The 144,179-nt window shown below is 40.7% G+C and overlaps 4 protein-coding genes across 5 annotated transcripts; 2 read left to right on the top strand and 2 right to left on the bottom strand.

The window, feature by feature from the left end:
* Nucleotides 1-31,149: 31,149 nt before the first annotated feature.
* LOC134577723 (cell division control protein 42 homolog) lies at nucleotides 31,150-75,464 on the bottom strand. Of its 2 annotated transcripts, none has more exons than XM_063436592.1 (6): nucleotides 75,369-75,464; nucleotides 46,299-46,451; nucleotides 44,107-44,179; nucleotides 41,620-41,729; nucleotides 40,251-40,448; nucleotides 31,150-31,961 (listed from the first exon to the last, which is right to left on the bottom strand). In XM_063436592.1, exons 2-6 carry the CDS (start codon nucleotides 46,401-46,403, stop codon nucleotides 31,872-31,874), a joined length of 576 nt encoding a protein of 191 aa, XP_063292662.1. In that variant the 5' UTR covers nucleotides 46,404-46,451; nucleotides 75,369-75,464; the 3' UTR covers nucleotides 31,150-31,871. The 2 variants fall into 2 exon arrangements, with proteins under 2 accessions (XP_063292662.1, XP_063292661.1); XM_063436591.1 differs by lacking the exon at nucleotides 31,150-31,961 and adding an exon at nucleotides 33,016-33,679.
* Nucleotides 75,465-75,741: 277 nt separating this feature from the next.
* Nucleotides 75,742-92,509, top strand: AP5B1 (adaptor related protein complex 5 subunit beta 1). The gene is made up of 3 exons (XM_063436922.1): nucleotides 75,742-75,893; nucleotides 86,366-86,519; nucleotides 89,774-92,509. Exons 2-3 carry the CDS (start codon nucleotides 86,370-86,372, stop codon nucleotides 92,426-92,428), a joined length of 2,805 nt encoding a protein of 934 aa, XP_063292992.1. The 5' UTR covers nucleotides 75,742-75,893; nucleotides 86,366-86,369; the 3' UTR covers nucleotides 92,429-92,509.
* Nucleotides 92,510-94,857: 2,348 nt separating this feature from the next.
* C11H1orf50 (chromosome 11 C1orf50 homolog) lies at nucleotides 94,858-107,169 on the bottom strand. Its single transcript, XM_063437123.1, has 5 exons — nucleotides 107,008-107,169; nucleotides 105,927-106,042; nucleotides 102,481-102,567; nucleotides 97,852-97,983; nucleotides 94,858-95,295 (listed from the first exon to the last, which is right to left on the bottom strand). Exons 1-5 carry the CDS (start codon nucleotides 107,039-107,041, stop codon nucleotides 95,110-95,112), a joined length of 555 nt encoding a protein of 184 aa, XP_063293193.1. The 5' UTR covers nucleotides 107,042-107,169; the 3' UTR covers nucleotides 94,858-95,109.
* Nucleotides 107,170-116,184: 9,015 nt separating this feature from the next.
* On the top strand, nucleotides 116,185-143,532 carry P3H1 (prolyl 3-hydroxylase 1). Its single transcript, XM_063436709.1, has 15 exons — nucleotides 116,185-116,657; nucleotides 120,450-120,602; nucleotides 122,896-123,085; nucleotides 123,396-123,527; nucleotides 125,180-125,319; nucleotides 127,291-127,380; nucleotides 132,017-132,069; nucleotides 132,190-132,314; nucleotides 133,382-133,509; nucleotides 134,428-134,523; nucleotides 136,232-136,382; nucleotides 137,826-137,943; nucleotides 138,851-138,926; nucleotides 142,097-142,237; nucleotides 142,740-143,532. Exons 1-15 carry the CDS (start codon nucleotides 116,226-116,228, stop codon nucleotides 142,980-142,982), a joined length of 2,268 nt encoding a protein of 755 aa, XP_063292779.1. The 5' UTR covers nucleotides 116,185-116,225; the 3' UTR covers nucleotides 142,983-143,532.
* Nucleotides 143,533-144,179: the final 647 nt, after the last annotated feature.

The following is a 144,179-nucleotide window of genomic DNA, read 5'->3' as shown; positions in this document are numbered from 1 at the left end:
TTAATCTCCTTTAATTACTAATACTAAGTAATCTTTACTTAGTATTAGTAAATTTGGCTGAAAGACCAATTTAGGTCTTTCAGCAGATAGCTCCCTAATACTGTGTGAATTAGGGGGCTATCTACTCACGGCACGAATAGGATTGGAGTTTCATTCATTCAAATGAAATTCCGATTCGAAGAAAAAACTCCCAAATTGCATCCTAACACGACTGGACAAACTGTTCTCATTCTGTTAGGACGAAATTCGGTTGCTTTGCCAGCGTTCGAACGGCGAATGAAGCACCAGGAGGAAGGTGAGTATTGTGGGAAATTTGCTTTGATTACAGTAAACGGAGCGAACTTTGCTCCTCTCCTGGGTCAAAGCTGGTCAAGCGTAGGAAAAGTACATAAGACAAAATAGTCCCTCCTTTGACTTATGTTTTAAAGAAAACTACAACAGGAAGAAAAGAAGAACAGATCCCGAGAGAGGGAGAGAAGAGGAAGCGATTGGGGAAAGGTAAGTTCGGCACGACAGTGCCAATTTAATATTTATTACAAGGAGAGAGCTGGTAGCGCTGCTGACTCCCTCCTTGCTTTTTGTTTTGTGCATGCGCAGTGTTATTTTTGGCCTAATGGACAAAAACAAATAATTTTTTTACAGAATATCGGAATGGACGAATGAAATTTTTATTTAGTATGTATTCATTCGTACTAAACGAAAATTTCACTGGTGCACATGTCTAGTTACAACTAAATTATCTGATGGTGGTCCATCTCCCCATCAGCGGGTTCTTACAGCTATGGTTTGGGGTCTATTTTAAGCTGGGCATGGGCCCAGAATGCCAGCAACATGAATATGTATGATGGGTTTCATTCTGCTGTACATAGTAATGTTTCTGTATTTAGTGCAGTAGAAAAGCATTTCTTTTGAATAATGAAAAATCTCATATGTATGTTTAAATGACACGGTTTATTAGTGACCTTTCTCAGAATTTATAACTTGCATAGATAGTCCTTAGACTCATTACTGTGAACTTCCTCCTCATTTAAGAATTCCAAAATGATAGATTTTATCTAGAAAATATTTAGACATATATAAAAAAAAAAAACGCTCAGTCGGAAGGAAGGATAGAGGTTTGTAAACAGAATTCCAATACTGCCACCCAGTGGAAAAGAAATGCAATTATTATGCAATTGTATAGTTTTGGATTCATTGCAGCGTGCATACTGTATGTATGTTGTAGAGGAGAATGGTGTGTGTGTGTGTTTATGGGTATAGTACATTAGTGTGTTACACATCACAAAAGGCAGTTCTGAGTGAGTGACTTATAATCAGAAAATCTAAAATGTACATGCTTTTTACTAGTATTGAATTATTGGTGTTATCTAGAAACTACCTGCAGAAGTTCAAATATTGTCATTAAAAACCACACACACCGTTAACAGAAACACACTACAAAACCACTGTGGCAAACCGTTACACTGCGTGTGTATTCACATCTCAGTAGAACTTGTATCAATCTTTTTTTTTCTCCATAACATGCGCTGTTTTATTTCTACATTTATATAAGAAATTTAGCAAATGACTACACACAAGAAACATTGTTTTAGCTTGCCTCCTTAGCCACACCTTCTCACTTCACAAATACTTATCAAATGTATGTACACAGCTCAGCCCCTAGTGAGTGGCTCCCAATTCACAACCTGGCTGCAGACAGTCAGAGAAACTGTAGATACTGATATCCTTACTATATGACTCCCTGGGTGTCCACCCTTCTAATGCCGGTTGCTTTGTTGGTCAGATCATTCCGAGCAGCATTCTCCAAAACATTTTTTTTTTTCTTGTGCAAGATTTGAGCATACAAAATAAATTAAAAAAGCATATTAATAAGGCCAAAATATATCATCCTTACATCAGCTCATATATGAGGGACACACACGGGTTTATTTACTAAACTAGCAATTTGTGGATTGAAGTCAGCATTTCAAGTTTCAGGTCAAAAGAACTGTGCTGGAAAAACACCTAACTAAGTATGATGATTTTCCTGTTCTGCTTTCTGTCTAAAATGAGCATTTCCTGGTCAGTTCTCCATAATTCACAAATACAAACTCTAGGATGTGCACAGTGCTATGCTACCAAACATTTCATAATGCCACAATGAGCTGCTATGCACTAAGGGGTTGAAAGATGATGAACAGCACAAAAAAATATGTCCCTGCTTAGAGGTGCAACTACCACCCCCACATGTGTCTCATCCCCATCCAGCGTTTCCATGTGTCTTAATTACCCCCCCATCGTCACTCCATGTGTCTCAATTACCCCCCCAGTCCCTTCCATGTGTCTCAATCCTCCCCTAGTCCCTTCCATGTGTCTCAATCCTCCCCTAGTCCCTTGCATGTGTCTCAATCCTCCCCTAGTCCCTTCCATGTGTCTCAATCCTCCCCTAGTCCCTTCCATGTGTCTCAATCCTCCCCTAGTCCCTTGCATGTGTCTCAATCCTCCCCTAGTCCCTTCCATGTGTCTCAATCCTCCCCTAGTCCCTTCCATGTGTCTCAATCCTCCCCTAGTCCCTTCCATGTGTCTCAATCCTCCCCTAGTCCCTTCCATGTGTCTCAATCCTCCCCTAGTCCCTTCCATGTGTCTCAATCCTCCCCTAGTCCCTTCCATGTGTCTCAATCCTCCCCTAGTCCCTTGCATGTGTCTCAATCCTCCCCTAGTCCCTTCCATGTGTCTCAATCCTCCCCTAGTCCCTTGCATGTGTCTCTCCCCTCTAACCCTCTGTACCTGCTTTCCATGTTGTGTGGCCAAACAGACCAGGTTACCCGATCTGTCAGGAAGTGCTCTCAGTGAACACTTCCTGTCAGACTGGGTAGAGGGATCAGAGGTTCCTTTTACCCACGGTCCACTCGGCCACACTCCTTGTTCTGACCGGGAGAAGGGGAGCATTGTGCTGTGCGCTCTCCTCCTGCAGATCAACTTCAACTGAGACCCCGGCTGATGTGGCCGTGCACTGGCCCTGAACTAATGGCAGCCCACGGTTGCAGTTGCAGCAGGGCCCCCCGGAGTGATGGGCCCGGCCGCAGATATGACATCTGCAACCGTGGTAGTTAAACCACTGTCCCTGTTGTATTCAGGAATCGGATTAATATGCTACTCGTTTACTCATTGATTAGATTTCTACATACTACACAATGGCATTTTTCAAGTGCTGCTCACCAATATGTATAAGTGACAGGGAAACATGTTGATTTTAGAAATTCTACATGGGGTGCTTGCCAATAGGTCTTAGCGTCATGCAGTGGCATCACTAGAGGGTGACACCACTTTTACATCATGTGCTTTTTACATCATGTCGTGCCCCCCCAAATGCATTCACTGTATCAACAGCAATGTGTTTGTTTTTTTTAATAATGCCTTGTGGAGAATAATGAATCCTCATCCCGGGATTATTAAAAAAAACAATCCCATTGTGGCGGGTGCAGGGCTTACCGTGCGGCGAGGAGTGGCCAGATGACTGCGGGGGCGGGACTAAAGGGTAACTGCTACACAGGAAGGGGAAAGCAGGAAGGAGTCCCTGCTTTCCCAACATCCAAACATCCAGGAGCTGCAACTGCCTTCACTCCATTATGGACAGAGGTAAGTGTGTGTGTGTGTGTGTGTGTGAGACTGTGTCTGCCTCTGTGTGTGACTGTCTGCCCCTGTGTGACTAACTGTGTGTGTTTGTTTGACTGTCTGCCTGTATGTGACTGTAACTGTGTGTGTGTGTGTGTGTGTGTGATTGTCTGCCTCTGTGTGCCTATGTGTGACTGTAAATGTGTGTGAGACTGTCTGCCTCTGTGTGACTGTAAATGTGTGTGAGACTGTCTGCCTCTGTGTGTGCGTGTGGCTGTGTGCCTATCTGTGACTGTAACTGTGTATGTGGCTGTGTATGAATGTAACTATGTGTGCGTGGCTGTGTGCCTATGTGTGACTGTCTGCCGTTGTCTGTGTGGTTGTGTGCCTACTGTGACTGTGTGTGTGTGGCTGTGGGCCTATGTGTGACTGTAACTGTGTGTGACTGCCTGCCTATGTCTGTGTGGTTGTTAGTCACAGTGACTGTAACTGTATGTGTGTGTGTGTGTGTGTGTGGCTGTGTGCCTATGTGTGACTGTAACTGTGTGTGTGTGTGAGACTGTCTGCCTCTCTGTGACTGTAACTGTGTGTGTGTGACTGTATGCCTCTGTGTCACTATAACTGGGTGTGAATCACACTCTACCTGTGTTTGTGATTTTTCGCACAGGGCGCCCAAAAGGCCATGGCCGGCCCTGCCTCTATCTATCCCAAAGTGCCTGCATGGACGTCCCTAGTGCTTTCTCCTGTTTTGGAGAAAGCAATTTATGGACCCCCAAGGCGGGCGGCTGAGAGTACATCAGAAGCAGCTCCTGCTCTGCTCCCTCGCGAGCTATCGACTGATGCCAGAAACCAGAATAAGGCGTCATATTCTGACTCCCTACATCGGTAGACATCTCGCGAGGGAGCAGAGCAGGAGGATTACAGCTCCCTCGCTGCCTCTGATGTGCTCACAGACGCCCGCCTCATAGCAGCCCCAAACATCCACTCCAGCTCTCCCAAAGGTAGGGAGGCTGGGTGGCCAAATTAAAATAATAATATTAGCAATTTGTGAGTGTGTGTGAGAGAATGTGTGTGTCTGCCAATGAATGTGTGAGTGGGTGTATGTCTGTCAGTGAATATGTGTGTGTGTGTGTGTGTGTCTGTCAGTGAATTTGTATGTGTCTGTCACATCAGTGAGAGTCTGTGTTTGTCATTGGGTGTTTGTGTGCCTGTCAGTGAGTGTATCTGTGTCTGTTAATGAATGTGTCTGTCAAATTAGTGAGAGTCTGTGTCTGTCAGTGACGTCTGTGTGTTTGTCATTGAATGTGTGACTGTCACTGTGTATCTGCCAGTATGTGTGTGTCTGTCACTAAGTGTGTCAATGAATGTGTGTGTGTGTGTCTTTTAGTGAGTGCATGTACGTCATTGAGTGCATGTATCTCTGAGAGTGTGTTCATGTCAGTGTGTGTCTGTCAGTAAACGTGTGTTAAACAGTATGTGAGATAATGACTGTCAGTGAGTGTGTATCAGTGAGGGCATGTTGTCTGTTAGTCTGCCTATCCACACTGTCATCTTCCAACACACTGCCCCCCACACTGTCACCTTCCTACACACTGCACCCCATACTGTCACCTTCATACACACTGCCCTGCTGTAATGTCACCGTCCTACTAACTGCCCCCTATACTGTCACCTTCCTACGCATGGTCTCTCCCTTTCCAGCCCACAGGTAAGGCAGGGAGGGGGCGGGGGGGGGTTAAGCCCAATTTATTTAAACAGCTCACCCCCAGCACTTATCCAACACTACATGCACATCCACTACACAGACACTGCATCCACTAGACACACTGAATCCACCACACAAATACTAGTTACACTGCACAAACACAGACACTACATCTACTACACACACACAATGTATTCAATACACACACTGCATACAATACAAATGACATGGGAAAAGACATGAAAGGGAAGGGAACAGAGACAAGGATGGTGGGAGGGGGGGGCAAAAAAGACATGGATTTTTCAATCCATCGGGTAGATGCGAGCTGAAAGGTCAGTGCGGTGTGACACATTACGTACCTGGCGGAGACTGCAGTATGCACAGAGATTAAGGGAGTGTGTGTATATTCACACACACACACATACATAGATACATGTTTTAGAACTGCCCCCTAATCTTGTCCCTGGCCCACCATGTGCCCCACCCCCACCCTAAAAATGAATCCTAGAGACGCCACTGGCATCATGACTGACGTGCACCATGACTGCTGACCCGGACCAAAACTCCCACCACCCGTTGCCCAATAAATACACAACACCTTTTGTATGGGTAAGGGCAACGGCCACAGCTTTATTAACAAAATTCACATAAATCACCAGCGTCCACAACCTGTCAGCTGTTGGGGGATTACCAACAGACAGCTCTATCAAATGAATCCCACGAGTCCGATGCAGCCTGCCCCCGCCATCAGCTCTCAGCAGGCTGCGACTCCCCAAGCCGCTTGGGCACTTTCCTCCGAACCTCTTCGCTGGCCAGGACTACCGTGAGCTGTGACAAAACAAAGAAAACAACAGCACACAACCAAAACAACACCATCATAAACACTTTTTGGGTGGGCGGGCGGGAAGCTAGTAGCACTACACCTCTGCCCGGGGAACTGGTGAGTACCCTCCCATTTTTCCCCATTTTTATGCCCCCCATGTGCCACAATGTATCCCCTATAACCCAACCCCTTATCCCTGCCAGCAGTCATGTCCTCCCTTCCTTAAGATTTCCAGGGAGGTACTTGACTGCTGACCCGGACCAAAACTCCCACCACCCGTTGCCCAATAAATACACAACACCTTTTGTATGGGTAAGGGCAACGGCCACAGCTTTATTAACAAAATTCACATAAATCACCAGCGTCCACAACCTGTCAGCTGTTGGGGGATTACCAACAGACAGCTCTATCAAATGAATCCCACGAGTCCGATGCAGCCTGCCCCCGCCATCAGCTCTCAGCAGGCTGCGACTCCCCAAGCCGCTTGGGCACTTTCCTCCGAACCTCTTCGCTGGCCAGGACTACCGCCACCGCGGTTCCTCCCTACCTGCTCCCCTGGAAGGAACCGCGCCCCCCGCAGCCAGCGCCTCCTCAATACCCGCCTGCAGACCCGCATTCAGGATATCTAACCCTATGAGGGAGAGGTGAACCCCATCCTTTCGCATCAGGTTGGAATTGTCCCCTTCCAACTCCCTGTGCCTAATTACAAAACCGCCCAGCCGGCGGACAAACTTACCAATGGCCACGTTCAGCTTCCGCCTACTACGCTCAACACCCTTGGCATGAGGCAGCGAACGCCAACACGGCCTGGACACTATGTCCGACCAAATAAGGGTCAAATCGGGGAACAGAGCCATACACCTAGCCAGATCGTGTCTAATCGCATGCAGGAGGTCCACTGACCTACTGCGCCCTAGGTCATTTCCCCCTGCATGAAGCACCAGAGTCACTGGCCCGGACACGTACCTCCGAAGGGATACGCATTCAGCATACAGCTGCTGCCACAACATACCCCTAATACCCCTCCACCTTACCCTGGCCATCTCATAGGAAACCCCCAAATTTCTCCCGTAGGGCCGCTCCTCAGCTCGCCGCGCTGCCCAATATACGTAGGAATGTCCCAGAATCCAAATGCAGCGGGGCCGAGGACCTACGGAGAAAATGCATTATAGTAAATGAGGTCTGACATAGGACCTATAGCGCCGTGAACCCCATCTACCCAAGCGCTGAATCGCTGCGTCTGAGAAACCCCACAAACTAGCCTGGGTGGCCGCCCCTATACGGAAAGAGTGAGCAGAGTAATGACGAGGATCCACCCCGCATGCCACCAAGGCAGCACGGAACCTGGCTGAGAATTGATAACGAGTGAGGGGGGACCCATAATCTGCAAATAGGCTGAGCAAAGACGGACTGGACAGAACCTGCCGCCCGTAGCCCCGATCCGTACCCACGAACCCCTACCTACCTGGTCCGTCTTGGAACGACTTATGAAAACGTCTACGGAGTCCTCGGACCACCGGATATCCGACAACAGCAGAGGCCCAACCGACCTACGGTTGCGAGCAACCAACTCACCCACTCTAAGTGCTCCAAAAAAACAAAAAGAAAACGCAACCCGAAATAAAGCGGCTTCGTAATCTGAGAAACAAACGGCCTCCAGAGCCCCATGAATCCGTCCCAGCAAGTCAGCAGACACCGGGCGGCGGCGGTCTGGGACCCTCCGAAGTCTCCAACCCCGGATAACTCGCTGAATTCCGAACCACCGAGAAACATCTTGCCAACCCATAAACCTGCACAGAAAGGACAGGGCGGTTAATGCCTTCTCGGCCGCCGAGCAAGACTTACCCTGCGCCAACATAGACTCCAACATTATTAAAGTCGCCTCCAATCGCCCGGACTCCGACCCCAACACCAGGCTCTGCGAAAATGAGGAGAGCCATGTCCGCCAGACGGCTTGATATGCCTTCCAGGAAGAGTCAGCTAAGGAGTCCGACACCAAGCCTCTCAATCCTCCAAATCGATCTCCCATAAGGAAACCGGGCATCGGATCCCCACTGCCTCCGCGGCTGGAGCCGACTCCCGAAAACGGTCCCACTGAAACCGAGAAAGAGAGTCAGCTACCACGTTATGAACACCCGGAACATGACAAGCTTTTATCCAAACATTAAACTTTAATGAAAGAAGTACCAACCGTCGCAGGAGCGCAAGAACAGGAGGGGAACTGGCGGTTGAACGATTAATCACATGGACAACACTCATGTTGTCCGTGTGAAAAACCACTGTCCGGTTGCCTAGATCCTCCCCCCAGAGCTCCAAAGATACCACGATGGGAAACAGCTCCAAAAACGTCAGGTTGCGCATAACATCCAAGCCCAGCCAGTGCGCCGGCCATGCCTCTGCGCACCACTGACCCTGAAAGTATGCCCCAAACCCCACGGAACTGGACGCATCCGTGAAAAGGTTCAACTCTGCGTTAGACGCCGCCTCCAGCAACCAACAGGAGCGTCCATTGTATCGCTCCAAAAAGGAGCTCCACACCTGGAGGTCCGCGCGCAGTCGCCTCGTGACTCGGATAAAATGAAAAGGCTCCCGAACCCCTACCGTGGACAGAGAAAGGCGCCTGCAGAACGCACGTCCCATGGGAAGAACTCGGCACGCGAAAGCCAAGTGCCCCAGGAGCACCTGCATTTGGCGCAACTGAACCTTCCTCGCCCCACGAACCAGGTCAATCAGCCTCAAGAGGACCGACAACTTTTCATCTGGCAGCCGGAAAACCATACCGACAGAGTCGATCTCAATCCCCAAAAACGACAGGACCTGAACCGGACCCACCGTCTTAGCCTCTGCGACGGGGACCCCGAAGTATCCCATGACTGCCCTAAATGTGTTTAACAGCCGCTCACACTCACCCGAACCCGGAGGGCCAACGAAAAGAAAATCATCCAAGTAATGAGTAACCGATTCCAGACCCGCCTCCTGCCTCGTTACCCAATCCAGAAAACAGGAAAACATTTCAAAATAAAAACAAGAAATAGAACAACCCATGGGTAAACACATGTCGTAGTAAAAAACCCCTTGAAAAAAACATCCTAATAGGTGAAAACAGGAGGGATGAACCGGCAAAAGACGGAAAGCTGACGCTATGTCAGACTTCGCCAACAAAGCACCGGGACCGGCCCGGCGAACCAACTGCAAAGCCCTATCAAACGAGGCATATCGCACTCGACAAATGTCCTTGCCAATGGCATCATTTACCGATTGACCGGACGGATAGGACAGGTGTTGGATCAACCGAAAGGAACCTGGGTCCTTTTTGGGAACCAAGCCCAGAGGGGAAACACGTAAGTTAGGAAAGGGAGGCGCAAGAAATGGGCCAGCCATGCGACCCGCCTGCACCTCAACCTGCAATTTTTCCTGTAAAATATCTTCCTTGCCCTTAACCGAGCGGAGATTGTCCGCAAACAGAGGCGAGGAAGAGGGAACAAAAGGGATCCAGAAACCTACCTGAAACCCGTCAAACAATGTCTGCGCATCGCGACCCCTATGATACCGGGCGAGCCACGGGCGCATCCTTCGGGCGTCCACCGGCGTCCTCTCCCCTAGATATGTCGTCTCGAGATGGACCCTTTCCAGACCCTGGCTTCCCCTTCCTGAAGCAGCGCACAGCTGGGTGAGCTCCCCCGCAGTGTGCACATTCATGGCGGAACCTACAGGAGCTGAACCAGCGGCAGTGGCTCTCGTTAAAGAGCCAACATACGCCTTTTCTTTGCCCCGCAGAGGAGCCGGAGGTCCCTCCGGCAGGCCCGGGAAAGGGGGATGGTCTACTGGGAGTCATAATTAACAGCCAGAGACTGCCATCCTGAACGCCGAAATCCATCCCCGGGCACACCGCCAATTTTTGTCGGAATTGCTGGTCATACCGATACCAGCATTGACCGCCATAGATTTTATACGCTCCCCAAATTAGGTCCAAATACCCAAACAGGGCAGGAGCCTTATCTGGGAAACGGCGCACCAGGATACTGGCAAATATGTTAAACCCTTGCAACCAATTGCCAAAGGTTCTGGGTATCTGCTTACCTTTTTCCGCCTCTGGAACCTCTCCACGGCGCGGTCTATCCACGGAATCCTTGTCAGGAGAGACCAAGGACAGCAGATCCACATACTCACCTCTACATATTTTGTCTTGCGTGTCCATAGGGACATGCAAACCTAACGGTGCAAGATCACACCACCGAACCCGCACGAAAAGCCCCAGAAGGCTGACCCCTAGGGGTTTGTGAACCTCCCTGCACCTGAACCTCAGCCTGCCCTGGGAATCCCTGTACCCCAGTAAGGTGTGAAGGAAAACTGGCCACTAGGGTCCTAAGCAGGCGCAAACACTCACTAGACTGATCTTGGGCCCCAGTCCCTGGCACGCTAGCGCAATGCAACCACTCACCGGACCGCTGGGGAACTGCTGGCACCGAAACCTCCTCTGCTTCCGAATCAGAATCAGACCAAGACCTCCTGGGGACATCTGCAGCAGGACCTGAGCTGTGCTCCAGGTGAAATTCGCCGAAACCGGCTGCCTCAGGGTGATGGGGGTTGCTTCCGGCTGTCTGTGCGGTCCTGATGTCTCCTCTCCTCCCTGCCGACCGTCCTCTGCGTCCGGCGCCCTGTGAACTCCGTGTTCCGGACAGGGCGCCGACGTTACGTGTAATTTCCGGGTCCCGTGCGCCGCCGGGGCGCGTCACTTCCGGTTGCGCCTGGTGATGACGTCCGGCGCCTTGACGCACGCCGACGCGTGCACTCACTTCCGGTGACCTCTCTCTTCCCGCCGTTGGGACCGGAAGAGACGGCGGGCTACGAGATCTTCCCGCCACGCCGCCATCTTGTCCACCAACGATGATGGCCTCCACCGATCTCCGACCAGCTCTCACCGGGGAAGACCTCGCGGTGCCGATCCGCTCACCCCGCTGACGACCTCTTCTTGTGGATACCGGACTGGGGGACAGGCGCGTAGGAGGCTTTGAACGCCTGGCTCTCCTACCGCCATCAGCCTGGAGCGAAGTCCCTGAAGCAGCAGCAGGAGCCGGGCGGTTATCCACCCCGGCTAACACCTCCTGCAACGCACCGGAGCCATGGGATTCAAGGTACGCCTGTAATAAGGCTACCACATCGTCCTTGGAAACAGCTGCAGCCATTCTCCCGATGCCAGATGAGGGAAAGATAAGTAAACAGAAGCAGAGGATAAGTATTCCAAACTCCTGTAAATTTTTTTTTTTTTTTTTTTGGTAAAATTCGTGTAATAATTTTTTTTTTTTTTTTTTGTAAACAGTTCCAGGGGAAGCTAGTAGCACTACACCTCTGCCCGGGGAACTGGTGAGTACCCTCCCATTTTTCCCCATTTTTATGCCCCCCATGTGCCACAATGTATCCCCTATAACCCAACCCCTTATCCCTGCCAGCAGTCATGTCCTCCCTTCCTTAAGATTTCCAGGGAGGTACTAGATACTGTAAGTGCTCTAGGGAATTTCTTTAACGAATGAATGTATAAATGAAAAATACGCATTTTGTAAATTGATACATTAAATGTGTGTCTGAAAAGTAATCTATACCCATTTTTTTGTTTTATTATAGGTTTATGTGCTAGCTATGCGTTCCATATTTCAATTAAATGTTACAATAATTTTCTCAAAAAAAGTGCTTAAAAGGAAAGATGTCAAAGGCATGATAAAATGATTCACCAGAGTGCTAGAGAAGTAATTAGCTTTAAAAAAAAAAAAAAAAAAAAAAAATGTGTTCCTAACCTAAACTACAGTAAAATCACTCCTATTGTGATGAGAACAAAAGGGGAAAATTCAATCCTGCCATGATTTTTCTTTCCTTTTGGGTTTTATTTCCTTATGCATGTTATCGTAATCATTATACTTCTTTCCATTATTTATATTTTCTTTCTTGTGTTGGATCCCAACATCAGGGGGCAGCCATTTTGTTCTAATCTGTCCATGATGTTTGCGGTTTGCCCATCTGTGGCATTTTACTGATGGATTGTGGGTAAATTTGATTGGCAATTGAAACAGAATACAAGCTCTGCCCATTGTCAAGTTATTTCAACTTGACTGCTATATATAAGGAAATGTAGTCTGTACTTGAAAACCAGAGTGACCAGAAAAAAAAAAATCAGAAACAGAAAACTATACAGAAACCATTTAAATAACGTGTGTTTTTGGTACGCACTGCTTACAGCTAGTTGTGTTGGTTGAGAAGAGTGCGACATGGGTAGTAAATATAAACAGCATGCCAGACGCCAATCTACAGCTAAAGAATAGGGGTAGGACTTGATTCCTGTGCCTTCAGTCAAAGACAGCATGCACTGGAAGGGAACTGACCAAAGAAATGTGTTTTTACTGGTTCAAACTCCCAGCTCCCATGTGAAAGTTGTCATGTGGGTACAAGCTCTACCTCCATTTCAAATTCCAGTAAATGTTTTCACCATGTTTATTTGCATAGTCTTGGGGTGTCTGAAGGCCTATACAATTAGTCTAGATTTTAATTTCAACATGGTGCGAATGAGGCAGAACTCATGAATAAGATCTACTGCTAAGTATGTGGCATGGCAGGGGTACATACATGTTTTTTGAGCCTACACCCTATGTATCTTCAATAATGACGTAACCATCTATTACTCATCACTGCATTCACTGACCTGGTTCCCAGACTAAATTAGAAAATTATTACATTTAAATAAAGGTGTCTGGGCACTCAAATAGCTGTTGGTGAGCAGTTTTTATTGATTAAAATTAACCTTCTCTCCCCTCAATGCACCTTTCAACCTATCCGCTCTGCCCCTGTCCTATCCTTTACTTCCTTTGAAGTTCAAACTGTCAGCATATTTAAGCCCACTCCTTTAAGAATTGCCATCATCTACAGCAATTCATTGAACACTTTTCTACGTAGCTACCCCACTTTCCCTTCTCTACCACTCCTTCCTTCACACTTGGGGACTTGAACATACCAGTTAACAACTTCAACTGCTGGATGTCGTCTGCTCTCTGTAACCTCGTCCTTCAGCCTCACACAGTGGTCTACTTCAGCAACTCATACAGCAGGAAACACTCTTGACCTCATCTTCACCAATCTCTGTAGCACCTCAAATTGTTCAATTTCCTTTATCTGACCATCATCTGCTGACCTTTGACATCGGCATACCCCGTACCCAAATTTCACTCCCATCAACACCCCAATCTCGCAGAAACCTCCATTGCCTTGATCTCAAGCATTTCTCCACCAAACTTCAAACTCTCCTTTTACCCATCTCAAATTTCACTTGCCTTAACTCTGCAACCTCACTCTATGACTCCACTCTCTCCTTTCAACTAGACATCATGGCACCTCCTACATTTAACCCCTTAAGGACCAAACTTCTGGAATAAAAGGGAATCATGACGTGTCAGACATGTCATGTGTCCTTAAGGGGTTAAAGCAGCAAGCGCTCTCAGTTACAACCTTGGCACACCAAGATGACCTGATACCTCCAAAAATTTTACAGAACTGCTGACCGCTTCTGGAGAAAGTCTCACTCTACTTCCTCCACTATAATTATATGCTGTGCTCCTACAGTCTGGCTCTTTCTTCTGCAAAAGTAAATTACTTCAACACACTCATAAGCACACTGTCCCGCCAAACCCAATGCCTATTTCACACTTTTAATGCTCTCCTTCACCCTGTTGCTTTTAATCCTCTCTTCCTGCCACTCTGTCTGCCTCAAACTTTGCAACTCACTTCACTGAGATTTCTACAATCATAGAAGAGATCTCTAATCTCTCTCACTTCCCTATTAATAAATCACCCAACTCCACTCCCACCGCTGTTCTATGCTCATTCGCACCTACAACAGAAGAGGTTTCTGCTTTGGCCCTCCCGCTCCACCACCTGTCAACGGCGTCACCATCACCTCTACCTCGCAAGCTTGCTGCATAGGTGTTCTGTTTGACTCCGACCGCTCCTTCACCCATTATGTCCTGTCGATCACCAAATCCTGCTGCTTCCATCTCAAAAACATAGCTTGCATCACCCCTATTTAACACTGGCCACGGCCAAGGTTCTGTTACATGCAGTTGTTCTCTCTCGCCTTGATTACTGCAATCCCCTTCTCAGTGGCCTTGCGTGTTCCCAGCTTGCACCACTGCAATCTATAATGAATGGGGTGGCGAGGCTCATTTTCCTGTCCGCCCACACCCAGGGGCGTATTAGCCGCGAGGCAAACAAGGCATTTGCCTTGGGCGGCATTTTCCAGGGGGCGGCAAAAAAAGCCGCCCCCAAATGCCCAAGGCAAATGTCTTGTTAGCCTTGCGGCTAACAGACATGCCGGCGGGCTGCTGGGCGATCGGGCGGCACTGCCGGGCAGGCGGGCAGGCGGGCGGGCGGCCGGCCGGCGAGGGAGCACTTCCCCTGAGCTGTCTGCTCAGCTCCCTCGCCAGCCGCAGAGTGAGGCTGGGAGGCGGAGCCGGAATATGACATCATATTCCGGCTCCCAGCCTCACTCTGAGGCGCGCGAGGGAGCTGAGCAGCCACTGGACCACCAGGGAGGAAGAGACACCCCCCCTCCCCAGCATTCCCAAAGGTAAGGAGGCTGGGGGGGAGGGGGGGGGGGGGGTTAAATAAAAAAAAAAAATGTGTTAAATATAAATATAAAAAAAAGTGTTAAAAATAAATTTAAAAAAAAATGTGTTAAAAATAAATTTAAAAAAATAAATTTAAAAAAAATGTGTTAATGTGAGTGGGTGAGTGTGTGTCTGTGTCTGTTAGTGTGTGTGTCTGTTAGTGTGTGTGTGTCTGTTAGTGTGTGTCTGTGTCAGTGTTTGTGTGTGTGTCTGTGTCTGTTAGTGTGTGTGTCTGTGTCTGTAAGTGTGTGTGTGTCTGTTAGTGTGTGTGTCTGTTAGTGTGTGTTTGCCTGTGAGTGTGTGTGTATGTTAGTTTGTGTCTGCTAGTGAGTGAGTGTGTTTGTCTGTTAGTGTGTGTGTGTTTCTGTTAGCGAGTGTGTGTGTGTGTGTGTATTTAGAATGCGGGGCGGGGGGAAAGGTTGGGTGGGGGTGGCGCGGGGGGAGGGAGGGCGCCTGAGTTTTGTCCTGCCTAGGGCAGCACAAAACCAGGATACACCACTGCCCACACCTCTTCCCTCTGTCAGTCCCTAGATTGGGTTCCAGTTAGATAAAGGGCTCAATTTAAGATTCTGGTGCTTGCTTGCAAGTGCCTATATAATGCTGCTCCAATCTACCTAGCCTCCCTAATATACAAGTATGTTCCGTCGAGGCCCCTGTGGCCTGCCGAAGACGTACGTCTATGCTCTGTCTGTACTCCCACATCTGATGCTCGCCTTCAAAACTTCTCCAGGGCAGCACCTTTTCTGTGGAACTCCCTTCCCTTCTCCGTTAGACTTTCACCTATTCTCCACTCCTTCAAAACATATTTGAAAACACTTCTTCAGGAAAGCATATCAATTAAAATGGTAGCAGGTTTTCATCCCCCTCCCGCCCCCTCTCCCGCAAGTTCACAGTGAATTATTTTCTAGCAACGGATTTCATTACCTCTACTTATACCCTTTGTGTCACTATACCCCACTCCATCTAGCACAAGCTCATTGAGCAGGGAACTCAACCCCTCTATTCCTGTGCGTCTACTTGTCTGGTTACAATTACGTGTCTGTTAGTCCACCCATTGTACAGCGCTATGGAATTTACTGGCACTATATAAATAATGAAATAACCTTTCGGCTGCTGGATACAGGCTCCCACGGACCGCGGAAATGTTGCTTTGAATCAATAAAACCTGCTCACGAATGAAAGGGTTAATGCTGTCTTGGACTCAATTCCCTCAATTCTGTATCTCTCGGTCACCACATCAATTGACGGGAGAAACTTGCTCAGCAAATAACAGACACACGAAAGGTGCATGACAAGTTCTCAATTTGTATTACTGTGAATCGGGCATTTATACAATTGTATTTACATGTGTCATGAGATATGCCATTCAGAATATAAGATTGACTACTTCCTTAAATATCACATGTTATTCTTGCAATAGATAGATAAGACCTTCTTTGAATATGTCTGGATCCTAGGCCAGACATCCTGAGTATTTAGCATTGTCTTACATCCTATAGAATTGTAAGTCTGTCACACTCAATCATATTAGATCATCCTATACAATTGTATACTAAGCATAGTATCACATTGTCAGACATCCTAAAAGGAAAAATGTCATTGTCCAAGTTTTGCCACAGTCAGCATATCTATGACGTACATCAAATTTAGCATACAAAGCAAAAAGTAGTTTAACAAGTCAGCAATAATGATAATACATCTTATAAAATGATATGAGAAATTAACTAATATTTCTTACATTTCCCCTCTTTGAGCAAAAATAAAATTTGCTCATGTTATTGATAAAAATCTTACCAGGACAGAGAAACCTCCACATGGTATTTTCAGGGGTGCTAGTCACTCCCTGCGGGACTTTAATTAATTTCTTCACCTCGATTCCCATGTGGTAATTCCTAAGGCCCAGTTTTAAAGATGGGTTGATACCCTCCAGTGGCAGAGAGGAGAATTTCCAATTGTTTCTGTTCTGAATTAATTTCTGTATTCTCTTCCTCAATGTACAAATAAGGTGGCAGTTATAAAAATTCATACACAATAAAATCAGAACTACAATAACAAGCGGATAGAAGAATGATTTCATTATCTGGGATCCAGTATGGGACCAACCAGTGAAAGCGTCATACCATTGATGGGCTAAATCATTCTGAATTTGTGAACTCACCTTAAGGAGTTCTCCTTTTAAGATATGTGTGGCTACCTGTGTATGTAGGTGCCCACCAGGTTAAATTTCTGGCAAAGAGATCATAAACTGGTACTGGTAATGTGTTAAATTGACAAGCTAATTTAACATCCTTTGATATATGACATAGTGTAAAATAGCATGAGCATGAAAAATATGAAACATTACCAGTTAACCATTCATTGCATTTAGTGGATTGGGTTTTTTAGAAGTAACCATTCATTATCTGTGTGGTTAAGCATTCTTCTAATCTTCTCTAATTTAAGAATCATTAGTGGGTTTTCTAATGCCAATCCTTGTTGTTGCATCCATAAATACCTGATGGCACAAATACTCCAATTACTTAGACCTGTTGTGAATTTCATAGTTGCAACAGTTAAGTTATCTAAATAATTATACATTGATTTATCTAAATCCAATCCTGTAACCTGTGATTTAACAACAGTTGGAGCCCAGTTTGCAGTAGCATGGAAACCAGTCCCTATATGCATACTGGCTGTGTTTAACTTATTCTTGAGGGTCTCCATATCTATAACTATTTAGTATACCCATAGTGGTTCCAGCACCTCCTGTGTGTCATACCATTCCGTTTTCTGCCTTTTGTTTGCTGTGTTACATAATGTTACAAAAGGGAGTAGTGATTTTTTAATGACACATGTACAGCTTGTAAGAAGGCAGTTGTATTAACACATGTGGATGGAATAGGTGTGTGTGTGTGTGTCATTCATAATGACTAACATTTGTCCCCTTCTCCAATTAATGGTATCAGTTATATAATCATTATTAAAAGTAATACGGCCTGTCTGTTTATATTGATATGCAACCTTATTAATTTTCTTATAATATATATATCCCAAATCTGTTTAAGTGGTCTTCTTACCATCAGAACTTCTATTAAATAATGTGACACAGATATTAGTGTAATTAGCAACCTTAACTGTGCACATTTCTGCGTTATAAGAGCTAACAATTTTCCGTGAACCTTTAAACAAACATAATGCATCGGTTTCATTAGCTATGGACACATTCCATATGGGTAACTGGTACTTATAAGGGTTACTATTTGTCCAATTCATCCAAATGCGTTCAGTGAACGAATGATTGCATATTACATGCTGATAGAAAGGTGGTGGAGAAAGGTTCTTGAGGGAGCGTGTGTGACGAAAGCTAGATGAGGGGCTAAGGCCTAATTGGGCTGGGGGTATTGAAGAATTGTTCATCATGTCAAAGTCCTTTTCTCCAGAAACAAACAGGTTTCAAACTTGCCATTGACTTGTACTCATAATGGTATTCAAGGAACAATATCAGAGGGAGTATAACAACTCCAAAAAGCATAGCGAAAAACATAATCTTGGTCTCAGGTACGTATGATCCTCTCAATCTACGATACGGTGTAAAAGCCATGATGCTTCGCTAAAGGGAACTTCTTCTGTTTCCGAGCGAGGAGTGGTGTTGTCTTCCTTGGTTCCCCTCTTTGGACACAGCTTCACTCGGGATGCGTGAATCCAGATGTCATCGGAATCTGTGAGGACAGCGGTTCTGGATACAGCAATCACAGTAGCAGGTGGTCCAAAAGGGTATCCTCCTTTGCTGGTTCTGTTCAGCTGACGGATATACACCTTGTCACCGGGCTGGTATGGATGAGTAGGTTCCTGTGAAGGTAAGGGAAAACTACGAAGACACTTTGTCATACATACCATTCAGTTTTATCAACAATTCCTGTACATATTCTTGTATTAGCTGTAAATCCCCAGACATTATAACAAGCGGTTCCCTGGCCCAGGGTGTGGGAAAAGGTCATCCCATCAAAAATCTCAAAGGGAGATAATTTAGTCACCTTGTGGGGATTCATTCTTATATCAGCTAAAATAGCTGGTAGATATCTAGTCCAATTTACCCATGTTCCTGGGTAAATTCTGGGCTTTTCCTTAATAGTCCTATTCATCCTTTCAACTACCCCTGTACTCTGTGGATGATAAGGTATATGAAACTTCCAGGTAACTTGCAAGAATTTAGCAAGTTCCTTGGTAACCTTACTGGCAAAAACCGAGCCATTATGAGAGCCAATACTGCAGAGAGCCGCCATACCTGGGAATAATTTCAGCAACAATAATCTTCACTACAGTCCTAGCATCTTCCCTAGATGTCACAAAGGCCATCATGCCATCTACTAAACTGATCAACTATGACCAGTAAGTATTCTTACCAATTTTGGATACATGAATAAAATCAATCTGTAAGTGTGTAAAAAGAGCAGCTGGAGGGGGCAAATGTCCGTGCTGTGATTTGTGTGGAATATTAGGATGTGTTCTCATACATGGTTCACACTATCTTACAAAAGACTGTTTGCTTCAATTATGCCTATTCTCCCCTCTTTAGAGAACAGATCATTCTGATCTTTCTCTAAACCTTGTTTAATCCAAACATTATGGCTGCAACTTCCTTTTGCCACTTTGTCAGCCAAGGCATTTCCTCTGGAAATGTCATCACTAATTATGAGGCTTAGATGGTATAGACAGAGTCAGAAGCAGAAATGAGAATAGCATGCAAAACAAACAAGACCAGAATTAACAAGACTATAGACAATAGACAGATTCTGGGTATTAAGAAAAAGAATCTCATAACCACTTAAGCGCTGGGCTGTCATGTGTTGTGTAGTGAGATTTGTTATCAGCTGAGTGACCTGGTGACTGGCATGAAGTTTTGTAGGATGCCCTAGTGTGATAGTAGTAGCAGTTTCAACAGCCATTGCACATGCTGTCAATGCTCTGAGACACGCCGGCATACCCTGTGCTCAAGCTACCTTGGAAAAGAATGCTATGGGACGCATACCGCCTCCTTGCTCTTATGCACAGACCGCGGCCATGGTTTTACAGTTTGTCCTGAGCATACAAATAAAATGATTTACAATAGACAGGTAGTCCTAAAGCCGGGGCTTGTACAATAGCAACCTTGAGGGCAATATATGCAGCTATCATGTCTGGTGACCAACAGACATTTTCAGGGCTGTCAGAACGTACAGCCTGCCTTAGGATTGAGTCATAATGGGAGCATTCAAGGATCCATTGGCAGCAGTAATTAATCATGCCGAGGAAGGTGAGCAACTCCTTCCGAGTAGTGGGTGTAGGAATCCTCTGAATGACCTCAATACGTTTTGGACTCAATTGTCTGGTGCCTGAAGCCAGAACAAAACCTAAGTATTCAACCTTTGATTTACACAATTGCATTTTGTGTTTAACAACCTTGTGACCCACAGTTGCTGACAGTATCCACAGTGCTTGCCTCATAGCTAGGGCTACATAATAACAAATCATCATTTTGCAAAAGGACGGAACCAAGACCGGAGTCCATGTTTTTTAGAGTATGTTGGAGTACCAACGAATAAACAGCTGGGGAATCCACATAGCCTTGGGTAAGCGTGTCCAGGTAAACTGACAGCCTTCAAAAATTTAAATTAAAACCATAAGTAGCTGTGTCTCTTGATCAATAGGTATAGAAAAAATGCATTACTTAAATCAATAACAGTGAAGCAAGTGGCATCATGTGAAATGGCTGTAATGAGGGATGTCACATCAGGGACAATGGGTGCAATGGGCACAATTATACTATTCAGGGCTCTAAAGTCCTGAACTAAGCGATATGCTGGCCAGTGGTGTTGGGAGTGGGTCTGGTGTTATTCTTATCTACCGGGCATATTTTGAGAATTGTGGGGTTGTTGGGGTATCTGGGGTTTCCTGGGGTGTGGACACTCATTCCTCCAGTGGCCATACTGGCCACAGTTAAAACAAGTGTTCCTTTCTATTCCTCCTTGGTTACCCCTGCCACTATAACCCTGATTTCCCTGTCTCCATCCCCTTGCCCCTCTTTGACCACCCCATCCACGGGCGTTATGTGCTCCATCCCATGTTCGCTCTCAGCCTGTGTAGGTGGACAGTGTTGCAATCCCTGAGCATAATAAGCAACCTTACTTCCTAAAAACCTTCTTAAGTCAAAACAACCTGCATTTTCCTTTTCTATAACCTTGGTAAGAAAATCTTAGCCACCCAAATTGGCCCAGTCTGAAATCAATTATTTCACAAGCAAAGAATACTGTGGCAACATATTACCAAGGCATGACTGCATTTTAAGGAGATCCATATCATCTCCAGACTTCAAACCTGCCTCATCCTTCCAACACAAATCATATTACCAATCTCTTCCTTCGCATCTTGCTTATATGCCAAAACAGTGAATATAGACTGCTTATTCTTCCATAATCTCAACATTTCAACTTCCACCTCATTCTACATTTTAGCACATCCTGCTGAAGTACTAAGCTCATAAACAACAATTAATTTAACAGTATCTTTGTAGAAACACATAATCGGTACCCAGCAGATATGCCAATACAGAAATCACATTTATGGGCACGCAACTACACACTCTGTCTCCCTCCTAGGAAACACGGATAGACACAATATAAAAGCAATCTTAAACTAACATCTCAAAATCTCCAATCCCATATAGCTATATCAGACCACAACTCCAACTATCCTCAGCCAAAACGCTAGTATTCAACAGCTAGTAAAACAGTTATTTGCTAGGTTATTTAGCTGGCATTCTTATCAGTATCACTAGACTGTAACAAACTGATTCACATATAATTTTAAAACAATACAGCAACATATAAATTAAACCACTTTCCAGTTAAACTTCACACTTCACACATTATCACAATCACCATTTACACAGAATAAACCGTTAACAGCTGTAATCACAACATATTTTTATATGGTATACCAATATTAGATTAGATTCATTTTAGGGATTCTTATGTATACATTTTCTTAATTAACTTCATTACTTTACTCTACTATAGTATTGTATATAAAGAAAGGATCCATTTATATAGCGCGCTCATAACTCAACTATTTGTATAAAACTTCCATTAACTAATCTGAGATGCTTCTGCATCAACTTAAATCTTATAGAAATTGAACAAACATCTGGATCAGATTACACAGACATGGTTTCACCCGAATCTTTCAGAACTCTCAGAGACTTAAAAAATTTATTCTATACCATGTTTAAAAGGCATGGCAAACCTTAGACCGGTCAGTCTCCAAGAGCCTTAGTACAACAGGTAGAAACCTTTGTCAATGATTTCTGATCCAGGCTATATACCACAATTTAAAATAACACATAATGTGAGACATAGAAGACACAAGCAGTAGTTATTGTACTGGATCATCTAAGGCATCTGTAGCAATAAAAAGGTTAGCTTACTGCACAAAATAAAGCATGTGTTGGACCGCTGAAAATTTAAAATGTTACTCTGTTATTTTCAAACAAAAATCATATTTAGTATGGATCCTTTGCAACAAACACACAGGGCAGGGAAGATGTGCTGATTGGTGTTCTATACAATTAATCCCATATGGGGAATTAACTTTCAAATACTAATGAAGTGTCTCTTTTTTTTTGTCTCGGTATAAAATATACTGAGCTCATTATTTAAACAATTTAACACATTTACACTTATCCCACTCTCATAGAAAGTGTAGTGGGCTTATGGTATTTTAAAGCAACAATCATACCAGGCACACAGATCCCATGTGAAATAACTTACAATAAAACTTATACTTCTATGCGACAGAAAGAATAAAGCAAAAAGATTTAAGTAGGTCTATCAAGTACAACCTGTGAGTCATTTCTTTTCTAATACACAGTACTGCTATCTTGCAAAAAGATAAGTCCTGCGCTCACTCCCATCACTACTGGGCAGCAGCAAGGACTACAACACACATCAGCCCCAATATATCATAAAAACCAAAGAAAAACAAGTTACCTGCGTTCTCTCCTTAATCCCTATGTATTTTAAAAACCTCCATTTGTTTAAAAGTACTGCTATCTTATATATACACATATATATATATACACACATCTATACATATATACACACATATATACATACATACATATATACATACACACACATATACATGTACACATATTGGTCACTCAGGACCTGAACTCACATTTCCCATACTCAGAGTGGGGACACTACTAACTTACCAAAGTGTGTCCCCAATATAGACAAACAATCACCCACAAAGAACACTTAAGACAAACAAAGGTGACCGGGAGAAAGAGAAGTTTGGGTTATACTTATAGATCTATAAACCGTGCTCCTCAGAACACCTATAGTCTTAATAAACCGGAGACCTCTTATGGTCTCAAAAACCTGTATCTACCTGAGATACCCTGTATCTATCTTAGATACTAACCTGGGTTACCAAAACCCTATATATTTAGACCAAATGTCTAATAAACCGGAGACCTCTTATAGTCTCAATATAAACTGGAGACCTCTCATGGTCTCAATATAACTAGAGTCCTTACACCTTTCCTACTGGATACAGTCTTACTAAACCAAAGGGAATCATAGACAATCAGTGTCAATTAAGACACAAAAAGGCTACTTACCCAATGGCTTTGCTGTTTGCTGATCCCACTTCTAGACACCAAGCTGAAAGGGTTAATGCTGTCTTGGACTCAATTCCCTCAATTCTGTATCTCTCGGTCACCACATCAATTGACGGGAGAAACTTGCTCAGCAAATAACAGACACACGAAAGGTGCATGACAAGTTCTCAATTTGTATTACTGTGAATCGGGCATTTATACAATTGTATTTACATGTGTCATGAGATATGCCATTCAGAATATAAGATTGACTACTTCCTTAAATATCACATGTTATTCTTGCAATAGATAGATAAGACCTTCTTTGAATATGTCTGGATCCTAGGCCAGACATCCTGAGTATTTAGCATTGTCTTACATCCTATAGAATTGTAAGTCTGTCACACTCAATCATATTAGATCATCCTATACAATTGTATACTAAGCATAGTATCACATTGTCAGACATCCTAAAAGGAAAAATGTCATTGTCCAAGTTTTGCCACAGTCAGCATATCTATGACGTACATCAAATTTAGCATACAAAGCAAAAAGTAGTTTAACAAGTCAGCAATAATGATAATACATCTTATAAAATGATATGAGAAATTAACTAATATTTCTTACAACGAATAGTATCCAGACACCTTTCTTTATTTAAATTGAAGCTTTGAGGATAGTCTGAGACAATTATTTGCAGCAATTAGATGTAGTAGAGGTATGAATGCCAGCCCATGGAAATTTTTCTTCTCTAAGACGTTACTTGATTAACATCAAAACAGACTTAACTAGGAGTTTCCACAGGCACACTAAGATTCTGAATGATAGTTGCACAAAAGTAGGTTTTGTGTTTTGTTTAAAGGGACACTATAGGCAACAACACAACTTTGGCTTAATGAAGCAGTTTTAGTGTATAGAACATGGCACTGCAGTAACATGGCTCAAGTCACTTTGTTTACCTCCCTGCATATGATTCACACAACCTTCGAAAAACGTTTCCTGTAAAGAGAGATCTTATGTTTAACCCCTTAAGGACTGAGCCAAATGTACACGCTGTGAACAAAACAAAACGTAAACAAAACCTGGCATTTGTGCTAGATGTCTGTCCAACCGTAATTCACCTCTTTCATATTAAATGCACCCACCCTTATTATGTATCATTTTATTCAGGGGAAACAGGACTTTCATTTAATATCAAATATTTAGCTATGAAACATAATTTAATATGAAAAAAATGGGAGAAAATAAGACTTTTTTAGTTCTACATGACATTTTAACTGTCAATGTCATAATACTGTTTGCTTTTACTGTAACAAAATACACATTTGTATTCAGCAAAGTCTCACGTGTAAAACAGTACCCCCTATGTACAGGTTTTATGGTGTTTTGGGAAGTTACAGGGTCAAATATAGCATGTTACATTTGAAATTGAAATTCATCAGATTGGTTATGTTGCCTTTGAGACTGTATGGTAGCCCAGGATTTAAATTTACACCCATAATGGCATACCATTTGCAATAGTAGACAACCCAAGGTATTGCAAATGGGGTATGTCCAGTCTTTTTTAGTAGCCATTTGGTCACAAACACTGGCCAAAGTTAGCGTTCGTATTTGTTTGTGAAAAATGCAAAAAACGCACATTTTGACCAGTGTTTGTGACTAAGTGGCTACTAAAAAAGACTGGACATACCCCATTTGCAATACCTTGGGTTGTCTACTATTGCAAATGGGATGCCATCATAGGGGTAATTTTCATTCTTGGGCTACCATAGGGTCACAAAGGCAACGTAACCAATCTGGCGAATTTTAATGTGAAAAAAATGAAACAAGCCTTATATTTAATGCTGTAACTTTTGAAAACACCATAAAACCTGTACATGAGGGGTACTGTTGTACTCAGGAGACTTCGCTGAACACAAATATTTGTGTTTCAAAACAGTAAAAAGTATTGCAGCAATAATATCGTCCGTGTAAGTGCTGTTTGTGCGTGAAAAATTCAAAAAAACTTCACTTTTACTGGCGATATCATCGTTGTAATACATTTTACTGTTTTGAAACCCTAATATTTGTGTTCAGCGAAGTCTCCCACGTAGAACAGTAACCCCCATGTACAGGTTTTATGGTGTCTTGGAAAGTTATAGGGTTAAATATAGTGCTAGCAAATTAAATTCCCTATACTTTCGGCATGGGTTGTCAGGCAGATCCCACAAATTGTAATGAATAAAAGGACCTAATTATGTAAAACTATTACATAAATATATATGTAGAATTAATATGTATATATTGGGTTAAAATTATGCCCTATTTTGTAAGACACAGAAATTATAAAAGTTCTAAGAGGTGTAGAATGGAAAGACACGTAATCACATCATAATAACAAGTGACGTGTCATCTCTCTACACATCAATTCGACACAATTTAGGATGTGATACAGTTAAAAAATGCTTAAAGGGATCAGAAAAATATACAACTGAGCAGATAGAATTTCTTATGGATTGTATCCACTGGATCTTAACTAATAATTATTTTGTTTTTTATTCCAAGTTTTATCTACAAGAGCAGGGTACGGTTATGGGGGCCAGGTTTGCCCCCAATTACGCAAACTTATTTATGTCAAGGTGGAAGGTGGTTTTTATATATGATAGCCCTGAATGGGTGACAAACCTGTTCACCTACTGTAGGTACATAGATGACATGATTTTTATTTGGGATGGGTCTGTGGAATTATTAGATTAAATGTCAACGACTGGGGCATTACCCTTATGAGTCAATATAGCAAGACTAATGCAATTTATTTAGACCTAGATATATACATTGAAAATAATAAAACATTATTATATACATTGAAAATAATAAAATTAAAACTAAAAAATGTTTCCAAAAAAAATAGATGCCAACAATTATTATTATTATTATTGCCATTTATATAGCGCCAACAGATTCCGTAGCGCTTACAGGAACAATAGGTTGAAGAGGACCCTGCTCAAAAGAGCTTACAGTCTATAGGAGGTGGGGTATTAGAAACATTAGGATAGGAAATATCAAGTAGGAGTGAAGCAGAGCTGGAGGAGAGAGCAAAGCACTATCCCATAGGAGAGAGCAAGAGACAGGTATGTAAGGGAGAGATTACTCTGGGAGGCCATACGCTTTCCTGAAGAGATGGGTTTTAAGTCTGATTGAAGACTAGGGGATAGTCTGATGGCAGTGGGCAAGTTATTCCAAAGGAGAGGAGCCGCCCGTGAGAGGTCCTGCAAGCGCGAGTTGGCCGTACGGGTGCGAGCAGCGGTCAGGAGGTGGTCGCGGGCAGAGCGGAGGGTACGAGGAGGGGCATACCTCTGGATCAGTGAAGAGATATAAGAGGGGCTGGAATCGTTCAGTGCTTTAAATGTATGGGTTAGCACTTTGAATTGACTCCTATAGGATACAGGGAGCCAATGTAAGGACTGACAGAGGGGCGAGGTGTGAGAGGACCGACTGGATAGGAAAATCAGTCTAGCTGCAGCATTCATTACAGACTGTAGCGGGGCAGTACGGCTTTTGGGGAGACCAATCAGGAGAGGGTTACAGTAATCCATGCGGGAAATTACTAGAGCATGGACAAGCTCCTTGGTAGCATCTTGCGTAAGAAAGGGGCGGATGCGGGCTATGTTTTTGAGTTGGAACCTACAGGACTTGGCAACAAACTGGATGTGAGACTCAAAGGTGAGACCAGAGTCAAGTATGACGCCAAGACAGCGCGCTTGTAGGGATGGACTTATGTGGATATCACTGACTTGAAGGGAGAGTGAGAGAGGAGGATCAGTATTAGGAGGAGGAAAGACAAGGAGTTCAGTTTTAGAGAGGTTAAGTTTGAGAAAGCGCGACGACACATATTATGTGTTAATAGTGGTCATTACACAACTTGGCTTACCAACATACCTAAGGGCCAATTCCAGAGGGTTAAAAGAAATTGTACTAGTACAGCAGTATATGAACAACAGTCAGAATCCTAGCAGGAAGATTTACACAAAAATTCTTATTTCTAAAGCTAGAGAAGAATGTAGAAATTTAAGCCAAGACAATTTAATAAGTAACACTAAAGTGACAAGAAATAATAACGAAAATACTCCCCATGTGTTCGATTTTTTTAATGATAGTTTTAAGGAAATGAGGTATATTATTAAACACTGGCACCTTTTAAAGAAATATAGGGAATTGCAGGCAGTTACCAGATAAACCTTTTACAACTTTCAGAGGGGCCCTACATTTTAAAAGTATTTTAACCCACATTCAACCTTTCGATAAGTCAATAAGAAGTAATAGTAAGAGCAATTTCTTAACTGATAGAAAAGGTTTTTCTTGCAATAAAAGTATAGGCTGCATATACAGCAAGAATAAGACTCGAAAAAGCATAAATAAATTTAAAACAAATCTAATAACAATGAATTTTATATAAACTATTTTATAACATGTTTTACCAGGAATGTAATTTATCTGTTAATATGCCCCTGCTGGCTACAATACATTGGACGAACTATACATCCATTACATAAAAGGATAGCTGAACACGTCAACAATATTAAGAAGGGCTATGAGCAACATTGTGTTTTGGCTCTCTTTAAAAAGTGCCATAATATGGATCCGAGTGGTATAATTTTTCTTGGCATACAAAATGTGAAAAAAGCATGGAGGGGTGGTAATTATATTCAAAATATAGAAAAAGAGGGTATTAAGTGGGTGTATGGATTAAATACATTGGCACCATATGGACTAAATATTCAGTTTGATAATTTTTATAGTGTTTTTATGCTTTTGTATTAATTATATTTTAGTGTTTTTTTTTGTTTTTTTTTTTAAAAGGATGTGCTTTTTCGCATTATCTATTGTTTACATATTGTCTCTTTAAACAAGTTCCTTTATATATGATAAGCTGGTTGGACTAAATATAAACCAGTTTGGAGGATATAGCTAATTCCCAGTATTATTTTTTTTATTTTATAATTTTAATTCCTCCTGTATTTAATGTGGACTGATTATACTTTTAAACGAGTTGGTTGCATATGCATAAATAGGTTGGTAAGATATAACCAGAGAGACTCAAAATACCAGACTTTTGGACTAAAACATGCCCATAGGGCGGCTTTAAATAATGATGGATGTAGACAGACGTGATCTGAGGAAGCCAGTATTGGCAAAACGAGTCATCACGTTTTGCGTATGTATGCAGATACACAATTACTCTACATTGAAAACGTCCAACTCCGCCCACAGATATGAACACAACAGCCCAGGAATCCAGGAGTGCAGGCTACTGGGGTTACGGAGGACTATCTAGAGTTCATTACGGGGGCTGGTAGGACAGTATCTTAAAACGTGTGTCTTAATTTTTAAAGAGAATAAAGTGTGTTTTTATATTGGATCTCGGCTGTCCATCGTTTTCCTACACATAAGGAAATAATTATATTGGAAGTGCATATAGCCTGAGCAGTCTTGTACCTGCTCCTCGTTTGTGAGTGTTCAACACGTCTGGTTCTACATATTTATTTTTGTTGTCCAAGCAATATTTATACTATGTTTTTTTTTTTTCCTTTCATGTTGAACACTGCATATTGTAAGTATAAGTATTTCCTTTTTGCAATTCACATTGTACCTGCAAGATAAGCCTTAAGTAATCTTTTTTGCACATGTATTGCACTTTCAACTGAAGCACTAATTGAAGTGTCATTTTGCACAATATTGAAAAGCACTTAATTTTGTTTGAACACTGTTTTATGGTAATGGTATGTACAATATTAATGTCACGTCTTTAAAAGGCACAGCGCACTATTTTTTTTGGTTTGAGATTTTCTATTAGTGTTGTATAGAGCTGAATACACTAAGATGCTGCTATTTTATTGAAAAAAGTAATAATTTTTCTATTTTAATGTAAGCAGCGGTTTGGTCATTACAAACCTTTCATGGCCACACTCTCCCTGTTTTCACGGCGAGGTAGATAGCCACCTTCTTGGGTCTTTAAATATTTTAAAGACTCGTGAAGGCAACATTGCCGGTTGGGGAGCAGTGGCCCTGGTCGCAGCCAAGGTAAGTTACACTTATCTGATGTCCCCCATATTTGATCTTCAGTGCCTGGCTCTATATCTCCCAGGAACTACGTCTATGCTTTATTCTAATGTACAACAATGACGTCTATGGAGGATTCAGCAAGACTGTAGGAGCCATCACAAATATTATCAATGCCTTGAGAATGACCATAGGACAAAGTAGTCCCTTATGATATATTTTGACTTATTACTAAAAACTTTCAACGGCATTCAACTGAACTTCAATAGGGCTCTGCACATATTTTTACTGGGTACAAAATGCAGTCTAAGACTTATTTACATTGTATTAATTGTAAAAAGTAGAGGTATATTCTTCACCTTTGTTATCCATCTCATTTATGTATTTTGTTAGAGAAAATAACTGGGGGCTATGTTTACTACTACATGAGACCATGCCCTGTATAAAATTACTTCCAGTTAAAAAGATCATGATGAACATCCACAAGCACCTTTCTATATAAAATGAATATGGCTTATACGCATGACAATCAAACCTACAGCTTGCTTTTCCATAAAGTTAATGGATGACTAGGGTCTGGGTGAAATCAATATGCTATTTTCTAGATGAAGAAGGAAAGTCATTTAATAATCATATTTGTTCCCCTGGTAAGCTGCTATTCTACTTTTAATTGTAGAGGAGTTATATATAAATGTTGACATGTGACTGCAATGGTTTACTTATGGTAAAGCACTGCAGAATAAGCTGGAGCTATAATAAATAATAAAATCATATCTCCCCTCCACCCCCCCTCATTTTGGGGATTTTTATACCAATATATATTCATGAAACTGCACACAACTAGTCCTTTTGTGGACTGTTTTAACCCTATAACAGTTTCTTACACTAAAACCAGGGCTTGACAAATTTGCTTGGAATATAGGAGCAAGCTAAAAAGGTTAGGAGCCATTTCTTTTTCTTAAAGTAACAACGCAATTTAAATGACAAAAAAATAAACATTTTAAAGGGACACTAGTAGCTACAGCTTAATATAGTGGTTCTGCCTACAGCCTGTTCCTGCATGCTTTTCAATCTAAAAACACTGCCTTTTTCATTTACGTGTATGCATTGTTGACCCACTGTTTACTACTGCAGAATATATTTTTAATGGAAGTTAAAAAATTAAATAAAAGAAAGAAAGAAAATGTGCAGATGAAAAAAAAAAAAAACATAGGCAGTTATGTGACAGTATTTTATGTTTAATACATCTGAAAAGTATGCATATACAAAGAACGGAGACATGAAACAAACCATCGGTTGAAAACACTAATGAGTCTACAAGTTATTAATTTGGGAAGGTGGAATATATTCCCTAAATATTAAAAATAGTTCTGGAAATAAACCATGTGGTTTTGGTAAAATCTGTATTAACACTGGTGTCTATATTTTCTTTACATTATCTCTGAAACTTGAATTCAATCCCAGGCTCCATGGGTTAGGTTTACATGCAAACTGTACATTAATAGGACAATGACTGGTCCCTCAAATATCAAACTAAACAAAATAAAAACCACTCCCTCCTTACAACATAAACAAAAAATGTAAATCAGGCACATCTATTTAACATGGATGTGAAACTATTTGTATTCATTAGTTAGACATATTGGTAAGAAAATCAATTATGTGATCAAGAAAAGACTAAACCTAAATTAGTCAATTGTCATTAGTCAATGAATTTGCCAAGATACTCCAGGGGATGAAATAATCCCTACTTTCTGCCAAAGAGGCACCCAACACATATCTACCCTCGAACTTAAAAAAAGGAGTTAGAAATGAAAGATGGAGAAATATTCTGGAGAGTCAGTGCTGAAATGGTTCGACTCTATATGTCAAGAGTCAGAAACCTGGACTTTAACAGTCGAGGAAGTAGATTACAAAGGACATTTTGATTTTGGAAACTAGAATCATGCTTGTCTAGTGTTAACTCATGTCCTAGATTGGCAGCAGGCTTATATTGGGGTCTTAGACTTTAGGTGAGCGTGGGAAAACAACGTGCCAACCTGCCCGATGTTTGTGCAATTATACAGTAAAAAACAGAAAAAAAAATTCCTGCCAACTTGGTACAAGAGTTGGGCTGATAAAACAGAGCTTTAAAATTAGTCTGTTACCTACAAAGCATGCCTTGCTCTTAATATAAGACGTTAGATACAGTAAATAATATAAAAAAAAAACCTAGTAACAATGTGTGTGTGTCTATGTGTGATCCTGAAGATACACAATTGTTCAACTATTTTTATGTTACATAAGTTGTTGGGTTTGATTTTTCGGACACCCCTTTGTTTAAGGGTGGTAAACGTTGGGCAGGGGGGGGAATTGTATTTCATCTTTAGTTTGATTTAAACATTGCTTTTAGTTTGACGTCGACACCAGCTTTGCAGAAGGAGGACCATGGATGGTGGGTGTTCATAGCAGCACGCACTTGCGTTTCTTCTTGGGCTCTGGGGGCTCCAGGGCGGCCAATATCGCCTCATCAAATACATTCTTTAGGCCTTTCTGAAAAGGGTCAAAGAGAGAGAATGGGCAATCTCTTTTTAAGACACATATTTAAGCAAAAAAAAACAAACATAAAAGTGATGCATAACCAAACAAAATAAAGTTGCCACTAAAAGAACCACATTTGGACTGAGTTTTGAAGATTGAAGTAATCTTTTATCTTGTGATTAATGAAAACAAAAACTTAAAGGTTTACCTTGAGCAGAGTCAGAGGCCACAAGAAGGATATTTAAACTTAAATATGTATTTTGGAATGATTAGGCAGTCAAAACAGTACAATTCATGTCACCAAAAAGAAAGAAAAAGGAATAGACACCAAGCAGAATTTGTAACCTGTTAAAATAAGGACTCCCGGAGACTAAGAGAACATTAAGAAGCATGAGAGCAAGCACTGGCACCAGCAGATCTTCTTTAGTTTTAGTAAAGTCCTCTTTGGTTGAAATCAGTTCATTTTTAGAGCTTCCTTTCGAGCAAGTCCTTAATATGGTTTCAGCAAAAAGCAAATAGGTATAGAAGCTGGAGGTAAACATACATGGTAAATTGCAAAAAAACAGGTAGCAAGCACACACACATTTAGCAGGCATTTTGTATAGATTCCTCAAACTGTTGAACAGAGTTTCCAAAAAGCAGCCATAAAAAAATAAAAAAAAATAAAACCCATGTCGGACATCATATTAAGTGCACCCGCTATAGGCTACCACCCACCCCATCCCCAAAATAACGAAATCTAGGTCTGGACCAAAACTACGTTGTAGGCATCAACCAGCAGGCCAAACTTAGCACATCTTACTGCATTCCAGAGAAAAGAAAAACAAAACAAAAAAATAACTGTACACAAAGCTTTATCAAAGTGACAATTTCAATTATACAAAATGGAAAAACATGGATTATGTTCAATTGTCCATCTTACCACAAAACTAAAACAAGAACACTACAATGTGCAAAGCAAAAAAGGCAAAGGGCAAATTTGAAAAAAAAAAAAAAATATATATATATATATATATATATATATATATATATTTTTTTTTTTTTTATAGAAAAGAAAAATGTGCGCTTCACCCTTCCAACTGGCAAGATAATTACAAATAAACACTCACATTATGAATAACTCACAAAGAAAAGTCTTTCCGTTCATTTTTTTTCTACCCCTCCTCTTTGTAAAACAAAAACATTAATTAAAGAGTTCAAACCCCTGTGCTGCAGAAGCACTTAAGACTTAAGGTTTATGTCTCCATCATTTAACACCTTTGCTGCACAAAAAGTCAGCAATGAATGGCAGCCAAAAGGGTTAATTGAGAAAAAAATAAAATAAAAAATAAACCCTCTAATTCAATAAGCATCTTCAATACAATATTCATCACTGACTTGGTCCGTTTAAGGCCATGAAATTATTATGGCAACCCCAAAAAACAGTTAAAAGTCCAATTTTTAAACTGCCTAACAATAAGGACTGAAGGAGATGAATGCAAGTCTCATTTTGGGATTTTTAAGGAAAGACGCACAGGTTTTGCCAACATATTTGTTTTATTAGATTATGAATGGTTACTCTTTTTTTTTTTTTTATTTTATTGTGTTGCTACAGTAGTGGGACAGAGGAAGCAGCATCAGGGGGAAGAGGAGAAAACAGTTTAGAATATACAGCACTTCCTTTTTGGCTGAGTTTCCGGAGGCTCGAGGGCAGCTAGGATAGCCTCGTCAAACACATTCTTCAGACCTCTCTACAAGACAGAGGGGAGGAAAGAAAAGAGCAGCCAGGTTAGAGTATTAGAGAGAAATTAACAGCAGATACAAAAAGAGTAAGCCGAACTGACAGAATACCTAATCACCAGAACACCCATGGCAGAAAGAGAAAGATTTCATGCTATGGTTAGTAGGATTAGCAAATACAAATAGAGCAATAGGTATGCATTCAGAGAGACCTCTTTTACTGCACATGTAGAAATTGACAGAACATTTGGTAGGACACTGCTCATTCACAGAACCTCTAGACTTAGATTGTCTAAAGATTCATCTCCTTGCCGTGTAAACTACAACTCCAGTGATGCTTTGCAAGTGTGTATGCTGGAAAAGCATTAAAAGGAGTTGTAGTCCTACACCAGGGATAGGCAACCTTTGGCACTCCATATGTTTTGGACTACACATCCCATAATGCTGGCAAAGCATCATGGGTGGTGTAGTACAAAACATATGGAGTGCCAATGGTTGCCTATGGCTGTCCTACACCATTTGGGGATCTCCCCAGCCAGCCATGTTTCATCTAGAACATTTCATGGTGAAACCTCACTATTTCAGAACTTTGCTAGGTTAAAAAGCAGACTCGTTAATCCTGATATAAACCATTTAATGTATTTCTTGAGGTCCCCCCTTATTGCACCTGTGGGCATTTTTTGGGGGGTCACAAAAAAAAATCAAAAAAAAAAAATCACCAGATTTTAAGAGAACGGTCACTTCCTATTTTGTTTCTGACTACTACATTTCATTCTGTGTGTAATAAACATGTTTTTGTAAAAAGTGAAATATAAATTAAAGGATAACTGCATAAATTTACTTCTATCCGGGAGCTGGATAGAATAATATTAGATAATATTTTGGTTTTCCTCCTTTGCAGTACATGTGCCTGGAACGAATTGGATTGTGAAATCTTAGCATCATATAGGAGGAGGAGGAGAAAAAAAAAAAAGAGAAAGCCAATTATAGGTAGCTTTATTCAAAGGTGTAATATTTTATTTTGTATATAGCGCCATCAGATTCCATAGCGCTGTACAATGGGAATATTCAGGGGAGTGACAGTTCCATTTTAAAAACCTATTTCCTGCACATTAGTAAGCTAGCAGCTGCTATTTCAATCATAAGAGTCTGACTGGCTCATGACATCAAAAAACGTTCTCCAAGTCATGTTTTGTTTATGAATCAGTAATTTAGTAATGGTGTTGCAAATTACAATATGTTAATCTCCACATTGATACATTTCCAATTGTTAGTTCTAGTTTTAACTTACTATAGCTTACTTAGTTTAAAACACTACTTACTTTGAACTGATTTATGAGAAGAAATTTTGAGGTCACAGTGCCACTATAAGAATAGTTAAATGCCCCCTCCCCATTGTATATTATACTCCACTGTAAATTTGCGTGTTAAATGTTGGCACTATACAAGTGTTATTGTTAATATGTTTACATGCTCAACACAAGTTTATCTGAAAAGAATACCCATTACTCACTACTTGTTCACTGTTTTGCCTGCAGTCTACAGTAATCATAGGAACATTAACTCACACTTGTTATGCCGAATGAGCAGGCCTGCCTCTAAACATTGCAGAGGTCTATCCAAGTGCAAAGTCAAACTCTGAATTTCCAATAACCCATAGTCTTGTACAGTAAAATGCTATATATTTGCTATGTTTGAATCTGCAGGATTTGATGAAAGCCAACAAAAATAAAGGCTGAGGCAGAGATCAAAGATAAAGTTTTAAACCATATTAAAAAGGTACCAAAATAATTTAAGAAAAACTCTTGACATAATGAATTATGATAAAATGAACTTAATAAGCTACACTGCCATAAAAAAAAAAATAAAAAAAAATAAAATTTTGCAATATTGAAGCACCATAAGACACTATCTTTGGAACAAGCCCAAGTAACAGACTAAGCTTTCTGCAAGTAACAATAATATCATTTATATAGACTGCTCATATCAGAATGACCGTAGATGAGCTGTAGTAAATTGACACTTGGATTTTGATTAACTATACAATTAATTTGCTTTGTTTCACTACTTTGAGGCCACATTTTTGTTATGAGAAAATAAAAATAAAGACTTTTCTCCGTTCCCAAATGGACCCCAACATTTTAGTCTAAACAGGAGGTGACATTTTTATTTTATTTCAGTAGACAAATAAGGTGTGCCTTGGCGCTTCTATGATCGCGCAACAATCTCCTGTGCCACTGATCACCCACTAGGGCACAATATGAAATGTGTACTATTTTTTTTTTAAAAAAACCTTAAAGTACATACATACTTCAGTTTATTAAAGAGTATGCTAAACTTAAAAAAATAAAATAAAAAGCATTTTCTTTTTATGCACAGACACTCAAAGGCAGGAAGGAAGAGGGGTGGACAAGCCAATTTCCCAACTGTCCATAATACACAGCCAACACTGTATTTCAAGAGCTTAAGAGGTGCGTGCTACCCAACCCACAGTTTAATGACAAGCAAAAAGCAAATTAAAATAAATGCCAAGGAAAAACAAAAAAATCTAATTCAAAATAAAAAAAAAATATACATGGCTGATATAGCTTTTTAATAAGGTATCAACTGGACTTTCCCAAAGCCATTTTGAAATGGTTGCCTTTCAGGAAACAAGGCAGTAGTGTGACTGGAAATGGGATCTTGAAATAATAATAAATAATTAAATTAAAAAAAGAAAAGCCAATAGACAAACAATGTTACACAACATTTAAACAAGGAAACAATTTGTAAATGCGTTAAAAAATAAAATAAATTATATATATATATATATATATATATATATATATATATATATATATATATATATACACACACACACACACATATATATGCATTCTGTAAACAACCTGCATTTAAAATATCTGAATGCACTTTAGCAAAGCAATTTAAAATATTAATGCAAACTACTGAAACCTAATTTAGGACTTCAGAAGAGGAAGCTGCATTTAACACAAACTGTTTGTTCTACCTTTAAATCTGTCTTATTTAATATATACATTTATAATGTTAATGCAATAAATTGTCCCTCTGAATACAGTGTACCTTTACCATTTGCATCATTAAACCTTCAGAGTTTTACAGAGAATTACAGTATTTCCTGTAAGAGGTAAAAAGTCTTCAAATCCATATATTACACAGTCTGTTCTAAACTTAGAACACACAAGACAGTAAAACCAAACACTACAGATAAAGGCAATGTTGGTTCATGCTAAACGATAATCATGCCGGAAAAGAGAGCGCTTTGCTTTACAAAGTGTGTCAATTTCATCACTTTGTCCAAAAATAAAAAGTGTGACCTTCCATAGATGAAAGTGTAAATTGCGCTGTAACAAATACTTCTTCCCCAACACAGGAACATACGTGGGATGTGATTTTTGTTAAAAATCTGACTCCGTGATCACAAGGACATAATAGTCGGAGAGTCGTGTTTTTTGAGTAATACCAATAGCCCCAATACTAATATTTTAAAAGAACTCTGTCAATCTCAAGATATATAAGCAACAGAATCAGCTTCAAGATACGATTACACAAAATCTTTAAAATGTGTTAGGGTAATGGCCATAAAGTTAAAGATATTTTAACCTACATGTAACAAAATAAAAGAAATACCTGCTTGCTGCCTAAAAATACTTTGCATTTAAAGCGGCACTGTCATGCCGAATCCCGTTTTTGTTTTAACCCCCCTCCCGCCTCCACTACATCCAATCGACCCCCTAGTCACCCCCAAATGCCCCTAAGTCCCCTCATTACCTATTTTTTATTCTTTATCTTCTGCCCTGATCTTTATTCAGGGCGCCGCCATCTTTGTGTGGGTAGGTGAAGTCCCTGTGGGACACGTCATCTACCCACACTACACAGACAGAGAGATTCCCGCACATGCCCAGTGAAACACCTGGACATGAGAACGGGAATTTCATCTATTCATTCATCAGACAGACGAATGAATGAATAGAAAAAAATCAGACGAACAAACTAACACTGAGTATCAGTGTTCGTTTGTTCGTTCAGTTTATTACAAGGAGGGAGCTACCGGCGTGCTCCCTCCTTGTAATATGTAACTATAGAAGCGGCAGGGAGCAGTGCTCCCCACCACTTCATAAGCCCCCCAGGCCCCCCCTTACTCTATGGGGGTCAATATGACCCCCATAATAGCACAAGGGAGATTAAAATCTCCCCAATGCCCCTACTCGCTATACTGCGAGTAGGGGCATGTCCACTAAACAGTGAGCAGCCTGTGGCTGCTCACTGTAAAAAAAAAAAAAAAAAAAAAAAAAAAAAAAAATGGTAATAAGCGGTGGGTGGGGTCCCTAAATAAAGATAGGGGGGGGACACTTGTCCTCCCCCCTGCGCGGTGGGTGGGGGCCCTAATAAAATAATAAGGGGGGGACCTACTGTCCTCCCTCCTGGCCCCCACCCCTGAGCGGTGGGTGGGGGGGGGGGACCTACTGTCCTCCCCCCCCCGTGGCTCTAAATAAAGATGGGGGGGGACCTACTGTCCTCCCCCCTGGCCCCCACCCCTGCGCGGTGGGTGGGGCCCCTAAATTAAGCCCTCCCCCCCCCCCCCACCCAAAACATTCTATCCCCTACCTACCCCCCTCACCCTAAAATTAGTGAGGGGGGAATAAAATAACTAACCTGTAAAAAAAAAAAAAAAAAACTTACCATTTGACGTCTTCTTTTTTCTAAATTCTTCTTTCTTCAGCCCTCAAAAAGGGCAAATAAAAATCCATCATACCCGTCGCACTTTAAAAAAAAAAAACAAAAAAAAAACACGAGCGCAAAAAAAAAATTAATCCATGTTCACCCATGGAGGGCACGTCGCGTACTGAGCTCCGCAGGGCGGGTCAAGGCTTATAAAGCCTTGCCCCGCCCTGCAATTAGGCTTAGAACACTCTTGGTTTAAGCCAATCAGAGTGCTCTGTGTCATTTTACACAGCGTGGGAAAGTTCTTTGGGGGGAGGTTATTAGGTTTTTTTTTACAGTGAGCAGCCACAGGCTACGATCAAAGTACCGAATTGCATCCTAACACCAATGGAGAAACTTTTCTCATTCTGTTAGGACGCAATTCGGCAGTTTTGCCGGCGTTCTGTCTAAGTGACAGGACGTTCGGCAATACTGACAGGAAGCATTGTGGGAACAGGGAGGAAAGCTAGGGATCATGGGAAAATTGCTCTGACCAGCGGAAATGAAGCACACTTTGCTCCTCCGCTGGTCAGAGCTGGTCAAGCGGAGGAATCCTCCATAAGGCAAAGAGTCCCTACTTTGTCTTACGATTTTAAAGAAAACTAAAGAAGACAGGAAGAAAAGAATAACAGATCCCGAGAGAGGGGGAGAAGAGGAAGAGATTGAGGAAAGGTAAGTTCGGCATGACAGTGCCGCTTTAATATTGGAGTGAGCCCCTATTACAGCTTTTACTATAAAAGAAATACCTACCTGGTCATGTATGTATTCTTAAAAATGGCCACCAGAAATGTATGCAAGTGCATATCTGCTCACCCATCTGTTCCTTAATGACGAAGGCACACATTTAATTTAGGGACAGCTGCTTGGATTTCAGAAGGCCATCTTATCAGTATTCCAGTGACGTGGAACTGGCAGATACATATACTTACAGGATAACTGTTACCAGAATATGGATTTTTACGATAAGAATCCTTGTAGCGTGTAATGAAAGGATGACTTTTTTTAAAATCAAGTATATGTGAAAACATATACACAGCTTATAACGACTGCCTGCTTGTTTGAGCTCCTGCTGTTAAATAGCTCTGATCATTTGTGATTGCCATTTTGGAAATTGCCTGTTCGGTCTTGCGTTTTCAGTTTTACTTGTTTCAATTCTGTGTAAGAGACAGCTTTCCGATTTACACATTTCCAGTAGTTTTAATGTGTTAAATCATGTAAGGATGACAGTAATGGAAATATGTCAATTACAGTAAACAGTCTCTTACACTATTGAACAAGTGAAACTGAAAGTGCCACACAGGACACGCACAACAGCTTTATGGCTGAGGGACACTATAGCGTTAAGAATACACTTTTGTTTTCCAATGCCAGTGTTCCTTTAACATAACCGAAAAAGAAGAATTCGTATAATAAAAATACATTTTCTGGTGACTGTTCTTTAACTATTTCACACCACATGTATGTACATATACACACACACAGCTGTTTGAAAGAGTAGCTCTATAAGGTAAGACTTGTGCTTGTCGTGTATGGCAGAGTCCTTTTAAAATATCTCATGACAAAAAAAAAATGTAATAAACAACTGTGCCATAAATTAAGAAGAGATAAGGAGTGCTCCCTTTCAAAGTATGTGAAAGGAAACAAAAACAGCTTTATAAGAAAAGGTGATGTCTACGGTGAAAAAAAATAAATGATGTTCTAGTTAGGAATTATCAGTAAGAAAATCTGAAAGGAATATAACATTACATCCCGACATTAGCCAATGAAGTAATCAGTGTCCAAGCAATCTGTAAATATCAATATATTCCCCTACAAAAGGTTTATTAAGCAGTGTGTAAGCAAAGATCATTTACTCACCTGTGTGAGGGCAGAACACTCCACATATTTTACTGCCTTCAAGTCTCTAGCAAGTTTCTCTGCTGTTTCTGGAGTGATTGGCTTCTGTTTGTTTTTTGCAAGTTTCTCGATTGTTGAAGGGTCATCTCTTAAGTCAATCTGGGTCCCAACAAGCAAGAAAGGAGTCTTGGGACAGTGGTGAGTAATTTCTGGTACCCACTGCAAGACACACATGCCAAAATGTTGTCACGAGCATTTAAAACGAATACCATTAAAATATTACCAACATGGGAAATTAGTTATTTCAGTTGACTACTGGATGCAAACATTCCAAGTTCACCTGACAAGCAAATGATCATATATATTTCAGCCCTCAGCTTTTTCCAAACATGCCTTGTCATAGCCATTCACGCAATAATCAGAATTGCTATTTTTATTTATTAAAACGCTAACAGGTAACAAGAAGAGTCTCTAAGACCAAAAAGTTTATTTAAAATATTGATCTAAAACATATCTGAAACCTAACAGACACATTACAACCAATAACTTTCTACCTGGTATACACAAATGCATTTATTTATACGGTGTTATTTTGCAATATAGCGCAGCAATTTAAGTCCTTGTCAATAAAAAGTTGTTCTGTATAATTAATGTCAATTTCTCGAGGGGCAGGCATTCTTAAAGGAATACTAACATTAGAAATGCAAACATGTATTCTTAATGTTAGAGTGTTTTATTATTTCGATAAGAGCATTAAAACTCTCCTATCACCCACCGTGCTGCTTTTACCATGGCCGCCACTCCACCCCTGGCTGAGATCCATCATAACATTAACTCAGTCAAACCAATGCCTCCCTATGCATTGGAGGCTAGAGTGCATGTTTACCAATCCCTGTGCTGGGCCAATCTGAATATCCTAATAGAGATGCACTGGCTCAATGCATTTTTGTTGGAGGCGTTTGTGTCTTCATGCAGAGCGTGAAGAAGCCGATCATCATTCTGCAAAGATCTCCATTAAAATCATGATCATTACACTCACCTTGTAATGCTTCTAAACACATAACGTAAATGCAAAACAAAGAACAATTGTTCTTCAATAGCCTTGCAAGGGTGTATAAAGTTTAGGGTGCAAGGACAGGAGGAGAGGAGGTAAAATGCAGAGATCGGAGATAATACGGGAAATGAGAATGTAAAGTGAAGTGAAATGGGTAAGAGTAAGGAGAAATGGAGTCAGAATTAATAAGGGTGGAGTGTAATAAGACTGGTGTGATGGGATAAAAATATTTTTCAGGTTTAGGCAACATTCAGCACTCACAGATGTTATATACTACATCCATAATGCTCTTACAAATCTAAACAGGCACTGGAAGTTCTTATCCAAAAATTATACCTTTTCTTTCACATTTTCAAATGAAGATGGAGAGACCACGGAGAAACAGACAAGAAACACATCTGTCTGTGGATAGCTAAGAGGTCGTAATCTATCATAATCTTCCTGCCCTGTGGACAAAAATATGAATAGAAATATATAGTTAAGTAGACATGCATATAAAATGGGGCAAATTGAGTTAGTACAAACAACTAAAAAGTGATCTGTACTCTGCAAATATGAAAGCATATCTGATGCAAATCCTGTGATATACCTTGCATGATCTCACACATCAAAAAAATAAGACACTCTTCCCCCCTCCCCCCTTCTTTCTTAAAGCGGCACGGTCACCGTCGATGAGACGTTGCTTGTAGTCCGGTTGCTGTGGGGGGCAGGTAAGGGTGAAATTACTTACTTGCACCTGTCCCTCGCAGGTACCAGCATCTTTATTGCACTGCTCCTCTTCAAGCGGCATTTAAAGGCATGAGTAGGAGGGGATAATTGTTTTAAGTTTAGTACAGGATTAATTGGCCAGCATAAGGAAGCACATCCCTATGGGTACTGTGCCATCATATGCCAAGAATAAATGTCTTTAAGGGACATGCATCCCTGAGACAACGGTAATGGCACAAGTGTGCAGAAACTTTCGAAAAATGTTGAGACCTTAAATTTATCAAAGAGCAAGCAACTGAGCTCCTCCAAGCTTTTGTCTGTTCTCAGAGTTCTCACATTCCCCATCTTTGTTGTAATGCATTAACTGTGCTCTCATCAAGTTCGAAAGGGTAATCCAGACGTGGACCCTGTGCCTAGAGGGGTTTTGACTACACCTTGCTGACTAAGCCCAAAAAAGGCCAAAATGATCGTCTGGGATTGCTGTAACTCTTGTGCAGAGAGCTTGCTGGCATTTCAGTTCTGGACTGCTCTTATGGGCGGATCAGTCTGATATGCCTTGGAACTGGTCCTTTCTGTAATGGCACAAGTGAGCAAAAACTATTTTGGGAACAGAGTGTTGATTTACCAAAGGACAACCTACAGAGTTCCTCTAAACTTTTGTCTGTTCTCACATTTCTGGTTTCGGTCTCATTCAATATCCTCACTCTTAAAAAAGGAGGTAAATATGATGTTTTGTTTCCATGTTTAACTGCTTCATCTTTCTTATGCTTTCCACACTCACTCCAGGGAGTACACTGATCTAACCAGTGTCCTACCCATAGGAATGCTGGGAAAGTGCATTAGCTTGCCTGACAAGTTTACACTTGTGCAGTTTGAAGATTTCTTCACCTTGTAACATCCTAACAGGGTGAGAAGAGAGGGTAGTTGTGACTTATCACCACCACTGGGAGCAGAAGGACACTTGACAAATGTTCCTAAATCCTAAGTCACCCTGTATTTATTATAGGTGCAGGGTGTTTACAATGTTTTTGTATATTGTTAATTGTTTTCTGTGGTCTCCTGTCCTGCTGATGCTTGTTACCAACTAGTGGATTTGGCTATGGAGCCTGTAAAGTGCCCTCTATTGGTAGCAACAGCAATATGCACTACCTGAATAGCAAGGTTGGTTAATTTGCAAATTCAAGTAGATTTTCATATTGCTAATTCTACGGGTAGGAGTGATATTTTGTGTTGGTTATTGACTTTCCCACCCCTTTGTAGATATGATATTGTGTTATTATAATCCCCTGTATGCTTTCTGATATGTTTTGACGATTAGTATTTTTATTGAATTGTCCCCATAAGTTTCATGTAATGAGCATTTGGGCCAGTCCTAAGGAAAAAAGTTTTGTATGTTAGTTCCATTTGGAACGGTGTCCTGTGTGAATTTTTAGGGACCCCAGCCACAGAGGAGTTGTACTGGTTAGCTGGCTGCATGTTCCCTTTAGCCCTGGGATAAAATCAAGATAGCTAGGTGTGAGAGGTGGATACCTACCTGGAAGAAAGACTGCGGCGGAATAGGCAGAGGGGATGATACCTGCCTGGAATAATGCTGCAGCGGAATAAGCAGAGGGGATGATACCTGCCTGGAAGGAGAGCTGTAGCCTTGTCAGGTGGAAAATCTACGGAAGGACCGCAGTCAAGCCACGGAGACTGGGACAAAAGAGCTGCAGTTTTCCCCCGGTTCCAGCTAGGAAGCGATCCTGGGCAAAAGTACCCAGACTGGGTACAGGGAGCTCCGCTAAAGGAGTAAGGCGCGAATAAACTTCCCTAGCTGAGAGGAGTTCCCAATAATGCAATGTGACAAAGTTTACGAACATTACATAGTTTTCAACATTAGTCTTGCTTTATTTCGATTTGTGTGTTTATTTAAAAAAGTGTTGGCTTGTGGTTTTAAAACCAATTGTCAAGTTATGCATGTCCCCTTAAACCCAACATTAAAATAAATAATTGTTGACGAAAATGTAAAATGAAAATCCAAAACTAGCATGATGTCAAAAGGGATTCAAGTGTTGTTGAGTTTTATTTATCATGAGCATCCAAATATCTGAAGTGAACTGGTTGATATACACATACCTGCAGTATCAAATAATCCTAAAGTATATGGTTCTCCACCGATCATAACTGTTACGGCATAGTTATCGAATACCTGTAAGAGAGATTACAGTTAAAAGCTTACAAATAATATAAATAAGACAGGAGAGAGTAGAGTGCTGCCCTTTAGGAGAAAGCAAGAGACAGGTATGTAAGGTAGAGGTTACTCTGGGAGGCCATAAGCTTTCTTAAAGAGATAGGTTTTAAGGCACTTCTCAAAACAATTGAAGACTAGGGGAGAATCGAATGGTGGTAGGCAGGCTATTTCACAGACAGGGAGTCGCCCGCGAGAAGTCCTGTAAGCGTGAGTTGGCTGTACAGGTGCGAGTTGTGGACAAGAGGTGGGCAGAGCGGAGAGACAGATAAAGGGCATAACTATGGATCTGTGAAGCGATATAAGAGGGGCACGAATTGTTCAGTGCTTTATAGGTATAGGGTTAGCACTTTGAATTGACTCCTATAGGAAACAGGAAGCCAATGTAAGGACTGACAGAGGGGTGAGGTGTGAGTGGACTGACTAGAGAGAAAAATAAGTCTGGCGGCAACATTTATTACAGACTAGTAGCGGGGCAATGAGGCTTTTGGAAAGACCAATTTAGGAGAGGGTTACAATAATCCATGCGGGAAATTACTAGAGCATGGACAAGCATTTTGCTTAAGAATTGGGCAGATGCGGGCTATGTTTTTAAGATGGAATCTATAGGATTTGGCAACATACTGGATGGGAGTCTCAAAGGTGAGGCCAGAATCAAGTATGACGCCAAGACAGCACGCTTGCAAAGATGGACTTATGTGGATACCAGTAATTTGAAGGGAGAGCGAAAGAGGAGGATCAGTATTAGGAGGAAGAAAGACAAGGAGCTCAGTTTTAGAGAGATTGAGTATCAGAAAGCGGGAGGACATCCAGTCAGAGATGGAAGATAGGCAAGCAGTGACAAGTTGCAGGACGGCAGGGGAGAAGTCCGGGGAGGAGAGATGTATCGGGGTGTCATCAGCGTGCATATTGTGAAGATATTGGACTACCCAACATCCTGAAAAATCCAACTTTAATATTTACTTTGAAGACTAGAAACTTACTGTCTCAGTAAAGAAGTGAGCTATCACAGATAAGCATTTAAATGCAGTTTTAGAAGGTGAGAGTTGGCAGACATACTGACAAGGACACTACTCTATTACAGCGGCCCTAATATTATGCATGGCTTACTCGCAATGGGCCTTTACTGCAACTTTAAGAGGGACATTCAACATGTTAACATTCAAGGTTCAGTTGGAGGTTGGCACTTTATGTTCACAGTTCACAATTTTCCTTGAGATGCTTATGAATGCAATGTCTTTCAATGAGCATGTAGCACACCAGCACAATAAGCATGCTAATTATTAAACACACATTTAAAGACGAACGGCCCCTTAAGAATCACACATAATACAATGCAAGATTTAATTAAGAGATACAGTGCCATGGGCAGGGTAATCCATGTGCAAATAAAAAGTTTGGAAGGGGAGGATTCAGAACCCCTATTAGAACTAGAGGGAAGAGGATGGTGTGGTGTGGTCACCCACTTCGTTCCACAACCATACTTTCAGGAGTAAGCATATTAAACAAACTGATGTATACAGAACCACTTAACAACTGGTTCTGTAGACAGTTTGTTTAATTTGCTTACTCCTGAAAGTATGGTTGTGGAACGAAGTGGGTGACCACACCACACCATCCTCTTCCCTCTAGTTCTAATAGGGGTTCTGAATCCTCCCCTTCCAAACTTTTTATTTGCGCATGGATTACCCTGCCCAAGGCAATGTATCTCTTAATTAAATCTTGCATTTGTACTATGTGTGATTCTTCTCTACATTTTGCCTCCCCACAGGCTTCTTGCTCAGAGCCCTTACTCTAAATTCTCCACCTTTAAAAAAACAGTAACAGTGATTGCAAAATCCTGTGTTTTCCCAAAATTACTGTAACAGCTTTGTTCAAGTGGACTATTAGTACTGCCTTCTTGAACCATTTGCGACTTTCTTATATCCTTAGTAAGTCGAGACAGCATACCCACTGAAATGAAACCGAGTGTCATTGTAATCCGTGAATTAACATGACTTGGACACTTGAAATTAGCTTTTGAAATGAACCCACAATTCTTTCTTGACATAGTAACCCACATGCAGACTTTGACACTTACCGTTGGTACGTATTCCGAAGGAAATTTATTTGTTGTGTAGGATATTAAGAGACACGTTTTACCAACAGCACCATCACCAACGACCACACACTTAATTGTCTGCATGGCTGCTATTTTTGTTGTTTATGTCAGCAACGCTTGTCTAATGCAGACCTGGACAAAAAAATAAAACAAAACTTTATTTAGAATTGTTATAATCAAATTACAGATTCACATGTATATTGGCTGGTTAAAGCGGTGGTAATGTCAGTTTAGATAGTCAAAGATTGTAAGGTCGTTTGAACAGGGCTTTCTTGAAACCTAAATAGCCATTTTCAATAACTGTAAATACTCTACAATGTAAAGTGACGCAATATAAATGTGAATCATAACAAATAAGTACCAAAACGTTCCAAGCAACACACAAAGAAACTGAAACAAAGAAACTGATGTATAATCTAGCAGGCTAGAAACGGACGTTCATAGCTTTGTTTTGTACTATTTTCTGGTTTTACATTAAATGTAAATTAATGGAGGAATTAAATGAAGAGGATTGAGAATTTAAAAAAAAAAAACAAAAAAAAACAAAAAAAAACAAAACAGCTCCTTATACTTCTGATGATAGGAAAATATGGCCCCTATAGCAATCAAGACATCTCACACCTTTCTTCTTGTATAATTATATCAAAAAATGTTTATTCAAAATTACAGCCAGTAAGCAGCACATACTTTTTTGAATAAGATTATTAAGATGTTATTGTGTTTTCAGTAAGTTGCCTTTCGGAACGTTCAGAGAAAAAAGCAATATCAAAGAAAAATGTGTGACATTCAAGGTGAACATTTTTGCTCCAATTAGTTTAGCATAATCTGACAACTGAAATATTTGGCCAAAGCAAACAGCAAAAAAAGCAGATAGGAGTAAAAGGCCACGCTAGAATGTTGGAGTTGAGCAGGTAAATTAAGATGTTTTATCCTTACAAATGTAGATTAATGTAAAAACCATAAAGATTTAATTTAATTCAAATCTGTAATTTAGAAAAAATAGTGAACACATACCTTTTTTGTTAAGCTTACCAAAAGTTGGAAACGTATTACCAAAGTATGTGTGCCTAAATCTATATTAGCTTAACTTTAGGCTTTCCTGGGAAATTATAGGCACGAAGGCCACTTCATCTCAATGAAGTGGTCTGGATCACATGTTCCTCTTGTTTTTAACTTTGGAACTGCAAACATTGCCATCCTACAGGAACGGAAATATTCATAGTGTAGCGTTTCAATACTTCTAGTCGCTATCATGCTGACAGCCACCAGAGGCTCTTCTGCATAAATAGCCAAGTAAAACCCTGCTATTTTAATCAGATGGTCTCCGAGACAATCTGACTGGTGCAGCGTGGCATTCTGCCGCACATACACACTAGCCTCTCAATGATTTCCAATTGGAAAGCATTGTATTTGCTGAGATCATGGATCGCTATGAGCACAGCCTGGAAAGCCTGGCAGTTGTACTCTGACTCAGGGAATAAAGGGGTGGTGCAGACTACACGCTCCTCCAATTGACCACATGGAACAATAGCCCCCCCTCCCAGCTACAAACTAAGTAGGAAGGGGTTGACAAAACAATGGAGATCCACACACACTGCAGATGCCCAGCATGCACCACATGCATACACTACAACCACTATACATAACCAGCGCGCGCACACACACACACACACACACACACCTCAACCACTACACACAGCCAACAAACACAAACTATGGGGATGGAAAAGTTATTCAGAAAATTCATTTTTGTTCTCAAATGAAATCCAAATAAAGGGGGAAAAAATATAGGTAAATTGGATATTGTTTCCGGATCTGCTTTATTTGGGGAGTGTGTGTATTGCCATGCCAAAGTCCATGGCATTAGGAAGGGGCCACAATCGGTTATGTTGTGTCAGGAGAAGTACATTTTTGTAACCGACGCGTAGATTGGGTTGCCGATTTATCCCTTTACTAGAGACAACTATATTAGCTGACTGCTGAATTTACATCAAATGTGAGAATTTTATGGAATGCTCATTGCATGGCAGTCCATTCAGCTCACCTCTCATTTGACAGTTGCTAGGCAGAACAGAAATACTATAACTATGTATATACACACGGCAACAGGACAGAAACAAAGCCTTGATGGGTTTTGCATTTGTTAGCATTTTACAGCACATAATGAACATAGCAACAAAGGAACACAAAGAAAAGCTACTCGAGTTGTCAGTGGTTTGCACCCAAGAATTATGTAAAGATAATGCCAACTTTGCAACAGCCATGGCTCCTAAAACAGACTACTACTGCTTGCACTCAAGATTTTAAGCTCATTTGAGCAGGGTCCTCAATCTACTGTTCCTGTAACATTTTGTAATGGTCTCATTTACTGTCAAATTTCCCCATGACTATATAAATGCCAATAATAATAAACAATTTAACCACTTATGGTGCACAAGACAGTCTATGCAGTCATGCAGTGCAGGGCTTTAATGACCAGTGATGGCATAGACCGTAATGCAGTAAAATACAAACAGTGGTTAAATCCTTGCCGATACCAAGGAACCCCAAGTATCCCTGGGGAAAGATTAGTGACCACAGAAAGACCTATGCTCTGTCTGCAGAGCTCAAAGTGAGCGCAGCAATCAGGAAATTAAATTGTGGCTTTAATCCCGTTGTTGTACCTGGTGCTCCCCTCTGTCAGCTGGATACATTTTTAGTGACCACAGACTGATAAGTAACCTGCATTCGGAAATTAGATTGATTGAGAGCTGCATGCAGCTCTTTCAATTGGAATTTAAATACCCATAGACAGCAATGCAATATGAGCAAGGTTAGATTCCTGCTCACTCCAGGAAGCCCAGGTATCAATAGATACTTGGGGCTCCACTGTCAGCTGGGGCTATTTTAGTGGCCGTAGACTTTTTGATGAGCTGCATGCAGTGCTGAAAGTCAGAACTGCATATAGCCCTTGAAATCCACAGAGAACACTGCAACTGAGCGATCAGGTTCATCCACACAGAGATTCCGTTACTGGATCTGGTGATTGAGAGACCCCTCAGAGCCCCAAGGCATTTTAATCAGTGCTGGGCTTTAAGGGGGCAACAACAATAAATCCACAGCTAGATTTTAATTAGCTATTGGGTATGCAGAAATTCTATTGCTCTATCACTTAAAAATAGCATCACCATTTATTTTCAAGTCATACTAGAACGAGTGTGTCAAAGTCATTTTCCCGAGCAAAGAACAATATCAATTTCTTCTACAAATAAAGCAATGGACTCTAGTGATTAAACATCACCTTCTCTCTCTGGTAAAAATAAACCACCTCAGTTACAGCTTTTAAGAATCGTACAGTTGAACTAGATGTATTTGATTAAGTAACAATTAAATTAGACGTCTGAATGCCAAGATGAAACAATTCCTTCTGGGGTTTTTTTTTTTATGATGCTCTATGAGCAATATTCTTGCACCTTTGGTGACTGGAACATGCCTTATAATAAAATAATCTGATTAAGACGGTCAAGAAAGAGATTGTTAAATCATAGCAAGTAATGTAAAATCGAGTGCAGTTCTTAATGCTATACATTTCCTCCAGAAGAAAGAAAAAAAGAAATAAGTACAGAAAAACCATGTGGTTATGATTACAGGGCCCAGAATAGCAAGATTTAACAAAAGTGCAAACGAAGGAAACTACTTAGGGTGTGTTTGGTTGTCTAAAGTGGGACTAGTCTCCGTTCCCGCCCCTAAGAAGAAACTGCTCCTCCAAGAAATATATATCCCTTTCATGTAGCTATTCAAGTTCTGTTACAAGTGTCCGAATTTAAAACAGACACAAGTTACACAATTACCACCATTTCAAGTTTTTTTTTTTTTTTTTTTTTTTTAACTAATCTAAGGGTAGAAAAAAAGCTAACTTCTTAATAGCTGTAACATAACTGTTCTGTTTGCCAAGTGTGGCGATCAAATAAAGTAAATCAATAGAGAATGCTGCACAGATTGCAGGAGAAACAGGAAATGAATAAAATCCCTCACACAGGGACTTTCACGCTTATTGCATATTTATCTCAGCAATAGACTTAACCCCTTAAGGACACATGACATGTGTGACATGTCATGATTCCCTTTTTTTCCCCAGAAGTTTGGTCCTTAAGGGGTTAAAGGGACCCTATTGTCACCAGAATAGTTACAGTTTATTGTATTTGTTCTGGTCAGTATAATCAGTCCCTTCAGTATTTTTAATGTAAACACTGTCTTTTCAGAGAAAATGCAGTGTTTACATTACAGCCTAGGGATACCTTCACTGGCCACTCCTCAGATGGCTACTAGAGGTACTTCCTGGGGCAGTGCTGCCGACGTTCAACGGCTGAACTTTCCCCATAGAAATACATTGATTCAATGCACCTCTATGAGGAGAAGCCGATTGTCACGGGGGTGGGACCAAAAAGCCCTAGCCAATATCAGCCAAACTAATGCTTTCCCTGTGAATGATGTCAGCCAAAGAGGTGGATTGGGTGGAGTCAGCACCTGCAGACCTGTGGAGAGTTGGAAATAAGACATGTTCTAACCTTGCCTAAGGGGGAATGGTGGTTGGGGAGGTGGAATGGTGGTTTTAATACTATAGGGTCAGAAGTATGTTTGTGTTCCTGACCCTATAGTGCTCCTTTAAGTCCTACTGACCACTAATTGATCTTTATCAATGATATCAACCATGTCAGCATGTTACAGGAGCAGTGAGAAGTACAGCGCACAGTCACTAAAGATTTTTAGTAGCGGTTATGGTGCAAGAAACCCATGTCCGGCTCATACCTGTTCTCTTAACATATTTTAAAATATTCAGCACTTTAAACTATCCCCTGACTTAGCTTCCTCTTTAAGTTATACTTATGAGACATCACTTACAGTGTATGTACAGGCTTGCCCTGCAAATGTTTTATAGGCGTTTCACATACAACCTTAACTTGTTTCACAAAGCAGCGATTACTAACTTTAGCACTGCATTGTTTGTGGACAAGTCAGTTTATCTCTGGCGAAGGGAATTATGGGTAAACTGAACTGAAGACAAGTATATGAGCAAAAAAAAATAAAATAAGCATTTTTACATTTAGGAACGATTAAATGTGACATCCACAGACTTCAATACGAAAAATACTAATTCAGCTCTGGTTACAAGTGCAGGGATTTAGTAAAATGAACAGCAGGGGACACTGAATACAATATGGACATTTGGTAGTTAATAATATTGGCATTTATAAATTTAGCATGCCACTGTATCATAATTAATTGGCACACTTACATAAATTATAATCATGCAGATTTCTTTCTAACAAACATCCTTAATTTGAATACTAATTAGATACTTAATGCTGCTTGGCAAATTAAAGCAGTTGGAGGTGGAATAGAGGCCTTGAAAAACAAGCAAATACAGAAGTATTAAAAAAAAAATCAGTATATGGACAAAAATATTTAGATAATACAGACAATAAAAAAAAAAAAAAAAAAAAGTGGCTAAAAGAAATTAAATGTTTGCAGCAGTGCATGTTTATATAGCATTAAAAACCCCGGAAGCAATCCTCCAGCCAGGTTTAGAACACCAGAGGTAGTAAGTCACATAATGCTCACATATCAAGCATTTAAGGGTAATATACATGCTGTGGAGATTAAAAGGAAAATAAATCAGTTTTCCCGATATTGGGTTTTGGAATATACTTAGTGGTTAGGGTATTTAACACTAGTACAAGCAATTTTATTTTACTCTTTGTATTTATTGATATTTTGTATTTTTGAAAGCAGGTATGATCAGTCTGCCATTATCAAGGAGGAGCAGTACTGGAACTTGCAGGCATTTCGCCTTAAATAAATCTCTTCCTGGGGGCCTGAAGATTCCAAATTACAACATGCTACAACAAGCTGTAGGCACCATTTGCTTAATTTTGAAAATGTGGCTTAACTTGGATGTTTCACTGCCTCTCAATTTGTTGTTTTCTACCCAATCTTAAAGGGTGCATTAGTGGTTGTGTTGTTAGAATCCCATGGCGTCATACCATGGTAAGGAGGCAAACCATTTTCAAATTAATTTGCTAAAGCTTTGGGGTCTTCTGTTTATATCAGAAGGACCACATGTGCCTGAGAGACCAAGATATAAAACCAGGTGGATAATTGAAAAAAATTATATAGTAAAATTACACATATATAAATATATACATATATAAACAATTCAGTGTCAGTGCCCAAGGATGGTTGCACTTTAAATATGAGGAAGGAATGGATGCTTTGGTTTTATCGCAACACAGAAATAATTAAAATAAATATGCAGTTTTGCTGTGGCTACCTGTGTACATTGTTTTGATTGTGTGACGTATACAATTAAAATGCAGGCATTTTCAGATACAAATGAGTAATATTTTATTTCTAGGTAACTTACGGAAAAAGTTAGAAAATGTAAATTAAACGGTTTCAAAAGAAACGTCACGTAACATACACTTTGGATAATTATTTGAAAAGATGAGTTCTTATTTCTCTACAATGGGGGAATGAAAATGAGAAGATTCATACATTTCCTGTGACCACTTCCTCTCATGATGACAGAACCACCACTTCCTGTGACTATGACAGCAACACTGTCATACTTCCGACTACATCTCTGAACACCCTAAATAATAGCTAAAAACAACTGCTTTGAAAAAAAAAAAAAAAAAAAATAATAGTACTAGACATTAGCAGACCATGTATTAAGATATTGGCACAGACAGAAATGCAATGATTCAAACACCAATGTACACAGGCTTAAAGAAAATTAAAAAAACACAGGGGAAAAAAAAAAAAGCACAAAGATTTACTATTTTCATGTATAAATTATTTACCGGTACAAAGGTGGTTTAATATTTTTAGGAGTCAGAACAAGTTGTCATAGAGCTACACAGTGCAGTGTAGTGTTTATAGTGCCATAAGTCCCCAGGCATTCCCATACTAAGGATCAGACCATTTGCAAACAGTTTGACACTAACCTCAGTAACCTGTAGTCAAGCCTCTTTTTCTGAGATCATAATGTGAAAATGCTTACTGCTAAATTACAGACACCAATTTCACTGTGCTTAGATAAAATTCATTGGTTAAGGGCAGGGGTCGGCAACCCGCGGCTCCGGAGCCGCATGTGGCTCTTTTGAACCTTTGCCGCGGCTCCGGGGCGGATACTAGGGAGGGGAGGAGGCGCATTGTGCGCCCTGACACTCCCCACTGTGGCGGGCGCTGTAGTTACGCACCGTCCTGACGTCTCCTTCCCGCCCGCTGTCAGATCGGAGGGCAGCGGCGCGCATGCAGGTCTACGACTGCGAGGAGGAAGATGACATCCGTCCAGACTCCCGTCAGCAGCAGCAGCAGCAGCAGCGTGCCAGGCACCAGTGTGAGGTAAGTGAAGTGATGCCTCGGGGGCGGGGCGGGGGGGGGGGGGGGGGGGGTGAGCCCGGCCCACACACTTACACAGACAGAACTTAAAGACATTTTTATCCAATTTAATGTGCCACTAGTGTACAATGTATTTTTTTTTTTTTTTTTAAAGTGTAATTTATATCATATAATAAAACATAAATCCCAAGTATTCCTATTTAGGAGGAGAAGTCCCTATTTCCCAAATTCCTTTGTCACTCATTTCTATCATCATTGCCCCTCTTTTCTAGGAGCTCCATTTTGTTGGTGAGTCTACAGCAGAGCTCCACCAAAATAATACTGACAGTAGTATGTCTTTAAACTACAATAAATGTGTCTGAGTCTACAGCACAGCTCCACCGCAATAATACTCCCAGTAATGTGTCAGAGTTTGTAACAGAGCTCCACAGTAATAATACTCCCAGTAATGTGTCTGAGTATATAACGGAGCTCCACCACAATAATACTCCCAGTAATGTGCCTGAGTTTATAACAGAGCTCCACCACAATAATACTCCCAGTAATGTGCCTGAGTTTATAACAGAGCTCCACAGTAATAATACTCCCAGTAATGTGTATAACGGAGCTCCACCGCAATAATACTCCCAGTAATGTGTCTGAGTGTATAACAGAGCTCCACAGCAATAATACTCCCAGTAATGTGTCTGAGTGTATAACAGAGCTCCACAGCAATAATACTCCCAGTAATGTGTCTAAGTGTGTAACAGAGCTCCACAGCAATAATACTCCCAGTAATGTGTCTGAGTGTATAACAGAGCTCCACAGCAATAATACTCCCAGTAATGTGTCTGAGTGTATAACGGAGCTCCACAGCAATAATACTCCCAGTAATGTGTCTTTAAACTACAATAAATGTGGTTAGAAATCGGTCTGTATAAATAAGATATATTGTTCTTCAAGTATTCCTTTGTCCATTTGAAATGTTAGGAGGCATGTTAATACTTGTTAATAGATACTACTTGAAATCTGCTGTAGTAAACTGTATGATCAGTCATAATAATGAAATTAAATGTGTTACGCATAACCAGCTTTTGTGGACAATTGTGACCATAATACATAAAGGGTAACTGAGCATAGCGCAGCCATAATCCTTAGTAGCTGGGTTACTAATACTTTGTTGTCATCTTTTTAAGCAATCAGAAGGAAAAAAAAGTGACAACAAAGTTCTTTTTATAATGACGAGGATGACATTGGGCCCTCATTATTAATTATTATTTATATCAGGCACTGATTATGATTTATAGTAGACTGGGGCCCTGATTAATTTTCTATGGCATTAAGGTAAGAAACAATATATGCAGTGTTATATTTGTTTTAAATGTCGCAATGGTTTTGCGGCTCCCAGTTTTTTTTTTTTCTTCGGAAACTGGTCCAAGTGGCTCTTTTTGTCTTAAAGGTTGCAGACCCCTGGTTAAGGGGGTCAGCAAAATAATCATGTCCAAGTAGGACAAAATTCAGAAGTCAATTGCAGAATGGGAGCTTTAAATACATAAATAGATACAATGCATTCAGAAAGTATTTTGAAATACTTTTTTTTTTAATGTAACAGCTGTATTTTTTTCTTTTAATTTCAATCCACACTTAATAATACCCCTTAATGACAAGGGGGAGAGGGGTGGGTTGTTGACAGCAATGCAAATCCATTAAACAGGAAAAAATGAAATCTCACTGACATAAGTATTCAGACCCTTAAACTCAGTACTTAGTTGAAGCACCTGTAGCAGCAATTACAGTCTCAAGTCTTTTTGGGTATAATGTGACAAGTTTGAACACCTGGATTTGTGCCGTTTCGCTCATTATTTCTCTTTCTTTCAAGTTCTCACGGGTTGGATAGGGACAGTTGGTGAATAGCAATTTTCAGATATCGATTGGGTTTAAGAGAGTGTTTGGCTGGGCTACTCAAGTACATTCACAGTCTTGTCCCTAAGACACTCTTGCATTGTCTTGGCAGTGTCCTTGTTGGCAAGTGAATTTTTATCTCAGTTTGAGTTCCTGAGCACTCAGGACCAAGTGTTTACTTAGAATATCTCTGTATTTTGCTGCACTCAGCTTTTCCTAAGGTCTGACCAGTCTCCCAGTCCCTGCCGTTGAAAAACACTGCAAAACAGGATGCTACCACCACCATGCGTCACTGCTAGAATGGTACTGTGCAGGTGATGAGCAGGTTCCACCAGACATGATGGTTTGAATTGATGTAAAACAGTTCATATTACTTTTCACCAGACCAGAGAATCTTGTATTTCAAGCCCTTTAGATGCTTTATTTTGCAAAATCCAAGTGGGTTTAAATGTGTCTTGCAGTGAGGAGAGACTCATCTGGCAAGCCTGCCATAAAGGCTAAGATCAGTGGAGTGTTACAATGACGGAAGACATTTGCGGAAGGACATCAATCTCATTAAATCTCTGGAGCTGACCAAGAGTGACTCCTGGTTTCTTGGTCATCTATCTTACCAATGCGCTTATTTCCAATTGCTCAATATGGCAGAGCAACCAGCTCTTGGAAGAGTTCTGGTTGTTCAAAAGAATTTGGTTGAATTGAAGGCACTATAGGTTCCGACAGTGTCCCCTCCTTTGCCCGCCCATTACCCACCCCCTCCCGTGGCGATGAAGGAGTTAAAACCCTTTCATTCACTTACCCGAATCCAGCGTTTGTCCCTCGTGCCGAGTCAGGCAGACGCCACTAGAGGTGGGTGGAGTTAACCCCGAGAGGAAATTATTGCAGTTTCTCAGAAACTGCATAATTACCACTGTAGGGTTAAGGGACATGGGATATTGCATCAGAACACTTTAATGAGCTGAAGTGGTCTGGGTGCCTGTAACGTCCTTTTAAATCAAAGAAATTTGGAAGTCTCATCCAGATTTCTGAGCTTTTCTGGCAGCGCCTTAGACCTCAGTTTAGTTATTGCTTTGATAACTAGAAAAGCTACAATTTCTGGGGAAATTGTGTGAAGTGTTCTTGCCTCCACCAGTAGTCTACAACTGGAGTGGGCGGAGTAACTTATTTATTTATATAGCACATTTAATTGCAACGTTGTTGCCCAAAGTGCTTCACAGTTACATTAAAACATACATTTATAAAACATTAGCAAGTATACAAAAGGCCCTGTTTATGACATAACTTGCTGCTCCAGCCTGGCACAGGTTAGAGTATTTTGGCAGTTGCCATCTTATTTTAAAAACTATAAATCCTACAGCAAAGAGCTTTATATTGTGAGAATCACAAGACCCAGACCTACATTTTGATGCATAGTATGTCAATTAAGGTACAGTCGCAGTTTAGAAATTGCCCTTCAAATTTGAGCTGGCTAGAGTGGAGTTTCAATGAATGGCGTTAGTTGCAAACAAATGGTCATATTGTGAAAACTATCAGGACTATGGCTTAGCCGTGGACATTTCTAGTGGCAGCAGGGATAGCTGAACGTTTTGATATAAGATTTGTCTAGGTGGGCTTGAAAATGAGGGAGTGGTGGCAGTTTAGAAATCATGTCCTGATTTTCCAGCTCCCACTCTAGTTTTTAACATTTTGCCATTCATTCCTATGGGACCAATTTCGCCACAAGAACGACGATATTCCGTGAACCATTCGGCGAAACGTTCCACAAAGTAATAGCACTCCAATCGGAAACAATCCGCACGTTTCGGTATATTACTGTCTATGTAGTGTAAAAACTGTGGGAGAAGTTAGGGTGGTAAATTTGGCTATAATAAGAATAATAATATATATGTGAGATAACCTTAAGTGGTCTTGCTATGCAAGAACACTTAACCCCTTAAGGACACATGACATGTGTGACATGTCATAATTCCCTTTTATTCCAGAAGTGTGGTCCTTAAGGGGTTAAGAATAATATATATGTAAGATAACATTAAGTGGTCTTGCTATGCAAGAACACTTAATTATTTACAGTAATGAGATCACAAATCTATAATCCAAATCATGTCAAGTCAAAATTTTCAACAGGTGTACTCCAACCAAAGTGTAGAAAGATCTTTTCAAGTATCATAGCAAAGGGACTCAATACTTGTATCAAATGGTATATTTAATTTTTTTTTGTCGTTTTTAAGAAATTTATAAAGTTGTAGTTCAGCAATATCTGGATGTCCAAAGTTTGGAAAACCCAGATTCTAAATTAACATGTCTTAGGTCACATTTATAACACTAGAAGAGCACAGTGCAATACTAGGTGCACCCGATAACTGCATGGCTTTATAATGGAATTAGCGAGCACAGTAGCATACATTTTAAAATGCTAATCATAGTGAATATATAGAGAGTGGTAAAAGACTGTACACAGCATATTTTTGTTAAAGGGTTACTCTGAGCACAATAATCACTTCAGCTTGCTAAATTGGTCAGGGTACATCGACCCACTTTGTGCATTGTTTCATCTCAAAACACTGCCCGTTCAGATAATTTACCTTTTTTTTTTTTTACTCCACTTGCCAATACTGTTTTATGGGCTGGCTTTGGCAACTTTATCCATTGCGTTGCCCGGTCTACATGCGCAAGCAAAACTGTAAAATGTGGCTCTGCTAAAAGCTTAACATAGGCTAGTTCACTAAACAGTGCACAAGTTTGTCAGTTTATAGATAACGACATTCCACTCTGATAAGGTCTTATCAGATCTGATAAGATCTTGTTGATTAATTCCCTGCATTGCAGGAGATAGTGAGGTAAGAGTATTTCCCCCATGCAAGAGGGGTCCAACTAGCTCGCAGTTTTGGTACATCCTGCCCCTGAAGTCTCACTGCTCAATTCTCTGCCATTATGGAATTAAACCACTAATTTCCATCTATGCAGCTCTAGCCAAACCTTCCATGACTGATATGGAAAACAAAAAAAAGGTTTCATTTTCAGTCAGATCTTACTTTAGAATGTTTTATATCCTGCTCTGTAAATTGGCCTTTAAACACACACAGGAGGCTCCTGCAGGTTATTATCCAACATGAGAAATTCTAAATTAAACAGACGAAACAGAAAAAAAAAAAAAAAGCTTAAAACATCACTCCCCTCTTTACAGAAAGTTTTTAGGAAAGCTGTGTGACTCGCATATAAGGAGGTGTGACAAAGCCTGTATTAAAAAAAAAAAGTAACATCTCCTAAATGGCACAATGATAGAAGTTGTTTTGGTGCCTAAAGTATATCCCTTTAACTGTATTGCATTTATAATGCATATAAAAATAAAAATGATTTTTATATTTTTTACCCCAAAAGTAAAAAGTGCCAATTTCGATTGAAAGCTGCACTTTTCTTATTTCACAAAAAGACCGACACTCAGCTGTCAGTCTATGGATGTGAAATAGACTGACTAAAGTGTTTTGAGTAGAAGACCAATGATTACCTTCTGACCCTTTTTATTATATGCATTCCCGTGTAAATAAAGACCCACTTATCCCACTCCTTTACTATAGCAATGGTTTTGACACTGCACAGAAATACATTTCTTTGCAAGGACTCAATGTTGTGCCTCCACAATGTTGCAGGAGGCAGTTAGTGGTGGCCCTTATTCCACAATTGACAGCAACTTTTGCAGGATATACTTCATGAACACATTCTAAACTATGAAGGGGGAGGTGGGGAACCCACTGAGCAAAACATCAGACGCCTATCTACTGTAAACAGATTATTTTAGTCTGATTCACAGATCTTGGGGCAACAATCAACACATGAAACCCATACACAGGACAGAAGAAGTGACAAAAAAGAAAAAAAAAGTTAAGAATTCAACTCTACTTCAGGATTTTAGAGTATTTTAGATTAGCTGTTTAGTGTTATAGATATACAGCCAGTCATATTTCTATCAGAGGAAAGGTGCATGTGAATAGTGAAAAATTTCAGAGGGACACCCTAAACCAGGCTTCCCCAAACTCCGGCCCTCCAGATGTTGCTGAACTACAACTCCCATGATTCTATGAATGGAATAGGCTGAGAATCATGGGAGATGTAGTTCAGCAACATCTGGGGGGCCGGAGTTTGGGGAAGCCTGCCCTAAACTCTGTAACTACTACAGTCCACTGCAGTGATTATGGTGCTAGGAGTCCCCTGGCATCATTTGACAGTGAACAGCAGATCCAGTCCAGAACAGTTTGACATTTACCCATCTATGTCAAGCGCCCACAGTTCTTCTATTCTGAGCTGGTGTGATAAAACAGAAGTTCACACTTCAGCAATAGCTTGCCAACTCTTACTAAATTGTGAATTTATTCAGCTTGGTAGAAGCTGCTATGTTAATAGGGATTTATGACCTTCTGCTTTACCATCCCAGCAGAGACCAGAAGCAGAGCTAGGGCTTAATAGAGACTGGCAAGTGTCAAACCTTTCATTATGGGAAGTGAATGAAAACATAGGCTCCTCCCCTATTTTAACATGGAGGTTCTGCATGTCAGCACATTGTCTTTTTCTAAGCTGCTATTCTTATTTGTTCCTTTGTTGCATTATCCCCTCAAATACAAATCAGGTTTCAATTACATGTGTCATCTGGTTAGTAAATGTTTTAGATGTAATAGGAGGATACTGCAATAATATTGCACATCCATAGACTGATAGTAAGTCTACAGAATATACCAAAGAGAGAGAGATACACACACATATTGGGGAGATTGCTCTATAGGTCGTGCTCTAGCTGCCGTATCAATTTCTTAAACTGCAGGCTCAATTCATTTTAGGCTCAGCATTTCATCTTCCTGTGGTTGATAAAAGGGGACCATTCCTTACATACGGTAATGTCATGACAACGGGACGTACTTGTAAATTGAAGAAACTGTCATAAAAGGTTTAATATATTAGTTGTAGAAAACATGCTCTATGGACATAACAGACAAAGTTAAAAACCATGCCATTTTCAACAGATGACAGCAAATTAATCGTCTACCTTACTGCATCAGAAAACAACATTATGCCTATGGATTGCAGCATTTGTCTGGTGTCTGCAATAAAAGAAGAACCAATAACTGCCACTGCATATATTTTTCATGCCCCCCACATAAAAAAATAGCAGCGCTAAAGGATACATCATTGTTCCTTCTGCCTTCATTATTAATCCTCCCAATATACAGCCGTTCGGTTCATCAGGGGTAAGGCAAGATCTCAATGTAATGTGAATCAAAAAGGATCAAAGATAAACATGAAGAGTGTTATGGCAAAAATAATTCATTTGATGCTGAGAAAACAACGATTCCTGAAGTCTCGAGAAGCCCAATATTGCATGTATTCAATACACTTTATCATACATCTATTAAAAGGACTCTCCAGGCAGAGCATTTTACTCACCTGGTTCCAGCGCTGGGAGCCTCGTGAAGCCGCGCCCCCTATTTCGTCAAAATAACGAAATAGGCGGACGCGAGCAGGTAGCAATCAGACGCTTCCATTTGGAAGCGTCATTGCTCCCTTGTGCGCATGCACGGCTTCACCGCACATACTTCATAGGGCGCATTCATGCCGCCCTCTGAAGTCCTGAGCGCACTACCGCGCATGCGCGCGGCCGCGAGCTGAGCTGACAGCTCAGGTCGCGGTCTTTGCCTGCCCCCTCTGCTGACAGGCTGGAGAGAGAAGGCGCACACACAGTGCCTTCTCTCTCCTGCACACATCAGACGTATCTTAATACATCTGACGTGTACAGGGCCTTTTTAGGGCCGTACAAGATAGGAAGTCCCTCTGGTGGCCGTCTGAGTGACGGCCCCTGGAGGTATTCCTATCAATCAATGTAAACACTGTATTTTCTCTGAAAATACAGTGTTTACATTAGATTGCCTGCAGGGAGCTATAGATCTCACCTGAACAAATACATTAAAGGGACACTATAGTCACCTGAACAACTACAGCTTAATGTATTTGTTCAGGTGAGATCTATAGCTCCCTGCAGCCTCTCATGTAAACACTGTATTTTCAGAGAAAATACAGTGTTTACATTGATTGATAGGAATACCTCCAGTGGCCGTCACTCAGACGGCCACTAGAGGCACTTCCTATCATGCAGGGCCCTAAAAAGGCCCTGTACACGTCAGACGTTTGAAAATACGTCTGACGTGTGCTGGAGAGAGTAGGAACTGTGTGCGCGCCTTCTCTCTCCAGCCTGTCAGTAGAGGAGGGGGGCGGGCAAAGACCGTGAGCTGAGCTGTCAGTCAGCTCAGCTCGCAGCCGCTCACACCGCGCGCATGCGCGGTAGTGCGCTGAGGACTTCAGAGGGCGGCATGAATGCCGCTCTCTGAAGTCTGTGCGCATGTGCGGCGAAGCCGCGCATGCGCACAAGGGAACAATGACGCTTCCAAATGCGTCTGATTGCTCCCTGCTCGCGCCCGCCTATTTCGGCATTTTGACGAAATAGGGGGCGCGGCTTCACAAGGCTCCCGGCGCTGGAACGAGGTGAGTAAACAGGGGCTCCCTGGAGAGTCCCTTTAAGCTGTAGTTGTTCAGGTGACAATAGTGTCCCTTTAAGTGAGGTCTCAGTAAGTGATTCATCATGCCTAGCCTTTTATTTACTAAATCATTACTACTGAAGTCCACATGTTACTTCATGCACATATAAAAGGGATACTATAGTCATCAAAACAACTTTAGCTTAATAAAGCAGTTTTAGGATATAGAACATGCCGCGCACTGCTGAATTCTTTGCCATTTAAGGGTTAAATCAATTTTGTTTCCATTTATACCACACTTCGTTTGGCTGAGACTGACACATGGGAAAAAAAACCCTTGTAAATGGAGATATATATGTATGTATTTCTCACACACACAAAGACACACACACACACACACACACACACACAAAGACAGGGCTCAACAAATCTGCCTGGGATTTGTAAGCCTGTACCCTCCGAGGTGGGCGGCCAACTAATAGCTCTGTAGGCAGGCAGCAAGGGACTGGTTATCTTCTTGCTCTGCTACTTCATGCGCCGTTTAGTGATTCCGGGCCCAGCCTCTCTATACCAGTGCAACGCTCAGTAGGGCTTTAGTTTGCTCAGGCCTAATTGAGGTTTTCCCTTTTATATTGCATGGTGTGCTTTTTGAAACCTTTTTATTTCTGGTTAGTTTGATGAAATACTATTCTGAAAAGCTGATTGCAGCACTTCCTCTATACTTCATTGTGCAACTTTGGAAGTGTATCATCAATTAGTCATCAAACATAGATCACGGCATTTTCTCCTTCAGGGAGCAGCAATGCAGTCATATGTCCTATATAGCAGTACCATTAACATAGAATTCAGCCAATAATTGCAATCAAGAACATGTTCACTTTCAAAGCAGCAATGTTTTAAAGGAGCTACAGTGAAAATAAATATACTTTCTTCACAATGTAACTGTTCATGCAGAAGGGGTGAGGATTAGTTACAAACAAGGGGCATTCAGGGGAATATTTTTATTTAACTGAAATGCATTCCATTAGGCTATACAAATAAATTGGTGGTAAATCCACCCTGGAAAGTCCCCTTAAAATAGTAGCTTGCACATTTATGCAAGAGCAAGGACATAAATCTACAAATATTGTAGCTGTGCATGCATTTTAACAATGTCATCTAAGCAAATGTGCAAAATAAGCCAGGTTAAGGATGTCAACATGCACAACATTTATTTCACACATCTGCTGGCATTTTTCCTAGCATAATGTATCATTGGATTTGTATAATTTATCCAAGACATCACCCACTTTAAAGGTAAATTGTCACTTTGTGGGTTTTTGGACAACTTGCAAGCTTACAAAAATAACTACCGGTATGGATTTCAATATTAAAAATAAATAAATAAATAAATAAAAAAAAAAAAGATATTTCAATCCAAAAGGATTTTTTTTTATTTTTATGTCACATGCTAGGCATGCGGCTGGAACATCAAGAGATTACATTTAAACACTGGGGAGGTGTGAGCACTCTTCACTGCAGTACACACATCAACACATACTATGGCAATTTTTGAACTTACAGTTCTTTAACCAACTAGGTCTATTGATGTTTTAACAAAAAAAAAAAATTTTCATACAATAATGCTTTCAACTCCAGCATTACAGGAAGATTCTACGTATGTCACATTTCTGGATATCCAGCCTTTTAGAGAGATTTATCTAGTTTATACAAAGAGCAAGGTATCAGTGAAGCGATTTAGGCAGTCTACTCGGTAAAGGTAGAGTTGGGCTGAGTTCATCCAAGAGAAGATACACCTAGATCGTCCAGTTTTATCCATAACTGCATTACAGAGTTTCCAGCACAGGTGCACTATGTCCAGAATAATAGAGGGAGCTATAGTGGCAGAAACACAGCTTTGTCTTTCTGGCACTCATAGTATTCCTTTAAAGGAATACTATTGCGTTTGAAATACAAAAGTGCATTTCTAAAGCTATAGTGACACTCAGCCATAAGGCTATTGTCCACCCCCACCTCCGGGCATGGAAAGGGTTTAAAAATTAAAATAAACAGCACCAACAACATTTAAACACATGCTTCTTTCCTCCTATAATGTCAGCAAAGTGGGGATGCAGCAAGTGCTGCGCATGCATTAGGCCTTTCCCATAAAGCATTGATTCAATACTTTCCTATGGTGATGGTGTGTTCGCTGGACGTCCTCATGCAAAGTGTGAGGACATCAACTCAATTCAATGAGATAAAGTCTGTGTAAATGCAGGAAATGCCACTAGAAGCAGTATTAACCCTGCAATATAAACATCTCAGTATAAAAAGGGACTGGGACACTGCACACAAACCACTTCAATGAGATGAAATGGTCTGATTGCCTATTATGTCCCTTTAAAATCAATAATGTGAATGTATGGCCTGTTATTCAAACACTGAATATTCAAAACTATTTTTAGTTTGCTGCAGTTATAACCCAATTATGAACGTGGGCGAGGAATACTCTCTGCACCATAAACTTTGCAATCAAGTAAAATTGTTAAAGAGACACTATATTTACCAGAACCATTACACCTTAATGTAGTGGTTTTGGGATATATAGCATGCCCCTGCAGGGTCAGTAGTGTAAAAACTGATTTTACAGAGAAACAGCAGTGTTTGCCACTGCTGTCTGGGTCCAAGAATAGAAAGACGCTTTAATAAGCCACTCTACGCACTATAACCCATTGTAGAGATTATAGGGCAAAAAGTCTGTGAAGCTTAAAAAATGGATTGACACAGCAACTACAGACTCTCTGCACCAGGACTATAATTAGCTGTAGTTATTAAGGAAGAGTGCCATTTTAAAATGGCACTATAGTGTTAGGAATATACCGTATATACTCGAGTATAAGCCGAGTTTTTCAGCACATTTTTTGTGCTGAAAAACCCCAACTCGGCTTATACTCGAGTCAATAGTCTGTATTATGGCAATTTGCATTGCCATAATACAGACTGGGGCTGTCAGAGAGTTTACTTACCTCTCCTGCAGCTCCTGTCAGCTCTCTCCTCCTCTGCGCCGTCCGTTCAGCACCTCGGTCAGCTCACAGTGTAAATCTCGCGAGAGCCGCGGCTCTCGCGAGACTTACACTGTGAGCTGGCAGAAGAGCTGACCGGACGGCGCAGAGGAGGAGAGAGCTGACAGGAGCTGCAGGAGAGGTAAGTAAACTCTCTGCAGCCCCCAAAGCCCCCCACTGAACTACCAATGCTGGACCACCAGGGAAGGAGAGCCCCTCTCCCTGCCATGTATCAAGCAGGGAGGGGGGACGAAAAAAATATAATAATAAAATTTTAAAAATAATAAAATAATGAAATTAAATAAAAAAATAAGAAGAAATAATAATAATAAAAAAAAATAACAATTAAATAATAATAAAATTGCCCACCCCCCACCAAGGCTCTGCATCACACACACACACACACACACTGCACTCATACACACACACACCGCACTCATACACACCGCACTCATACACACCGCACTCATACACACCGCACTCATACACACCGCACTCATACACACCGCACTCATACACACCGCACTCATACACACCGCACTCATACACACTGCACTCATACACACTGCACTCATACACACTGCACTCATACACACTGCACACTGCACTCATACACACTGCACACTGCACTCATACACACTGCACACTGCACTCATACACACTGCACACATACACACACTACTCATACACACACGCTGCATTCATTATACACACACTGTAAATAAATATTCAATTAATATATTTTTTTTAGGATCTAATTTTATTTAGAAATTTACCAGTAGCTGCTGCATTTCCCACCCTAGTCTTATACTCGAGTCAATAAGTTTTCCCAGTTTATTGGGGTAAAATTAGGGGCCTCGGCTTATATTCGGGTCGACTTATACTCGAGTATATACGGTAAATGTGTTTGTGAACTGCTAGATGTTTAGATTACTAATGTTTTACATTGCAGGGTTAAAACTAAAGGGAGACTGTACCCAGACCACTTCATTGAGATTAAAGGGACGCTGTAGTCACTGTAACCATTTCAGCTCATTGAATTGGTTTTAGTGCCTTGAGTACCCTGGAAATGCTTATGCATTCAGTATTAAACCGCATAAAAGCAGTTAAACACTTAATAAGTGTATCTGGCCACCCACAGTCCTTCCCCAAGCTGGAGGTGTGACTAAGGCAGAGATTGCACACTTCCTTGTAGTCATACCATCAGTTGGAGATCTGATAGGCTAGAAGCAGTCAGCTGACACTCTCAGCCAATCACAGCTGCTCAGACTAATACTTCCTCCCTAGCCAAAGCCGCAATGATCGAGTGGCCTGCTGGGGACTCGTTTAGCATTAATGCATTAAAAACGGTTTAATGCTGAATGAAATGACAGTACCAGGGGACTCCAGACAATGCCTACAGTATCCCGTTAAGTGGTCTGGTTCTTTTAGGGGTGTAGCCATCAACTGGGACAGGTAACAGTATATATATATATATATATATACACACACACACACACACACACACACACACACACACATATATACATATAAAAATAAAAATGTTTTATTATTTTATAATTATTTTTTAACTATGGTTCAACTAGTATTAACCACCCAATATCAGAATCTCTCATCAACTGAGATCACAATAAATTCAATGACAAATGCAGCTAGAGCTTCCATAATAAAAGCTGACATACGGAGCTTACCCCCTTCTAAAATTTACCAGTGTAGCCAAATGCCTGTAGAAATTGTGGATGAGCTTTGGAAGTAAGGCATCCTCTCTGTGAGATTCTTGTTCTAACTGCAATTAACATACTGAACTTTGTAGAGTGAACACAAAATTAACAAAGAGGCTTTAGGAGCCACAATCCATCATGAGATTTGTACAGCTACAATTATTGGAACTTTTCAAGAATTTCCCTTTAAACATCCACCAGAAACTAGACAAAGAGTCTAAAACAATGGCTGCTGAAAATGTCAAGGACAGGAAACTAGTCCCTGACACACTGTAGTTCAACTGAGTATTGTCAAGTGGAAATTCACAGCACATGATACTGAATGTTAACAGAGTCACTACAGTTTGAAAGCGATTAAGTCAAAGGGATATGGCAAACTGCTCTGAAAGCCAACAAACAAAACTTTTTTGATGAAATATTATACACGGTGGTGCTCAGAGAAACCAAACTTATATGTAGAAAAATAGTATGCATATGTGTAAATAAATATTAATAGAGGGAGACAACTTTCTGATGGATCTCTAAATTAGCACGCTTGGAGAAGGGAAAAAAAAAGGGGGGTGGAGGTATATGGTAACATTTAACTAACCGTGCCTATCAAAATTATTCAATCCATGTATTTCAAAACAAACCAACACCTACCCAGAGTTGCAAGTCTGTACCCATCTCTTAACTTGAAGCTATATCACATTCCAGAAATACATGTTATATGCAGTGGACAACGTACTTACATAGAAAAATATAAGATGGATGAATTCATCGCTTATAGATCAAAAACAATGAACATTAGTTTTACTTATACACTTTTTTTGTTTATCACTTTAAAACAGCATTGTCACATTCTGGGGTCTTTTCATATTTGGCAAAGACCCCGATGATGACGACTCTCCACATGCAAAGCAGTTGTCCGGGGTGCATAGTTTTACTTACCTGAAGCTGTCCATGATCATCCAGTGGATCCTCTTCAGTTCCTTTAGCTTAATCTGCCAGGAGCCCACAAGACTACAACACTGATATCTATGGAGACTCCATAGACAATTCCTTTTTTCCTCTCAGCTGTCACTAGTGACAGCTGGAGGAAATGGCAACATTTTAGTCAACTTTGTGTTCCTGGCACTATAGTTTCCCTTTAACGAGATATAGCCTCAAACTGCTGGAAGGACATTTAATAGCACAGGCTCCAGTGATTCAATAAAACTAAAGAGGAAGGAACACACAGTGTGCACCAATATTAATTGGTGTGGCATATGTAGACTTTTGCTTTATATTATGCTGATGCTTGCAAATCTTAACACGTAATATCCCTATTACTACTATTCTGCGGATATGGGATTTCTCAGTATTGCATGGGTTAAACAAAAAGAGTGGGACATTAGTAATTTAAAGCCTAATGAGAGTATCTGCCTATTTGTCACCAGCCCTCATCCAACATAAGCATCATGCAAGGATTAAAAGAACACTATAGTGCCAGGAATACAAACATGTAGCTGACCCTCCCCCCCATCTCAGTGAAAAGGTCTAGCTGCTGCATCTCTATGGGGAACGTTTATCATGGAGATGCTGAACACTGCCTAGTACTGGCTAAGAAGCACCTCTAGTGGCCATATGAGTTACTGCCATTTGAGGTGTTACTAAGCACCAATGTAAACCCTATTTTTTCCCTGAACAGGCAGTTTTTACATTGAAAAGCCTGCAAGGACAAGCTATATTATTATTATAGCCTTTTATATAGCGCCAACAAATTCTGCATAGACACCAGAACCACTACATTAAAGGACCACTATAGGCACCCAGACCACTTCAGCTCAATGAAGTGGTCTGGGTGCCAGGTCCCACTAGTGTTAACCCTGCAGCTGAAAACATAGTTTCAGAGACACTGCTATGTTTCACTGAGGGTTAATCCAGCCTTTAATGGCTGTCTCACTGACAGGCACTAGAGGCGCTTCTCACATTGAAAATCACAGTGAGAAGACGCTGGATGTCCATAGGAAAGCATTGAGAAATGCTTTCCTATGGGCGGTTTGATTGCGCGCGTGGCTCTTGCCGCGCATGCGGAACTGACGTCGGCAGAGAGAGGAGAGTTCCCCAGCGCCAGGCACTGGAGAAAGGTAAGTGACTGAAGGGGTTTTAACCCCTTCAGCCCAGCAGAAGTGGGACCCTGAGGGTGGGGGGGACCTAAAGATCCTATAGTGGTCCTTTAAACACTCCAGACCCCCTAAAGACGCTTTAGCTTGCTGAAAAACTTTATGTGTGAAAAGTGTGTCCATTTCTTTTTTTGATTTTTGAAAGATTTTAATAAACAATTTTAGAAATAATACTGGTTACATCCCCAGCTCTTCAAGCAGGCAACAGGTCCTGTCACTTCTTGGTTTGGTTAGCTTATTTGCACTGAACTCAAGAGGCAGCAATTTCCCACAGTACCTGTCTTGCAAAGACTTCTCATTGATCTGCATTGGGAAGTCTGTGATTGGACAATCACAGAAATTTTGGGCGGGGTTGGAAGGGGAGGGCTAGCAAATGCAGACGAGATCTGACGTTTTTGCACGCTGTTTTTAGATACAATTCCAATTTGCATAATTTAAGGCACACATTTTCATTTAGAGTATATCTACTAAACAGTGATTTTTTTAAAAAATATTTTGAATTTGGGTACCACAGTGTATAGGCACCCAGACCACTTCAGCTCAATGAAGTGGTCTGGGTGCCAGGTCCATCTAGGGTTAACCCTGCCTGCTGCAAACATAGCAGTTTCAGAGAAACTGCTATGTTTACATTAGGGTTAATCCAGCCTCTAGCGGCTGTCTTATTGACAGACGCTTCTCACTGTTAAAATCAGTGAGAAGACGCCAGCGTCCATTGGAAAGCATTGAGAAATGCTTTCCTATGGACTGACTGAATGCACGCGCGGCTCATGCCGTGCATGAGCATTCAGCGGATGACGTCGGAAGAGGGAGGAGAGTCCCCAGCGCTGGAGAAAGGTAAGTGTTTAACCCCTTCCTCCCGGCGAGAGTGGGACTCTGAGGGTGGGGGGTACCTAAAGATCCTATAGAGCCAGGAAAACTAGTTAGTTTTCCTGGCACTATAGTGGCCGTTTCTTTTAAGCTGTTGAGATTCTGGTTACTATAGTGTCAATTTAAATTGCTGGTAATAGACACCATCAGCTGAACATTTATAGGAGCGAGAAACTAAGTAGCTAGGAAGGGCAATACTCAAACTCCAAGATTTTTAGTACCTGTGCCATAAGTAAGGGTCTCTGCTCCAAGGATCCAGAAGTAATTCATAGAAATAAAGCTCCAGCACTCAGGTGCAATGTGTGTTTTATTAAGCCATCCCATATGACAAGCAACGTTCCGACATGGCTTGATAAACAGACACATTGTGTTAAAACATTGCCTGTTAGTTGGGATGGCTGAATAAAGCACACATTGCACATGAAATTACAGATTGCTGGAGCTTTCTTTCTTCTTATTTATAGGAGAAAGATCACAAATATGTACTTCTCTCCTACTCCTTAAACAGTTATGCCTTGTTTCCACTGAGTGGAACGGTTCGGGTCGGTATAGTTTGGAAGGGTCACCAGGGGCCATGCGGGGTTTAGACTAAATGCCTAGCGTGTCATAGTGTGTCAGTTGTCGTGAGCATTGACGAATTCCTGTCCGCCAATCAATGGATTGTATAGTGTGACGATAGTAGCTACGCCCCAACTGTACCGTACCATTTCCTATGGACCTTCATCTGAAGGGGGACCAGGAATGGAGTGGTTCGGTTCAGTTGTATGGGCCACTTTCAAAATCGAAACACTCAAAATAGCGTACCAAACCGAGCCGTTCCGCTCAGTGGAAACAAGGCATTAGATGCGCAGGAGCAATATTGAAAGTGATGTAAATAATGGTTTTTTCACTGTGATTAACCTTTAAATAGCATACTGTATTATTTATACCAGGGCTAAAAATTTCTACTTGCCACGAGCCATTGGAGAGTAGACCCCGACCTGCAGTGGCGAATAACTTTTAAGGAATGGCAGTAGTGCATAGGACTTTAGATATTAAGCCCCGATACTAAATTGTATTTATACAATGTGCTAGCTACATTCCATGCAAAAGTATAGCTGAGGTTGTTTACATTTTCTGACTTAGTCATTGCTGGTATTACCAGTAGACAGCGGTAAAGACTACAAACATTGAGGGCAGGGCAACTTTCTCTGCTCCTGCACTGCCCATTCCTCAACTTATTGCTGGAGGAGGTTTGCAGGGGAGGGGTGATGCCTGGCATATACTGTAGAGCTTAAAATTCTGATTCCTGTACATATACAAACCCACAAATATGTTTGGCACATATACCATACACACGCAAGCTCACTCTTTACTCATACATGGAAAATAGGATAGGTGGGTTACTGAAAATGTAACTGTTTTGAGGAAGCTGGCTGCATAGTGTTTATAGAAAGGAAAAAATGTTTAAAATGTGCAGCAAAAATCCTTGTATTGGAGAGAACTACAAACAGGCTACATGATTTACAGTTGGAGAGCTCTATTGTGAATGTGACATCCACGCCGAGGCATCAACAGTTGGATACTGTGCACACTTCTGATAGAATGACCAAAGTATTCACAGTCCAAAGCACATTTCACACCTACATAACTACCAGATTGTTATTATTTTCATCTTAATTTACTGAGATCCAGGAATGCAATTGGTTTTCTCTGTTTCAATAAATGATGAACCATGACTAAAGGGAAAACACAAAAGATTTAAAGGAGAATACTACAACTAGCTGTAATACTGCTTAAATGGAAGCTTTAAAACACATTAAGATGTAATGTTTAGTGTGATGGTCTGTTTACTTGGACAATGTAAAACATTGTCATTTCTGAGAAAAGGCAATGTTTACATTTAAGATCACAGCTCTAATGGCCATCTGAAAGCCACAATAGGCACTTCCTCTTTAAAAGGAATATGCCTACATTAAAAAATGATTTTTTTTTTAAGTCAATTTTAATCCAGCAGAGTCATAGAGAAGCACCGGGGACTACAAGATATGAGGGGCCATATGCCCAATTTACCAATAGAATGCAACTCTAAGAACACTTGTTCAAAGTGAGTGAGCAGGAAACTCTCCCAGAGGTCTTGAAGGTACCTACCTTGAATGTTTAACTAATGCCAATAATAAAAGTACAAATTACTCTTAAAATTGTTACGATTATAAAATAGAACAGCTTGAACTTTTTGTTAGTATCTGAAGCACTCCAGCAAGTTGAAATGCTTTAGGGAGCTGGAGAGTTCATTAAAGACCTTCACATTCTGCATCATCACACAGCATGATGGGGTAAAATACAACTCCACTCTTCTCAAAGAAGCACTGAATTAACAAGTCTGGTGACTGCCACACATGCACCCCATGACTTCACTGGCAAAGCAGCAGCTGCAGTGGATTACAGGCCATCATAAGGAGCTCAAAGTTATCAAAACTGTTCATTTAAAATGCCCTGGCACCTTCCATTTGTTTAACATCAAACTGTTTAGAAATGACTGTTTAGAAATGACAAAAAACTGGAGGACATTGGCTGAGAGTGCTGGGGCAGGCACGCTCAGCAAATCAATATTGTCAAGATTGGACAAAACTGGTACCAATAATGTGGAAGTTTTAAGCTCATACTGTCCATGTAGTTGAGATGGGTCTGGGCACAGAGAAAAACCATGTACCTAATCATTTTAATATTAAAACAGAGGATGGCACCAGGGCACTCCATGCACCATAGCAATATAATATTATGTTAAGTGTCTCCTTGATTTACACACATGTTCAATTATCTGTCATGTCTGCCAAAATACCCAAACTGGAGTTTCAACATATCAGTACACAGTTACTAAGACATTTGCTAATACATCTGTATTTAGCTAACGTTTTCTATAAAACCTGCACTGACAATAGAACCATCAAAATAAATAATATATATATATATATATATATATATATATATATATATATATATTTATTATCTAAAAACATTTAACAGTGTTCTCAGAAAAGTTTAAATCAAACCAATCTGGTCTCTGTAACATTAATGATTCATCACTTTTCTGCAAAACAGCCTACCAACTCACCCTTGGCATAAGCTCTACACCGCCCTTGCAATGAAAGTGTTAAAATAATGTACAAGATTCCAACATGACACTGGACAGTCAAAATATAAACAGGATTTTTAAAAAAACAAAACGTAATTATACACAGAAGTCAGTTTAAGAAAGCAAACACCAAACAAAAACAGATCTGTCATTGATACTGAAACAAACAAAAAACTATCTATTCACACACATACAGTTATATGTTTAACAAACTGTACTTCTTTTACTAAACTGGCCAATATTAATTGTTAGTGTGGCAGAATTCACATCAATAAATGGATAGGGGTTGACAGCTTCCTAAAGGACCCTGCCCCTCCTTACTCCCCTCCCCCAACAACCTCCTCCCTGCTGCATTTCCGCTCTGCTTCCCAACCCCCTACAAAACCTCAATCATTCGCTGTTTTATCAGTTTCACCCAAACAGCACAGATTCGGTTATTTATATATAATTGACTGAAAGTCAACATTATTAGCATTTACTATAATCCCTTAAAAAAACAACTTATCACCCGGTCAGCCATCCCAATTTTTCTTACTCTATATTTTTAACTGTGTATAATACGGGCTTGCAATATCATCCAGCAGGGCGGATATAAAGTGGGGTTTTATCTGCTAGACTGCAGCTCCAATGAAGCTCAGCTCTCCATAGGAATCTGATTTCAGCTCTGGTGTAATCATTCCAATGGGAGGAAGAGAGTGATGTCCACTAGCCTGGGCACTCCATTTGTTGTGGTTTACATTGATGTAAATGAGGGATTAGTTCATATATAATGGAGTGCCAAAGGTTGGCCACTAAGGGGATGTGCCATCTGGCACACAAGGGCTTAAAACTGGCCTGACACCACCACCCCCTGCCAGGATGTGGCCTATACACCCTCAATATGGTAGATACCCATCTACACCCATCACTGCCCTGGTACCTACTGCCCAGGGAGGGTGCAATGCTCACATCTTCATTAATAGACCTACCATAACATTAATACCACAAGCCCCTACATAAATACCTTTATTTATTAACACTGTCCTGACCTCAGAAAGCACCCCATGTCTCACCATTAACCCACACCTGCCCCCAGTAATTACCCCATGTCTCTCCATTAACCCCATCCTTCCCCTCAATACCCCTTTTCTCTCCATTAACCCCATCATTCCCCTCATTACCCCTTTTCTCTCCATTAACCCCCTCCTTCCCCTCATTACCCCTTTTCTCTCCATTAAGCCCCTCCTTCCCCTCATTACCCCATATCTCTCCATTAACCCCCTCCTTCCCCTCATTACCCAATGTCTCTCCATTAACCCCCTCAATAATTACCCCATGTCTCTCCATTAACCCCCTCCTTCCCCTCATTACCCCATGTCTCTCCATTAACCCCCTCAATAATTACCCCATGTCTCTCCATTAACCCCCTCAATAATTACCCCATGTCTCTCCATTAACCCCCTCAATAATTACCCCATGTCTCTCCATTAACCCCCTCAATAATTACCCCATGTCTCTCCATTAACCCCCTCAATAATTACCCCATGTCTCTCCATTAACCCCCTCCTGCTCTCAGTAATTACCCCCTGCCTCTCCATTAACCCACACCCGCCCCCAGTAATTACCCCATGTCTCTCCATTAACCCCCTCCTGCTCTCAGTAATAATTACCCCATGTCTCTCCATTAACCCCCTCCTGCTCTCAGTAATTACCCCATGTCTCTCCATTAACCCCTCCTGCTCTCAGTAATAATTACCCCATGTCTCTCCATTAACCCCCTCCTGCTCTCAGTAATTACCCCATGTCTCTCCATTAACCCCTCCTGCTCTCAGTAATAATTACCCCATGTCTCTCCATTAACCCCCTCCTGCTCTCAGTAATTACCCCATGTCTCTCCATTAACCCCTCCTGCTCTCAGTAATAATTACCCCATGTCTCTCCATTAACCCCCTCCTGCTCTCAGTAATAATTACCCCATGTCTCTCCATTAACCCCCTCCTGCTCTCAGTAATTACCCCATGTCTCTCCATTAACCCCTCCTGCTCTCAGTAATTACCCCATGTCTCTCCATTAACCCCTCCTGCTCTCAGTAATAATTACCCCATGTCTCTCCATTAACCCCCACCCTGCTCTCAGTAATTACCCCCCTACATACCAGGCCCTCCGGTCAGGGACAGATATATGTAATGACAGGAAGCCTCAGTCCCCCCCCCCGGCGCCTCTCTCTCTCTCTCTCTCTCTCTCTCTCTCTCTCACGGGGGGGGGGGGGGGGGGGGGGGGTTGGGGCCCCGGGCGGTGTCCAGGAATACACGGCTCTCGGGCACACTCCTCGTTCCCCGCTTCACACTCGCCCTCCGGCCGTGTATACCGATTAATCCCCGGTGTGGCGGAGCCGCCGCTTACCTCTCAGTCTTTCCCCCTTCTCTCCACCGGGCGTTGGCAGGTCTACACAGGGTTTCCTGGGCTGATGGGCAGGGGCAAACTCAACGTCATGACGTAACCGCGTCATGCAAAGCTATGAGAGAGGCGCGTCCAAGAGCTGGGCTGGGAAACTGCCCACACAGGCGGCCATTTTGGATGCGGGCACGAGATGTGAAAAAAAAACACGTTGAAAAAAAGCATTTATTTTCAGGAAAAAGTGCTTGCGAGCCTTCTAAAAGTATTTCACTTGTGCTTTGTTTTATTATTCAGTTATATCTTACTGTGTGCTAACAGAAAGGTGGAGGTGCCCTATTCAAATATGGCGACCCGGAAGCGTCACTTCCGGTCAGCCGGATCTTAGCTTCTGCTTTTTGAGATATTTTTGAATGCGATGGAAATAGAGACATTTTGGAGTTTTATTATTCATATATCCGGTTAAACACTGGAATTTCCAGCAAGTGGGGGTACCTCTGGATGCTGCACTAACCACCCCACACACATTGTAAGGTAACTGTGATATGGTAACATTGTATTTTACTTTATTGATTTATTTATGGAGAAATACAGCACATTTTATACAATTAAATAATATTATACATTTGTTATTATATATAATATATATTCCCTGATTATATCAGACATGGTGAGCATGTGAGCTTTTTAATCATGGGCACTTATAAAAGATGCAGGCTGAAGGGTTGCATAACAAATGAACTAATTATATGATTTGGAATACATTAGTTTAAATCAATTTCCAATGTAATAACAGCCGCCCAACTCATTAGTTTAAAGGAACACTGCAAGTGTCATAACCACTAAAATGTGCTGTAGTTGTTATGGTGTCAGGAGTGCCCCCCTTCCCCCTAATGTAATCAATCAAAACGTTTAGTAAAGGCTGTCTTTTTAATACCTGCCGTAAGAAACCCCCTATCTCCTCTTCTCCCTTAGGAAAGCGCTCTTTACTGAGCATAGCTGAAAATCTAAGCCGATGTGCTAGCCCTACTAGGCTCTTACTTCCAGCTGTCAGCCTCGGCCCAGTGGACGTCAAGTCAGGATTCAAATAGTTTGACTACTTGCGTTTAGGGGTTCACAAAGTCACTCCTGGCACTAATATCGCTTTAGAATTACAAATAAGTACATAATACCCAAGGACTCTCACTTCCAGGTGTCCGCCTGGCTTACCCAAATTCAGGAGTCAAACTGTTAGCAGTTTGACTACTTACTTTGGGGGTGGGTGGACAAGGCCCCTCCCGGCACCAAGACTACTCCATCATTACAAATAAATACAAAGTACTCAAGGTAAAAAAAAAAAAAAAAAACCTGAAGACCATCAAGTCTATATCTGTGGGTGATCCAAAAGAAGCAAAACACAAATCCCATTAGAAGTCAATTTTTATTCTGGGAAACAAACAAACAAACTGGGAAAAACCCTTCTTGACTCCAAAATGATAGTAGATATCTCTCTGGATCAACAGACTGCTACCTCCTACATTAAAGGGAGACTGTAGGCACCCAGACCGCTTCATCTCAATAAAACAGTTTGGGTGCCATGCCACTGTAGTTGAAAACATTGGCATTCTGCATAACGGCGATGTTTTCATTGCTGGGTTTGAGTGCCTCCGTGACTGTCACTCAGAATGCAACTAAAGACGCCTCTAAGGGAAATATCTGAGTAAAATGCTGTTATTTTTTATCAGATGGCTTCATAGAGCATGCATACGCACTAGCCTCTAAAATGCTTTCCTATGGGATCGATCTTAATGATCTCAGTTAAGGAAGCGTGCCAGAATGACTGAGGCTGGTACTGCAAGGAGAAAATACATGTAAAAGTTATTTTTATTTTCTCTCTGCAGGTGGGGGCTGCTCACCTAAACGTCAACACATGCTGTAGCATGTGTTCCTTTAATATTTGTACCCTGTAATATTCAGTTGTTGTTTTTTTTTATTTATTTATTTTAAATCCAGATTCTTCTTTAAAACAGTGGTTCTTAAAGGACCATTTAGTGCAGTGGTCCTGTTATTTTAACCCTTCAATGTAAAAAGTTTTGTACGAACTGCAAAATTTCCACTGCAGGGTTAAGTACGCCTCTAGTGGCTGTCTTCTTGAGGACATCCAGTATCAGTGAAAATCCCATTAAGTTAATGCTTTCTTATGGGTAAGATGCGCTTGCCGTGCATGTGCTTGCGCATTATGTGTCTTCCCCCACAGGATGACGTTGGAGGAGGCAGAGTGCTGATCAAACAGCAAGGGAGATCGGCACTGGAAACGGGTAATTTAAAAGGTTTTTAGCCCTTTATGCGAAGGGTGTGGCTGCTGGGGAGGGGGAGATCAGAGGGGACTACAGTGTTAGGAATACAGCTTTGTATTCCTAACACTTTAGTATCCCTTTAAATGCTCCTTAAAGCAGTATTTGATTGGAAGAGCGTGAAATGCATTGGCTTGGAGCAGATCATAGAAGAAGTCAGCAGGTATGCTGGCATCTTCGAGGGTGGAACAGGTGGCCTCAGCAGAGGAGTCCCAGTGCTGGAAACAAGGTAAGTAATTAGTCTTTAACTATTGTCCCAAAAAAACAAAACTATTGTTATTTTTGGGACTATAAGTTCCATTAAACTTTTTTTTGATCGGAATGCAAGCTAGGTACCCAACAGTAACTTGTGCTTATTAGAAATCCGTCATCCTGGCATGCATCTTCTTTAAGAAGCATTGGATTGGTAGAGTGCAGTGATTGCTGTGCATGCACTGTAGGACCCTTATTCTTTCCTAAGAGAACGATAGAAAGATTGGACCAAGATCATCGTAGCTGATCTCCTCAAGGGTGGATAAGCCACCAGGAGTCCAGGCTCTCAAATTATACTATATTTAGCTACTGCATTTAGTTATTCAGTAATTTTAACTCAATAAATGAAAACCCTATGGTTAAAAATACATGTATTTATTTTTTACCAAGCTGTACAGATGCTATGCCTGGCCGCTCTGCCATGCAAGCTCAAAATCCACTTACATACATTTCTCTCTAAGATTCATCTTAACATTGATTGTAAAGTGCAGATCAGGACATATTTTACAAATCCTGTGACTCTTTATTTTGTAGTTTGTTGCAGGGGAACATATTTTGGTGTTGAGGCCTACTATTCCATATGCATCCCATTCTCCCATTGTCTTAGTTCAGAATCCATGTGCCTCACACTACACAAACAATACAGTCCGTATCTATCAAAGCAATCACTCTCTAAGGGACAATTTTTCAGCATTTGTACACCCTGTCATTTATAGAAAATAACAACTCAAAAGACACGGTGTAATAAATATCAAAAAAATTAAATAAAACGGGCAGCAACACACATATATAAGCGACTAGATCTGAGTGTAGGCTCACGAAATAAAATGCATGTGCGCACCTAAATAAACTGAAAAAGTAAACAGAAATGTTTATACCAATATAAATATATTTATTATTAGATGATTAATAAAAAGATAGCCAAATAACTCTACAATTAGTAAAATTGATATAATATATGGTATATAGTAGAATATAGCTATCTAGAAATATAAAAAATCATACAGTAATATAGACATGAGAAAATAAATAGCATAAACATAAAACAGTTCAGTAGAAGTACCTAGCCTCGGTGGGGGCCCCCACCGAGGTGTATACCGGAGGAATAAGTGGGAGCAGGACGGAATCCGACGTGTAGGGAGAATAATGCTGAACCGCGGTCGGAATCTTCTAAAAAGACCGCGGTAAGTAGAGAAGGCACTCCAGCAGGGAACGTGTTGCACCACGGTCGGTGCCTTCAAAAAAGACCGCGGTGTACGAAGACCGGCCGGCAGCAGAGCACGCTTCAAGTGAATACTCACGGAGATTCCTGCACCCGACCTCTTCCTGCAACGGCTGATCAAGGTGTCGAGTTTAGCAGCTGTGGCTCATCGACGCGTTTCGTCCCGCCCACGGGACTTTCTCAAGATGAAGGAACAGCCACAGTTCAAACTTTATATACACCCACCAATTAACCAATAAATACAAAGTAAATGAAAAAAATGAATAAAGATGAAATAGAAATAGCAACTAAAATAATCAACAAAGCTACCCATAGAGCACACAGAGGAAAAGGGTGACTCCCTGAGACATCCATGTACCTACATAAATTTTTAAAAAACATAAAGGACCAAAATGTACCAATAAACATCTATAGTAAAGAGCCCCTGTAACTTAAGGGGACAGATGCTGATCATGTACATAAATGACAGTTAGCTTCAAGAGTGGTCTAGAATCATCGATATCAATAGTATGTAATATATCTCATGATATTTATACAAAAAGATATCTGTACCAAACCAAAAACCAACATAGAAAAAATGCAAATATAAGCAAACCAAAACGAACCAAATGGATTTGGAACGCGATCTATAATCGTAGGTGCTTATGGTAGGTACCCCCTAATATTTACACAGAACCATCTAATCAGGACCCACAAACGAAAACCACAGAGCCAGCATAAAGGTATATGAATGTGAATAAATGTGAAATACAAAAGGAAAAACCAATAAAAGTAAAGCCCTTAAAATAGATCTAACTCCTCATTCAGGCCGTTGGGTGTCATGGTATTCAACCTAAAGATCCACATGGATTCGCATTTGATAAGTTCCCTCTTCCTCTTGGCCAAATCTTGGAATGGGGGAATATGTGTTAGGCCCAATAACCTGATGCCAGAAGGATTATTATCATGGAAAGTAGAGAAGTGTCGAGCTACTGAAGATTTGCAGTTGTTACGAATTATAGCTGTTCTGTGTTCACGGAACCTACATTTCAAGGGTCTTATTGTTTGGCCCACATACTGCCGATCACAGGGACAGATTAACAAGTATACCACAAAGGAGGTGTTACAACTGATATCTGATTGAACGAAAAAATATTCAGAGCTATTAAACGGGCTAAAACTTGAGATAGAATGCCAAATATAGCCACATGTCAGGCATTTGGTGTGACCACAACGTTTACTTGTGAGGCCCTTATTTGTCAGTGTCGTTTTCCTCTCTTTGTGGCACGGCAATTTGGAGGGTGCTAGAATGTTCTTCAAGCTCGGTGCTTTCCTGAATGTAACTCTTGGTGAATCCGAGATGCAAAAGGATAGCCAAGGATCTTTCCTCAGAATGGGCCAGTACTTATGAAGGATCTCAATGATGTCATCATACGCTTTACTAAAAGAAGTTGTAAAGATAGGTGTAGTACCCTTACCAACTTCCTTAGTGCTGATGTTAAACTTAGCTGTCTTGTATTTCAGGACTTGAACATTGTCCAAAAATTGGAGAATCATATAGTGCTCCTCTGTGTGTAGTTTCTGCTCGTGATAAGTCCTTGCGGGGGATTGCCTTGAGCTGGGAAGATCCAAAACTTGATTCCCAAGGGTGGGGGTATCACCATAGTTAAGCCCCTTCAGATAAGCATTCAAAATCTTATATGGTGGATAGGACTTTTCAACGAAGCGTTGACATAGAACAAAGGATTCTCTTTCATAATCAGACAGAAACGTACAGTTCCGTTTGATTCTAATGAATTGTCCCAGAGGGATGTTGTGGATCCATGTGGGATGATGACAGCTGTTAGCGTGTAAGTAACCGTTTACATCCACACTCTTTTGGAAAGTTTTGGTGATAATTCTACTCCCAAGCCCTGTAAGAGTTAAGTCTAAAAAATCGATTGTGGACCTGTGTTTCTTGTGCGTGAAGGAAAGACCCCATCTGTTGTTGTTAATATAGGTCATGAAGTTGTCTATATCTTTCCAGTCACCCCTCCAGACAATTAAAATATCATCGATGAATCTTCGATATAGGGCGAGCCGCTCCATCCAGTATGGTTCCGCAAAGATCATTTCTTGTTCCCAATGGCCCATAAACAAGTTCGCGTAGGAGGGAGCGAAACTCGCCCCCATCGCAGTACCCTTCTTCTGTATAAAGAACTTTCCATTAAATTCAAAATAATTGTGTTTCAACATAAATTCCGTAAAACTGATAATGAACTGTGATTGTTTCTCTGGGAGGAGTGGATCTGCTCCTAGATAAAGGGAGAGGGCTTTTAGGCCCAAAGTGTGGTCAATGTTTGAATAGAGGGCTGCTACGTCTATCGTCAGCCAACAATAGTGCTCAGACCATTCAATCTCCTTAACTAGGGACAACACATGTCCTGTATCTTTCACAAAGGATGGCAGATGGGGAACGTATCTTTGCAGATGGAAATCCACCCATTTGGAGATAGGAGAGATCAATGAGTTTATACCCGATATAATGGGGCGGCCTGGGGGGTTGGTAAGGGACTTGTGCACTTTAGGCAGATGGTAAAAAATGGGAACCTCTCCTTGTGCTGACAGAAAAAAGCTCCTTTCTTTTTTATCGATAGCCCCACACAGTGAGGCTGCTTCTATGAGGTCTCTCAGTTCGCCCTTGAAACGCAAAGTGGGATCACTTCCCAGTACCTCATAGTAATCCCTATTTTCGAGTATTCGCTCTGATTCCTTCAGATAAGCAGTTCTATCCAACAAAACAATCCCCCCTCCCTTGTCCGCCCCTTTAATAATGAGGTTATTATTAGTTTTCAAACTGGTAATAGCTGCTAGTTCAGCTTTATCCAAATTACTGCAAACTCGATCTTTTTTCTTTTGAAGATTCTTACAAAGAATTCTTAGATCGTTCAAGACCAGATCATAGAACATTTGGATGTATGGACCTTTATCTATCTGGGGATAGTACATAGAGGGGGGTTTTAGGCCAGATGGGATAATGGCCTCTATAATGTTTGATGTATCCTCATATTGACTTGATGGCACTTCCTGTTCGTCCAGAAGAGAAATTAGATTGTAGAAGACAATTTTATCTTGTGGGGTATTGAAGGCTTTAGGGCAAACCTCCACGCCTTTAGAATCTCTGATATTAAAGGATCTTACTACAGTCAGTTTCCTGACAAAGTAGTTAAGATCTTTAAACAGATCAATAATACTAGGTAGTCTGTCTGGGGCATATTTCAGTCCTTTATTAAGCAGCGAGATTTCTCCTGCATTGAGAGTATGGGAGGATAGATTGAACAGACCTCTCAAAGACATCTCATTTTGGCTGGGCTGTTCCTTCCTTCCTCTTGTTCCCCTATGGGAGCCCCCCTCTTTTTGTACATGTTTCTGAACATAGGGAAGGTTCTCTCCCCTTTGGTTTGAGGGGGGGCCAACTCTAAAAAATGATCACGTGTATTGGGACCATTGCTCCCATAAGGGAGACTTTGCTTAGGTTTCGCACCTAGATCAGGAACCTGCTCGACTCCCCTTCCGGACCCCTCCTCCCTAGTATTGAAAGATCGACTATTTCTGCCCAACACAGTATAATTAGGGTTGGGTGATTCGCCTTTATTCCGAGAAGATGTAGAGCGATGACTCCTCCTATAATCAAACTTAGTCCCAGTGGAGGTAGATGCACTCAGGTCATTTTTAACTGTATCAGCATAGGACCTATATTTCTGTCTCTGGATCCCTTTGGAAGGGGAATATGAACGATGGGGGCTGGAGCGCTTTGCTGATGGCAAGGGCTGATTCTTGATACTGGGGGTATGCCTAGAATTGTGTTTTCTCTGCCAGTTTCTTATCTGCCCATTTTGGTAATCAAGCTTATCCCTTAGGAATTTTTTACTTTTACGTTCAGTGAGATCTTTCTCAAAATTAATCAGTCTGCGATTAGTATCTTCGTCTAATTTTGAGACAGCAGTAGGCTGTTGCTGGGTAGAACTGATCTTATCCTGAAGGTCATTTATTTTCTTTTCAGTAATAGCCAGCCTCGACTCCCTGTATCTGATAAGAATGTCTATCAGTATAAATGAACAAGAATCAAGGGCGTTCAACCACTCCTGTTCTAAAGGGGTATTATCGTTAAAAAATGGTTGCTTGTCAAATCTTAAACCCCTAGGGATAAATTTATTTTCTACATATTTCTTCAAAAGAACACTATCCCACCAATCCCTCATCTCAGTTTTGAGAGTTTTCTCTAATTCAAAGAAAAGCTTATGTATATTAACCTCAGTAATTGGGGCAGTTTCTATATTCTCTGCATCCCCTGTCATTACTGTGCTTGCTTTTGAGTAACCCGACGCCCTCCTCCAGGGCTGATTAGGTTGTCTCTGGCTCTTGCTTACCCCATTTACCAGATGCAAACCCATTGCACTACTTAGCTTCCCAGGAAAATGCTGTGCCATTCGAGTGTTGAAAATGAATATCAATAGGCCATAGCTATAAGCAAATGCTGTTTGAATTGGCACTCTCTTGAGTACAAGCTGCTTTCAGACTTTTGGGGGGGTCCACAACAGTGTAGCCATCAATTGACCCTGCTGTTGGTTAGTTAGGACCTGGATCCCTAGCAGAATCTTGGCTAAATGTTGAAAGATACTAAAGAGGCTCCTGCTACACCTTGGAGGGGTTGTGCAGTTAAGTGTTTAGGGACTGGTGGGTTCTGGGTTCTCCATGTCTTTTCTTGTCCCATTGAAATCTGCTGTGTGGCTAGCCCTGAGCAGTCGTGGCCCGGAATCACCTGTTGAGCCACCAAACATTGTGTTTACATCTCTGAGCAGAGCTTAGTACACAAAATATATTTTCATATTCACACAGCCCAGCACTCAACCTCATACATTTCCCTATATGGAGTTTTACTCCATTTCAATTTACATTTCCCTCCACCTTCATATTCAGAGAATGGGATTGCTATCTGGCCTGTTTGACGGCTTTGTTTTTGCTACAGGTGTCAGATGATGTCTGTTAGGGACTTGTTGTGTAGGTTTCATATGTATCCGTTTTCAGGAAAGTTACATTTTCCTTACTAGCTACGGTATATAAGAATGGTCTTTCGGGTTCCCTGGTCACCAGCAATTAAATCCCACTTTTGGGTCTACATGAAGGATCTATACCCATCTGTGTTCTCCTATATATCTAATTAGTTAATTTATTTATTTATTTATTTTTATGTCATCTCTTCTTTTTCTCATTTCTGCTTTCACTTCTGCCCAGTCTTCTACTTCTCCCTGCTACAAGCCCTAGTTACTTGTTTGCAACTTACGTCATTCTTGTGTGTCTTTTCTCAATCGCTTTTCATCAGACTATGTTTTATTATACGCTGCTGCCCGGCTCCATTAATATCGCGTAACACTCCTTACTGAATATCTTAGGTAATGTTGCCAGATTAGGTAACAATCATTGCAAGTTTGCATTAGCCGCTTCAGTGGTGTATAATGAATATCTCCTGATTCTGCTCATATGAACTGTATAACCTTTACTAAATTACACTAGACTAGTGCGAAGTCACCTCTTTCTGCTCCATTTAATATTGTTATCTTGTCCAGTATTATGCCTGTCTCTATCAAAAATCTTAAATGTAAGAAAAAAACCAAACACAAATATATTTATTTTAAACCTTACATAGTATTATAAATACGGGGGCATAACACGCCAGCATCATGTCTTTAGGAATAGACTGTACTGACTGCTAAATGTAGCAGTTGGTCTTTAAACCTTAAAGCGGCACTGTCATGAAAGGTTTACCGTAATATGACTCCCCCTAATGTATTGACTGCTTCATATAATAGAAATACATTACTCGGTGTAAAATATCAAGATCACGTCTCGCCGTACCTCCAATCCAATACTGCAATGTCTTCACCTTCGATGATGGTACTCTTCTACCTCCGGTCCGCCCACTCTTTTCTTTCAATTGCCCTTCTTTGGAGTGCCTCCACAAGCAGGGCAACCTCCTCTTTCATGCTAATACGCTGGCTTTATTGCCAACATCGCAGATTATCGGTTCTTTCATTTATTAGAGCCGATATTCAGCGTGCTTCTGATAATCAGGATCAGCCTTGTAATTTACTGATATTACAGATAATTTCCATTATCCCTTCCTGTGCTACCCCCGCATGCCAGTCTCAGCTTAAAGGGACACTGTAGGCACCCAGAAAACTTCAACTCATCGAAGTGGTCTGGATGCAATGTCCCATCACCCTAAACTCTGAACATGTTTTTATAAACTGCAATAATTACCTGCTAGGGTTAACTCCACTAGAGGGACTTCCGGGCCCGAAGGCCACTTTGGGTCTCCTAAATGATGCTGGACTTCCTCAGGCTATGTATGAGGACTTCCAGCATCATCAGAATCACCATAGGCAGGCATTGAATAAGGCATTAGGTCTCCCCCGCCGGCTGACATCAGGATCGTGTGCGGACTCGAGCCAGCACCGAGGGACATCGCTGCTGGACCCAGGTAAGTAACAGAAGGGGTTATTAACCCCTTCTGCACCATGAGTGGGGGTGGGGCTGGCTGAGCTGGTTGCCTGAGAGTGATAGGAGTGTGATGTAACAACATCATCTCCATGATCCCAGCATGTACTGGCTGTCTGAAAGTGATAGGAATGTGAATACTGTAAACATGTTTAGTCAATGCCAGATTTGTGTAGAAATTGTTGCTTTTTCAAAACTTTAAATGCACTGGTTATCTGCAATTTGCCCAAAAGGCAACCAATAACTGTATCAGCATCCGCCCTGGAAAAATGATGTTGGTCCATCCCTAATACCAACTTTCAAATTTTTTTCACAGTTTGGCCATTTTAACATGAAATTTTAAATTCAGTTTAATTTTATGGCATTCATACTTTTTAGTGAAAAGCCTCGATATATATACTTAGCAGAGCTATAAAAAAAAAAAAAACTCCTGTCTGTCTTGTCAGCAGCCTATGTTTGCACCATTTAAAAAAAAAAAAAAAATTAAAAAAAAATTCTTGAAAAGAAAAATTCTTTGTCATACTTATATAGATTTTTCGCCTCCATTCCCAGAGACACAATGAGAATTTCAGTTGTTTTAAATGCTTACAACTATTTTTATTTTGTCAAACGTGTTCTCCTTCTGTATATTCCTGCTTCAAATTAAGTCTATGTTTTGTTTTTTTACTCTGTTACCCCATCAGTGTCATGGCAGAGAGAAGCAATACCAGCTGGGTCCGGACTGTGTCTTCATTTTATGCCAGTCCTAAATCCTTTTTATCCAATGTTGCACCGGATGCTTTTTTGGATGAGCTCATACAAGATCTTACAAGTGAAACTATAAATGAGCAAACAAAGGTAAGATGTCCTATATTTCCTCTTATTTTTTTTTAATTGAAGTTTTGCAAAATGGGAATGAGATTTTCTACATTTCTTTAATGTGAATGCAGTTGCACCCGGCTAAAATATTGTCACATTGCCTTGCTGTGCATGTCTAGTAGTTATAGAGAACATGTGCTGTGCCTCCCGGAATGTAAGATAAAGATTTAATGTTTTATTAAACGACTTTAACCGCCTCTGTGAAGTTTAGTTGCTTAGTGATGATCTCATCAACGGAGGTTAAAAGTAGATCAATGCTAGATGAAAGCACTGGTCTTTGCTGCTGGATTGTACACCACCTATCTACAAAGATAATGTCGACATTGTATAAATAAAGGTCATGGCAAGAGGGCAAAATGCAGTGAAGATGTCCTTCATGCCCCTACGCAGTGATGAACTATTAACTGTCTCACACTGTATTCCAATCTCTCAACTAAGATGAGTGTACGTTTCCTACATGATTGGTGGTACTCTTAACAAAAAATAGGACATAAACTCAAAGGAACACGGCAGACACGTTGGGTACAAAATGCAGGCTAGGTGCAGTTAGCTATTGTTTTGGCGTTAAATTTTTTTTTATAAATAAAATTAAAATCTAAGTCCAAGCTCCATTTCCACTAATTATACATACCTAAGTAATACAGCTGTGATGGCTTGTCATGTAGCTGTATTATCCCAAGGTTTTGGGGGGTTATTTCAGCTGTAAAAGGCCTGCTGAAAGCTGTACACCCTAAATTCGCTTAAGTTGTCCAAAAAAAAATAAATGTTGAATTTATCTTTTGGCACATAGTAATTGATTCTATTTTGTATTATCATGTAAAATGTAATAAATGTGTTGTTTTTTGGGGGGTTATTCTATGGACCTATATTTTTTTTACTTGCCTCCACTGTTCACCCCACTAAACTCTTGGTTTGAGCCATCTAAAAACTGTCACTTCACTGTCACGCCAAACATACCTTTCTCCTATTGTTTCCTCCTATGTTTCTCTCTCAGAATCTGTTCTTGTTTTCTTTAAAACATAAGACAAAGTAGGAAATACTTTGTCTCATGTATTTTTCATACGCTTGACTTTCTTTGACCTAAGGAGGAGCTTAAGTCAGCTTAATTTCCTGTGTCAAAGGAAGCACTCGCCTTTCTCCTTGACACAGTAAATGGGGCTGAATTAAGCTCCTCCTTTGGTTAAAGAAAGTATTCACTGTGGATGCATGGAATGGCCTTCCAGCTGAAATGGTAGAGGTTAACAATGCATGGGATAGGCATAAGGCTATCCTAACTATAAGATAAGGCCAGGGACTAATGAAAGTATTTACAAAATTGGGCAGACTAGATGGGCCGAATGGTTCTTATCTGCCATCACATTCTATGTTTCTAAGTACTCACCCTTCTCCTTGATACAGGAAGTGGAGCTGACTTAAGCTCCTCATTGGGTCAAAGAAAGCCAAAATTGGGAAAAATAGTCCCTACTTAGTCTTTTTTTTTTTAATTTAATTTTTATTTTTTTTTAAGAAAAGTACCGTATATACTCGAGTATAAGCCGACCCGAATATAAGCCGAGGCCCCTAATTTTACCCCAAAAATCTGGGAAAACTTATTGACTCGAGTATAAGACTAGGGTGGGAAATGCAGCAGCTACTGGTAAATTTCTAAATAAAATTAGATCCTAAAAAAAATATATTAATTGAATATTTATTTACAGTGTGTGTATGAATGCAGTGTGTGTGTGTATGAGTGTAGCGTGTGTATGAGTGTAGCGTGTGTATGAGTGTAGCGTGTGTATGAGTGTAGCGTGTGTATGAGTGTAGCGTGTGTATGTGTGCAGCGTGTGTATGTGTGCAACGTGTGTATGTGTGTGTGTGTGTATAAATGCAGTGTGTGTGTGTTGCAGAACCTTGGTGGGGGGTGGGCAATTTCTTTTTTTTTTTATTATTATTTTAATATTTTTTTTAATTATTATTTTGTATTATTAATTTTTTATTTAATTTAATTATTTTATTATTATTATTATTTTTTTTTGTCCCCCCCTCCCTGCTTGATATATGGCAGGGAGGGGGGCTCTCCTTCCCTGGTGGTCCAGTGTCATTGGTAGTTCAGTGGGGGAGAGGGGGCTGGCAGAGCTGTAACTTACCTGTCCTGCAGCTCCTGTCAGCTCTCTCCTCCTCCGCGCCGTCCGTTCAGCTCTTCTGTCAGCTCACAGTGTAAGTCTCGCGTGAGCTGCACTATGACCCCGCGGCTCTCGCGAGACTTACACTGGGAGCTGACCGAGGTGCTGAACGGACGGCGCGGAGGAGAAGGGAGCTGACAGGAGCTGCAGGACAGGTAAGTTACAGCTCTGCCAGCCCCTACAGCCCCTGTCTGTATTATGGCAATGCAAATTGCCATAATACAGACTATTGACTCGAGTATAAGCCGAGTTGGGGTTTTTCAGCACAAAAAATGTGCTGAAAAACTCTGCTTATACTCGAGTATACACGGTAGATCAGAAATAAAGAAAAGAACAGCTTTTGAGCGAGGACGAGAAGAGGAAACAATAGGGCAATGGTACCGTATATACTCATGTATAAGTCGAGTGCAGTTTTTTTGACCAACAATTGTAAAATATACTATGACTCGTGGATAAGTCGAGAGTACGAGTTTCAAATGGAATTGTTTCCCTTCTGTTTGGTTACCGAACAGACTCTGTGTGGTCCCCCTTGTTAACATCTCGTAATCACTGACCACCCCTGTCTGTTAAGCGCAAACAAGCATTCATATATACAAACGCACGTGTTTGTCTCCCGAGCGCAGGCAGCGGTACATGATTGTAGACGGCATGGATATGAGTCGGCTATGCAAGTTCGCGAACCCCGTTGAAACTTGTACCCCTGCCCGTTCGACTTCCCGACCAGCTAGAAGAACGGCGTTCGAGAGTCGACATTGCCCCGCATTCAATGTACAAAATTCTATCAACACTAGAATAAGTTGACTCTGCGTTTTTAAAATGAAGTTTAGGACTAAAATTTCTCGACTTGTACACGAGTATATACGGTAAGTTCGGCATGACCGTCCGCTTTAAGTGTCATGTGAGATTGCTTATGAGATTTGTAATGACAATGCCAGCCAGTAATGTAAAAATCATTGAAACAATAGTAACTGCATCTAAAATGCAATGACTGAACATATGATATGGATGTGAATTGTAATAAGACTTGCTATTTTAATCTGAATTTTTATTGTCTCTGTTTTTATATTGCAGGTTTTAATGTTGAATCTCTTCTTGGAGTTTCCTAATCATCTGTGTCCAGATCAGAGTACAGGAGAAAATACCACAGAGCTACTACTGAATATTTTAAAACCCATGTTAAAGTCTGGAAAAAGTGTACCTTTTAGATGCCATCTTTTATTAGCAATTGAGACTGTTTTGATTACAACTGATAACTTTAATCTCACTTGCAAAGTAGCACAAGAGTTTGCATCTATGTTAATGCACATCACAGCGGACATAAATGACAGGAAGCAAGGAGCGGTCAACAGACAACTGCGTGTCACAGCTTGCGAGTGCCTGCGGGAATTGGAAAACTGCTATCCTGGATTTCTGTGTGACAGACTGGAAACACTGTATTATATGCATCAGCAAGAGATTACTTATATACATCAATCATACACCATTCTATACACTGTTGCTTTAAAGAATGCTGTGCAGGTGTTGGCACGGAGAGGTGGTCCAAACAATGGCATGCTAAAGGTGATACTGACTAGTAACAAATACTTTTTCTGGAGCGCCACGGAAAGGTCTAGAGTTCTCCAATCTACATCAGGAGAACAGGCTGTGTTACTTGCTCCCAATAGTGAAACAAAAGAAATTAAATCTGTTCTAGCACTTCTTTTAGAAGACTCATACCTTCTATCACCAATTTGCCAAAATACTCTGTTTTGGCAAATAACTCAAATAGTGTCTATGATCAGTTCAGTATCACCAGTGGTTTTTAAATCACAACTAGTCCGGTTATTTGGTACGATGGACATATCATTTTTTCACAGTATACTGCAAATGAAAGCCGTATTTACTGACAGTCTGTTCACTTCAGAAGATGAACACTTCCTTCTTAAAAGACTTGTGGGTATGACACAGCACCCACTTCTTAGCACAGCAGTGAAACTATTCTATTTAGACTGTTTGTTACATTTTCCAGAAAACAGACCTCTTAATTCAAATCCTGGGGAGAACTTGCCCGTTCTTCTAACTGTTCAAATGACTTCATCTTTGTTCCCTACTATTTTTAATGACGGCAGCACCATGCTTTGCAGACAGAATTTGCTAAGCATGGTTTATTTGGAAAATGAAGGGTGTCATTCGGAGACGGGCATTGGGTTTCTTTTCGAACATCTCATGTCACTTTATAGCATGGTACACAGGAATGGAAACTGTGAGATTACATCAACGTTTTTTCGAGCTTTCTATCTTTTTGTCCGCTATTTTAACAGCTGTGAAAAATATATGGAAAATCTGATAAAAGTCCTCCTAGAATTGTACAGGAGTCAGAGCTCCTTAGCTCCTTACTTTATCAATCTTATTAATGAGACTCAAATACTGCTTGAATTTCATTCTTGGCCGATCTCTTTGTCAAAAGCCTTGCAAAAGCTAATAGTTGATCTTCCTCTTGAAAAACAAAATGTGAAGTGCCTTGGTTGGCACCTGCAAGTTCTTGCAAGAGTTGCTCAGGAGAATACTATTCAGCAAAAAACGACTGTCTCCTTTCTGAAACGAGTGGCTGTGCAATCTGGAATATGTCAGAGAGGAGACTGGAAGGCCGGAAATGCTGTTTTGTCTGTGTGCAAGAACCTGCTTCAGCATCAGCACCTCGACTCTGTATTCATGCTTCTGGCTGATCTCCTGCAGTATCTAATGCACCATTTTGAGGATATTGACATCCAAGATCATGCTCGGTTATACTACATCCTTCTTACAAATGTCGCCAGTGATAAACTGACGAAAGTACTAACCATGTCACCAGTAAAGGGTAAGAGCAAAGCAAGGTCCTTGTCTTCTATCATGACAGAAAATGAGAATTTCTCCACTCTTCTGACCATTCACAATACTCCATGCACAGTGCTCCAGTTGTGTACGGTCCCCAAAGTTGCAAATGATTTTCCAATTTGTTCTGAAGCCTTAGTGTTGGATAACTCAACAAGTGACCATTTGCTTGAAGAATACAATAAACAATTGATTGAGCGGAGTTTTTTTCTTACAATGAAATACCATTTGTCCTTCAAAGGAGACATAGAGCCCAAAAACCACCAAGTCTTCTGTATTGCACTTGAGTTTGAGCAGGTAGATTCCTACTATGAACCTATAAGTGAAATTACCGTTCCGTGCCTCATACTTGATCGAGAACCTCCAGTTGTTACATTATATATAATACCTAAAGATCCTTACCCATCAGTCATACATGTAAATGCCACATATGATAATCAAGATGGACTCACGTACAATACATGTCTGGAACCGCTTCAGATCAAGTTTCCAGATATTTTTTTACCTTTGCCATTGCCATCGAGTTGTCCCGGAATTTCCCGTGCTCAGTTGTTCGACAAACTGTGGCTTACCCTACAGCCAGATGAATCAAACCAGTGCGAGGACAGCACTTTCTGCTACAACGTGCTACAAAAGTCTCTATATGATGTTGCACGGTCTTATTTTTCCAACTTTGTTGTGGTTTATAAAGGCGATGAATATAAAATTGGTTTGTTTTTACCTCCGCAGTTTCATATATTAATGCACATTAGGAGTGAAAAGGACATTGCAAAGTTCTCTATCAGGACTGATAACTGGAAATTGCTGCCTCTTTTGAATTCCCACTTGCTGAACGTCACATCACAGAAAGCTCTATGGAGCATTAAGAGTTGGTAACATTTTGCTTTTGACATCTTGTGTCTGACACATTTTTGCATATAGAGTTGCTGTTATATGTGCAAAGATTGTAAAATATATATATATATATATATATATATATATTTATTGTAGATTCCAATCACTGAATTCAGTAAGTTAATAGTTTGATGTACTGCAGTATTTTTCTAAAATAATAGTAATTGTTTTAATTTGATAAAGAGTACGAAAAATCAAAAAGTAAATATATTTTCATTATAAATGTGTAGATGCATTCTGTTTTTCATTGTGTTCTTGGTGGACAAGTAACCAATTTATAACAGATACCAAAGACACACTACTGTTTGAAATATTATTTTCACAAAATATTAAAAAATACATTTAAGGATCAGCCAATATATATGGGAGTAGGTCAGCTGCAATGCTTATTTCTATTATCAAATCTCTATCTAAAGCATTTAAAATTGTTACCCCAATGTAACACCGCATTTTAAATTATTTATTTAATATTGACAAGGTAACTGAAAATTCATAGACTAAAATCGCTGAATTGAAGACTTTTTTTGTCCAGTTTAGTTGTTTTCGCCTCCTATTTGAAATAACCTTCGTGACTTACAGCGCGTAAACCAATACAAGTTTATCTTCTATGCTCCTAAAAATATTAATAATTTGGTTCAAATGTCTGCTGGTTCCTACATTGTTTTAAAAATTATCAGCACCTGTAACAGAATGTAAATAGGACAAGCAAGGTGGTGACAGGGTTGTTAACCTTTTAGCTGTAACCCATAGGACAGTCATGAATATCCTTTGGCATTAACTGTGTTCCGCAAAGCACAGTCTCTACTTGAAAAGATGTAATCCAACAGCCGAGGTGTTAGCCATTTAGCCACATTGACTGTAATTTTAAATGAACTGAAATTGGTGTTTCCACAGTCACAGGCCCAGATAAAGTTTTCCCCAAGGCTGGGAATCTGTACAGGTTTTAATAATGCAGTCTGGAGCAGTTTCCGCTTATCCAAACACAGATGACCAAATTTAAATAAAAAATAAATTAAATTGACATGGTTCTACTTGTTGCCTTGAGACAGCATTACTTGGCTATTTCTCTTTAGTACCAGTGTCTTTATTTGTATGCTGTTGTGGTATTACTGATTTCTGTATTTAGTGTTTTTGTGTACAAATTTTGCATTTAAGCACCACTATCACGTAAAGTAAACTTCTGTGATCCCTGTTCATGGCCAGTATAACACCATGGGTCTAGTGCACATATTTACATCCAGCATATTATGGGAAGATGGCTCTGTGACGTTTGCTAGAGTTAGTGATTTTACTTGAGTATACGATACTCTGTCACTATGTTAATGTGTATTTAAAATTGATGTAACCTGATTTCACAAATCAAATTGTATCAGTCAATGAAGCTACTGGGTAAAGAACCAAGAGCTTGTTCCCCTTGAGATCTTCAAACAAACTGCAGTAACCACTGATATTCCTAAAACACCAAAGGCAGTGAAGTAAATACATTTTGCAGAAAACACATACAAAATGTAGATGTTTTAGCTCACACTCCTCAGTCAATGAAAAATGTTCATTTTTGGTATGCTAATGAACCTCGCTTTTGCTTTTGTCAGTGTATACCGAAAGGGCTGAGGGTGTCACGTGTCAAACCGCTTACTATGGGATGGCAGCAGGTGCCTCCTGGAACCATATCCACTTCAGCTCACCTTCAACTGTCCATCAATTAGTATTTCCCTCTCTTGCAATGTTCACAAAACTCTCCAAGTTTTATTCCTATGGTTGTGTTTTTTTTTAGTAACCAGGAGATTAGTTTGGGTCACACTTAGCCCCGAGGTATTGGGATCCCCCAGGCCCATTACTGGAAAAGGATTGTTCATGCCTTGGAACCATATTATAATTCCCACGTCACTCTGTTTTCAACCGAAGACAATATCAGAGCCTAGTGTGATGGGCCAGGGCTCTATGTATCTTTTGCCTAGTATATTGCTCTCCTCCAATTTCTATACATTGGATTAGGGTAAAGGGAAGATCCCTGAGGGGGAGAGGGAGAGAGAGGGGGAGAGAGAGAGAGAGGGAGAGAGAGGGGGAGAGAGGGAGGGAGAGAGGGAGGGAGAGAGGGAGAGAGGGAGGGAGAGAGGGAGGGAGAGAGGGAGGGAGAGAGGGAGGGAGAGAGGGAGGGAGGGAGGGAGGGAGAGAGGGAGGGAGAGAGAGAGAGAGAGAACACACAAAATCTTGGTCTTGAGAGGGTCAAGAACAGATCGAAAACGTTGATGTTACACTAATAAATTTACTAATTTTATTTTCACTAAACAAGTCCTGCGAGTGCCCACTTTTCTTCGCTGAAATATTTGGTTATATATTGGTTCCAGAGTGGCAACAGCACCAAGGTATTACAGGCATTACAACATTCCATTTGGAAAAGCAATTGGATTACAGTGAGTGCCCTCATACGTTTACTGAAATTTAAAATGAAAGGAATGGATATATATTTTCTTTTACTTAAAACACTGTCATCATATTGCACTTAAACATTCCATTACAGAATGATAGGGGCCTGTAGAAAATTTTAACAGTAAAATCGAAATGGACTTCTGATTTTTTTGGGGGGTTTTCAAGGTCTTAGACATCAGAAGTTCTTCTTTTATGTGGGTGGATTCCATAAGCTAGAAAGGCCAAGTCCAGCTTTAATTTGTCAGTCCTCTGAAGTTGGGCTCTACGCATGATGGAAGTGCAATTTGCTCATTCAGCAGTTTATCAATAATATTAATTTCGGCATCTCTCTTCTCGATGTTCTCATAAGGTGTCCAGGACATGTCATGCTGGAGCTTGTAGGCAGCAAGGAATTCATGCGGACAGCTGGATCCCCACTCCTACATTTAGAAGAACACAGAAGGTAAATTGTAGTATTAAAGGAAGAAAACAACAAAACAACCTTTGACACGCTGGCTTTCAGCAGGAAAAACTCTTGCTAGCCTCAAGATAAAATCAGGTTAAATGCCCAATGTTCTAGATCAGGGGTTTCCAACTTAAGTACCCCCTACCAGTCCAGGATTTAGGGATTACCCTCTTGTCTTTTTTTTTTTCTAAAAAAAACACTTTAGACACAACAGGGTAATCCCTAAATCAATGACTGTTAGTGGGTATTTGAGGACAGGGTTGGGAACCACTGTTCTAGATTATAAAAGGTACTGAAAAACAATATATAGAAATTAAATTTAACAAACTCCATGACACTAAGAAATTCAAGGAAGTTCGCTATAAAGGGCAATTCTAGAGCAAAATGTTTAAAGTGGAGCAATTTGTAGGACTGTTACATTGATATCCATGTTGACTGCCCCAGTTTTAATATATTGCATAACTGAGCCCTTTTAAATCAACACTGACAGGTCTCCTAGTGTTCCTTCCCTGAGCACTGCAATTTATGTGCACCAGAGCCAGAAGCACATGCTTACTTGGCCAAAGATCACTCTGCTTTGTTTGGCAGCGTATTCACATTGCCATGACATCAGCTGTCATCGCAGGACAAATCAAAGTGATTTCTGGTCAGATAAGTGCTTGTTTCAGACTGAGGATCTTTTAAATGGCAGTGTTCAAGGAACACTAAGAGAACCAGATAGTTTTCATTTAATACAGGTGAGTATAGCCTACAGGGCTGCATGAGGTCCTAAACTGCTTGTAATGCGGTCCAGTGACCTTCCGGGCAGCGAGGGAGCCTATTACTGTGCTCTTTCTGCACAGCTCCCTCGTGCGCCCTGCATTGAACCAGCAGCTGGGATATGACATCATTCCGACATTGGCATCACACTGGGCAAGCAAGGGACCTGTGCAGGACGAGCACAGTGATCCTATTACAAGCAGCAACCACTGGCCAACAGGGACCGGATCCACTCCAGACCTCCCAGAGCAAGGTAGGGAGGCTGGGTGGACCTCTTAATTACTAAAATGTGTGCGTATGCATGATTTTTGAGTGTGTATGCCAGTAATAATTGTGTGTATGTATGTGTTTCATACATAACTCCCTAATTTGGTATCCCTAAATATGACAATACCACCTAAGAATAACAAATAAGGAAGTTATCTACTAAGCAAATGAAATCTCAAAATTAAGAAAGGGGCTTTTAAGTTTTATTAAATAAATTATAGTATATTCTATATTTTATGTGCAGCCCAAGACAATTACTCTTCACTCAATGTGGCCTGGGAAAGCCAAAAGGTTGGACACCCATGATTTAATACAAGGTGTATAAAATAACCATCACTTGCATATAAGGAAAATACTAACGTGCACCTGCCTGTTTGTTTTCATATGCATTTCCAGTCCAGGTGGTATCTCCATGTGCTGAAATGTTTTCAACTATCATGTAGAACGGTCAGTTTAACGAAATTTACTATCTTTTACTGTGGCAGTTATCAAAATACAACCCAGCAGTAATACGATATGAGATAGTAAGTACAATCACACGGATTGCTAATCTGTTGACGTTAGCTGTCATTCTCCTAGCTATGTCACATTGCAGAGCAGGAGTATCCAATTATCACATTACCAAACTTCCGCTGTTGGCGAACTACAATGCCCATTAAAGGACCACTCTAGTGCCAGGAAAGCATACTCGTTTTCCTGGCACTAGAGTGCCCTGAGGGTGCCCCCACCCTCAGGGACCCCCTCCCGCCCGGCTCTGGAAAGGGGAAAGGGGTTAAATCTTACCTTTTTCCAGCGCTGGGCGGAGAGATCTCCTCCTGCTCTCCTCCTCCGATCCTCCTCTTCTCCGCCCCGTCGGCTGAATGCGCACGCGCGGCAAGAGCTGCGCGCGCATTCAGCCGGTCACATAGGAAAGCATTCATAATGCTTTCCTATGGACGCTGGCGTGCTCTCACTGTGAAAATCACAGTGAGAAGCACGCAAGCGCCTCTAGCGGCTGTCAATGAGACAGCCACTAGAGGACATAGGGGGAAGGCTTAACCCATTCATAAACATAGCAGTTTCTCTGAAACTGCTATGTTTATGAAAAAATGGGTTAACCCTAGAAGGACCTGGCACCCAGACCACCTCATTAAGCTGAAGTGGTCCGGGTGCCTAGAGTGGTCCTTTAAACTTTACCAGCCACTTGCTGTATTTTTGTTCAACAAATGTTTATGCATGTTGTAGTTGGCTAACTATTGGAAGTATCTGATTAGAATACTTGGCACAGAGCAGGGGTAGGCAAACTTCAGCACTCCAGATGTTCTAAACTACATTTCCCACAATGCTCTAACAACCATAATGCTGGTAAAGCATCAGGGTAGACACAGATAACATATGGTCCCCTCGCCGTGGCATAGAATAGGAAGGATAGGAGAAGTTGCAGTAATTTCTTCAAAAAAAAAAAAAAGGAAAAATAAAGACATTAATAGTGTTCTGCTTTTTAAAAGTAAATTGAATGCTTTACCTTTGGTGAAAGAATAGAGAAATATCTCTGTCCACTTTCTCGTTTGTAGAGGTAATAAATGTTCCCTGGCTTCTTAACAACATTACAGGCTGCATGGTGCAGATCCGCATCTCTCTTTGCCTCCTCCAAAACCTGCATAAATTTATTTTTATTTTTTTAAAAAAAACAAGAAAATCAATAAGACATGGTTAAATAACATATATCATTCAGGTTGTGGTAAACGGTCATTGACCTCTTAGACAGCTTAATAATGCTTTAATTACATATATTAGAAAATGTATGAAAAATGTCCCAACTGGACAAAAAGACCAGCACAGTGCTACAAGCTTTGTTTGAAATTTAATAATCTACTTACTTTTATGAGCCTCTACATTTAATCTAATCGTTATGCAAAGTTGGGAATTAAATCACAAAATAAGGCCAAAATAGAAAAGGAAATGTGTTACTTGGCTGCTAAAGTTTTCCTATCTCATGTCACTGTTTAGTGACTAAGTCCCAAATTTTCACTGTCAGTATGTAGTTATGAATGAATCACTCACCAGAATAACCATCTTCTGTACAAATTACTATCGATGCATTTAGGGTTAGTGGGGCATAGTATACGCAGGGTAGAAAAAGATGATGGAAAAAATATATATATTTTCTAACCCAGTGTGAGATGACTGGGCAGACGCTATTCATCGCTATTTATATCTTTATTTAGAGTAAGGAACAATAGTAACGTTCTATCCTGTAACATACTATCTGACAGTGACAAATAATATCTTGTGCTGCCTTCCTTACTTTATGCCAATATTATGATTACTCAATGTATTTTTTAGTCGTCACGTACAAACAAAGGGTCTGTGTGCTACAGCATACACCAATTTAACACTCCATTTGTAAATTATGATTACTGTAAAACCGTTGTATAAAGAGGCAACACTGAAAGCAATTGTACATCTGCTTCAAAAGAATTATAACATGTGTCCCTCTATTACAAACTGGTTAGGCACGCTGAAAACCAAATCACACTCATTTATTAATTGTTTTTTTTTTGTACAGTGAACCTGTGAAGAAAAAATTACTTTGCCTAATTCAGTCCCATATGCATTAAATACATCTTATATCATAGAGATACATGATGTTTTTTTATTTTTTTATTTTTTTTAAAATTCTTTATTTTTGATGTGCACAAAAAATAAACACGCATCCTCATTACGCCACAACAGCGGTAACAAGGTATATATCACATCATTATTACAGCATTGCGGGTTGTGACATTTATTAGTCAGGCACATTTTAGTTTTTATTAGGGCTAATACTACGAGGTATCTTGTCAATTGAAATAAAATAAAATATACAAGACTGCTTTTTGTAACTGGTAACAATCGTGCTGTAGTGACTATCTTGTCGTTTATGTGGCTACGCAGGTTCTAGATATATCTGAGTAGAGTGTTTTGCCATAGTGTAAATAGAGTTAGATTATAGATACGCTTAAAACATTTGTTCTAACAGTTATGTCGATGAGTTGTCTTGTTTGAGAGTAAAATTACGTGTGATGCATGAGATCAAGCTACTTGCGGGTTCTCTGTGCGTCACGGAGGTCTGTTGTTTGCGTCGGTAACTGTTGGGCCTATGTTGTGTAGCTGGGTAGCTAAACAGTGCGCCTATGTGGTGTGTGTCACCCCATTGTGTATACGCTATAACGCTGAGGGTTGGGAAAGCGTGTGAGTGCGGACTGCGATTGTGTCTGTTCCTTTCCTCTCTATCTGGGGGATAGATTACTGGTTATACGAGTACGGTCAATCCTGTTACGAGTAGCCTAGGTACCCTATTGGTGTGGCCTTCGGTTGTCCAGTCCCCTGGTTGTTTGCTGGGAGGTGTGGTGTGTGTAGCCTATTTTACGTGCCATAGAGAGCAGTTTAAACAATTTAAACAATATCAACGATAAAATTATTATAACGAGGCCTGTCGTGGCCCAGTGCTAAAGTCTATGCGTTTACCATGACAGTGCAGCCTGTAGAGTCTCCGTAAGGTGGAGCTTAGCCAGACCTCGGATTCAGCTCGGTTATGTCCAGCCCAAGGAGCCCCTTGGCTGGAGATACGAGGAAGAACAAAAAACAAAAAACGATAGTCAAAAGGCAAAAAAGAACAAAGGATAAGGGTCACATTGTGGATGTGTGTCCACTTCGAGGGTGTGTAGCCAACATGGGAATATGCATGTGGGAATGTGATTCAAGTCACCTTCCGTGAAATGGGTATGTCTTGGGTTCGGCCTGTGACAGGCGGCCCTTTAGAGAGTTAGGCTCTGGCAGTGTCCTGTGTGCCCTGGGTGGGCTGTCTGGGTGTAAACTCCGCTGTGGCACCCGGGTTCCATCTGTGTGTTGGGTGATGTGCTGGTTTCGGGGCATCTGTGTTGAGGGAATGATGGGGAATTCCTAGACGCTGCAGGATCATCGTGGCCTCTCGGAGGTCCCGTATGGTATGCGTTGTATTTCCTTGCAGGATTGAGAGGGTGCGAGCCGGGCGCCATCGATAGGTGATTTTATTCTGCTGTAAGAGGGTGGTGATCGGGTGCATTTCCCGGCGCCATGCCAGGGTGTTGCCGCTCAGGTCCGCGTAGAAAGTCAGTGTCATGCCTTCGAAGGCGAATGGTGAGTTGCCGCGCAGCGCGGTTAAAAAGGCTGCTTTATCCTTTCCCCGGACAAATTGTATTATCATGTCCCTGGTTGCTGAAGCCGGTGCCTTGGCTGATTTGGGCACTCGGAAAATGCTTTCTGTGTCCATTGCTCTGGACTGTTTGGGCGTGAGTAGGGCCGACAGCAACCTCCTCACCACGTGTAGGAGCTCCTCGTCGGGCACATTGTCAGGGACCCCTCTAACCTTTACATTGTTCCGGCGGCGGGAATCTTCGAGGGTGGCAAAACGGCACTCATAAGAGCAGGTTAGAGTTTGCAGATCTTCAACCTCTTGTTGGAGGGTTGTGAGCTGCTGCTTGCAGGTGAGTGAGTTTGTTTCCAGCGCCCCTATTCGGCCTGTCAGGCCTTTGAGGTCTTGTCGGATAGTTGCCATATCGGCCTGTAAATTCTTTTGCAGCTCCGCTAGAAGTTCTTTTAATAGGGTGGCCGTCACTGGAGCCGTGTCCTGCACTTTGGCTGGGGTCTGTGGTGGAAGTGGCGCCGCGGCCGGTATGTATCCCTCCTCCGTTCCATAGGAGAAATCATCAGAGAGGTCCGAGCAGTCCCCAGTTATGGACGCCATTTTGAGCCCTTGTGCTCCTTGGGCCTGCCGCCATAAATCTCTGATGTTCATGCCCATTCGGGGCATGTCTTGCCTCGGTTTCTTTGTCTTTTTCCCCATCGGGCTTTAGGGCTCCTGAGGTAACTGCTGGGTACGGTAATTCCGGTCTGGGTGTCTATATTTGCTATGCTTGTCGGTCTTTTGGTCGGGAGCTCCATACACATGCGACCGTTCGGTTTGGCAGTCAGACCACGCCCCCCGATACATGATGTTTTTAATGCAAAATAATAAGATTTACTCACCATATCCTCATTCCAGCACCAGCCTTTTCTTGTCTTAATGGGTATAACACGCACCTCTGGTCCGCCTGAGCTACTCCTGCAGTCTCCTGTGATTTACCTTGCTTGGGAACACTTCCTCAAACAGGGCAAATCCCTGCTTCCGCAATGCCGAATAACTGATTAAAAGGTAGGAGAAAAATCTATTTAAAGGAACACTATCGGGTCAGGAACACAGACGTTTATTCCTGACGATATAGTGTTAAAAAACCTGCTAGCCCGCCTGAAATAACCAGAAAACTCACCTTCTTTCCAGCCGAGCGCAGGTCTGCCGGCGCTGGCCCCACCCCTGATCCGCCTCATTGGCTGACATCATCATCATCATCATAATTGATTATCTCAGCCAATCATGCTTTCCCATATAAAAGCATCGAATTGGCTGAGATCGTCAATTCTGATGATCTCAGCCAAGGAGGCGAAGCTATATGCCACCCTGGTCAATCAGCATCTCTTGATAACGATGCATTGAATCAATGCATCTCTATGGTGAAAGTTGAGAGTCTTCATGCAAGTTCAGAGCATATATGGTGAAAGTTCAGTGTCAACTTACACAGGAAGAACCTATGGTGGCGCCTGAGGAGTGGCCACTAGAGGGGTTTACAGGAACAGGCTATAGACACCAGAACAACTACAATAAGCTGTAGTTGTTCTGGTGACTATAATGTCCCTTTAACCAGGATTTTCTCCCAAACCTGGTAGCACAATGTATCGCCAAAATCATATGCTCTTTTAAAAGATCATAAGTACAAACCAGAGTACAGGTATCCTTTAAGTGGACTCTCTCTCTTTTTTTTTTTTGCTATTCAGGCTGTTTTGCTAGACCCCCGCATTTTATGCAAATGTAAAAGGTCTATTGACTTAGGATACCGTGTACGTAGTGCAGTGTATGCTGGGAAGATGGCAGCAAAGATCACTAAAAAAAAACACTGTGCAATTTATTCTGTTGCCGATAACCTCTGCTACACACTTCATTTTATAATTAACTGAGGAAGATAAGTCACAAGCAACTGAAATGTAACAGTGCATCTTTAAATTATACAATTTTTTTTTTAGTGTGACTAACTCTTACCCGTTTTGCTTGTTCCTGTAGGATTCGAATCTGCTCAGCTATAACCGTTAGCCTGTTGCATGCATTTGCTCTGATAAAATCATCAGCCTGTGGATAAAAGCAAATGTTTGTTTAAATGGAATTTATATATACATTGGAAAATACTGCAATGTGTTTACTTTTGATTGCACAATTAAAATGAAATCACTTCTACAACACAGCCAGAATTTTTAAGTAAAAAGACAAATATGACTTTCACTGTTGTCAGAACAACTGAAAATAGATTTCATGTAATGTAACAGAGCGCCTGTACCCGGAGTGGTACCTCCATTGTAGATTCTCTCGGATCCCATAGTGAAGCAGTGATTATAACTCCTGCATACCCAAACATTAGTATTGACTTGATGAAGGGTACAATAACTGGTTTTATTCAGCCAAACGTACACATTTACACCCAGACCTCCAGCATGGGGTCTCTATTCAGAAACTCTTAGGCCTGCCAAGGCATCTCTGTGTCTGGGAAATAATTGAGTTTATACTTGGTAAACTAATTATCCCCTGGACACAGAGAGTCTAACACAGAAATATCCACATGTTCTACATCATTTTAAAGGGCAGGTCCAAGCACCGATTCTGGAAAAATAGAGCTCTGATCCATGAAGAATTGTCCAAACGCCACGCAGTCAAAGTTTCACCCCACTGTTACAACAACCACTTACCGGGCAAAATAGATCTTTGGAAAAATGGGAGCTCCCTGGCGGCTTAAGGGAGTGATTGTTAAGTGTTTGGGATAGAAGCTTCCATCCATAAAGCACCCTTCTGGGTCGGTAGGAAAGTGAGGGTACAAAATGACCGGGAAATGCAGGAGTTCAAGAGCAAGTTTAGGTTGATCCGCTGATATCGCCTGGACACTCCGGCTCTCTGAGTAAATCTTGGGGGTTAGGGAACCAGGCATGGACGTAGGAGCTTAGTGGATCATAGTCTTTTAGGAGTGTGTTCATCACATATAAATATAAAAATATTTACAGAAATACATTTCTTTCATGAGATAATAAACAGTGTATATTTACTAATTAAAACTTTGTTCCCCCCAAAAAAAGAGGACCAAAAAAATATTGGATAGCCGATAATTACAAAGCTTTAGGAAAAACTAAAGGGAACCCTAAGTAATAAAATGATATGAGCACTGAGCTTCAGAAGAACTAAAAGACAATGTCCTTACATTTAACCAGTGCTTATTTTAGTGGAATAAATCCTTTATTAGTTGCTAGGTTAGATGTAAAGTGGCTAAATGTCTCAAAAGGAGGGAATAGGTTGAATAACTAAGGGTACACTGTATTTGTTAGTCTCTGAGTTAGGAGGCAGCTGACAGGGTTTTACAGGGGATTTGAGACATAGCCATCAATCTTAACAGTACGTCTGAGGATCGCTGAGCGCCATATCTCTAGCGCTAACCCTTATGTACGCCCCATATACCTTTAAGCCCTATAACCCGATTGGGCTGATCTTGATCTAATAGTAGGAGTTTTTCCTTTCTTTATGTTAAGGATTTGTGCAGTGTGCAGGATTGTCATAGGAGTTGCTCAATACAGTGTACCCAATACAGTATACCACTCCAAAAATAGGTATTTTATTGCATATTTGAGACCTTAGGGATGGTATTTATTCTATCCGAGTGTAGCCGTTAGAATTATTGAACTAAAGTTACCTGTCTCACTCGGTGGTGAATGTGTGTTTCGTGCAGGACTCATAAAGTACTGCTAGTTCTATATTTTCATATGCAGTCTTTGACTATGTGTCACTACGATTGAGACATTGTTGCTATTTAGGGAAGAGAGGGTAACTTCTTTTGTTACAATCTTTGTCCTCTGCCCTAACAGACTACATATTCATGCACTATCTCCTATATTATGATCAACTTATTCCCTCCTTTTGAGACATTTAGTGGACATGCCACTTTACATCTAACCTAGAAACTAATAAAGGATTCATTCCACTAAAATAAGCACTGGTTAAATGTAAGGACATTGTCTAATAGTTCTCCTGAAGCTCAGTGCTCATATCATTTTATTACTTAGGGTTCCCTTTAGTCTTTCCTAAAGCTTTGTAATTATCGGCTATCCAATATTTTCTGATCCTCATTTTTTTGGGAATAAACGTTTTGGCTACTACAACCAGGGTCAGGCCCTTTTAGGTTGGATAGTTTTACAACGTATAGACCGTACCCTTTTTTCCCCCCTTATATTTACTAATTACACCTTGCAAAGAATTGGATATCATGATGTAAGAAATTGTTTGTCTTAAAAAAAAAAAAAAAAAAAATAACTGCACACCTCAATGTAAGGCAACAGGTGAGGTTGTACATATGCTTACAGTTAAATAAAATAATGTCATAATTCCTTAGAACTAATATTAAATTACCTAATTAATATAAGCAACTTAGTGACTAAACGACCGCTTGGATAAAGTAACGTATAGATTTTTCTTCATCAAATAATATTTGCTACCATGCAAAGATTCATGGGATGCCCACAGTGCACCCTCTGAGAAAATTTAAATGGACTGGACGGGACTGGCTTTTAAAACTTTGTTTTTTGTTTTTTTTACACAGTTGTGTGTTTTTTGCTGCTTTGATGCTGTATCTCAGTAATTCATCAAAAAGAAGTTCATTTAAGTCTGCAGTATCATTTCATGCATTGTAAGTTAGAGAGGTTTATTGAAGGGCAAAGCACAGATGTCCAAACAAGACTGAGCGTATAGTTGGGTATTGCAGAAGTATACTATATATTCTATATTTATCTTTATTACCACTTGTATATAACACGTCACCGAACATTATCATAGTACAATGGAAATCTTGTTTCAGGGAATACAAAAAAAAAAAAGGACATATTTGCTTTTTGACAGAACTGATTGGCAGATTGAGTCAGCTGACAGTTCACTTACCATATGATTTCCCCTATTAGGTCAAACCCATGACCACATAGGAAACTGATAGCACTGCACACAAGAGTCCAAGTACAATGGCAATACACGTACTCACACTTAGGCCTCAATTTAATAAGCTTTCCAAATGATTCAATACTGTAAGGTAAGAAAATGTTCCAAATTATGTATCTACAAAAATTGCAATAGACTGTAATGGTGACTTTTGTAGACAAATCATTTGAAAACATGAGCACGACAAAAGCCGCTCATGCTGCAGAGTATTTTCACGATACTAAATACAGGACAGGGTTCGACCCCTTGTGGTCAACGCAGCTGTCAGTCAGCCTGGTGTGCTTGCACAATGGGTTGACACAACCCTTTTTTGAGCAGTCCCTCCCTTCAGCACTGTCTGACATACATACCTCTAAGGGAGGAGGAGACGGGGTCTTTTTATAACATGAAAAATTAATCTGATCACTAAAAATATCAGTCCATTAAAAAAATAAATTCTTGAATAACCCTTACTACTGTGCACTCACCTTTTGGACTTGTTGTGCTAGTTCAACAAGATTAGACGGATCTCCAATGCGATTGGTATGATAGGTGCTAACTATTTGGACGCCTGAGGGGTTTGCATTGCTTTCAACCAGCGACACTGAAAGTAAAGATTAAAGTTTGGCCGTTGCAATAATTGAAATATAAAACTTACATGGAAATGCAAATACAAGTACATCCTATCACCAATTTGAAGCATAAGTCACAAATATTCCAGTGCTGCTCCTAGTTTATATCATAACTAATTTTTGACAAATACTTTTTCTGGAAACACGTACAAAACAGAATAAACATCACTCCTTGTGATTGTGTAATGCACATTACTAGTTGCTCATCAAGCCTTATTTCCTCCTTTATCCAACACAAATCTGTTGTTTTTCTAGATATAGATAGATATATATTATATATCTAGAAAAACAACAGATTTGTGTTGGATAAAGGAGGAAATTTTATATATATATATATATATATATATATATATATATATATATATATTTTTTAAATATAAAAAGTTACATTGAAAGAAATGCTGCTTACCCTCAATAAATCTTTTGGAAATCTCTACAACTGTGTAGAGGGATCTGACTGGAGGTGGGGAAGCAATAAAGATTGCTGGGAATTTCTATTAAACTTTATATAATTCTAAATAATTTGCAATTAGTACTGTATTATATTATTTTAGCCTAGCTGCCTCCCCTTTCTTCACATTTATATTTTACAAAAATATAATGGGGGCACTGCTGTAAGTTTGCAATAAAACCACAAGTGTAATGCCCACTGGCTGCATATTGTTTGGCACTGTATATTTTGCATACTGGACACGTGCTACCCCTTACCACAAAATGAAAATCAAAATATAAACAAGTAAAAATAATAATAATAATATTAAACACATAAATAATAAAACAATCAAAATAAAAACATATTTGTAGGGCACACACTGTACTGACATATTTTGATTACTGCACATGAAACATCTGAAATAATACACTAATTAAGGTCACTATGCCTGAAATGCCATGAACAATTAGTTATTTTATCTGTATAGCACGGCCAGTGCTTCACCTGTAGTAACTTGTCCTTTCGTTGTGTTTGCCATATTTCCACGTTCCAGGGACTGGCTATTCTTGCTGTCTTGGAAGACCTATGAACCTCATCAGAGTTGTTATAAAAGAGATGCAGCGCAGACTGCTGGGAGTATTAAGTGTGAGTGTCGGGAAGCCATCTTGGTTTAGGGCAACAAGTGTGTTGTTTTGTCCTTCCTTTCGCCGAAAATGTCCACCTGAAACGGTTTGCTCATAGACATAGCCAGAATCAAACATGGCTGACATTGAAATCGCCCATGTTGTTTAACGGAAGTGCAGTACACAGTCCTGCCTGCTGGAGCTACATAACTAGCCAATGTGTCTCCATTATGGAATAATCAGCCATTTTGTTGGTTTTCACACCCTTTTCTTTGAAACATTTTTTTTTGTTTTTTTGGGGGGGGGGGGGCGGGGGATGGTGTACTTCCCTATGTATGGTAGAATTGTAGTGAATTTAAATCTCAATTGAAAATTTTAGGTAGCAGTATCTGAGTTGGAAAAGTTTTTTTTGTTGTTTTTTTTTTTTTTAACTCTGTTAATCAAAGTTCAGCTATTTTATCCCAAATGTTGCAATCTGTTTTCCTTCACTAGGTTTCACTGCTTAGTGAATAAAGACAGTGGTGCTTATCATGTAGAAAACAAAGTGCTGTGTTCTGAAAAGTGGGGCAAAGAAGTAAAAGGTGAGGAGTCACCAATGGAATGTGCCCTGCAGCACCACTGCTTTCCATGGTAATTGCACCACTTTTAGTAATTTAAACCAGTATTTCTCGACCTTTTCCAGTGAAATACCCTTCAGGTCTAAAAGAAAATTTCCAAGTACCCCTTCTTTTGAGAAAGTAATTTATATTTATTTAAATTCCAAATGAAACCTGTTGGCACTGTTATTTAAATTAATCCCATATTGGCGAACAATCCTGATTAAAATAAATATGACACAATGTTAATATTGTATATGTGAGGAGGATGTAATCTGAAGTATAAAATCACAAAATGAAACACAATAATTGCACACAGACACAGATTGTCATAGAGATTAAAATGCCTGGGCATTCTGTTCGGAGAAGGGCCCTCTGAGGAGTATTCAGGCACATACAGGCATACACTTTTAAGTACACAATGGGACCAGAGCATGTATGTAAAACGAAAATGTACTTAAAGTGAAGCAATACCTTTTTTTACTTCCCAATGCATGTACTGCAGTGCAATAGTCATTTACAGGCATAACTGATACTGCAACTGCAGATTTCCAGTGATTTATTTCGTGATTTCCAGTGGGCTTTTATTCAGTTAAAACAGACAGTAAAAACAAAATCTCATTCCAGATTGTACCATTTATCTTTTACCCATCTGACAACCTTAAACTGGGAGGGAAAGTTAAATAAACCTGCCCACTGGGCCATTTTCTGTCAATACAGTGCCAATTTCTATTTGTTAGCAGCTTAGTTGCACACTTTGTTTAGAAACACCTCTTCATCACTTTAAGCATTTACGGTTTAACTTTGAATCCTCAGAATTGTGGCTAATGCAGCTAAACTGCTAAGTCATAGTTATAGAAAATGGCATGGTAAACCCTTTCACTGGATGGCGCCGGTTGCAGAATATGGACAATGTAGGGGCAGAAAAAAAAAATATATATGTTCAGCTAGGAGTAGACATTATAAATTTTAGATGATTTAACCTGTGCCATGTCAGAAGGTGTGAAAAGTTCTTGCCCCAAAGACACTGAACTGAGCTGCTCCAAGCGAGAATAGAATTTTCCATTCCCTGTTTACTCGCGGACAGAAGTGGCGCGGGAATGTCTGTACTCGCGAGACACCTTTATGTACACTGGCGGGAATGTCTGTACTCGCGAGTGTACTTAGTGAGTGTATGTAAAGCAGGGTATGCCTGTATAAAACACTTGGAGCTCTGATCCCATCATCTGTGTTTCTAATTCCACCCATCGTCTCTCCCCCATAGGTGCAGACCACATCACTATTTGTGCTAGTTGTGTTGAAAGATTAGGGAGACCCTGTCCCCTTCTCATTTTAGGTTTGTATAGCATGTATCTCGCTAATCAGTGGCTTTTATTATTCCAAATAAAATTGTCTGTAGCTGTTTGTGTGCTTTTTTGGAGGGCATCTGTGTTTAACATAGGAAGCAAGAGCCAATCGGGTTTAGAACCTCCCTATTTAAGGAGGTCTATCTGGCTACTTTGGGCCCTTTGTGATTCCAGAATCCTTGTGATTTTTGTCCTAATCTTGTTTTGCTGTTATTTTGACCCGGCTTACCTGACTATGTTCTGCTTTCCTGCCCTTCTGTACCTTATCTGTCCTCTTTGCCTTCTTCATGATTTTGTGTTCCAGTCCTGTCTTACTACCTGACTTGTGTACCAGTCCCTGGCTTCTCTAACATCCTCTCCCATGTACTAGTCCCTGGCTTGTCTAACATCCTGTCCCATGTACCAGTCCCTGGCTTGTCCAACTTCCTGTCCCATGTACCAGTCCCTGGCTTGTCTAACATCCTGTCCCATGTACCAGTTCCTGGCTTGTCCAACATCCTGTCCCATGTACCAGTCCCTGGCTTGTCTAACATTCTGTCCCATGTACCAGTTCCTGGCTTGTCTAATTTCCCATCCCATGTACCAGTCCCTGGCTTGTCTAACTTCCTGTCCCATGTACCAGTCCCTGGCTTGTCTAACTCCCCATCCCATGTACCAGTCCCTGGCTTGTCTAACTTCCCGTCCCATGTACCAGTCCCTGGATTGTCTAACGTCCCGTCCCCTGTATCAGACCCCGGCTTGTCTACTGTCTCATGCCATGTACCAGTCCTGGGCATGTCTAAATTCCCGTCCCATGTACCAGTTCTAGGCATGTCTAGATTCCCATCCCATGTACCAGTCCCTGGCATGTCTAAATTTCCGTGCCATGTACCAGTCCCGGGCTTGTTCCTGACATTTCTTTTCTCGTGCTCCTGTCCATTGCCTGTGTCTGGTATTATGTGTTTTATTATTTGTTTCTCTCCTGGCTTGTAGTTGTTGTCTCGGTTTAGTCCTGTTACTTCCTAGTTCCTGTTTTACGTTAAACCTGGCCACCCAAGGGTCTGGTAGTACACCTCTTCCTATCACTCTGTCTTTGCCTTTGTCAGGTCACTGTCGCTCACATTGCTAATGCTGAGGACTCTCTAGCCAACCCTGACACCATACCCCCTGGGGTACATGTACCAAAGGTTGAGAACCCAGTTTTTAAACCACTTTATCTGAACACAAGAAGTTTTTTTATTTTTACATAATCCCCAATAAATATGGTATAAACACATCATTTTAGAACAATACATAGAGATAAAACCATTGTAGAAATGGTGAAATAAAAACAAGACAGATTATTTAATAAAATAATATTTTAAATATTACCAAACAACTAATAAAGAATTGCTTCACAGAAAATATAAAAATACATTTGTTATCCTGCTTTACAATTTCAGCTTGAAAGTTCTATGTCAGCATCGTTCCTCTTCAGTACAGAGAAATGCAGATAACCAAGTTAATCAGTGCCCTGATGGCAAAATGTTAAAAACTCTGAAGTCATATACATGCACTTAGGGTCACCCGATAGGCATGTGTTGTTAATAGCGCTACCATGCCCCTTTAATAATGGCAGTGCTGGGAGGAAGTGAGATCCAGTCACTCCCTCCCAGCTAACACATGGAGCGGAGCCATGCAGGATAGAGGAGGACTGAAAAGGTAGAGAGGAGCGGGGCATGAACAGGGCGAGCCAGACTATGACTTCCAATAGCCCAGTAAGCAGAGGCCACTCTCCTGCACCCAAAAGGTTAACAACAGGAGAGTAGCTAAGAAAATGACCAGCATGTGTGTGTCAGTGTGTTGGTGAGTGTATTTGTGTGTCAGTGTGTCTGTGTGTGTATATGTGTGTCAGAGTGTGTACAAATAGAATAGGGGATAATCTGCTAAATACAGATAAAATGGAAAAACATAGCGTTTAACTGTGTGAGAGTAAGTGACACTATGTTAATTACAATTGGCCACTCACACATTTTCAGATGGAAAACAGCCTTAAATGAAATCCTTTCTTCAATGGTCACTGTACTTTATCATCTTCACATTCCCATCATAGGGTTGGAACATGTAGATATAAGCTTAAAACAAATCTCATGTCACCACTGGGCATCCTACGCGTTTCATCCTAAAAGCGGACTTCCTCAGGGTCTTGGTGGATCAGTAACAACAGAATTATACCAGAGTGTGTGTCTGTGTGTGTGTCGCGGTTGGCGGCCCGCCGCGTGGCACGGCCGTGCCCGACCGGCACAGCCTTGCCAACAACACGAGCTTACCTGCTCATCGGTGAGCCAACAACCGCTTCCCCACATCCTCCAGCCGTCACGCCCGGATCCAAAATGGCGCTGACCGCGTGGTTGCGCCTAAACATAGCTCCGACCCCGAAGTTTATACTGACGTGCGCGTGATGTCACGACGTCAACGCGCACGCACGTTTTGGGGTCAGAGGTCGCCCTCTGACCAATCAGACCTTAGAGAGGGATATTTAAATCCCTAGCTCACCCCAGTACCTTGCCCTGTCGTGGTTTCCTGTTCCTGATTTCCTGAGAGTGCTTTATCATTGTGAATCTGATTTCCTGGTATCCTGATCTTGGCTTTTTCCTGGTTATTCTGAATTCTGCTTTCCCTGACTTGGCTTGTGTAAACGGTATTGTGTATTTTCTGGCTTCCTTGACCTTGGCTTTCCCTTTGACCATTCTCTGTCTCTAGCGGATTAGTCTGGCCAATCTAAGGTCCGGTTTACGCTCTGTCCTTTTATTTTCCTTTTCTTGCCTATGTATATGTTTACATAGTTTCTGCGTGCTGGACCACATTAATAGTCGTGACAGTGTGTCAATGTGTATCTGAGTGTCATCGTTTGTAACTGTGTGTCAGTGTATATCTGCATGTCTGTGTGAGAATCTTTGTGTCTACGCATGTATCTGCACAGGTTTGGGCGCGCAATACTTGTCTTGCCCTAGGAGTAGGCAACCCATACTATGCCACTGCCCCCACCCACACACCTAAAATTAAAGGACAACTATCACTTCATAAATATTTTTTTAATATAATAAACCTTTCATCTGTTATTGAAAGAAAATATATATTTTTTTGAATTAATTTTACTTCTGTGATTTTCCCAACTTCACTCCCTGCCCAGAAACAGGGAAGACAATGGTGACTTTCATTTTTCAAACACTGTCTACACTGATCATCCAACATTACAACCATTGAATAGAGAAGTCAATAACATTGATTATATTGTTGCAATGGCACCTGTTAAGGGTGGGATATATTGGGCAGCAAGTGAACAGTCAGTTCTTGAATTTCAAGTGTTGCAAACAGGAAAAATGGTCAAACGAAAAGATCTGAGTAACATTGACAAGGGCGAAATAGTGATGGGTAAATGACTGGGTCAGAGCATCTCTAAAACAGCAAGTGTTCTTAGTATGCAGTGGTTAGTACCTACCAAACGTGGTGCAAAGAAGGACCACTAGTGAACCGGCATCAGGTTCAAGGTTCACATGGCTCATTGATGCACATGGGGAGAGAAGGCTAACCAATCTGATCCGTTCACACAGAAGAGCTACTGTAAAGCTTATCAGCGAGCCAGAATGCTTTATGTTTCTGGAGTGTCCCTTTAAGTCTGTTGTTGCATGGCTTAGCTCATTGGCTGAGAGCGTTTAACTGACACTCTCAGCCAGTGAGCTAGCCATACACCACTGGGTTTTGCTCAGGAGAGCTAATAGAAGCCCCCACTTACTCTGACCTCCATCAAAAGTAGCGGGGTTGGGCAGTGGTGGATTGTGGTGGTGCCCAGGCGGACCCTGAGTAAGAAGTCAAACCATTATAAAATGTTTTGACTACTTGCAGTGCCTTGTAGGTAAATCACAGCTTCTCTTCAACACTGTATCTCACTTTTTTCTGCTCTTTCAGATTCCTTTACCGATGGCTCTCAGCCCAACTCTTTATCATTCTTCTGAGATCTCTGATCAATTACTTATTCAGGAATTTGATGTAAAATGTTCACGTATGCCACTTTTTAAATTCAGTTTATTCCATAGTAAAGCCTCTGATTTCTAATTGCTAAAGCTGTCAATCATAACCCAGAGTAACATTTGGTGATTAAAGTGATTACTTTTTATTTGTACTTCTACCCAAATTATACATGTGGTTATTGGTTTTCCATATGCCCAGGGAAGTTTTCATGGTGGCAATAGGGAGACACTTTCTACACATGTTTGAAATGTTGTCAATAGCTGCTCTAATTTTTTGGATATTACCTGAACATTTTGCAACACCTTTCCTTTGAAACACTGAGATTTTCATAAGTGCACATACACTCAGTTACTATACACACACACTCAGGTACAAAACACAGACACACACTCACAGATACAATGTAGCGTGGCTGAATGGCTCCTGAGAGAAAAGGAATCCCACTGGCAGGACTCTCCATTGAGAATCTCACACCCAAAGTGTAGACAGTTAGCATGGGTATGAGATTACATCATGTTCCCACCATCTTTACACACAATACACAGTAGTTGTGTGCTGGATCATCGGAGCCTGGCAGAGGGGCCCTACCAGTCTGGGTGTCAGTCGACCACACTACATTAGTTAGAAAGCAGCCAGCAGGAAAATTATCAGACTGTCTATCAGCATTGGATCTGGCAATGGTTGCCAGGTGTCCGATGTCTGATCATAAAGTCTGGTAATTGTGATGCCAGCTGTTTCCTCTCTGTGGGAGGTATATGGGTTGGTAATTTGAGACCCCTGCCTTAAAGGGACAGTTGAAGCACAAAAATCATGTCATCATGTGATTTTGAGGCATATTTGCTGCCCATGTATCCTTGGTGCCAGTTTACATTTGGCAATGCCTAAAAGATAAACAACCAATAGCCTAAAATAGATTCTGGTACTGAATCTGCAGCCTGATCTTCTCTATGAGAAGCAGTGGATTTAGCACTTCTTTTAGAGACATATTGATGAATCACAGAGATTGCTGTGCACGTGCATTGTCTCCTCAATGCTTCTCTAGGAAAAGCATTAGTCTTGGTGACTTCAATGAAGGAGGACCGGATTGCAATGAGGAGGCTGTCTAGGTTTTGGAATAAAGGCAGAGTTCAGCGGCACTGCACCAATTTAGGGCTCCTGCCCTGCCATTTGTTCCCTGGTGCCCCACTTTTGTTAGACGCACGGTACACTAACAATACTAAGCCCATGCTCAGAACACTGTAACAGCATTCTGCCATACCAAGCCCCAAGTGGGGCCGGCCAGGATAACTGGGATTTGTCTGCCCCCAAGGAGCTGGTTGGTGTTGATCTGAAGTGTATGCTGCTGGAGGATATGAAGTAAGGCTATCTTTCTTGAGATTACTTACCACGAATAAATTTTTAGAAAAAATAAATAAAATATATGAGTAATATAGTGTTCTAAAGTAAAACAATACAATATAACAATATAATATGTGACAAAGGCGCTTAATAAATGGTAAATAATGTAAATGATAAATAACATTTGGTGATAGCATCTCTAACACTCTGTGGATACACCTTAAATTCCACAAATATAGAAAATACCAAAAACGTAATGTTAAGTGATAAGCCCCACCAAAAACAAAAAGTGTGTGTGAAATGCTGATAAAAATAACACTTACCCCCTGGATACACTGGGACACCGTAAATTTATATAAAAAAAACAAGCATCAACACAATAATAATAGTGCAGTATTGTATAGAATATAATATAACCAGTGGTGTATTTTGGTTTTGTGCTGCCCTAGGCAAGACTAACCTCTGGCACCCACTAATCTAAATATGTCCCATCACTTCCTGTCAGGGCCACACCTCTTCGTATTTAAGACCAACACGCACTTTGACAGACACACGCCCTCACCGATGCATGCAATGACATGCATTCACTGACAGATACACTGTCATTGGCACACACACTGTTTAACCAACACACACTTTCACAGACACACACACACACACGCACGCACACACACACACACACACACACTGACACACTCACTCATTGACAGGCACAAACTCTAAGATACACATACACTGACATACATTCACTGAAAGATGCACAGTGACATACACACATATCCTAACTGATTTTACAAACTTTAATAGACACACACATTCACTGACAGACACCCGCACATATTCACTGACACACACTGACTGATAGACACACAAACTGAGAGACACCCGCACACACTCACTGACAGACACACACTGAGAGACACACAAACTGACTGACGCACAGGCAGGGTGTTGGTCAATGTTGTTGGCGAGGGAGCCGTGCTTTTGTTGTTCTGCTCCCTCGCGTGCCGCTTAGTGATGCCAGGAGCTGGACTGATGTTATATTCCGTCTCCCGGGATCACTGCAGGGCGTGCGAGGAAGCGAGCAACAAAAGCTCGTAGGACAGCGCTCTCTCGCCGCCGGCCTGGAATATGCGCTATCTCCCGCCTAAAGGGGGCTTAAGGTCGGCAGCCGGACAGCTCTTGGGCCTCCCATGACAAGAGGATGACAAGGCGTTTGCTGGGGTGTTTGGGGTGGCGTTTTTTGCCACCCCCAGGAAAGTGCTCCACAAGGCAAATGCCTTGTCAGCATCGTGCTGAATACAGCGGTGAATATAATATAACGCGTGTTAAAATATTCTGTACAATACTGCACTATTATTGTTTTCGCTTTGCTGTTTGTATTTTTATATAAATTCACGGTGCCCCGGTGTATCCAAGGGCAGTACTATAATTGGACAGCACTATAGAATTTGTTGGCGTTTTATAAATAATAATAATAATATTGTGTTATATTTGGTAAAGTTCTTTATAATCTACAACTATTCCCTGCCATGGGCATTAGGTTATGATAGTAGGCGGGGCTATAATGAATGGGCGTGGCTCCATGCTGCAGGCTGGCATGTGGCTTGTAGGTTCTCCTGAAGTAGTTAAACAGCTGTAAGCGGTGGGCGAGGTTATAGCTAAGGGGCGGGGTTTCAGGCTGTAAATCAGCTCGCTCTCATAGAGTGGGCGGGGTAACTCGTTAAGAGGCGTGGTTATGGGCTATGCGCTGGATGCTGGGGCTATGTACAGTGGGCGTGGTTTAGTCCAGCGGTGCTGGCTCACTTGTCCTGCTCTTGGTCTCCGTCATGGCGCCCTCCTTGCTGCTCCCTGGGACCCTCTCCCTGCTCGCCCTCTGCACAGCGCTCCTGGCCGCCCCAATGGAGCCCTACGACTTCTTGTACGACAGCGGGGTGGAGGCGTATCACCGCAACGACTGGCCGTCCGTCATCCTGTCCATGGAGAAGGCACTGCGGAACCGGGAGCTCCTCCGCCGCCACCGGATCAGCTGCAGGACGCACTGCGCCAACCAGAGCGACTTCACCGGCCAGCCCCCCAGCTGGGGACCCGTGCAGGACCTCTCCTTCTTCCGCACTGTGCTAGCCAGGGCTGAGTGCCTGAAACAGTGCGAGCTGGAGAAATTGGGGGGCCCCACCAGCATGTTCCTGGCAGCAGAGGAGATGGAGCAGGAATTTAAGAAGAGGACCCCCTACAATTACCTCCAAGTGGCCTATTTCAAGGTAGCTACTTCTGTAATATAATACTTCTTTATATCACCAACAACGGTCTTCTGTGCATGGAATGGCATCCCGACAGAGATGGTACCCCTGCCTGGTTTTACCTTTTTTCGTTTCCATAGTCTGCTTTTTTTTTTACCTGGTTACAGCAGATAATACAGATATTCACCTCTCATCGCTGCTTTGTATCTTCATCATTTACCTGCTGTGTATGGGGGTGGCAATGCTGGCATTTTAAGGGATAGTCTGATTTAATCTGCTGTGAAATGCATAGCTGCAGGGTGTTAAAGGCCATTGATTACTAAAAAAAAATAAAAATAACTCCAGTTCCCCAACACTCTGATAATGTTCAGTCATCACTGTGTATAAAATATTTATTTCAATTTTATAATAATATATAAACTAGAGGTAGTTGATTATGTGTATATCTACAGAAATAGTAGTGGAAATGTTAATCTGAACTGAACATCTGCCTGTCCTCCTTTGATAGCACTTCATATGTACCCAAGATGTGTGCAGTAAAGTATTGGTTCTAAAACTGGAGCAATCAGTTACAACATTCCATTGGTTTCCATGGTGACTGTTCTACTTAGAACGTTGCCCCAGAATTGCTCATTATGCATATAAAGATGCTCTCATCTGCAGATACGTGGTTATTGGAAAGCCAAGGATTGCAATGGGTTAACATGATGACACGTGTCTGGTAATCCATCCCTAGTACATAGATGAACAGTAGCCTGAAGGTCTGCCTATATAACTTTTTCTCCAGTCTGTAGATCAGTGATGAAACTTGTAAAATAAAGTCTGGCTGAGCATTATGTGAAATGGGATTCTCAAACCCTGCAGTACTAATATTAGCAATCCCTGATTTAAACTCTGTTCGTGCATTATGAGAGCTACAATCCACAGCAAGTGAAACAATAGATCTTGCCTGTTGCATGTTTATACAAATATGAATTTTCAAGCCATGAAGTATTATTTTGCATAGCTTTAACCTATAGTAAATGAGTGATTCTAGAATCTGCCTAGTGCCCTGATATACAACTTTGTTTGTCTTCATTTACTGCTCTTACCCCTGATTTCTATTTAAATAAATGCTCTCTGTTTAAATCAATCCCAGCACTCTCTTCAAGGGGTACATGTCTAGAGTTCGCTTACTGAGTTATAAGATGCCTTCCCTCCCCCATTCAATGCACTGCCACGTATTGAGGTGGGGAAAGCCTCTAATAGTACAAGCTGTGGGCTGCTCTCTCTCCCACAGTAAGGAATTTTAAAGAGACATTCCCCTTTCCCCAGACAGCCACTGCAATATTTACTAAACTGCAAATTGTCAGGAATTCATAGCAAATTTCACATTTTAGACCAAAATAAGACCAAAATTGAATAATTCTTCAAGTCAGCTGTTGGGTAATGATTTTAGGGAATTAAAAGTGGATTTTACATTTATGCCAAAGTAGCTGAATTAAAACCAGGCCCTTTGTATGTATTACTATGAATTCATACTAACTTTTTCATTATTTTCCCCAGTATATGACTCATGAATTTCTTCCAGTTTTAAAATATTTTTTTTAAATCACCTGAATTTTGTGCTGAGTGGTGTAATGTTTAGAATGCCTTGCTTGGAATAGTATTTTTTTTCACAGTATATATTCTCCGGTTCCAATAAGCTGAGCCATTAGTTATTTATTTATGGCACTGAAGGTACCAGTGCTTTTAGAACATAGTGTGACATTTTTGGCACTCTCTTGTGTTGTTTATTGTGCTCGCCCTTACCCTCAGAGAGATAGAAAATATACAGTCACTAGTTTAGAAAAATAATTTTGAGTGCAGGTTTGATATGCTATATGTTGCCCACCAGGTAGAATTAAAGCGGCACTCTAAATACCATAACCACTGTAACACAATGTTGTGGTTATCATGCCAGCGTGCCATTTCACTCTTTGGAGTTAAACCTTTTTCATACAGTTTGACACTGGCCTGGGTTGCCCTGGCACCTGCAGTCCAGCCCGTCTCACAGATATATGACCCAGGCAATTGTCCACAATGACTTGTCACTGCATCAGACCTGCTGGCCCAAAGCAACAGAGACACTAATCCTATAGAAGTGTTTCCGCAAGTTTATTTTTTTTATGTTCTATATTATGAAACCTGGAGAATGAGTCACAAAGCAAATTCCATGGTCATCATTTTGGTCCTCGTCAAAAAGCCATTATAGTGAACATGTCATGGCAGGCTAAATTTAGCATGAATCCCCCCCTCCCCACCCACCCCCCTTCTTTATGCTATGAATATCAAACTTATAGATATTCATATAGATAAACTGTATATTCACTGTAAAAGTTTGACATACATTCCCCTCTGGGCCAGCGCCTCAATGCCTTTAACTTTGTGAGTGTTACACTACTGTAAAACCCACTTCCTGTTTGCCTTTCTCATCTTTGATTGTCATGTGGACAAATGGACAAAGAGAGAGGCTTTGATTTTAGGGGTTTCAGTGGGGTTTGCTCAGGGTGGGACTGTTCGGAGAAATTTTAGGTAATGATTGGGAACATGTGTCCCACTTCTGAGATGGTGGCACTGGAGCCTGTAATACGGACTGTGCCTCCTTGACTGGGATTTATGGGAGTTTGCAAATGTGGCAATGTTTTTACATTGTTTCTCCGGTTTAATGTCCCCCAAAGTGACAGACTCTCTCAGGGTTATTCACAATTGGAAATGTTTTCGTATCCAGCTGTTTCTAATTTGAATATTTGGGGCTACAATTTATAATTTCCTGATCAGTATCTGGTTTAGCGAATAATCCATGTTGAATTAGGAATTGATACATCCGATGACCTGATTTGTATGAAAATATAAACAATCTTTGAACCTTAGTGAGTCAAATGGAGAATTTTCCCCACAATCTATATTTAAGTATGATTATCTATATCAAATGGTTCCTCCAGGCACCATGACCACTTCAGTGATTTGTAGTAGTCATGGTGCCTGGAGTAGGTCTTTGCAGTGTTTTGCTGTGAAAAGCGTCACATAACGAGGCATAGCTTTGTCAGTGTCATGGGGCATCAATGCCAACTAGCATTGACTAATTTAAATTCTGTGCAAATTTACATGCACAGATACTCTTTCATTGGCTGAGAGCGGTCAGCTGCCTCTCCAAGCCAATGAATGAGCGGCTGGATTAACATCCAGTTTCTGCGGTAACTGGGTGTCGTTAACCCTGCTTCAATGGAGACATTCTAATTAATGTAATACTGCAAATAATAGTACAACGCCAATCACTGAAAAATATATTAAAACAGATAGCAAAATTTAGGTGGAATCTTACGCTTGAATCCGCAGCGCTTATTGTCACTTACTCTGCTGTATCCTACTAACATCTGTCTTAATAGCTCTCTGTTCTTTTTAGATGTTTGCTTCAGTCTAACTACTATAACATTTCTGGATTTCTGGTGTCATTTGTTCGAGAGATTAACCCGTAAGCCAGGACGCAGGAATGTGTGAGCATATTTTCAGAATTCCTATATGTCCTCACTTTCACCAATGGTCATTCAATCCATGTTTATTTATTTTTCTTTAATGATTGAATTTTATTATTTTGGTGTTTTTTGGTGCTTGGAATAATTATTTAAACAAATATCTTTTAAAAGCAGTGATTTTTGTTTCCACTCACCTCTACATACTGCACTATGATCCACTATCAACTTTTATAATTTGACAGGGACCTGCTGATCACTGTGTCCCATCGTGTCTTTATGTCTTATCTTTTCGCGCCTCACTGTATCTCTTTCCTTTTAGATCCACAAGATTGACAAAGCAGTAGCTGCCGCTCACACGTTTTACGTGGTGAATCCCGATCACCTGGAAATGAGACAGAATTTGGAATATTATAAAATGATGGCAGGAGTCAAAGACTCGGACTTCAGAGACCTGGAAGCCAAGCCTCACATGGTATGTGAATACATGTATCCAATGAACAAGGGATAGAGTTGGCTAAACAAACTAAGAACACTAGGATGGGAGACAGCACACCTGATCATAGGAATATCCCTCCAACCCCCAAGAAAACTGGAACAAGTCAAACAACAATATACAGGTAGCGCCAAGAAAAATACTCCAAACACAATCGTATATAATAATAATAATAAGAGCAATATTGTTTTTGTTGCTCTTATTATTAAATACTATTGTGTTAAGAGTATTTTTCTTGATGCTACCTGTATATTGTTGTTTGACATACAGGTGATACTCGAAAAATTAGAATATCGCGCAAAAGTTCATTTATTTCAGTAATGCAACGTAAAAGGGGAAACTAATATATGAGATAGACGCATTACATGCAAAGCAAGATAGTTCAAGCCGTGATTTGTCATAAGTGCGATGATTATGGCTTACAGCTCATGAAAACCCCAAATCCACATTCTCAGTAAATTAGAATATTGTGAAAAGGTGCGATATTCTAGGCTCACAGTGTCCCACTCTAATCAGCTAAGTAAGCCATAACACCTGCAAAGGGTTGCTGAGCCTTTAAATGGTCTCTCAGTCTGGTTCAGTAGGAATCACAATCATGGGGAAAACTTCTGACCTGACAGTTGTGCAGATAACCATCATTGACACCCTCCATAAGGTGTTCCCAAAGTGCTGTATCAAAGCACATTAATAGAAAGCTATGTGGAAGAAAAAGGTGCACAAGCAGCAGGGATGACCTCCGCCTGGAGAGGATTGTCAGGCAAGGCCATTCAAAAGTGTTGGACTTTCACAAGGAGTGGACTGAGGCTGGAGTCAGTGTATCAAGAGCCACCACACACAGACTGATCCTGGACATGGGCTTCAGATGTCGTATTCCTCTTGTCAAGCCCCTCCTGAACAACAAACAATGTCAGAAGCGTCTTACCTGGGCTAAAGAAAAACAGACCTGGTCTGTTGCTCAGTGGTCCAAAGTCCTCTTTTCTGATGAGAGCAACTTTTGCATCTCATTTGGAATCAAAGGACCCAGAGTCTGGAGGAAGAATATAGAGGCACACACTGCAAGATGCTTGAAGTCCAGTGTGAAGTTTCCACAGTCTGTGTTGATTTGGGGAGCCATGTCATCTGCTGGTGTTGGTCCACTGTGCTTCAATAAGTCCAGGGTCAACGCAGCCGTCTTCCAGGGGATTTTGGAGCACTTCATGCTTCCTTCCGCAGACGAGCTTTATGGGGATGCTGACTTTATTATCCAGCATTTTCCATACTGCCAAAAGCACCAAAGCCTGGTTCAGTGACCGTGGGATTACTGTGCTTGATTGGCCAGCAAACTCGCCTGACCTGGACCCCATTGAGAATCTATGGGGCATTGACAAGAGAAAGATGAGAGACATGAGACCGAACAATGCAGAAGAGCTGAAGGCCGGTATTGAAGCATCCTGGTCTTCCATAACACCTCAGCAGTGCCACAGGCTGATAGCTTCCATTCCAGTAATTGCTGCAAAAGGGGCCCAAACCAAGTACTGAGTCCATATGCATGCTTATACTTTTCAGAGGTCTAATATTGTTCTATGTACACTCCTTGTTTTATTGATTGCATGTAATGTTCTAATTTACTGAGATTGTGGATTTGGGGTTTTCATGAGCTGTAAGCCATAATCATCGCACTTATGACAAATCACGGCTTGAACTATCTTGCTTTGCATGTAATGCGTCTATCTCATATATTAGTTTCCCCTTTTACGTTGCATTACTGAAATAAATGAACTTTTGCGCGATATTCTAATTTTTCGAGTATCACCTGTATATCCAATGCTCAGGATTACAGAGCACCTTGTAAGAGATTAGATTGCTTTGGAGGAATGCAAGGCATGGTATATACTTACAGAATAACGTAGAATTGTGCTTATTACTAGAACGAATATTAAACTAGACAAAGAGAAAGCAAAATAAAAATGACTCGAAATTACCAAAACCTTATTATTTTGTGTTTTTGTTTTCAAAATGTGTATTATTGGTATATATTTTTTATTCATTTTTTTTTATTTTTTATTCTTCATTGAAAGGAAGTGAAAGGAAAAATGATTTTGGTCACAGAATTAAAAATAAATTAAAACTATCAAACACTTAGGCATTCAGGGCCCAATAGTGTGATTTCACCAAACCATGAACTGTTTAGGACTAATTGCAAACTTTCCAAGAATGTGCTAATTCTTTAATTCCCCCATAAATTAGTAAATGAACACCAAGATACATTTGCATTCTATTTTATTTATACCAGCAAGAGTTCCGTCTGGGAGTGACCGACTACTCAGACGAGGAGTTCGCCTCTTCTATTACACATTTAGAAACCGCCCTGGAGGAATATTTTGTAGCCGATCTTGAGTGCCGGAGCCTCTGCGAAGGATCGTATGACTATGACGGCTATAATTATATGGATTACAGCGCAGACTTATTCCAGAGCATTACAGGTACGGCCAGTGGGAAAGAGGGAGAAGGAACAGGGTGGTCAGTAGCTCTGACGTGGTGGTGGATGATGCAAAGTTCCTAAAATATGTTCTGCCAGTCCGCGCATGGTTTAATTCATTAAAGAGACAGTATGCATTCATAATAATACTAATCTTTTCAATACATGTGGTTCCGTTTTCTATTTTTAACAAAAATAGTTTCTATATCCGAGCGTTAACATTTATTTTTTTGTCGGCTGAGAAGTTTAGTCCATGAACATTAATCACTAAGAAATATAAGTGTCCTGGCATAAAGCTGTTTTTTGCTTTTCAGATCACTATGTACAGGTGATGAGCTGCAGGCAGGGCTGTGTCTCCGAACTGGCTTCACACCCAGGCCGTGAAAAACCTATTCCAGATTTCCTTCCATCTCACTATCACTACCTGCAGTTTGCATATTACAGCAGTAAGTTCACTTTCCTTCTGCCAAAAAGAATAGTTATAGTAAAGTGTTACAAGCCCACCTTCAGACAGGAATACAATTGTTTAGCTTGAAAATAAAGAAGTGTAAACACCATAACAACAACATGCCATTGTAGTGGTCATGATGCTAATAGGTTATAGGCAGAGTCTGCTGGTTCTGGGTCAACGTTTTTGTCAATCAGTTTGACCAGAACTGGGGTCCCCATGGAACCCACTGCCCAGCCCCCTGTCCGCTTGTTTCTAATGTATTGGCAAAATCGATTTTCCTCCACATTTGGATGGCGGTGAGAGGCTGATCCCATCGGCCTGCAAATAAGTGGGATCATGTCTTATTTCCCGGATTAACTACAGCTCACATGAGTTTTTTTTTTTTTTTTTTTTTGCTTTTTTTTCCCCAAAACATATTATTGTTTTTCAAATAAAGATCTGTCACTGTAACACCAGTGCGTGATACTTTTTTGATAATACAATTGTATCACTTAACGATTTCTATAAATTAAGAGTGTAAATAAGACACTGCGGACAGACTGGGTAAAGACTGTGTGGAAATTCTGTTATTTTCTACCTTTTCATAGTGAGCTAGGTTTGTTCACAGAATACTGAACTGTTGAAGTAATACATTTATTTTCAAAAAGTGAGTATAATTTGGCCAAGTAAGAAAATCAATTTTCCCCCAACTTAAAGGGTTACTCCAACAACCGTGACCACTGAAGCAGTCATGGTGGAAGGAGTCTATATGTGCAGTGTTTATGATTGAAACACTGCACATACTGATTTTTTTTTTTTTTTTTTTTTTTGTGTTCCCAGGGCAAGTTGCACCCCCCAGTACACATGACTTAGGCAGCCAAAAACTTTGTTCAAAGCTGCCTAATGTTAGTTCTATGCATTTTTTTCTATCTGGTGTCATATTGTGTGTCAGGTGCCTACAAGGGGAAGGTAGTTGTGTTTTGATTTTAGTTTTTTTGTTTGTTTTGTTTTTCCCGTCTCCCTTTGCTAATTGTATAGGCTTTTTTTTTTTTTATATTTGAATTGAAATCCCCTCGCACTCTCTCTACCCATTCATTTCTACTCCCTTCCCTCATTGGCTCAGATTGCACGCATGTGCTCTGAACTGGCAAAACGCTCCAATCACAGAAATCTGAGATTGGACTGAATGAGACACCCTATGATGTCAAGTCTAAAAGTCTGGATTCCAGGAAAGTATGGAGGATCTTAATTTATAGTGCCCAATGGGGTACATTACACAGAGAAGATCCCCCCCCCTTCCAAACGGTTAGAGTAACCCTTTAATAAAATGTTTTTTTTGTTTTTTAGTTCACTCGTTAGTAAATAAATGAATGGCATTACAATAAAATTCTACATTTATTGCTTACCTGCAATCACATGAAAATGTTCATATGTTTCATAAATAAAGAACACGGCATATATAAACCTGTATGTCTTCTATTGGGAGACCTATAGTAACTATATAGACTATCATTGTAAAGCATTGTAAATTGTTGGCTCCTTTTAAATAAATATTAATTTTATTTTTTTAATAAATCTACTCCCTTACAAACCTAAAACACCAATTATCAACTCATTAAAAAAAAAAATTAAAATCATTTTTAAAATCTACCTATGGTCTTCTTACAGCCGAGAACTACACACAAGCTATTGCATGTGCAAAAACGTACCTTCTGTTCTACCCAGAAGATGAGGTTATGAATCAGAATATGGCTTATTACTCTGTGGTTCTAGGGGAGAAAGATGCAAGTTTAATTAACGCAAGGGAGGTAAGTGGTAAAAATTATACTAATCTACAAGCATTTGCAAATTATGCACCTTTGTATTCTCTCAATAGGCTCAGAGGCTATGGATATATTTTAAAAGGGCAATGTATGTGTGTCTGATTAGGAGTCAGCTCACCCAATAAAAAGACACTCAGAAAAATGGGACAGTCTGCTAAAAAGCAGCAATAAAGAGTGAAATTAAAATGTTAATCCTGGCAATACCTTTTATAGAGGGGAATTTATGGGGGGATCTAATTCTCTTTTATGCATGATAAAGAAAATACATTAAAAAGTGCATGCAAAAAAATAAATATAATAATAATAATAATTAATATATATATAAACCCTGTTCAGTGTTTCTCTCGGTGCTTCATTTAGCGGATTCACCTCTCCACCAGGATTTATGGGATAAGTACCGGTAGTTTATCCCCCCAAGAGCCATCCTATGCAACACATTTACTGTTAAAGCTAGTGAACAAAGCTGTCTTTAACGATTGGCAGAGCTGGGATCTACGGCTTTCTCTCTGTCTGGGAGTAGAAATTTTGTTCCATATTATTGGTGCACTGTGCACACATTGCATGTAGATGTAACTGAGCATTCCTTTTGCCTTGACTGATTGACAGCTGAGTTTTTGCAGTTACAGTTCTTAGAGATCCTCTTTAACATTCTATTTCTATATTGTTGATACAGAGGTACAACTACAGTAGTTGTTAAAGAGGAATCATTTTTCACTGCCCAATAGCCATCTATCTGAAGATTGACTATGGGATACGCTAAATAGCGCAAATCCTGTAATGCGGGCCGTGAAGGCCAGTGAACACATACTGCCAATGTAGTTTTTCTTGATCTCTTGTTTTTTTTTTTTTATTTATTTTTTATTCAATTAACAGTTTTCCACTGTTCATACTGACTCAATAGGAATAATTGAGGGAGGTTATAGTGCAATATTCTATAACAATTTGCAACACTGATTCTATGAAAAATTGTGTCTACGATTTTCTATTTGGGTACTCATATTAATTATTTGTTAATCATTCTCTAAATGGTTGGAATTATATTGAGAGGAAATCAAATCAGTTATATTATAATCTTTATTTTTCCCTTTTTTTTTTCTTCATGTTTTTATTAATTATGGCAGATTGGCTTATTGCATTATTGAATGTAGTTCTACTCATTGTAAGCTACCATTAATAAATGTTCCGTTTTAACCTTCATAATCCTAACCATCTTCCACATTTTTGTTGGTTCTCATTTTGGAGGGCTTAAACCCCTCGGTCTTATGGTAGGTCTTCTGCCAAACTTCTCAGTTTGATATAACGTGTTAGACAAAACTGGTTGGTAAGGTATCACGAAAGGAGTGGTTGATAATGCAGACAGCATGGTGAAAGGAAGGTTCTGCCGTGCGCATTACATATTATGGGAAGATGTCAGAGCCAGAATCCCAAATATTTTGTATTTAGCTTCATTGCTCTCCTTAATCCAGTAAGCCTCTCATTTTGTTTACTATGGAGGGACCGTCAGTCGGTGGTGACCGTTCGAGCTGTTCTCACCCACTGAAGCCTGAAAATAAACAAGTGTATCATTATACCTACACAGTACCTTGTAATTCTGCTTTCACACTCATTATATATTAATTATCAATACTACCCTCACACTGTATTTGTCTTTTTGAACAGGAGAAACCTAGGAAACTGCAGAAGAACTAAAATCAGGGATTTATTTACTAAACAGTGAACTGTATTGACTTCAAAACCAGATTTCAATATCGCGACTTAAAAATGGTGATTTGGAAACCTTTCCCAGACTAGCTATACAGCTTGGCTGTTTTTAGCCTGAATCGTGGCAGATTGGATTTAAATTTAGTGCAATCAATTTAGTGTGTTTAGTGAATAAGCCCCTCGATTTGTTTAGGGCCTGCTTACTGTAGGTGCTCTATTACATGATGGTAACTGTGCATTGCTTTACATTTTCAGGAAATAAAGATGTACATTCAGCGCAGCCTGTTGGAGAAAGAATTGCTCTACTTTGCTTATGAAAACTTTGGAATTGCATTTGTTGACCCAGTGAGTATCAGGTGGCATACAAGGTGTAAAATTGCTTAAAAATTTGATTTTTATATTGTATGAAAGCTTCACATGTTTTGGATTCCATAAAGTCTGTCTTAGGACCACTCTAGGCACCCAGACCACTTCAGCTTAATGAAATGGTCTGGGTGCCAGGTCCAGCTAGGGTTAACCCATTTTTTTTATAAACATAGCAGTTTCAGAGAAATTGCTATGTTTATAAATGGGTTAAGCCTTCCCCCAAATCCTCTAGTGGCTGTCTCATTGACAGCCGCTAGAGGCGCTTGCGTGATTCTCACTGTGAAAATCACAGTGAGAGCACGCAAGCGTCCATAGGAAAGCATTGTAAAGGCTTTCCTATGCGACCGGCTGAATGCGCGCGCAGCTCTTGCCGCGAGTGTGCATTCAGCCGACGGGGAGGAACGGAGGAGGATCGGAGGCAGAGAGCTCCCCGCCCAGCGCTGGAAAAAGGTAAGTTTTACCCCTTTTCCCCTTTCCAGAGCCGGGCGGGAGGGGGACCCTGAGGGTGGGGGCACCCTCAGGGCACTATATTGCCAGGAAAACGAGTATTTTCCTGGCACTATAGTGGTCCTTTAAATGTACTGGTCTGCTCTCTGCATATACAGTCATGTTTGACCACCGAAATTATCCTACGTTGTACAAATACTAGTGGTAAATATTACAAGCAATGATTGGGTTCAAATGACTGTCTGTTCATTACTTATCCATTCTGCCCTATCTTAGCTTTTAGCTCCCTTTTTATTTTTATTTTTATTTTTTGCACTAAACGCCCCCAAACATACAGAATGCATCTACTTCTGGGCTCTTACTTGAAAAGTCAGCAGTTGGCAGTGATTAGAAACTTGTTGCCAATGTTCTGGTTTGGGAGTACTAAAACACATGACCAGGCAGAGAAAGCTTTGGGGGTTAAATGAAAGTCAGGAGATTTTTGGTCAGAGTGAACTTATCATACAAGTAACATTGTCATGTTGTAAGAGAGCAGTGAATTAAATTGTTTTGAGATTTGTTGTATTTTCTAAAAAGATTTTCAACCATCTGCGATGATTTTGTATGTCAGGGTTTTTGCTGTTGGTGGTAGACAGTAATGTCTAAAGAATGGGTGTTAACAGAATCTGGAAAAGTCTGTTCATAGTTAAGAAAAAGGCAAATGCAAATTACAGGTATTTATGTAGGTGTTTTAAGAGGTTGGTAAGGATTTGGGGGCCCAGCAAATACATCATCATGATAATAAAGGAAAATCAGCCCTTCATTTGTAAATAGGCCATATTGAACCGGTCAGGGAACTTCACAAACCAGAATATTTATTCTAGAAAGGTGCTGCACGCAGTATATATATTGCAGAACAGTTACTGGTTAAATGGGTAATGTGGTCCGAAGTTACTGTCAGGGTTATTCACTACAACAGAAATTGTCAGGGATTTTCATATGTCAGTATTAGATAATCAAGATGGAAAATGTACGGAGTTGGACAGGGTTTTCAAATTGTTTGCCGTCAATTTGCAACAATCCTCAGTTTTGCGGGTTTTTTCACTTAATTGCAAATTGTTAAGGTTTTAGCAGGATATTGCAAATATTAGGCCAAAGTAGACTTTTTAGAGGAAAAAAAAATCTCCAAGTCACTTGACATTGAAAGTTTTATCTAATTTGACTAGTTTGCCTTAAAACTTGCGACTTCCTTGTGAATTTCCAACAATTCATGGTTTAGTGATAATCTTTGTCGGGTTTATTCAGTAAACATTAAATTGTATGAAATTAAAAATATAGTAAAAAGAATTTACTGAATTGCAACATTTAGGTTTAAATATCCAAATTGTGATTATAGCGGGAACTATTTCCAAATCTGTTATTTTGGCCTAAATGTTGCAGTTCAGTAAATTCTTTTTACTATATTCACTTTGCACTCATTCTGAATTATCAATATTTATTAATGTCTTGATTTTGCAATACAGCCTCCAATTTACCTTAAAAGAACACTATAGGGTCAGGAACACAAACATGTTTGTTAAACCACCATCCAGCTCCCCAGGCCTGCCTAAATAAAGTAAAATCTTACTTGTATTCAAGTCTGCAGCTACTGCCCCTGCCCCTGAACTGCCTCTGACCTGCCTGCTGTCTGCTGACCTAATCAGAAGTGGTGGTCTGAGCCAATCACAATGCTTCCCCATAGGATTGGCTAAGACTGTCAAGGAGGCAGATCAGGAGCAGAGCCAGCACAAGTCAAACACAGCCCTGACCAATCAGCATCTCCTCATAGAGATGAACTGAATCAATGCATTTGTGAGGAAAATTCAGTGTCGCCATGCAGAGGGTGGAGACACTGAATGACAGTGCTGCACACTGCAGTACTGCCCCAGTAAGCACCTCTAGTAGCCATATAAGAAGTGGCCAGTGGGGGGGCAGAGCTTAGCAGCCGAACCGAACAGGCGTGTGCCGAGAGCTCCCACGGTGTCAGCCACAAAAACGGAGCGAACCCCAGACCTCAAGTCTGAAATCACCCCAACATGCACTCCATGCAGTGGGGTAGTAAACCGACGACTCTGGGGACCTCTTACTCAACGCTACTGGATGGGGGAAGCCGGCACCACAACATGCGACCTAAAGGCATGGGAGATGGGTGAGACGGGCTCCTACCCCTCTCCCCCGCCCGGATCAGTGAGGGTTATCCCAATCCCCACAGAGGTGCAGACATACTCATGTGCCCTGGAACAGGCAGAAACAGTGGAGCTGTCTACTCGCAAAAGCACGGCAATATGGCTGCCGCTGGAGAGCCTACTTCCACTCCTGCATCCAATCTATGGGACACAAAGGAGGAACGGATATCCCATGCCTTTGAGAGACTGTGGGTACAACTCTGGCACAGGATCAAGCGACATGCAGTACGATCAGAAGACTCGCTAGCATTTCAACAGGATCTTGCCTACATCGACACCAAGCAAATGCCTGCTGAACACAGTGCTAACGCTACATTGAAAAGGGCGGCAAGGAGGCTGGTGCCCCGACGTACAGAGCGGCGACGGAGGCTTGGCCCTGCTTTGGACTGCTACCTTCCCAGGCCGCGGTTCAATGGGGGACGCCTCACCAAGCGCAACCCACACCCTCAGAAGATCACTACTGTCCGCAAGGGAAAACTCCTTGGCAAAGAAAAAACACCTTGGTATGTTGCTAAGGACTATGTTGAAACCTGGGGACGGCGGGATTCTGCTATGCAGGTCTTGTGCCATTGCTACTACAGGGGCAGTGCCCACTAAATGAGCGAAATTGGCTGACTGTTATGCTTAGTTTTGTTGCCTTAGGGGCCACTGCGCTCCACCTCCTCGTGGACCGTCACCAACTACGCTTTCCCCCGTTTTCTTAAACTGTCCCCCAGATGATGTTTGCGTCCAGTGACACCACCTGTATTTTCGCTAGAGTTAATTACTTGCGCTCTGCCTAATTATTGTTTATGCCTTTCCTTTTTTAGCGTAACCTGATAATTTTTTTCAATTGGTAATTTCCTATATACTCACACACATACAAAATGGTGTGTCTCGCCTATTACAGTCGCCTGCATAATACTCTGGACATGCACAGCCCAAACACACTCTACTTTTAGTAGACACGCGCACACACAGTCTTCTGTTTCGAGTGGCTTAAAATGAGTGGCTTAGATTAATGTCTCAGGCTAATTGATACCAGCATGTTTTCAAATATGACCTTTTTCTCGACTAATCTCCATGTTATTATATTAATACAAATATGTGCATTGTAGATCCATGTTATGCCTTACCAATTTACTGATTATTGTTCAACCTTGAGTATATGCTTCTGGGGCATTACAAACGCATTTGTAACTGCTTGTTATTTGCACGCAAAAATAAAGAATAAAACAAATAAGAAGTGGCCAATGGAGTTATCCCTACACTGTGATTTAAACACTGCATTTTCTCTGAAAAGACAGTGTTTACTGCAAAAAGCATGAAGGGAATGATTCTACTCACCAGAACAAATGCAATAAGCTGTAGTTGTTCTGGTGACTATAGTGTCCCTTTAAATATAGACTGGATTTCAAAATATCCGGATGCACAGGAACAACTGAAATATGGTACCCAGTGGTGGAAATTGAGTTGAGTTGAATTTGCAAGCAGGTACTTTATGTATACCATTAGCTATCATTAGATTAACTGTAACTGGCAGCATTTTGATATCAACATTCTGGAGAGAAAGGGTCAATTCCAGAGGGTCCCTATACATTTCAAAAAATAAAATGTAACTATTTAGTTTATTTCATGTATATAGAGTTTATTTAATGTATTATTTTAACCATTTTCCTGCTGCCCACATTGCAACTTGGCAAATATTGTCAATATACTGTATTAGCCTATATTAAATATAAGATTTGCTGATTTGTCAGTAATTTAGCTATTTTAACTGGATTTTGCTAATACGGAGTGTATTTATACTTTTGTGAATTTCCCTGGTAGTTCATTAATTATAATCCTGTGAGGTCTACAGAGATTTGCACAGATCAACTATCCATTATTGTTCTAACTTGCTAAATGTCTATTGATCTAAAACATTCTGCAGCTCTGTTCTTGAGACACAAATGCTAAAAAGTATATACTTTATTGTTTTCAAGGATGCCTGGACTCCTGAAAATATAATGCCCAAAAGACTACGAGAAAAACAAAAGTAAGAAACTTGTGTTGCTACATTTTTAGAACTGCTAAGTATAACTCAAAATAAATAGGCCAATCAAAATTAATTAAAACAGTTTTTTTATTATTTTTTTATTATCTTGCACTTGTTCAGGGTAGAGCGTGAGACAGCAGCTAGAATATCTGAAGAAATTGGGAATTTAATGAAAGAGATTGAGACTTTAGTGGAAGAGAAAAATAAAGAAACTTTGGAGTTTGCAAAATCGACAATACGAGAAGGTGAGGGCCTTATTTTTCCCCCTACATTTCTTGTAATTTTTCTGCCTGTTTTGTATTTTAATCTCTTCCGTTTCCTATTGGGGAAAGTTTGCCAGATATTGAGGTAGACAAGGAATTGGTTCATTGAACTTGGAATTGAATAACCGTAGAGATCTAAATGCAAATTATAGACCAAAATTGAAAAATTAAGCATTGAGCATCTTTAAAATAAACAACTAAAATACCAAATAATATATTTGGAAATTCATGCTTTTGCTGCAAATTGAAATGATTTGCAGCTGTTATTGAGCTCTGCAGACGTTTCAGCTGATCCTGGTACTTCTGTTATGTTCATTAGGAGAAAAGAGTATGCCATAAACCCATGCCTAGGAAAGGGATAAGAGATGGGTATTCAGAACTGGGAGCTTCCTCATTCATGAAAAGGCATCAATGAAAATAATGGCTCAATTTTTATTTTTTTTATCATCTGTGGAGCTACAGATAAAACCATAAATCTACAGGTTCCGTCATAGATCTCTGTGAAGAATCTATGCACATTCCATAGATGCTCGTGTGATGTTTCTGAGTGAAGGGTGGACTTAACATTACACCAGGTTTTGAAAGATTATTGGGGCAGGAGATCACATAGTATCACAACTTGCAAGATACCTGGAGTATCCCTTTAAATTAGACATTTTTTAAGTATTCTCAAAGGCGAGTTATCAAAAATGATTATTAAGGTGTCTCTCATGCACCAAATCCTCAATAAAGAGCCATCAAAGCTATCTCTGATAATACATTGTGTAACCCAAGGAATCAAATGGGACCTCTACTGCACATGCATGATGTAATAAGCACACATAATGTGCACCTCCACTGTTTTCCCTTTGGAATATACGGGCTTACCCCAAATTTTCTAAATTGTAATACTAAGAATTGTAGTGCCTGAAATGATCCCTTAAATTTTTTTTTTCTTCATCAGTAGTTACTTTTCATTTTATTAACTATTTGCATACTTGACATCGTAGTCTAAATCTTCAGAAAAAGATCCAAAATTCTGATTGTGAAATGAATATCTTCCTTTGTAGGTGGTCCAGTTTTGTTTGATGGGATCAGTGTGGCCATGAACTCAAAGACTCTGAATGGGTCTCAGAGAGTAGTGACAGACGGGGTCATCTCTGAAGAAGAATGTCGAGATCTTTTAAGACTATCCAACGTAAGTGCATTATACTTACAAGTGTGCTGTGCAGATACTTTTCCAACACTCGTAAAAGCAGTGATAAGTTAACAACACCAGGTCACTTAAGGTCACTGTATGGTCTGGTAATATATTTGATACAAGGTCTGTACACACATTGCCCAATGTTTGTTATTCCGGTGAAACTGATGCTGTCCAGAAGTTCACCTGCAGCACAGTAAACCCTTAATAGACACTCTAAGCAACTTAACCAAGTCAGCTTGCTTTAGTGGTTCTGCTGCCTAGTGTGTCTTTGCACTGAACTTTGGTTTCATAAAAAAAAAGGAAAGTTTGAATGTAATCAGGGGTGTTCCCAGGGCCTGCCCCTAACTCTGCTGAATTAATAATAATACATTGGAATAAACACTTTTGCATTATCAATGTTCATTTTGTACTGGGACATGTTAGCGGCATTGTAATTATATTTGATGATTATCAATGCGATCAAGATGGGTGGGTGGTCCCTGGTTGCTAAAAAGAGCGCCAGTTTACATCAAAACATTCCCAAACAGTTTGATATTAAACCAAGGGAAGGCGCAAGGGTTGTCTAGCAACCACTACAAGTTTAACAGGGTCTCATCATTTTGCCATTTGGGTATTTTACGCATATACAGAAAAAGTAATTGATACTGGCATCCACAGCCCGCACAACCCAACTTGAACTCCCACTGAATAAAAGAGATGGGTATGTAAAGACTTCAGTTTAATGAACCAAGTCCTAGGTCAGAAGTGGCCAAATGTAGATATCCGGTTGTTGTAGAACTATGACTTTCACGATGGAAGTCATAGCAAGCAATTTACTCATATAGAGGGAGTCAAAATGTAATAAGTCTTGGTGATCAGAGTGAATGATGAGGTTTTGGACTGATTAGGAATTTCCTGTTCTTTGTGTCTTAGGCTGCTTCATCTGCTGGTGATGGCTACCGAGGTACGACGTCTCCTCACACTCCTAATGAAAAGTTTTATGGAGTAACCGTATTGAAAGCCCTTAAGGTACATTAAGTGTATTATGCTATAACTGTCTGGAATTGTAAATGTTGGTAAGGGAATTGCAAGGTTAAGGCATATAAGTGGAAAAAAAATAGCTGATTTGGAAAATATTTTTAGCTGGGCATTTTCACTTTTCTACAATTCTCACTTTAGTGATTTTAGTAGTGGATTATAAAAAAGAATTGATGCCATATACTTCCGGAATCAGCAGCGAATTTAGTTCAAACTAGACATGGAGTTAAATAATTTCCAGGACAATTTTTTATATATTAAGTTGGCCCCTTTGCACAATAATCCGTTTTAAACAATTCAGATGATAAGGTGTGTTTTAAAACTGCAGGATGTTGCCAAGGGAATCGAAAGAATTGTGAGAGTGGAATTCAGAAAAAAGTGGCAATAATATACACTGATCAGCCACAACGTTAAAACCACTGACAGGTGAAGTGAATAACATTGATGATATCTTTACAATGGTACCTGTAAAAGGGTGGAATATATTGGACAGCAAGTGAGCAGTCAGTTCTTGAAATTCATGTGTTGGAAGCAGAAAAAAACAGGCAAGCGAAAAGATCTGAGTGATTTTTATAAAGGCCAAATATTGATGGATAAATAACTGGTTCAGAGCATTTCCAAAATGGCAAGTCTTGTGTGGTGTTCCTGGTATGCAGTGGTTAGTATCTACCAAAAGGAAAGATAACCTGTGAACCAATGTCAGGGTCATGGGCGCCCAGGCTCATTTCTGCATGTGGGGAATGAAGGCTAGCTCATCACTGGGCTGATCACGCAGAAGAACTACTGTAACACTCAGGTGGATGGCCGGGTGCATGTGTGCCGTTTACCTGGGTTAAAGATGTCAGCAGGATGCACTATGGGAAGATTATAGGCCGGCAGAGACAGTATTATGCTCTGGACAATGTTTTTGGGTCCTGCTATTCATGTGAATGCTACTTTGACATATACCACCTACCTAGAAATTGTTGCAGACCACATACACCCCTTCATGGCAGTGGTGTTCCCTGGTGGCAGTGACCTCTTTCAACAGGATAATGCACCGTGACACACTGCAAAAATTGTTCAGGAATGGTTTGTGGAACATGACAAAGATTTCAAAGTGTTGCCTTGGCCTCCAAATTCCCCAGATCTCAATCCGATTAAAAATGTGTGGGATGTACTAGAACAAATCCGATCCATGGAGGCCCCACCTCGGAACTTTCAGGACGTAAAGGATCTGCTGCCAATGTCTTGGTGCCATATACAACAAGATACATTGAGAGGTCTTGTGGAGACGCATCCGAGCTGCTTTGGCAGCATGAGTGGGAACTACTCAATATTAGGCAGGTGTTTTTTAATATTGTTGGTGATCATTGTATTTCCTTATTTGCATATATTGCATTATGGAAGTGTTGTAAAACATTATCTTTCAGAGTTGCTCTATCTGTGATCTTAGAAAATTCTCACGGAATGCAAATGTTGCATAGATGTATATTTGACAATTTATGTTAATGTGTGCATTGTTGGTTACATTCTGATCGCACCATAATTTGAATATTATAAATTTTTATGAATGTAAAAATTCAACCCTTTATCCTTCCAACTGCATTTTATTTTTGCAAATTGTCATAGATAATACCACTCTAGTGATCGCCATCTTAAAGTGGTATGTTGCTGTGTACCAGAGGGTAATCATTTAATCACTGATTTTGGGTTTCAGCTGGGGCAAGAACGAAAAGTCCCTTTAAAGAGTGCGTACCTCTACTATAACGTTACTGATAAAGTCAGGCGGGTGGTGGAATCCTACTTTCGCTTGGACACCCCTCTTTACTTCTCCTACTCCCATTTAGTCTGCCGAAGTGCCATTGAAGGTAAGAGTGACAATACAGTCTGTGGCAATGTCTGGGGCTTCATTTTTGGGGAAGTGTTGGCTGTTTTAGTTCTAGTCAGGGTGTTCATACTTTAACATGAAGTTAAGAAGAAAAAATAATTACAGTTGTCTTTAAATGTTTGCATACCCGGGCAGAAATTGTAAAATTTTGGCATTAATTTAAAAAATAAATGACTGATAATGCAAAAAAAATAAAAATGTATTGAAAGATCGTGATCATCATAGTTGTGTGGCTCCTTTTTAAATTGTAATGATAACAGAAATCACCCAAATGGCCCTGATCTGATCAAAAGTGTACATACTAAAGGCACAGGAAATCTTGTGAAAATTGATGGCAAGAGGAATGCAGCATGTTTTCAGCAAATACTGGCAATCAATTTGCATTCTAAGGCACAAAGGCTGCGCATGGGACGCTCTTGGACTTTTCAGCATGATAATTACCCTAAGCACAAGGCAATGACCCTCCAGTGGTTACAGCAGAAAAATGTGAAGGTTCTGGAGTGATAATCACAGTCTCCTGACCTTAATATCATCGAGCCACTCTGGTCATCTGGCATAAACCGCACATTTGAGATCTTACCAAAGACTTTGCATGACCTGGAGGCATGTTGCCAAGACTAATGGGCAGCTAAACCACCTGCAAGAATTAGGGGCCTCATAGACAACTATTACAAAACACTGCATGCCGTCATTGATGGTAAATTGGGCAATACACATACTAAGGGTATGCAGACTTTTAAACAGGGGTAATTTCATTTTATTTCTTTGTTTCCATGTTTTGTTTTATGTGTGTGCCATTCTGTTACAACCTACAGTTGAATATGAATCCCACAAGAAATAAAGAAACGTGTTTTGCCTGCTCACTCGTGTTTTCTTTAAAAATGGTACATATATTATCAATTCTCCAAGGGTATGCAAACATTTGAGCACAACTGTACTTTTTATCCTACTCCCTAACTGTCTTTTATGTGATTGTGCAAACGTCAGTACCTTCATTGAACATCTTTGCACTCGCTCACTGTGCAGGACCTGGTGTCATTTTAGGATAAATGCTTTCTCTTGGTTTGGTAGGAAGGGCCCTGAGTATATATCGGGTTTTATTAGCAGGCTGCACCAACACTCTGTGATGCTCTTTGAATTACTGATGGCTGGTTTTAGCCAAGCAACTTAATTTACTCTATGTGGGATCGTGCGGATATAAATATATATAAAATCTATTGTGTTTGTATAATAGTCTGTCCACCTGTCTATCCCTCCATCCTTGAGACTGTGTAGGGATTTGGAATGGTTACTATGTTGGGGCTGTCTTGAGGATAGGAAAATGTTTATTATAATAAATGGCAATGCATTTGTATCATATTAATGATGTAATCCACATAGGCTAATCATTTTAATGTTTTGTGGTTTTTTTTTTTATTCTTAGCAAAACAAAATGAAAGAAATGACTTAAGTCACCCTGTTCATGTTGACAACTGCATTTTAAATTCTGAGGAGATGGTTTGCCTAAAGGAGCATCCAGCTTACACATTCCGGGATTACAGGTAAATTTAAAAACAAATGCACAACATTTGATTTGGAGTTTTATGGCGTCAATTAACAGATTTGTGATTAATGAAGAACAAGTGTAGGAAACCTAATCTATGCATCTATTGTTCATCAACTTTCATTTGCCATCTTTGCTTAATGGCTTGGAGTGTGTTTAAGGTCAGGATACATTCGCACTGAAGCTTAACGTCTTTTGCTCCCTCTGGTATATATTTTATTGTTGACCAGTGGTGCCAAGATATATGCTTCAATGCTCTCTAGCTACAGCGGATACAGGGTTTACAAAAGAAATTTCACCAACAGAGAAACGACAGACTGATTCATGTACTGGTTTATTTTTATTTTTTTTACACAATTGCATGTAAACCTCATACACCATCACCCACTTTCTTTTTCGGTTAATTTAAGAGCCACTTTGACTTTGCAGAAGAAATAACCCGGAGGGGACAGTAGCAGTGCTTCACCCACTTACATCCTTCTGCTGTACGAAACATTCCGTTGACACGTAGCTACATGTTCCATGACAATAAATATGATCATTCTGCACAATGAATCCAGCAATCTAAACTGCAATCAAAACTTAATATTTAGTAGACTTGTGCGCAAATCCCATTTAGCTGTGCTGAACAAATCAAATTCCTGTACTCTCTATAGATGAACAAATCGATTTGTTCGACCATAGATTGACCGGCATTGATTCATTCGGTGCAGCTAAAAGGGATTTGTGCACAATTCTAATATTTCATTTCTCGCAATATTTACTTATTTACTCCAAACATTGTGCATTTACCACTGGTTTAGGGTTAAATTACTGCAAAGATGTTTGTATTTTGTTTTGTTTTGCATTTTTTTTAAGTCACAGTTGTGTATCACTTGGCACTTTCATTTTTTTCTTTCTTTTAGTGCTATATTATATTTAAATGGGGATTTTGAAGGTGGAAATTTTTATTTTACAGAACTTGATGCAAAAACAGTGACAGTAAGTACCATTCCTGTTAATATCCTTTGCACTGAATAGAACCTGACAAATATGTGTAATAACTTTTTTTTTTAAAAATTCTTTATTTTATTTGTGCACAAAGTTAACAAGTAGCCTTGGTGCGCCACAACAGCGACATCAGGGACAGTTATTAAACATTGATAATACAAGTCATGGCATTTGCTATTCTGGCACTTTTTTATAGTAATAATATCAATGGTTCAGTAGTTTAGGTTCACGTTTTGGTTAAGTGAATTAGCTAGATGCACATGTCAGAGGAGGGTGTTCCGAGGGATGACAGAGGGGGAAAACATAACATGTGTAATCATTATATAAGCAAAGCTGTACAATTAGACATATCCTAAGCTAATTAGTGAGATGGTCAGGCATATTTCTTGTCTAGCTAGGCAGAGAATCAGTGGTTGTTATGCTAGCCTTAGAACATCACAATATGTATAGGTATGTCTGATGCTTTCAATGCTTGAATAGGATATATAATCAGAAGAGGGACAAGAGATGAAAACATAAGATGCCGGCTAGGGTGTCTGATAATGTAGCTTTGTCAGGTGAAGATTAAGCTAGTGTGTCATAAAATATAAGGTATACAAGCTGAAATAACTTTGTTAGGCTAGCTGACCGCATCAGATAGGGCAAAAATAGTGCAACCACCAGTGTTGAGTGATATCAAGGGAGCAAACATGTTTTAAGTAGTGTAGTAAAAAGGGGGTGCAAGACATCCTAGCACACGTGAAAAGCACTTAGGTGGAGTATCTAGCGTAGTGCACTGAGGATATGTCCCTCTGGGTGGCATGCATGAGTCCAACATAGTCATCCTCCACTGATGCCCCGCAAGGGGAGGCTGCTGGGATCTGCCGGTGAGTACAACCAGTGCTGGCCGGCTGCTTGCTCTGGTGGATGCGTTGCGCCTCGCAGGAGGATCCTGGATGCAATCATTGCTGGGTCTCAGGAGGAGCGATGGTGTCCTCCATAGACAGTGTGTTTTTCGCTCGAGGTATGCGGTGCAATCATCCCCTCGGTCAGCTCGATGTGGGCAGCCAACACAACCCTGGTGCGGGTAGTTGTGGTAGTCAGATGGCGGTGGGTGGTTTCTTCTGTGGCAGGCTCCATCTTGTTAGCAAGTTGCACCAATGGTGTGCGACGGCCATCTTGGGGGGTATCGCCGGGGAGCGTTTCTCTGCAGAGTATTAATGTGCGACTCAGCTTGGCGGCATGGTCGCTTGTGCGGACCGGGATAACCCCCCCCGGTCCAGAGGGGGTGGGGAGCCCAGCCACCGGCCGGAGACCCGGGAGAGCGGCCGTCTCAACCCGGCTCAAGCTCCTGCATGCTTCAGGCCTTCATCGGGTTACTGTAGGTGCCGAGTATGGTTTCGGGGGGTGTCCCCTCGTACCCCAGAATCTGGGGGTTTGTGTGGTCGTCGTTGCGGGTGTCTGGGTGTAGTTAGCCTTCAGTTAGCGCCGTTTTACGGCCCCAAAGCGGGAGCTCAGACGGAGCACGTCTGATCCCTTCGGCGGTCCGGCCCCGCCCAAATATGTGTAATAACTTACTGTCAATTAAAAATCTATTTGGTTAGTCAGAAATTAGGTTAGAGATGATTTTGTACATTGGCAAAGCACACTTTGGTGATTATTCACCGAATTTAAAAATGTAGAGAACGGACAAGGAAGTTTTAGTTAAGCCATACTTAAAGCGGCACTGTTACCACCTGGGGACTTTGCAGAATTTAGGAAGACCCCCCGATTGTGACATCGCCACTGGGGATCCGGTGGAGATGTACAGGTAAAGCTGAGTTCTAATTTTCTGGATCTGTTACTGGGGGCGTGGTAATCGTCGTCAGATAGGTCCTTTTCAGCGCCAGGAGCCGATTTCACTGCTGTAACCTCGTTTTAAAACAAATTATTCTGATTTGACTGTTTTGGCCTAAAATATTCCTTTCCCTTGTTAGTTCTCCACAATTCTTTCTTCAGTGAATAAACCTTCCTATATCTTCTAGAATTAGAGAAGTGTTTTCTTTTTTGGTGCTCACAATTTTTTTTATGGAAATGTTCAATGGGAGAAAAACAAACCAAAAGAAAATTGTCTGAACATAAATGGATTTGGTTTGTGTGTGTATAATAAAATAGTTTTTCTAAACACGTGTTTCGTTTAAGACTTGTTTTTCTAGGCACGTTAACGTTTTATGAAATAAATAAAATTACATCTGATTACTGTTTTATAAGGCAAACCTTTCTAATTCGCTACAACGTGATGCATATTTTCAATGACTGAAAGTATAAGATCTTGAGGTAATTACCTGAGTGGATTACAAGGGATGGCCTACAGAGAATGTGGTACTTCTGTCTTATAATAAAGAGAGTGCAGAGTCTCACAATAGAGAGGAAAATTTACTCTCTGATATACACTTTGTTTACTATTAAAAATTACATGCAAGTCTTTAGATAGACACCTTAAATTAAATACTCTGCTTTTAATGTTTTAGCTTCTACAGAGACCAGAAAGTGCCTATTGAACTTTATCAATCAATTCTGTTTCTGACATTATACTTGCATCCCAACAGTCCTACTTTTAGCGGGAAAGTCCCAATTTTAGGGTCTTGTCTCACCATCCCAATTCAGTTCCCTGATGTCCTGCTTTGGGGGGCACCAGGGAACTATGCAGGCAGCACCAGATCCACCTATTATGGGCATGGCCTCTTGAGGGGTGTCGCTATCAACACGCCCTCAGGGCACTGCCCACTCCATTCTTGATTCCATAGCTTCCATTTTTGGGAGGTATGCATTTATTTACGGCAGTGTAACACATATCCCATAAACCACTGCACAGCAAGTGTTCAGCTGTTGTGGTAATATTTCAATTAAGAAAAATAAAAATGAAACTTCATTCCAGTACAACACCTTGTATGCATCAGTGGAGAGCCATAGCTTCCATTATGACATTATGACATCTGCAGCAATTAGAGCAAATCGCTGTGGAACTAAAATTGAAAGGAAAAATAGAATATTATGTGTTTAAAAAGAAAAAGAAATAACTCCCACTGAAAAATATACAAGACCAATGCTTGCTTATCAAGGGTCATTATTATTAGCAAAATTATTTAAGTTTGTGTTGTGTTTTATGGTATGTCAATCTTTTTTGTTGTTGTTTTTATTAGGCAGAAGTGCGACCACAGTGTGGACGAATGGTTGGATTTTCTTCTGGAGCAGAGAACCCTCATGGAGTAAGAGCGGTAACCAGAGGTCAGAGATGTGCTGTTGCCCTATGGTTCACGCTTGATCCACGACACAATGAGAGAGTAAGTTTTTTTTTTATAGTTATCGATTTTAGCCCAGGAATTAAAGGAACACTCCAGTGCAATTTTTTTTTAGCAATCTAAATGAAATCCTGCATAGGGATATATCTAAAAAACGCTTGCAAAAACTGCAGATCTGTCTGCAGCCTTTGCAGAAAGCCTGTCCCAGGGAAATGACCAATTCTCGCTGGGAAGCCTCTGATTTGCAGAGGTGAGTGCATGTGCTCACGGCTTTTCAGCCCAAGTTCTCCATGCACACTTTTACCTAAAGGGATAAAGCTCTGTGGAGCAAACAGAATTGAGAAGAAAACCTACCCATCTGACAGCTAACAAGGGGTTTCAGATATCCGTTCTACAAGTGCAGATTTTCCATAGCAATAATAGGGTGATCTGACCATTTGAGAGTACAGCTGTTGAATGCGACTAGTTACTTCTAGATAATTACTAGTTAAAAAAAGAGCAAACAATGTTTGTTTTAATTGATGTTAAATTGCATTAATTCCAGGAACGAGTGCAAGCAGATGACTTGGTAAGAATGCTCTTCAATACCGAAGATGTGTTTTCAGATAATGGACAAGAGAAGACATCCAAGGCCATTTCTTCTGAAGCTAACACCTCCGAGCAGACTGCCGCAGTGCCTCCTGATGCCATACCTCGGGATGCACAAGAGTCCAATATGTTGCAGGATTCCGATAGTCCTGTTGAAATGTTAGGACCTCCATTGGACTCTGCAAAAACAGAATTATAACATTAACACGGACCTTATTTGTGTTCTGCATGCGACCCGCAGACTTTTGCCTTAAGAATATCTGTGAATCAGAGAAAACTTGTTTCCACCAAGAGAGAAAACAGAGATTGATATTTTTGAGATTGTTTTAATTTTTTAGTTTTCAATTTTTTTTCCACTTCGCAAAACAAAATGTTTCCTAAAACAGATACCTCTCCACGTCACTTGTTGTATGTACATAGTTATATGCGGAGCCAAGGCGTTGAAAGCCAATGAAAACATTACATGGGTGCTATGTACTGTAACTGTGTGCATTGTGCAGTAGTTTTGTTGTAGACAAAAGTATCAGTTGTTGTTGGGGTCAGAAGGCAGCACCCTACTAATTCATGTAAATGAAGCCAGTGAAAAATTGGAAAATGATAAAATAATTTTTTTTTATGCAGTGTTCACTTTCAGAAGAATTCATTCGTTTTTCAGAAAAGTGGTATTTTCTGGGAGCATGCTGTCCACTTTTCGCAACTTCATTCTATTCTGGAGAAAAGACGCCTAAATCTCAAGCTATTATTTTCTCTCTTCCAAACATTTTGAGAATTTCAGTATTCAGGTCATGGAATTTGGACTAATAATAAACTTTCAAAAAGAAAATTTTATTTTATTTAACATTTCTTGATAAAAATAAAATGTTTGTGCTCTTTAATCATTCGATTCAGTTTGTTAGATTGAAAAGTTTAATAAATTGGGTCACCAACGACCAACTGGTTAGCACAACATTTCTTCAGTTAAGAATTCCAGAGGTTTATAATTGTTTTTATTTTTCTAATTGTATCTGATGCACTAGTATGTGATACCAGTTAATCCATATCCAGTTTTGTGAATTTAATTGTTTCAGTATTGGTCTGAACTCACCATAGCTGATTTTCCCAATTTTTTTTTTTTTTTTTTTTAATTCTTTATTTTGGTTGTGCACGGATTGAACAAACAGCCGGCGTGTGCCACAACAGCGACATCCGGTAGATTAGGTTAACATAGGTAATACAGGTTATGGCATTTGTTAGACAGGCACATTTTTATAATATTTGTATGATCTCTAGAATTACAGGCTATGCGATAACAGTAAATATAACAGAAGTTCCACCTGTGAGGAAAGTCCAAACAAATACGGACCGTTTCACTGGTGGAGGAACACCTAATTGGACACTCCAGGGGTGTCCTGGGGCT

Source organism: Pelobates fuscus, chromosome 11, assembly GCF_036172605.1.
Source record: "Pelobates fuscus isolate aPelFus1 chromosome 11, aPelFus1.pri, whole genome shotgun sequence".
NCBI classification, from domain to species: Eukaryota; Metazoa; Chordata; class Amphibia; order Anura; family Pelobatidae; genus Pelobates; species Pelobates fuscus.
This window is presented reverse-complemented; position numbering and strand designations above follow the sequence as displayed.

Excerpts from the sequence above, each read along its gene's own strand:
- LOC134577723 (XM_063436592.1), bottom strand. The coding sequence starts at position 46,403 with ATGCAGACAATTAAGTGTGTGGTCGTTGGTGATGGTGCTGTTGGTAAA. Across the intron at positions 40,449-41,619 it reads TTGAAAATGTGAAAGAAAAG|TGGGTACCAGAAATTACTCA; the intron begins GTATAATTTTTG and ends TGTGTCTTGCAG. Across the intron at positions 31,962-40,250 it reads AGTGTTCTGCCCTCACACAG|AAAGGCCTAAAGAATGTATT; the intron begins GTGAGTAAATGA and ends GACCCTTTTCAG.
- AP5B1 (XM_063436922.1), top strand. The coding sequence starts at position 86,370 with ATGGCAGAGAGAAGCAATACCAGCTGGGTCCGGACTGTGTCTTCATTT. Across the intron at positions 86,520-89,773 it reads CTATAAATGAGCAAACAAAG|GTTTTAATGTTGAATCTCTT; the intron begins GTAAGATGTCCT and ends TTTATATTGCAG.
- C11H1orf50 (XM_063437123.1), bottom strand. The coding sequence starts at position 107,041 with ATGGCAAACACAACGAAAGGACAAGTTACTACAG. Across the intron at positions 106,043-107,007 it reads GAAAGGACAAGTTACTACAG|TGTCGCTGGTTGAAAGCAAT; the intron begins GTGAAGCACTGG and ends CTTTACTTTCAG. Across the intron at positions 95,296-97,851 it reads TCTCTATTCTTTCACCAAAG|GAGTGGGGATCCAGCTGTCC; the intron begins GTAAAGCATTCA and ends TTCTAAATGTAG.
- P3H1 (XM_063436709.1), top strand. The coding sequence starts at position 116,226 with ATGGCGCCCTCCTTGCTGCTCCCTGGGACCCTCTCCCTGCTCGCCCTC. Across the intron at positions 120,603-122,895 it reads TGGAAGCCAAGCCTCACATG|CAAGAGTTCCGTCTGGGAGT; the intron begins GTATGTGAATAC and ends TATTTATACCAG. Across the intron at positions 134,524-136,231 it reads CCGTATTGAAAGCCCTTAAG|CTGGGGCAAGAACGAAAAGT; the intron begins GTACATTAAGTG and ends TTTGGGTTTCAG.